The following is a 133847-nucleotide window of genomic DNA, read 5'->3' on the forward strand; positions in this document are numbered from 1 at the left end:
CAGCAAAGTAAAGTATGTGGTTGACTGATCTAAATTGATCTTCTGTTGTTGTAGTTGTTGTTGTTGTTGTTGTTGTTGTTGGTTTTCTTTTTGCATGCACAAAATTACAATGTGAAAGTGTAGGGCCTATATGCATCGACTGTGCGATGCCCTTTAATCTCGCGGCACTCGAGGCTCCTCTATCGATAGTGTCTAGTGAGATGGGCCCTAAGTAAAACCAAGGAGGTGAGAAACGACCAATGTCGTGCTGGACTCACTTGCATGTTGCAAGGGGAGACACTCGTGGCCATTAACATTATATTCCCCTTGGCTTTAGCAACAACACACAAGATGCTCATGTAGGACTCGCAGCACGACCCTTGCCAGAGAAACTTGAAACAAATATTCATACACTGTAGTGTCTTTTAAAAATACCTAACATTTTGAAAAGGGATTCTGAAAACAAAATTGATAGTACGAAGATTTCGGGGCTGATGGATAGATTACAACTAACCATTATGGTGCTAGTCTATAGTGCGTCACTGCTGAGACATGACATTTTTTGATAAGATGATAATAGACTCACTAACCATTCTTGTATCGTAAAATTTCTGGTTTTGCCCGCAGTATTCAGTTTCCTTCCGTTTCTGATCCAATCAAAATTTATACATTAATCTCGACAGAGCTTCCGAGCAGTCACAGCGCCCTCTGCGCTGCATACCCACTCTACCTACCCCTCTGAGTGTGTATCTTGATAATGAGAAGGGGTATAGTTATTGAATAAAAGGATAGTCTCTCAAAAGAAGCACGAAGCAGGGACTCATGGAAACCTTGAAATTCACCTAATCATCGCACTGCATCGCCAAGAGCAAGTTTATGGAGTTCCTGGGGTTGACAGGTGGTATGCTGTACTCATTGATAACTATAAAGTCTTGAATCAAGATATTTTGTTACAACGGTGACAGTAGTCTGCAATATTTCATAATCATGCGCTTTAAGGCACGAAAAAAAAAGGAATCAAAACAACTACAAATGCCCAAATCTCACATGATTTAAGACTAAGATTTCACGCATATTTCATCTTTCATTTCATTTTCTTGCGTCGAATTTTCGGTGTCAAAGTCTAGTGTCGCGATACCTCTGTGCAAGAATCAACGTGACGTTTTTCGGTGCAACTGGAGTTAGTGCAACAAAACTACATGACGCCCCCTAACGTAAGGCCAGGCGCGAACGTTGTTTGTTGATCTCTTGACGGTCGCATGTTGTTCAGCGATTGAATGCGCCACGGAATACGTGGCCCTGGGGAATATTTCCCTTTATTAGGAGCCGAAATGGCTACTCCGCCGAAAAACAAGAAATAATTTCATTTTCTCGTAAAACCTACCCACTCACCTTATTACGGTCGTCTGAGCAATGAATCAGGCATTGTCTTATAAACGAGAGAACCTTACCTCGACAGTTCGTAGCTTTCTTCCGAAATTTCGAGCTTCAAAACATTGCTCGATTTCTTTAAAAATCCCAATATATTCTGACCATTAAAAAGCAGCAAAATGCAATAATAATGTATTAATAAAGATGCAGCCTTTCTAAATATCGGCGAATCAGATAAATTGTTCCTAAGGTTACCATGTTATCTTGAATAAAAGAAATTTCAGTAGGCCTACATAAAAAACATGTATATCAGTAGGTATGCGTGTGGGATTTTGGTGATGTGATGTGATGTGGTGTGTGTGTGTGTGTGTGTGTGTGTGTGACGTTTTTCTATGCATGTACTGTCTTCCCACATCATCGTGAAGCTCACATCAATGCTTTGCAACGTATATAATACTATACAAGTCACTACTTCAAAAGTTGCTGGAATCAAGCCTACACTACACTTTAATACGTCACTCCCTGGGGATCGATCGAGTCATACACACTGCCATTATGCTGGGTAGTGCTCATGCACAGTGTGTGCCACACTTTCTTCACAACATTCATCCATTTGTACACTTGGTTATAACATAAGCACTTATTACTTGCATTCATATTATATGAACGATAGCAGGAGGAACCCATCGATGCGTTTGTAATTTTTTTCTGACAAACTGTTATAAGCTACTGAAATCCTTGCATCTGATTGGCTGAGAGCATAATTTGTTCGACAAAACACTTCATGAAATGCCCCCCAGTACACATCCATCACAACACGATTACATGATCACAGTGGTGATCAAACTCGAATTAAGAAATCACGGTTTGGTTAACAATATTAATGCTAACTTAGGGAGAAAAATGAAGCAGTGATTCGAGGTATCTCCCATTAGAAATCTTGATTAAGCCTTATTAAAATAGATGTTGATAAACCCGGGCGCTTCGAAATGGGCAAGAAGAGGACATTATTTTCATGATAGTGTGTTATAATTTCAATCTGTATGTCCAGTTCAGGTCAATCCAGTCACTTCTGCACATTTTCATGATACCAAACCGAAAGTTAATAAACAACCAAATTATCATAGCGAAAATTTGTCCATATCATTGAATGATTCAAATAAGTAATATTTTTTAAAGTTTAATCATTTTTAATCTTTTCAAGATTTCTTTGCACTGTTCAATGTATTTTGTGAAAAATGCGGATATAAGATCAAGCTAATTCAAACGAAATAGAATAAATGTCTGTCTGATTTCAGTGATCTATAGCTGTATTCACTTTGCAGTGTTATCATGGTTTTAAAGAAATTAACCGCTTCCCCCTCATTCATGATAGAACTCGTGTGTGTGGCTGACAGAAAAGCAGAGATAATGCTTTTACCTCGGTTCCCACGTTGCCTTCTTCCCGCAAAGCGTCGTTTTTAGTTCGTACTATTTTTTTATAAGTTTCTTGTATTTGGTAAGAAAAAAAATTCCTCCATCCTTCCCTCTTCTGCTTTCTCCCCTTCCTCATTCCTACCACTATCTTCTTCCTTCCCATCTCTATCCTTCTCTTCCTTCCTCCTTCAACTTCTTCCACCTCTATTCCATCACCTTCCACCTGTTCTGCCCTTCCTCTCTCACCCATCATTTCCCTCTCTCCTCCTTCCTATTCATATCCCTCTCTCCTTCATTCCTTCCTTCTTTCCCCCTTCGCTACCTTTATGCACCCTTTTACCATCTCCAGTGTCTCAGTTGTGATAGCATTTCGTTTCTCCGTCGCCCTTTTACATCACCTCTGACTTTTAGCCTCACCACAATCAGATTTCTCGAGGATTGTCTCTTGAAAACTCTCAAAAATGTATATCAACATGATAATCTAATCTTGCCTGACCGTCTTATCATTGATTCACCTATATCATGTATATAGCGACTCGTCAGATTAAAAAGGGCATCGCGCCCCTCGTTTGGTAATACACAGATGAAGATTTATTTCACTTGTACCTGTTGCTCAGACGCGTCTATTAGTTTGCTTCTTCTTGCTTTGATTGTGGGTATATAATAGTAGGCATATACACGTAGCAGAGCACTATAATCTTGCGCTTGCCTTTTGTTTATTTTGGCCGCATTCATTTTTTGCTAAAGAGAAACATTTATAACAAAGACAAGTAAACGCATTTAGTTGTGTTTTTTAACACATGTTAAGAGTTGGTTTGAAAACATAATTATTGAACCTGCAATCTATGTTATTACCTATGTTTCCGCTTTAATAGGTGTTTTTTTATTTTTGTTTTTTTTTTTATTTGTCTTGCTGTCAATGTCATTTCATGAGGTTTAAGATGTTTTCTGTTTACCAGGATGACAGTTCGATTTCAGCCAAAGTCGGAATAACAAAAAGTTGCATAATAAAACCTTCATTGAAAAGGCGCAGCAAATATCACCATCATTTTAGTGATCAAGGCTGTGGATCGCAATTCAGATAATTTGTGGCGATACTTAAGAATATTATTATAGACAAAATCTGTTTTAGCTGTGCAGAGATCTTTCCTGTGGAAAAGGTTTTACTCTGGCCTTTTTCTTTTTGAAGAAGTTTAAAATGCCCCTGGGGGTTGATATATATATATATATATATATATGCAAAATAATTGCATATATATATATATATATATGCAATATAATTGCATATATTTGGGATATTATATATATATATATATATATATATATATATATTATATATATATATATATATATATATATATATATATATATATATATATCTTCTCCAAAAGTAATCATCATGACACTGTAATTGTCACGTAACTAGCCCGAATTCACAAGCTATTTACCCAAATCTCATGGTTGGTCCCATCTTTTGGTTTGTTTGATTTTGTTCTTTTCATTTCTATCCTAGAAGATGGCTGGATAGCCCATATTCAGCTGCACTAGCTGGTCTTCCACGGAGTCCAGGTTAATATGAGTCAGGACCACTTCACCGCGGGTTGTGCACCCTGCTCTTTGCGATGAATGAGTAAAGCGAGATCTTTGACGTGCATGAGTTGTGACTCTCTCACACACGGGACCTCCATTTTATATCCTGTCCGAGTGGCTTATTAGTGTTTGCCTCTTTCAAGAGGGGACGACGGTGCGATTACACACAACATGGCTCAGTCGGGAACCGAACCCGGATCATATGGAATGAGCGGCCGACGAGATACCGACTGAGCCATATTACATCCCATAGAGCAATTTACTCGAGATTGTATCTATCAAGTGGTCTGCTTTCTCACCATTTTTGTCTTGAATCTAGAAAGTCAAGGGGTACAAATTGTTTGTCACTGGGAAGCTTCAAGGCTAACGAATTCACCCATTAATCCCTAAAACGCCCGAAACCGCCAGTTCGTATTTGTTTCCGGTTTTTTACATAGTTTCATGCTTTAACATTTTTTTTTTACATGTAATAATGTAATTTCAAAAAGGTCAAAGGTCAACGATGTATGTCAGAATTGTATTTCTGTGATAAATCATTCTCTTGGTAAAGTCTTACTCTTATTCAAATAATGAACTTAACTTATAATATATCTAGACAAAAATAAACATGCAGTAAGCTATTTCATATCATTTGTAACGTTGTCGAAATGAGAGCAATATTATTGTACCTTTCCATCAGTGAACCATAGGCCATTACAGAATCTTCAGTGGCTAAATGGTCAAAAGAATTCATATGAGACAACCGATGCTTGCCATTTTGATCAGTTTTTTTTATGTCTTGTCCCCATGTCAGACGTTTGAAAGTTTTGAAAGTTGGATAGTATGTTATAGTGATTGTACTCAAACAAATTGTCTTTGTATTCACTAACTCAAGTTGATCACTTTCTTCACGAGAATACATAATTCATCAGATATCAATGTTACAGACGTACTAGTAGCTAAATTATGCTTCACATTAGCCTACTCTGACCAATCCCTTTTCTTTTGACAGTTCTAATACTTCGCTCCGTACTTCATATACAATGTCAAAAGATCATTTCCAAATCGCTTTAACGAATAATGTAGAGCCTCAAATAACACATTACAAAAACCAGGTACATTTTTTCTTTTTTTCTTTTTTTTTCTTTTTTTTGTTGGTCAAAGCCCTCGGTCTTCGGAGTCGTCCAATAATCTGACAAATAGCCGGCGGGTATGTCATACATTAACCGCAGCTTGGAGAGGATGCCCGAGGCATCTCTCATTGATCTGTGAAATGGAGTGGGGACGATTATCATCTTCCACACCTCCTTCAGAGCAGGCTAGTAAGGAGCTGATCGCCTGCTGATGGTATAGTGTTTGGGATCTCAGAGATAGCATCCATACCTATACAAGAGTCCTGCTTGCTTCCTTACGTCTGCCGATGGAATGGAAATTGGTGACAGAGGCTGAAATTTAAGGGGAAAAAAAAAGGTTGCAGAGGAATACTCTACGCCTTGATGTATTTATTTATTTCCATAAGATTTCCCTTACTTATTCGTTCAGTAATTTACTCATTTGTTTTACATGTTTATCTATCTGTATATCTATCTATCTCTATCTATTTGTTAACCTTTGCACTGATTTAGAAAACTATCAGAGTTTGTTGTTTTTCTTTTCGATAAATTCAGGCGAAATGTTCTTATATCACTTGTTTACCCAACGAATGGACGTCCCTATCTGTATATGATGTTTTATTACAATATATCAATTGAATGTATTCTTAGGTAGTTCATAAAAATGAATTAAGAAGGTGTCAGGCTTCGGAAGGCCTGATAAAAAGATGATATGCAACATAATGAAAATATTTACACGTATGAAAAAATTATATTACAGTTGGGAACACTTCCATGCACTTCTCTGACTTCAGTGTACCGAAGAAAATTCAACGTGTTTAGAAGACATGCTTACAAAGTCTGATATGTTTGTAGGAATACTCTTAATAGCTTTGTAGAATTTCTTAATTTCACAGTATTTAGGAGATTGGAGATTTCAAGGCTTAATCTCACTGGGTTTGAGACAAACTACGCCGTTACAATATCACAAGTTCATTTACCTGCCACGTAGTATTACAATTCGTACTCCGATTGACTTCGGTGTCAAAAGTATGAGTTACTGATCTCGCTTTAAACAGCCAGCAAATCTGCTTTTGAAGATTTGATTGCTATTTCAGCAAACATTCGCACGGCGTCCATGAAGACTTCTATCTCCTCAGCTTTCCATCGACGTCGGATTCATTTCGCCTTCTGCAAGCTCGCCCACTCGCTGGCCGGCACCAATTGCATCACTGGTCGCATTTTGTCTGCTTTCTCTCCGACGGAGTTAAACGCACCTCGGTTGGGGAGCCTGCACTACGCAGCATGTCATCCTTAAAGATTTAGATCGAATTTCAGGATTTTCCGTTGAATATTGACTTTCTGAAAAGCCGACGACGGCCGGGAATCCTGAGAAATTGCAAGCCTTTCGGATCGAAATGAGAACGCACAGCGGAGTAGCGCAGAGATGGATCGTCAAAAGCCGTAGATATGAAGAGGTTTATCGTAATAAAATGATCATTCTCCAGCAGATATCCCTTCCACTTGTGCACCACAAACCCCTAAAGATGTGAGCCAATGGATGTAGATGCTAGCTTTTCCTCGTGGTCGTAAATAAACAGGACACTCGAAGAGAAAGAGGACAAATGACCCCCTTCTTTAATCAGAGAAATTGCCCAAATATTCATTTTCTTTCACTGAAGTAAAGCCAGTAATTTGTTTGCTGCTGTAACAAAAACACTTTCAAGAGAAGTAACTAACCACAAAGACATATGCTTACACACGAAAGAAGGAAGATACCGAAAAATAAAGAGTGAGATCTTTCTTCCATTTTGTTGTCGATAGGCTGTTCATTTTAGATTTGAACGACAGTTTCATGTACGCCTACAAAGCTTCATTTCCCTTTCTTTCTTAAGTTTCAATTTCTGTCAATTTTGAAAATTCACCATCATGAACAATATAGAATTGCCTCCTTCATGCAGAAGGTTGTTGTTGTTGTTGACGAAGAGTATACCGCGACTCACTGGAATGATGACTAAATCAAAAGGAAAGGAAACAAACGATTTTTACCACGAGCCTGTCATTGATCAATGTCTTAATCATGCCATTCTTGTTTCTTTAGAAGTAATCGGGAATTTCCAGTTTTAGCCTTTTTTCAATTCTGATTTTATTTTTGTAACGGATATCAAAACAATTTCTTTTATTTTCTTTAGATTTCACATTTTTTCTTCAAATGTAACACTTTATTTCACTTTAACTTTGATTTGATTTGATTTGATTTATTCTCTGTATGGCATCATTTAGATTTTTTTAGCAATGATAATCAATCATAATGTAACCAAATAAGATACTCATTATAACTAGTTTCTACAATTTCAGCAATTTCCATTATACATGTGCTTTGCATGTGTTCTATACTTTAAAACGAATACTATACAATGTGTTCTTTATTTGACCTTCAACATGGATATCGGTTATCTAATAATCTAACTGTAAAAAGATAAATTTGGATATATATGATGTTGGCAAACTGTGTTTCGAGTGATTCATATTTTACAAGCTCCTCTTTTTAGCAGATAAGTCTTTTCCATCGCTTTATATTACTTTTTGACACCATTGCAAGGTGCATATTAAATCAAATCCATTCATTCGTTCACATATTATTTTCTTGTACACTTTATGATTTGTATTTCTTTACAAATTGTTAACAATAGGACTTATCAAATGTATACGATGTATTTGTATTACCTTTTCTTGGATGGAAATTAAGTACAATTGAATTGAAAATTGAAATATACATACATATATATGGTGTTATAAATTTGACCCATATTCTACAAAATTTTCTTCGGTGTTATGTAATGATGAACAAAGATTACAAAGGGTTGGCAGGGTGAAACATTGGATACGCTTTTGTCATTAGCCGAACGGTATAAGTGATTCACAAATAGAAACTGCGTTTTGGTGTTGTTATGAGTGAATAATATATTCAACTCGTCTTTAGAATCACCGTTCCATGTAGTATTGTAGATAAAAATGAATGTACATGAATATTATGTGCTTAGAAATATATATATATATATATATATATATATATATATATATATATACATACATACACATATATAGATATTTGTAAGGCTTCCCTGAACGAGGCTTCGTGATCTGGTGTTATTTTTAGTATGGCTGTGATATGAAAATGAAAACTGTGCTCGCTTTTTGTGAATTATTCATAACATATTTAAAACCGATTAAAGTTTTGTTATCAAAGGATCACTATTTGCAGGCATTCACATCAAACCAAGTTTTGATGAAACTGAAATGTCAGTACGAATGTCAAAGACTCATCTACTAACAAAAGGGTAAGTGTAAATGTTCCTCCATCCATTAAACTGTCCCCATTTGAAATGTGTGAATTGAAAACATGATGTCCCGAGGCCCCTGTCTGTGTTAAAGCCCAGTGTTTGTCGCTCTACACCGTTATGCCTATCGACCCAATTTTCTCCTTTCACAATCCCGCGGAAATTGGCAAATCATGCCCTGCCCGATATGATTAAAAGGCGATGCTCTAGACGGCGTGAAATGCTGTTATCGTAGTATAAATTGCCGCGGGCGCTCAAATCCGTTCCATGGGGATGATATATTGGAATTTGAAAAAGCGACCAGGATTTATACTGATTTCTCGCGGCACGTGGTATCGGCAGCCCGACAACACTGCAGATCACGTTCGTCGGTGAAAGGAGAAAGGGACAGAGAGAAACATAGAGACAAAGATGGAAAATCGTTAAATGATTATCGCTTGTTTTGGGATGAAAGATAAAAACACGATATCCTGGCAGCAGCAAAATTCCAGAGCATGTCCTCTGAAAGTAACTTGATACCTACAAAAAACTAACCTCTCTCAGCGCTGATGTTAACTTTTTTCTGATTCCTCACTCGTTACGCTATATGCACATCGACAAAAAGACATTGCACATGCACACATACATTGACATAATTATATTTTCTATGAAGAGTTCGGATGAAAAAAAAAATAGATAAAAGTCATTTTCACTTTTTTTGGTAAGGTCATCATGAAGTTGAAAAGAATTTAATCTTTTCAATGATACTGCTTTCGTTACATAACAAGAAATATTTCTAAAGATATTGTTATAATCCTCAATATCTTAAAGGGATCATACAGTTTTGGTTGAGACCTAATTTCAGGTTTCTAACATTTTTTTAGTGAGATAATGAGAAACCTCTTATGAACAATGAAAGAGCATGTAATTCTATGAGGAATTCAATGTTTATTTGATGAAAATCGGTTTTGAAATGGCCGAGATATCCAAAAAAGAGCGATTCTAATAAAGTGTGGGACCCACACTTTATTACGATCGCTTTGTTTTACTTAGTTTTTGGATGTTTCATTCATTCCAAACCCAATTTTCATCAAATAAACTTTGAATTCCTCTTAAAATGGTATGCTCTGTACTATGTCATAAGTGTTTTCTTGGTATCTCGCAAAAAGTTAAAAGCCCAATTCTCATCTCCACCAATACTGTACTATCCCTTTAAGTTGAAGAAAAAGACATTTCTTGCATTTAAACTCTTCATATTTATGATTTTATATATATATATATATATATATATATATATATATTATTCATCCTAAATATACATTAGATTATATGAAAATGCTGTTTTGAATGATACTATGTGCAGTTGAGTTTGCTGTTGCATAATATCACACACATACATGCATTTGACACATATTTTCGAAGTGTGCACAAAAGAGTGTATCGTCTAACACGACGAAACACGCAACCACTGAATAACAAATAAAATGAGGGATCAAGAGAATGCCGAGGAAACTTCTGGAAATCAAAACAATGCTTCCATACATTTATTCAAGTTACTACATTTTAACTTGGTGTCTTTACCTTTTGAAAAACAGTCCAGGGAAATATGCGCGAAATACTGAAATTAAACAGGTCACATGGGTAATGCTCTAGTTTCAGAATTTGATTTGCGCAACACTACGCTTTTCCGTTCTGGTGGGATGTACAATTTTACTTTTGAATTTAGTAACCGGCAGCAAAGTGTTCATTGATTTTCTTTTCTATTTTTGAATCATAATCACATTCGGTACGTTAACCAAATGATGACAGAGTATCAAATATTCAAACGTCTCATTACATAAATTAGTGCGAAGTATATACACATGAATATATATATATATATACATATATATATATATATATATATATATATATATATATATTTATATATCATATATATACATCCATGCACGTGTTTGAGTGTGTTGGTGACGAGTCACATAATATTATGTTCCAATCATGTAACTCCCAAACAAGTGATAATGTGGAGAATATGACAGTATTATTAACTATTGTTGATGTGTGTTGTGTCAAACTATAACATTTTAAATCAAAAGGCTTGCTGGTCTATGACATCTGCTATCCGAATAGAAGCACTAGCTATAATGGTAATGAGACTACATCCCTAGAAACGCTGCAATCTTATTGACGCGAAATAGCTGCTGAGAAATTAAAAATTGACGTGTCAGAGGTATATTAAAAACCGAAATTGGCAATGTGAACAACAAGTCAAGTATATTTACGATAATATGCTGCGAACGAGCAAGGCATTTTCTGCACCTAAATTAGAAAAGGCCAATTACTTAGTAGTGCCTTCAAGAAAAATAAATTAAATGTTTTTAAAGTATTTTTCATTCTTCAAGATAAGGGCATCTCAGTGCATTATTTCTATGCCTAGAATTAATTTAATACTCCAAGCAAATTACAAAATGTGGTATTATGCATGCATGCTGCCCACACAAGGCAACTTTGCTTATTTTCTTTTTATAGTGGAAAATTGAGCAAAGAAAATGGGATTCCATGGGGATTCGAACCCGAGACCTCCGGATTGCTAGCCCGGTGCTCTACCGACTGAGCTATAGAAAGCCCTAGTTCAGTGTCTGTCCCAGAAACCCTACATTCTCAATGCTTTTTCATTTCTATTTCTGCTTCAGATCATCATATGCGAGATTCGTTGTTTTCTGACCAAATATTGTGTGCATATATTTTAACTCCACATATTTGGAACAGATCAAATAGTTAGAGAAACGCTTTCCCACTCTCGTAATTACGGTACCAAACAAATTATTCAATACAATAAAACAAAAATCATGCAAACATGTATACAATCTTGACGTCTCGATTGTTTTACACAATTGCTAAACAGGGAATGTTTTGTACGATTTGTTGAGTCACTTTGAGTCAAGCGATCGTAAACACCGGTGATACATAAATTACGTTTTCTACGATGTAAAGTAATTTCATCAAAGTACTCTTAAAGTAAAAAATACAGAGGTTGCTGTTGCAATATTTTTTCTTAACGTTAAAGAATATGCATAAAGGCTTGGTTAGAGTACGCAGCCAAACGCAGATTTTCTTCTTTTTTTAACAGTAAATGAGTTGCTTTACTGCACTTATTTCGTACACAGTGATTTTCTTTTAGTGCTGCAGAATTAAAGTGTATACAATTATACGAAGGTCTAGTTAACTCAATAAAAATAAGCTTGACAGGTGACTGTGGTTTAAATTAATCGAATGGAACATATATGTACTCCTGAAAGATTTGCTACCTTTCCCATGTTTGCAATCATGAGTATTGGTTCAGTTGAATCTCACATCAAATTAAACAGTAATATTCACTACCGCTTTGATAATATCAATAAGCATCAGTGCTTATACAAACATTATTTTCTGTGACACCTTTTTATTTCTTCGTGTCCTTGAATAGTATTCATTAAGTAATTTTGGCTCGGAAACCACCCAGTATGCAATGCATGCTTAGGCTATATGTCGTCTGTTGGTTTGCAGCTTAAAAATTCTTGAATTACCTTTCCTATCTTCCTCTCTCAGTTTTTTTTCTCTCTCTCTCTTTCTCTCTCTCCCCTCTCTTTCTCTTAGTATCTCTAGAAGAAATTAAAGGGAAATCTTATTTTCGTAGTTTGTAACACATATATTTCTTGAGCAAAGAAAATGGGATTCAATCGGGATTCGAACCCGAGACCTCCGGATTGCTAGCCCGGTGCTCTACCGACTGAGCTATATAAGCCCCAGTTCAGTGTTCGTCCCCAAAACCCTAAATTCTCAATGCTCGGATGTACAGAAGCAGTGTGTTTCTGTGTGACACACACGCACACACTTAAACCTGGCATAAATCCGAAGGATAATTCAACTTGGGGATAAATGCGAGGGATCACCGAAGCGATGCAGCTTTTTGAGTATGTAACAAACGCATACAGAAGAAAACTGACCAGAAATGAATATGATTTATTAGTGGAAAAATAAGCAAAGAAAGTAGGATTCCATCGGGATTCGAACCATATATTATATATTTTTATAATAACATATATTTTTTTTTGCCAGCTGCACCGTGTATATGATGCTGTGTTTTGATTTAGAAGATAGATATTATCGATGGATAAACAAGAGAAATACAACAAGGAAAAACTCTTCATGAAGATTTACATTTTACTCTCATTGCTGACAAAACAAAAAACAAAATCCAAGAAACTTTTACAGGTATCAGCCTTGAGCCATATAGATGTACATTTGTTTTATTTTTTAGGAATAAAAATCATCCAGATACATCCAGACATCTGATACGAATTGCATTTAATTTTGGTTACTGCCAAATCGAGGACTCAAGGAGACATACGTGAGCAATAGATATAAATACTTAAAATGCACTTTAACATTTGCAACATGGGTCGATAGACCTAAAGCATAGATACGGACGACGTAAATCTGTGTTCACAACACCATCCGCATGTTGTGATGTGTTTTCTCTTTTTTACAGACACATACATGAAACTTTGCACAAAAAGAAATCATCATTTTGATTAGCATTGCATTTACTTTTGACATTACAAACTAAAATTACAGTGATTATACTAAGCATTACCTTAAATATAGTTCTGATTATTTACAAAATTGCACAGCAGTTATTTGTTGAGTTTTAAAACACACTTCTTTCATTTATTCTCTTTCTTTTTAGATACATCACTGGGTGTCTCAGCAGTGCCAATATAGTACGGTTGATTCTGCCACTGTTACACAAGCAAATTTAACAAGACTTTTCTGTCAGTTACATCATGTAGGTAAATGACGGATTCCAGAAATTCTTGAAATACGTTTCTCTCACCTACATCTCTCAAAATTTCTTCCCACTCAAATCAAGCCTTCCTAAATGAAGAATATTGTAATTGGGAATCAAATTGCCCGAGGGGAAAAAAATCCAATTCATATCTTATGTCTTTACAAAATACATATTGAACAAATATTTACCTCTTGAAAAGGGACCTGGGAGGTTGAAATTAACTTTTTTATTTGTGTGTTGTCGTTATTCCTCTATTCTTTTTTTTTTACTTGACTTTTTCTTCAGAGTTCGTGAGATAAATAAGAGTTCCCCGAGTTGTTATTGATCCTGCATATTGAGAAGTAAATCAAGAAGTTTAACTCGCAAGTCTTTCCTTGTCGACGCGGACTCCTCCCGACTCAAATCGCCTACTCTGCTGATGCTTTGCCCTTCGTCTACGAGCAGGCAAGACGCGTCTTCTGAGCAAGAATCTAAACAAAATGAGACGAGAAATGAAAACATATAGATGTAGGATATGCGTATACATTATGAAGGAACCGCCAAAGCAAAGCTTGTAAAAACCGGTTCCAGGAAACAAATACCATTGTGAAATGGAAATAGGACACAAGGTACTGATGACATAACATAACTTTAATATCCAAAAAAAAAGAAAAACCCTGAAATAACAAGGTACAAAGGGCAAAAGAAGTAAAAGAGAAGAGAAGCCGATGTGAAATGGAAATAGGACACAAAGTACTGATGACATAACATAACTTTGATATAAATAGCTCAAATAACAAGGTACAAAGGGCAGAAGAATTAAAAGAAAAGAGAAAGAAAAGGAAGGAGAATGAAAAAGAGAATAAGAACTAGGTGCATAAGTAACTGACATAACAGGTACACAAGTCTACAATTTGGATTCTCGGTGGTCCTAGAAAATATGTTCTCAGAGCGATTGAATTGCGAAGTACGTTAAATCAAATTATATCGTGGACATTTTCAAAGGCGTTTGCAAACGTGTAACACATTAGGTAACAATACTTGTGTTATAACGTGGAATATGGACATGATGGAACAATAAAAACAAGAAAATGAAAGCAAGTTTTAATTCCGTGATGTTACTTACCACTATTACAGCACACACCCATGGCGACACACGTGCCGCTGGCTACGGTCTGGCACGGACTTCCCCTGAGGTCGCACGGGGTTGGAATCTCGTTTTCCCGCATACAGGAGAGAGTGTGCTGCGTGTTAATGTGGCAACCTATGGTCGGACCGCAGCAGATACCTGGTCCTACGCACCGCCCCACACCACCTGGACCACATTCGAGGCACTGGAGAAATAGCATATAAAGAAACCGATAAACATAAGAGATAGATGGCATTAACGTTTTCTAATATCTGTTCTTAAAGAATATGAACATAAAAACTACCTTTCATGGAAATGTAACCACTATCTAAACAACAAAAGAAGGAAAATACACCGACATTCTCAAAAGTGAATTTATAATGCACATTTACATAAATATGTCTACATATATGTTCTTGGTCACTATTTCATATTCTTTAGTCAGTATATTGTGTCTGTGGGTGGCAATGTTTCTTCCCTATCAAACACATAACATTCGCCAAATGCGTACCAGCGTTGCTGAGAGACGAAGTATTCAAATCATTTAATAGTAGAGATTCGTTGGATTAACTCCCATCCAATCATGCAAATCTGCGTGTAGTGATTTCCCAGGTTGTTGCTTGTATACAACAACAACAACAACAACAACCCCAAAAAGTGCTTACGTGGCCATACATCGATTGATGTCAGTTCATAATATGCATTCCCCCCCCCCCCCCCTGCATGGAAAAGGACACCGTCCTCTCCAGTTAATCACGCTCCATATATAATGGGTTAGTGGGACGTGTCAGGCATCATTTACCCGCCACTCACGCCACGAGAATGAAGCCTCATAAATCAAAGGCCACAACATCGGTCAACGTTGACGACCGGAATAACGTTGTCGTTGTAGTAATTTGCTCTTCGCCGCTCCACCCAATTATACCTCATTCACCACGGTCAGTAAGGATCAGCGAAGTTATTTTCACAGCGTGGCGGAGACGGTAAACGGCACGAATTGGTTGGGGGATCGTGTCAGGACGGAATCCGGCATATTATTTTCCTCCACTTCTGGTTTCCTGCGTGGGTTTGTTGTTCTGCACGTGGAGCCTCGTGCAAACAAAGACATCAGTAGGAACATAGGAACTTCATACGTCATGAACGACTGATGGTTGGAGCCAACTTCAGAGTGGTGGAAATAAGATTAAAAATAAATAGGGCTAATTGCTGTCGCCCTCACTATGTCCACCAGAAGTCGTCATAGAAAAGTGAAAAAGATTTTGTTGACCATCGGTCATGTTGTGTCTGTCCTAAGTAACCTACTGCATGATTTCTGTTATCATATCATAATGATAATTAAATATCCAGCTAAATGACACCAGATTTCGCAATCTAATACTCCACAAGGCAATTTTTTTTTGTTTTGTTTTTTGCTAAAGGAGTTAATCACTAATTATTCCTATGACGTCAACACATTAAAAAGATGCTTTCTTTTCCTTCATCTTTTTGGGTCGATATCAGATTAAACGTAAGAAAGAAAGCAGCGGGTAAGAAAAAACAAGTGAGCATATTAAATGATAACGTAATGCTAAATCAATTAGGCCTACTGAGTCTAAAGTTAGTGAGTCATCCTGAGCCGCCCTTTTCGACTACAACTCTTCTTGATTCTTTTTCCCTTCATCACCTTGCTATCAACAATGTTTCACGAGCATTTATGTAAATATTGCATGTACAGAAAAAAAAAACGAATAAGGTGTTGCCCTAAGTTTCATGCGTTTGCTTTCAAATGCTATACCTGTTTTTTGTTTTGTTTTTTACTCAGTTTCTTTGAAGTTTATTTGATAGACAACTTTGGTCCCGCTTTTACTTCTTTGTCTCCTTATGTTCTGTTACTGTGAACCATGAGATTTTTCCCCCTTTTAATGTAGTATATCAATTCCGGGAGCCATTTTCGTCTGTTTCAGATTGTTACAAATTATACGCGTACGTTCATGCCTATTGCATCTAAATCATCGGATCCACTGTATTGAAAATAGTACAGCATCATCACGTAGTGTTGGTGTAGACTAGCTACTGTATATCACGCATGCACGCGTGGTGGTTGCGACTGGTATAGGTTGCATGCAAGGGCCAGCGTTACACCACTCTATACATGTCAATTCGATTGCATCAAGTAATGTATCATCACAGAGCGTCAACCCGGGTAGAGATTGCACAAAATGTTGTTGCCAGAAACTCTGCAAATGGAAAAATATTTCTCGGCACATAAGATAAAAAAAGACGTTTGTAGAATATTATCAGAAAAATTATTGTTTGCATTCATCAGTAAAATACTACATTTCTCTTTTTTTTTTCCTGTGCAATAATTGGTTTCTCTTCACCTTTGTCAGAGAAGGTCCAATAAGTACAATGACAGCTTTTGTATACGGCAGCTAGAATCATGTCGAGCCAAAATTGGGTCGTCATTTCAAGCTAGCTCTTCATCCCTGTTGAATTTGGTCATCATATTGACCAGTGCCTTCAAGGTTTTACGGAATGAGGTGAAACGGCAAGAAATTCCTCAGTGCATTCGCTGTTTAATCTGTTGAAAAGCAATCGCCAATGAACCTTGAAATGCATCGCATGGGGGGTCAAAACTCTAGGGTCACCACGTGACTTGCCTGGAGGGAAATTATAAGAAGGATAGACTTTTATTTTCACTTTCCAGAGGTCCATCGAGTATTTTGACCAAGCAAAGCATGAATTTTGCGCCTTGACTGGGTAACATCGGAATCACTATGCACTTTCAGCCTCAAAGATTAAACGAAGAAATGCGAACGTGGCATAGATAGCTGCCGAGTTCTTACTCATCCCACGCCAGTAGATAAATGTGGACTCATCTTGTTTCGCATCGTTGAAGAAGGACCACGTTTTTCTTTTTTGTTTTTTGTTTAAGTTTTATTTCCTGTCATGTCACATCAAGCTGTCCCAACGGTCTTTGTGGATGGTACACCCATCACCTCTGATCATGATTCTCATTATTGTGTAAAACGTGTAATGCGTCTTTTCTTTTCGACCCCAGGCAAGGAGGCACTATCATCAAGTAAGATCTCTCAATCCTGATGTTATTGAGGTATAAGACGTCCAAGTACCCTTCTTGGACTAAGTAACTGGTGCGTCGCATTTGTGTGTTTTTTTTTTCTTTCTTTCTTTCAGGAAGCTTGTCAAAGTAATCCAGGAACGTCAGTTTCTGTTCTTTTCTATTTGTGTCTATAATTTGATTCATTTATTTTCAAAACGCGCAGCCGGAGATACACCGGTCAGAACGGCCCCCTTTTCGTGATTTCACTTTGGTTCGATGCACCATTTGTCAGTGTTAATTTGCACTGCTAAGCGTCACACGACGTAGCATTATCTTTTGAAACCTTAAAGTCCATTTGTTTGCAGGTGTTCTATTTTTAAAGTTTTACTCCATATATCATGCTATTTCTATTCATCTCATCAATGAAAGGAAACACAACTTTTTTTATATTTCGGCAACTAGCAGAATAACAGTTTTTGTTGTTTTTTTTATACCTGAGACAAACAGCCTAAACAAAAGACAAAATTAATAACAATGACTCTACAAGAATCGCATAAATTAAAACAAAAGTTTAGGAGGGATGTAAATGGGAGGGTCACTGAATTGACGAGCGTATCATCACTTCATTACCATATTTGGAGCTGGAGTTAGGTTTAATGAGGGAAGATGACACTCGCTCAGTGATGTCTTAAAGGCCTTATACGCTCATCTTGAAGACGCCATGACCACAGAGGGCCCGGTTTCTATGGACTGCGGCTAAAAACGCTAATGATTGAATTAAGTCAACTTAATTGCTCATATTAAGCCCGTCCTAATACTACGCGGGGATTTGTTTTCAGCTTCGCCCAGGGCCGCAGGCCATAACAAAGTGATGTTTTTAGTATGAGTTTCTCTTCTTTCTTTCTTTCTTTTTTTTACGATAGAAGTCGCCCTAGTGATCCATTGGCAATGGAGACAACGTTTTCACCTTTGTCGTGTGAAAGAAAGCTGACGATGAGTTTTAGGTCACACTATCTCCTAAATATAGTTCCTTCAATATTTACGTATTATAATATCAACGCTCAAATCAATCGTCACAGGCGAGGATGAATGAAATACCTATGTTTATTATCATCGAGATATTTACGTTCATTCTGGTTGATTATTGCGAATGAAGTGTCGTAGAGCATTGCAGATCAATCATTCAAAATCAGCCGACACATATTCATGCTTGTGTATGTATGTATTTGTTTATCTTTATGTACACATGCACGCATATGGCCTACATGCATATTATGCATGCATACTTCTTTGCCGGTATCATCTTCACATCTTCGTTAGATATCCGCACATAACAGAATCGATATGTACGTTGTTGGGGGGGGGGGGGGAGAGAGTTGTCTTTTCTCGCCGTTAAAAAAAAAAGCAACAACAAAAAACTGCTTGAGTAGAGTCAGAGATCACTTTTACGCCACAAAGAGGGGTCCCACTGGTAGCGACCAACTTCGGCTTTTGATGCAATATTTCGCCCGACTAAGCAGGTTGATTAACAATCTCCGTTGTGCTATCACCTAATCCTCACGCGCTATGACACTGAGTGAGCTACGCATCGGGCGTGCGACTAAATTTGTCATCTTGAACAAATTGTATTCCCGCGTACTTTGTGTCGTTTGAAAAATAGACGAGCAGAAGCATTTTGTGAAAAAAGTTTTTATTCTACTTTCTAAAATGAATATCATTGCACCACTGCGAATGGTACTGGATTTCTAGCACCCTTTTCCCTAATACCTATAATATGCATTCCCCTCCTTTACAGTCTCTCTCTCACACACTATGCTATGGGCCATTTTCCCCCAAAAGAACTCTGCAATCCATCTAGACTCAGCTATCTGACAGCTATCATTATCAGAGGATTTCACAGACTTAAGACGATGCCCGATTGTCTTCTTATTTACATAAGATTGAAGAACCTAATCTTATCGTGTCTGGTAAGGAAGGTCGGGTCACCTCTTTCTCGATAGTGTCAAAAGCATATATATATATATATATATATATATATATATATATATATATATGTAAATTATATACATACTGTGACGAACTCGCCTTCTCGTCGTGAATTAAGAGAGTGTATTTGACTGTCTGTACAAATGTCTCCGCGAGCCGTGTCAGGATGGCCGAGTAGGCGGGGTTTGTTTTGTTGCAGTTTACAACGATCCCTTTAAATTATTAAAACTACTAGTCTGTATGCTACCATGTATTATGTTGTGTCAGAAGCAGCTCACCAACACAAGCGGCACACATACCAAGTTCAGCATCACTTAAAGTATGTCACTCCCAAGCGTCACTTGTAGAGGTTGTTAAATTGGTACACTTATTTTGTTACCAACTTTTGCTACCAACTGTTGCTACCAAGTTCTGCTACCAAGTTTTGTTACCAACTCTGCTACCAACTTTTGCTACCAACTCAGTCACGCTAACGTGGAACACCTTTCACAACCATATGGTGGCACAGGTATCGTTGATGGCACGGGGTAAAGTGCTGTATCGCACCGTTACCAACTTCCTCAGGCGACGACTGGAACTTGGATTGGGCACAGGGCATATGCGACAAGTCACATTACCGCTATTCCCGAAATCCAACGGCGACGACTGGAACTTGGATTGGGCACGGAATATGCGACAAGTCACATTACCAATATACCCGAAATCCAACGGCAACGACTGGAACTTGGATTTGGCACGGACTATGCGACAAGTCACATTACCATTATACCCGTGATCCAATGACTTGCTACTTGGTCTTCTCTGGAACTTCGCTCCAACTCAGGAACATGTACCACCACTCTCCAAACTGTTGTATTGAGGTAGAACCCTCAAGAAGACACAGTGCAGTCACCAATTCAGGAACACATGTACAGTTTATTACATACAGAAGTGAACATGAATGATACATTGGAAATGTATCATACACGGGCTACTTGTTGCGGACTATGTCACACAACGGCCAATTTATATGCCTCCCCTCCTATCGCGGAATGAGGAGGCAATCCAGCACGGCCGTAAGCGACGCGTGGAATACTCGCAGTACTTATTCAAATTATTTACAATGTTGGCTTGGTTATCAAATTCGTACAACGATTATACATTTTAGCAGTATCTCTTGTACATGGTTACTATAATTCGGCATGTATCGTCGGTCTAAACCGGAGTTGGTATTAAAATAACCCAAACTTGCCCATGACAAACAAGTAACCACATATTTAATAATAAATGTTAAAACTCATAATAATGCACTACCACATTAAAATGTTTGTCCAACATTCCGATAATGCGCCCATTATGACAAATCATAATCGAACGGTTAAATCGAATTTCGTTACAATACATAAATAATTTATTTATTTATACATATATATATATATATATATATGTATATATATATAATATATATATATATATATATATACCCTACAGATGCTGATGAAACATGGAAACATGTACGTGTTTCCTGCCCTTATTTGCAAAAGCACATGTTCCTAAAAACCCCAATGTCGTGAGAATACCACGTCTTGGAGAGTATTGGCCCCTCTGGTATCTCAAAAGTCCGATGACTTATCAACGCAATCCTGCTGGGTGTCAAACACTCCTTGTGGAATACTAGTATCGGCATCAAGCGTGCCTATATCGTAATCAAGGTCAGTTGAAATTATTAACCGGTATCTTTTCCCTCAACTCCCCCCCCCCCCCCTCCCCTTCATAGTACTGGTAAGTTTTGTTCAACTTTATATTTAGTGCGCACTATATTTGTGTGTGTGCGTGTGTGTGTGTGTGTGCGTGTGTGTGTGTGTGTGTGTGTGTGTGACAGAGTGCGTGCGTAGAGGCGGCATAGGGGCGGGTGGGGTGAATGTTGGCGCGTGTGGTGTGTGTGCGTGTGCGTGTGCGTGTGTGTTCTCGCAAGAGGCCTCGATTTCTTTTTTCTTTCGAGAAATAATGGAACATGCTCAATTGCTTTTAGCAAACTATCATTTCCCCGTATGGCGGGCATTTTGCGAGAATATATGTGTGTTAAAAAAAAAAAGGATTTTGTTTCTTTGGTTAAAAAAGGGTCGCAATGTAAGATTGACATTATTTTGTACAATGTTTGTGTGTAATGCAGTTTGTCTACTGTTTTGTTTTTGTTTCTGTGATGTGAAATTGAAGGAAATTCGAATAAAGAATGTTCTTTTTCAATCTTTTTTTGTCCATTGCTTTTGATCCCTGGCTGCAAGAAATGTAAGACACCACAGTTGTATAGAAGAGGCTGCTCTAAAAATTGTCTGGCCCAATGTGACTTGAAGTTAGTCCAGGGGCACCAACAGAAACAAGGTTATAACGAAAGACCCATGCATTTACAGTCAATGCTGCTGTGCTAAAAAGAGTAGTCCTCTAAATTTGAATTTTACATGATTGTATGCAGTTTTTCCATGTGTTGTGTGAGTGTGTGTGAGTGCGTGTTTTTATTACTGCCCGGACGGATTTCAAATTTTGTGCTGAAAATAGCTTACTTTTTGTAATTCTTCTGGAAAGGAGCAGACATAACCTAATGCGTATGTCTGCTCTATGAAACGGATTTCAAAAAAGTTTTAACATCAATGTCTTATTCTAGTGGAAGAAACCAGCCTGTTAGGTACTATACATTCTAACCGAATATGTATTTAAAAACAACACTCACAATGCAATTCTCTGAGTTCCCTGAAAAATTCATTCTCGAGACCAAAGAAAACGAAATAAGTGCTGACTCCACCGAATAGGAGTGAGCGTGACAGAAAAAAAAAAGAGACGGGCCAAAGTCTGTATGACGTCAGAAGTGTCATCGCACTGCTGTTCGAGCCTGCGTCACCTCTTATTTTCAAATTTGTCTTAGGAGTGTCATGTCCTATCTGAATAACGGCTCGGGCGTGATCTTGACACGAGTGTCTATGGTTTTGACAGAGCAAACACACTTAAATGGGAAGCTGTCGTAAAATGTGCCTTTGCTGTGAAGACGAAATGTTTCCGATTAGCATGACGTTTGGAGGTTATGGCGCCTTCTAACGAGGTACCAAGTAACTAACTAAAGATAAGTCAGGCGCCATGTTGTAAGTTGGTGCATGGCCATGTGAGTGACGCGTTCGTTTATTCTACTCCTGTCGCAATTTTACTGGACAGTTTGGAGCCGAGGAAAAAAAAAAGTCATTTTGCTCAAAATTTGCCAAACCATTACGCGCAAAGCACTGCGTACATGTCGGCATCATCCACAAGCTTCTTTAAACAACATGATTATTGGAGCGTCCCTTTTTGCGTTCTGCTCTTTCATTTCTCCGTTTATCTATTTTTATATCTCTTATCAAATGATGTCTCTTTGGTTAGATAAAAAAAAAACAAGATTAAAACTGGATTATTATAAGAATGTGATTTTTAGGTTTGCAAATAGTAGAGTGGCAGGAATTATACATTGCCCGGAGGTACATAAGTATCTCTTACATAATCCATTATAGGGCATTCAGTAATGCATGAGTTAATCTATAAGGGAGGGCCCGGACAATGATATTAGACAGCTGTAAGTTGCGGCACATACCACTTCAATCACAAAGAAAACAATGAGCATATATTTTTTTTTAATATTTATTGTTTGCTAGTGTTTCAACCAACTTAGAATTTTCCTTTACGGACTATATGGGATTTGTATCTCTATCTTTTTTGTCTGTTTTTCTTTCCCTATAATATATCCCCCTTTTCCACGAGCATCATATTGGAGCCCTTTGCTTTATTGTATTGATGCTGTGTATCATCGGCTACCAAAGAGTCAAATCTTTTGCTAATTGTGCTGGCAAGCATTCTGTACGGAAATTTAGAATGCGTGACGTAATTATGTTTCGGATGTATAACTATGTGTATACAATGACAAATTGTGAAATTAGCCTTGTTGTTCAGTATATCTTACAAAGTTTTTGTGATACTGCAAAAAATGCATTGTAAACTAATGTCATACAGAGAATGAATAAATATATCAAATCTACTCAGATCAAATCGAATCAAATCGTGTATTGTGTGTTTTTCAGTCATGTTTTATAAGAATCGAACCCATCATACATAGCACTTGATAAGAAACAAATTTGATCCAAGAGTCTGTCTGTCTCTGTTTCGATTCTTTTCTGCACCGGTGAATCATTGCACTACTGTAAAATTGGCAACGAAGGGCGTAGACCCTTCGATAAGGAGGTGATAAATGATCCATTAATTACTTGGGAATATTTTGCACAGCATTAATTTTAGTATACATCAATCAAGTACCAGAGAGGCACGCAACTATTATATTTAAACAGAAAAAAAAAAATCGACAGCCGTGATGACTTTATGTAAATGAAATTACTCGGTATGAAATATTCGGGACAAGAACCTCATTATTGCATCATTTGGGGTGAAAGTCGCAGAAATAAAGACAGTTATAAAATATGCATGATTTTTTTTCTAAACTTGATCTCAAATTACTTTCTTTGGCAATAAATTTCACATTTCTAATATCAGTTTGATTGATCCATTTCTCTGTTAAAAATTCTTAGATAAAATTTTGTTCAGACTGAGAGGGCGTCGCAAAAAGAAACTCAAAAAGAGTTCGAAAAAAACGATGACTTCTATCGCTTCACGGAAAATCAAGAACTCGGTGATTTTTTTTTAAATTTTATTTATCGCCTATACTAAAACCCTTGTAAATGATGAGGTGACAAGGTTTGGCAGATGTAGTTGCTTTTAATAGTTGATGGAGCTAAAGGAAGATTTGTACACCATTTTAGATATTCGGTAAAGAAAGATATATCAATATGTTTAATTACGTATGTATTATCATTGTATACATATTCATTCATCCATTATTTTATGATAATAAAATCGTTTCATTTCAATCTGGTTTTTGATGTCATACAAATACTTCAAGCATGTCTTGTTATGATTTTTCTCCTGAAAAGACAAATATCATAATGAAAGAATGGGATCAGTATTAGATCTGTAAACTTATTCCATAGATTTAGTGAATCCCTGATTTGGTTGTTTTGGGTGGTTTTTTTTTTTTTTTTTTTTACTGCGTTTACTAAGCTCGTCTCGGCAAGGCTAGACGTGAGGAAGTGCCTGAAAGGAAAAGACGCTACGTCTCTTCACCTAGATTGTTCTGTGATCTTTCGAAATATTGTGACACAATTTTAGCTCTATGAATCTTTCATGAAATGCATTGTTAAATTAGATGGAAAAGGACAGAAACCCAATTTGTTGAACGAACACATGTCATTTCTCATAATTGCATCTCTAATTCATCGGAGAAAACTATGAATCTTGGCAAATTGGGAATCTTCAGGATTTTTCCCACTCAAAGTTATGTCTGTAATCACGTCGCAACCTGCCTACGCGATGCGAAATCTGCTAACTCTCCACCGTCACTGTTACGTAATATTTCGTGCGCTTTGAATCGGGCACCAGACTATTCAATGCGACTTTATTATTTTAATGCATTCTCATTATGTGGAATAGATGTCGTTGATACGCCATCATTATTTTTATTTAGTATATACGTTTTGCTTGTCTGTTTCTTCGAAATATCCATTGAATACACATCCGTTGCGGACGTAAAAGGAGAACGAAACCCAAACTTTTATTGATTTTGTGAGAATGCAGCAATATGAGGAAAACACATCAATGACGTTTGAGGAAAATGAGACAATCTGTGATTAGTTTCTCAAGTGCCGACATTGCGTTTCTATTTTTTTTTTAACTTATATATATGTATGTATAGATTCACGGATATTTTGTGCAATACTTATCGTGTTTAGAATATCGAATCCTGGCAAAGGTAAGCTTTTGTGTTGGTTTCATTGTTTGTTTGTGTTTAGGTGATCGTTGACAATATTTTGCATTTTGCATGTCGAAAATTGAACTTCAAATCTGTTCTTTGGTAAACATCTCAAAAAGAACATGTGCAGTAGCCCGAAATCATAGATTGAATGGGTCATTCAATTTGTAAGTCTTAACAAATAAGTCTATTCTTTATGCTTCATATCTTCACGTGCCTCGGGCAAGCAAGTAGGCGCTGCTGTATAGCTCCGCTTAACATGTGTCGTTCATGTTGCTCAACGCATGAATGTCTACTTATGCATATCAACCAAAGAGCAGCATCTTTCGCTACCTTTACTAAAACGTTTTACATCTCAGGGAAAAGTGACTTTTGTACTGTCTTCCGTTTTATGCGGAGGAAACAGAGTCACGTTATTCAGGTATGATACCCGTTACAGCGTATGACGCGCAATCGAATGACAAATGATTGCCAAGTAATTGCATTATGTTCATCCATTCAACAATATCCTGGAAATACATGAATTCAGATTGGAGAAGGATCGATTATGGATAATTCGCCATGTTTCTAACCGCACCACGCTCCTCCCACGCACACCATGGCATGTCAATGGCAGAAATGACATCTGAACAAGACCATGTTTTCACATCTACCATAGATCGAGGTCGTTGCTGGGCAACGATTCACGCGGTCTGAACAGTCAGAATGCGAAGGGTAACGTCAGCATCGCAGCACTGATTCTTTTTAAAAAAGGGGTGGGTAGTTTAGAATAGGACCCGTTACGTCCATCAAAGAAGTTTCGACAGCACTGATCTCAGCAAAGTGACTATACAATCGCGCTTAAGCACTCGACTAAAAAGTTGACGGAGGAGGAGTACACGAGAACAGCAAGAGCAACAACATCAACAAAAAAGTTTTATCAGAGTCTAAAATTCCCCGCTGAATCAACAGCTGAACTTGACCCGTGTGAAGTGGACCCCAAGGCGACGTGTCATTCCCCCGATAGTGATTACGCACAGGACATCACAGTGGTTGCATATTGTGTTACTTGCAGGATGCGGACTGCTTTTTCATTTTATTTTGACTGTTACCGCTTGTGATCCACTAAACAGTATGCGCTTTAATGGTTGGATGAGTGTACTATTTGTTTACTGAATGTAGATGTTCTTATGCTAAACAGAAATATGATCTTGAAAGTATTATGAAAAAAAAAGTGTTGAAGGAATGCTGATTATATCAATCAGAACGGCCGTGATTTATCAATGTTCCCTTCATTCAGTCAGTCACGTAAAAAGCGTGCAAGCGTTCGTAATTAGGAGTCAAAATCTTCAACCAGCAAACTTCCACTCGATAATACAGGGGAGATAATTTCTTCCCTTTATCACATCCTGACCAGCACATATACTTTTGTTTCCCACCTCAATTTCCTGTCTCATGGAAGTCATTAACATGCACCTAATATTCTAATTCAATTTATTGTCGTTAGATTTGCAATCCAATGAAATCTAGCCAAAGCTGAAACCCTTAACGTGCTTTAATAATCAATTAAATCGTCATTTCCTATATACACGTGCTTTTTGTAAATTATGTAATGATATTGACAATTCCTAATGCAGAAACCATTATTGTATTTATAGATCGAACGTTACGAAATGAAATTACTCTAAAAGGTCCGCGAACAGTATACTTTTCTTTTGCTTTTTTTTAACACTCATCTCAAACATTGAACATAGACCATTGGGTTTTATTTTTGATACTTTGTACAGTGAGTTCCCATGGAGAGTTGAGTTGTAGAATGTTGATATGATGCATTCCTCAAAGGTACACGAAATACCAAAAGTGTGTTCCATCAAGGACGATATCATCGGATCAGCCAAAAGTATCCTCAACAACTGATTCTAAACAGAGTCCATTTTGCAGAGAGAGAGAGAGAGGGGGGGCTCTGTAGGCCTATAGAGGGGAGGATCAGAGGTGTTGCGTTGTCGAAATAATCGACCTGCGGCCCTCTCAGGGAGGGGAGTATAGGAGACACTCAGCTGTCATCGCCGCCTTTCTAAGCGGTCAAGATACCAACGAGTGCTCTTTTCTTCTCCCCCTCTCCCCCCCCTCCCCCCCTTCACTTTGGCGGTTTCTGGGAGTTTATCATGATCACAGAAGCACAAAGCGGTGCGTCTTTATCCCCCTTTTGTCGTGTTTTATTTTTCTTTTCCTTCCCCATCTCCCCTCCTCCCCCGCTCTCTTTGCGGGGTGGGACAAAATAGCGTCAAGACGACCGAACAGTGCATTCAGGCTCTCAGTTGCGAGAAATACAGCTGGTGCATGGGCTTGGATATAATACTGTCTGATCGGTGGAAAGCAGCATCCTTCACACGCAACCCCATCCTAATCCTACAACCTTGTCATAGTAGTCTAAAATGTTAACCGCTTGGTACGTAACACTCTCTGGTAAGTCAACGTGAGAGAGATACCCGCGGAGAACTTGCGAAATTACCTCCGTATCTTTTCCACCCATTCTAAGGAAAGGATACTTTGTATTTCTGTTGTTACTGTTATCCTTACCTTGCGAGGGTTGAATAAATATATGATTTATTTGCCTGTTTCCCCATCCAAGTCACAGACCAACGAGAGAAATGATCTTTGCATGCAGACTTTATGATAACTATCGTTTTAAGGGAAAAAAAAGATATAAACGAACCCGTTTTTATCAGTGAACAACACAACACAACTGCAACAACAACAAAATAAGATGCAAAAATATGAAGTGCTGCCGCATATGTGTTTTTCAAAGTTTTGTTTGAATGTGCATATCAGGTTTTCTGTCAAACTGTAATGTGATCTTCCCTGGAGGAATCGATACATGGTCTGATATTTGCTTTGCTTTAAAAGCATGATCCTTTTTTTATCAAATTCTTCTAAAGTACCAACGTTCTATCATCTAGATACAACTTCCTGTAACCATTATCTGTGGAGCAATATGGCCACAAACTTCCCCTACCTATAATATGGAACACCTAGGGTTCAATAAAGAGGTAAAGCTCATGATACCCATGTCAAAGTGCTTAGCAGTTTATTCACAGTATTCATTGCTATGACGCATAAATGGCTCGTCACTGGGAAATTTAACGCTTTGCACGTTCTGAGCTAGGACCAGCGCTAACGCTAGCAAGTTGTTATTGGGCTGATATAGGGAACTTTCGCAAGCAAGGCGCTGCCACTAGTTGAAAGTGCCGTGTGCAAAAATTACTTCTGCGCATGCTCGAATCCGAAAAACCTCCCGTTCTGGGCGAAAAACGAGAACGGTTTCTCGGCCAAAATAGCGCCCGGTCGCGTTTTTTTTTTTTTGAAGACGGCACAGATTGGGGCATGGCGCGTGTTAAACCTATGGGAAAAACGTTGGGTTAGGGTTTTTGGTTATGGTTATGGTTAGGGTTAGGGTTAGGGTTAGGGTTGGGGTTAGGGTTAGGGTTAGGGTTAGGGTTAGGGTTAGGGTTTGATGGTTAGGGTTAGGATTAGGATTAGGGTTAGGTTTAGGGATAGGGTCCCCGATAGATTTTTAGTTTCCCCAATCTGCGCCGTCTAAAAAAAACACGCCGCCCGGTCCGGATGTTGGGCACGATTGAGCAGCCAGCCAATTAGCAATCTTGCCGCTGCGGCTCCATCCACTCAGGGAAGCGAAACTGTGTAAAAATGGGGACGGGAGTCCGAGTGCGGGGACTGTCACAGCTGATTGCTTTAGCGTCCTCTCAGTCTTCCCGTCGTGTAGCTATAGCGAAGGCTCCCTAATTTCTGTGCAAGGACGGAGTGCACTGTATATATATATATCCATCAGATCTCAGAGAATGGGAATGGTGTGGTGAATATATCACTTTTATTAAATTTCTAGCTATATATTTGAGGTTGCTATCATGATTACCTTTTCTGATATCCCGTACATTCTATTCTATAGTGATCATCATCATCATCATCATCATCATCATTACCGTCATTACCATTCTCATTTAAGCTAGCACAGTGTGACAGACAAAAAATGTGGAGTTTAACATTATCATGATTGGCACTTCCATTATACAAGAAAGTCGTCTCTTCTCTCAGCTTTCATTTTTGATCGCATTTTTTTTTTCAGCAAATACTCTTGAACACTAACCGTAAAACCCAAGGGTTTGTTCCTCGTATATCATTGGGGTATTTGTTTTCTCCGGTCTCGTAATCTACAGGTATAGTCTCTGTCAAAATCTTACAGCATTGTGAATCCCTTTCAATGATTATTGCTCCTGCACGGCGGCAACACATGTCCTTGCTTGCCTCTCTCACATGAATAGATGTTAATGATTTGCTGACTTGATAGCATTCATCTCTGCATACTCTGATGGGTCTCTATTTTCACTGCGTTCGCAGAAAAAGTGTCTACAATACAAATGGGATTTGTGTGTATGCTTTTCTGTGCGTGTCCATGTGTGTGCGTGTGTGTGTGTGTGTGTGTGTGTGTGCGTATTTGTGTATTTGTGTCTTATTGTTGTTGTGTTTTATAATTTGTATATTTACTTATGCATTTTATTATGTGTGGTTTTTTTTTCGACACTTCCACTTCCCTACAGAGCGATACCTGTTCAGAAGGTACTTAGTTGTAACAGCTACTAAACGATGGGAGGGGAGTGTTCACCATGATTATGTATGTAAATCAGTGTTTTTCCCAACGGGAGGCTGATGTTTCTAGAAGAGACTGATGCGGATTCAGCGCCGCTTTCATTTCTGGTGACTGGCTGGTTAATCCTCAGCTTTCTCGGTGTCCCTCATAAGATTAAGCGGTCTTTGTGTAAGACCCAAGGCCTTGATGTGTCACGATTTCCCATCACGAATCCCAACCACATTACTTATCTGTAGAATATCTTTCTTTCTTCGTAGTCTAAGATGACTATGTAGATGCAAGGGTTTTGCAACAAGTGACCAAACAGAGTGACTCATTTAGTCGACTTCTGTTTGTCTTTTTCGGTAGAATTTTTAACATTTCTTTATTTTCTACTTCTTTATTGCAGTTCTCTTGATTCGTATGGTATTGTTGTCCGTATACCTTACTCGCAGCCTCTATCGGAAAAAAGAGCAAACGCATCCGCAAATCCCAAAATCTACTGGCTATTTGTTTGTGTGCATTGAATTCTAGTGAAAAAGAATACATTCTAAGCAACACATCGCCCACCCCTTCCTTGCCTACAGGGTTTCAAATGCTTAAGATGGGGTTTCCAAAGAATATTATACTTTTCTCCAAGGATAATATCCACAGACATAAAATGTGTGAAACAAATTGACATTACTAATAGGACGGTAACTACTGCAACAATAAGTTTAAACTTTCCCACTTAAGTGGGCATTTCATTGGTCTTGAGACAACGCGCCTGCGCCACCGGTCTGCTGGTCGGGAACGTCTCCTGGATACGTATTCTGGATGCTAACCTATTGTCCTCGGAGTACGGGAGATTCGAACATTGTTGATCTTTTCGGAGACTTATTCAAGTCTCCAGCCGGTCTTCCAGTGGTCTCCGAGTGGCCACGTCGCGAGGACTAATTTTTTCTGTGATTTCTACGCACCCTTGCGTCTCCGCAACTGAGCAAACGTGTCGGAGAAGTTGCCGAGACCACTGGGGATGTCGCGGCGACGTTCCCGCCATTTCTTGGAAATTGGTTAATAAGTTGTCACCTTGTGTGGAGACGTCTCGGACGTAGCCCATAGGAGCTGCCCTTCTTGGTGAGAGCAAGCCCATTCGATCACACGAGACGACGTCTCCTCGAGTGACATGATAGGCTTTAAACAGGTTATTCTATCTATACCTGCATGTATGTTATGCATATTAAAGGTTGGAATCGAGTAAGCATGCATAGTTTGTGGGTATATGTCGGGCAGGAATGTGAGGAGCACCACATATAAATTGTTATGATATTGTTTATCAAAATGGGTACACAGAGACGAAGAAGCAAACAATTACTTTAATTACATTTAACTATTTATTTTAGAATCATCTATATTGCATAAAATGAGTAAATCTGCAATCCATACTTGCTAAGGTGTATGCACTTGTCCTCAGTCAAAACGAATCTTTAGATTATTAAAAGTACGTGTTGAACGTTTGTACCTAATTCGCGATACTTTCAAATTTCGGTTATAGATTTGAAGGAAAAAAAATATGTGCACTATATCATCAGTGCTGATGTCGTCGAACATAAATTAATCACGGAGACGTAAGAACCAAAGGCGAGCGTGAAAGACGATTCATAGAATCCCGAATGGCCGTGGGCCATTGTCGTACCACCCTATACTGTCAAACAATTTCCATGTGGCGCGCACTTAATCGCTGAGCCCGATCGCTTCACGCCGGAGATTATTCATGATTGGGATGTCGGTCAATGGAAACTCAAGACCCGAGTCATTTGACCGTTTGTTACCGAGGTGAGGACGCTTTCCACTCCGAACGTGACCGCCAATGAAACTTTAGTCGTCATATGAGATATGAAGATGTGAGATTTTTTAATGTATATGTTCGCCTATCAAAAATTCATAAGAGCGTCGCGTATCGTCGCGCAGGTTACAACAGACAATGACAGATTCGATGTTTGATAAAAGGAGCTGTCAATGAGAGCACATTAATTTTACCCTGATGCTTCTTTCAAAGAAAAAGAAATAGAGCTGCTCGTTGAAAATAGTGGTGTCGACAAACCTACCTTGGATATCAGCTGAAAGTCCATTCAAACGTTATCTGTACACAGTCCCTATCCTTTATTGTTTTACTACCAAGCATGCCAAACATACGGAAGCGTCTTGTTTTGTTTTGTTTTTAAATGTGTCCTTCAATACCCACGTGTCGAACCCAACGTCCAACCCCAAAGCAAAGCAAACAAAACAAAAACGGTGGATTGTTAACAACTTGTTAATGTCAGAGTCAAAGCAGATTCTTAGCAAAAGCCAGGTTATTTCTTCGTCTTCTGTCCTATGAATGCAAAATCCGACAACAATCTCAATGCAACTAATAACCCTACATTCTTTTCATGCCGTCTTTATATTTTAAAACACAAACTCAACCTATGGTGCGGGGTGTTCACTTGTTAACTGAAAAACAAGGCACGTGGCTCCCAGGCGAATTAACTCTTCCAAACCAGTGGGCAACACTTTCATAATGCAATGTCAATAGGATTTTATGATGCTGGTCCTGAAAAGGTTGAGCAATGCGTCATGCTGGGAACACGAGTGTTAATGATGCTATTTATGTGCTCAGTGGGCTAACTTGCTTTCACACTTCCTTATCATACCAATATCTACAAGGCTGGTGGACGCACCTATAGCAAATTGTTCCCCTCGCCTCATGTTGAAAAATAGCAGATGATCGAGTGATCTCAGAATCTCTAACATCTCTTTTTTTTAAATCAAAGAGTGATAACGGGGAAAAATAATGACTGAAGCATCCCAAGACTTCTGCAAGTATATTTCCTTTCATGCAATTCGCGATATTTTCGAAGAGCTAAGGCTCAAACCGATACTTGATCCAATTTGTAGGCATCTCAACGGGTCCTGCTCCGTTGACGCTGTCATCTGTCGTGGATTATATACTCCTCACCAAAGGCGGCCTTCGTTTAGAATGCATATTTAAAGAGATTGATTGGCTAAACAGACGATGACGTCAGAGGCAATTTTACGGGGACTTGGAGGTATATACGTATACCTACCGAGGGAGATCGTATTTCACGACTTTGTTCAAAGCGGAGAACATCTTCATGTCAGAATAAATGTTTTATATCTCTCTCCTCGTTCTCTTTCTCTCGTCTCTCTCTCTGATTTCTTCTTCTTCTTCTTCTTCTTCTTCTTCTTCTTCTTCTTTACAAATCGCTGCCATTTGTCATGTCCTATAAGTCCACTGCTAAGAAATTACCGTTCTTTTCTCAAAAATATTTCAAAACGCAAAACAGGTGCACAGAATAGATAAAATAATGCACACACTTTTGAATATCTAAACATCTCTTGACACCTTTCATTGAGTCACAGTTACTGTTTCTATCATCAACACTAATAATTCCAACTTTCATTCATTTTTTTTAATAGATAACCACTATACGGACAACCCACAATAATTATGCTACCAAATTAGAGTGTTATTCCTACGAGTATAACAGCATATCCCTTTCCTATCGTATACAACACTAATAATTCCAACTTTCATTCATTTTTTCTAATAGATAACCACTATACGGACAACCCACAATAATTATGCTACTAAATTAGAGTGTTATTCCTACGAGTATAGCAGCATATTTATCCCTTTCCTATCGTAACATTGAATAATAATTCCAAATTTGTGAAATAATCTCATTGTTGGGTTCATGAACATGTTTACCACCGAATATGAAGATTTTTGACAATGCCAAAAAGCCCTTCACAATGCCAGATAATCTTTATTTGCGAGCCTGAAAAACCCAAGAAAACCAAGAAGCAAACAAATATCTAAATGACTCTCTTAGACGCCTCTTTATGTCAGTTGGACAAAAAAAAAAAGACCCCCCTCACACACACACGCGCACACACACACACACACACACACACACATACACACACACACACAAATCCAGGAATCTCCGCACAACCTTAAAAGAAAATGTGATTGTTCATACACAAATAACATTTTTACTCTTTAAATAATTAGGTGTTTCTTACTTCACACCTACACGAAGGTATAAAAGATTCACATGTCAAAAAGGACATTCTGCAAATCCGAGCCAACAGCGTATTACCTAAAATAGAAAACGTCTTAAAATCATCAGGTGCATTACCTTATTATACTGATGCAGTTTGCGGTCGTTGCTTTCTTTGTACCTTATCCATGTGTAAATTAAAACCAGAATTTTAAGTGAGCATTTTACTGTATATTCATATTCGGCGAGAGTCTCAGCATTGTGTAGAAAAAAAATCACTACTACCTCTTTTCTATCTTACTAATCAAAGCTAGGTTATCGTGTTTTTCGAATAGGCCAAATTTAAGCGTATAATCAAATCCCATAATGAGTTAATCAGAAAGTTTGCACGTTTATAGAAGGAATAAAACAAATCCCACTTTGACAGCCCCTAACTCCATCTCGCCTAAAATCAACTCTAGAAACGTCAACTTGTAAGTACGTGTGATTACTGCAAGCAAAATATTAATAACCATACAATTACCTACAACTTTACTTTAGACTAGACTGGTCGACTTAGCTACTGCTTACGTTTGGGACAACACATAATACTATGACAGCATGACGAGGCACCTACATGGGGACCAAGAACTAATTACAATATAGGAAAGAAATCTTGTGATTTCAAGATGACTTCTTCGAAATGGAAATTGGTTTTTTACCTATCTTTTATGTAGACCTCGCTTCATTATGTCAGTGTACAATAATTGGTAATGCTTATGCATGAAAGCGTCAGCTCTTTCTTTCTTTCTTTCTTTATATATTTCTCTATCTCTATCTATTTATCTTTCTCTATCTCTTTATCTATTTTTATTTTTTGATTTTGTAGCGACACTGTGATTAGACTTATGAACTGCAAAGAGCGAGTAGTGTCGAGGCCGCAGGCTATATAGGGTTGTTCGGAATCGAGTTTGATATTGGGGAAGGAATTCCTTCACAATTTCATTGCTCATCTCATACTTTCATGTCCTCTATTTAGTTCGCTGAAAGTGCGCTGAACAATTTGAAACGAGATTTTTTGTCAAAAGTGTTTACAACCTCAAAAGTAGGTAGTTACCAAAATGATTAATTTTCACCATCCACGGTCAGTTAATATTTCATTCATCTGCATGGGATCCCTCATTATTATTATTATTGGTTGTTGTTTTTTTGTAGGACGTTTGTACAATTCATTTTAGCATAGTTGACACAACAACGTGACGGGGCTCATGGAACTTTTTTTTAAGTGGCGTAATGATAAAACCCATAACTACCATCATCTTATACCAGCACTAACACGCTGCATACACGAGTGTATCCTCATTGACTAGCGCCATCAGTGTCGCGTGCAGTGATTTAGTAAATCTAAAAATTTTATCCGGTTTTATGATGTGACTGAATTAAGGCTGAGACAACTTCTCTGTTACACTGCAGTTACAAGAACTGCGCTTCAACAGGAAATAAGAGTTGAATTTTCTTTTGTATCCTTTACTATTCTATATTTCATCTACTCTTTTGGTTACGGTAAGTAATGACGTGGTTAATCGCTGTTGGATTTGCCTAGACATATTCATTAACTGTCAATAGATCTGCCCACGCGAGTCAAACACGCTCGTAAAATGCTATAGTGAAAAGAAGGAAATAAGGAAAAATACTAGAATCAATTTGCTGTTTGAGAAGTTTGATTATTGGATATCATAGGGGGATGAGTTCTGCTACTTTCTCTTTTAGCTGCGTGTGTAATGAAAAATATGTAGATTGACCTTAAAACTGGAACAAAACCCCCTTTTCTGCTACAATTTCATCTGTCTCGTCATAATTAAAGAAAAACACTCCTTCTTCAACTTTATCTGAAACCCGGGATCTGAAATATCTTGCCTTTGTACACTCGACGGCCTGATGAGAGTCGATAGGAATCTCATAGCGCTCGAGCCTTTGTCATTTCGTTTTACACGGAAGAAGTACTGCTGCTGATAAGTCTTAAACCTGTTCATTTTGTCAAAGTTTCTGCCGGCCGGATCTAGCCGCAGAATGTTCATAACAAACTTGACGAAGCGATTTATAAAACATGATGCATTAAAACGTGGCTAATCGTCTTCGCCGTTCATTCAAATACGCCCGGCGGTAAGATGCGAAAATGTAATCAGAATGGTCGAACACATACATGAGCGATGAAGTAAAACCACACTTTTCATATTTCCTCGACAGTGGTATTTCTGGTTTTGTGCGGTAAGCTGATGATGCGAGTTTAGGGTGACTGTACACTAATTCCTCTTTAATAACTACTTGTTATTCGAGATTCCTAAATACGAGAGGAAGAAAATACATAATGATGCTAGCGTTGAATCACTAAAATGAAAGCGATTCTGGAAACATCCTAGCCAGTCACAGTCAGCCTCATCCCCCAACCCCCGCCCCACCTTCCCTCCTTTCATCGCCCGCGGTCATGATCGATTGCAGTATCGCATAAGCCCGATGTTTGGAGAAAAGCGAGGAGACTCTTCAATTAATATCTCGTTAACACCTGCCTTCTGTGTCATTGACCCTCCACGGCCATTAAGGCTCCCTCCCTTTGCCATTCATGCATTCTTGCCCGTGCGTCGATATAACCTGCTGGCGACAAGGTAAACTCTACACTCCGGATATCTCCAGGCCTATAGGTTCCCCCTGGATGCAGCGCATCATTTGATTTGTGGGATACCTGGCAAAACGCCACCTCTCCCCAAGGGGTGTCTCTCTATATACCTGACTCATCAGTTACTGGTCTCCACTATCCACGGCGCGAAAATTCTGCAGTATAATGGCACAGATCCCTTTAGACCTCAAAATTAGCCAGAGATTCATTCTCAAGCCAAACAAACAAACAAACAAACAAACAAACAAACAAACTATACACACACACACGCACACACGCGCGCTCGCAAGAACAGAATATACAGAAGACAATTGTCTTTATTTCTGTGAGAATCAAAATAAAAAAAATAACACAGTAAAGCAGAAGAGTTTCAAAACTTGAGTGTAACTGATGTCAGTGAGTAGTGTATCTAATCTTAGAGGTATGATATAGCACTCAGAATATGCATTAGTTGATTACAGACTATTTAAAATGGCTGCCATAGAAGCCATTTGTCTGGACAAACATGGATTATTTTGGTATCTCAACATCTTTACCAGTCCCTCCCTTTCATTTTCCCGTCTTTTTTTATTTTACTTGCTGGAAGTCTTTCCCTGAGTCATGAATTCGTGGTTGGTATGTAATAATGACAATAGAAAGCACATATTGTAGTACCATGACATCCATTACAGATTAATAACATGATAAGAATGAAGTGCACCTTGGGAAATCGCCTTCCTTGAAATAACATTCCCCATTTATACAGAAATGACTTTTCATTTCTATCAATAATGTCCTCGCCTATAACATTCAGAAAGTTCAAAGTCTTTTCGTTGTACAGCCTGATGCGTATATGAATAAAATGCAAAACAAACAAATAAACAAAAAAGGAGAATCCCCGGGCTGATCTAGACACGACAATTTGTCGTCAAACTAATGATATTATCATTGTAAATAAAAACTGAAGAATAAAAACTGAAGTTTGCTGTCGGCGTAAGCGGCTTTTTTATTTCACGATGAAATAATCTCCTGTCGTTGTTTATATTAAATATTTTATATTCATTACTCGTCGACCAAAGTATTGGCTGTGGGAACACGCATTTATAGTGCAGGATTGTTTTTGAATGGTTCTTATCCTCCATTTCAGGAGAGCGATACCATGATAGAATATTGTCATGACTTGTGTTATGTGGGAGTTATATAGAAGAGCCGTTTTATTTGCGATGGTTCATTGGGTATTTATCTCCCGTCGAATTGATCGCATGTTCTGGAGCCAGATCATGAGTTAAATGGGACATCAAATTCTCTACATCACATCACAAAGTGGAGTTCCACGTTATGAAAGGACATAATCCTATCATCTATAAAAGAAAAGAGAGAGAGGGGGAGGAGAAGGCGACCTTCGAATAACAACGTGCACATGTTGCACGTGCCAAGTATGGCGAAGAGAATACCGTCAAGAGCTATAAATGAAATTTGACGAAAATTGCTCTGTAGATCCAAAACCCAAACTGAGATGCGTTCCACGTCGTGTCATGATTTCTTCGTTCTACCTGTATCCTTGAATTCATCGAATGAATTTATTAGCTCCTGACTGCCTCATCTTGATGATCCATCTACATTGATTTTTCATCAAATTTTGACATGTTATCATACCCCTTGTATGTTGCACCATCCTGTTAATGTAGTCCAGAGGGGACTGTCATATAAGCAGAGAAAAGAAACACGAACACGCGCAATGGTTGTGTCAATCATACTCCGACATTATGAAGTAAGGCAAGTACTAATGATTATCGGCATGATAGGATTCTGTGCGTCGAATATTGCAATTTAACTCCGATCTGATACACATTGTCCATCAAAGATACACATAAAATATACTTGCACGTAGAACACGCAAAGTAACGCGGCAGACAGGCACACGACCCTATACGAGCTCTAGCTCACAAACGTCAATTTAAAGCTAAAACCTATATAGTACTTGAAATGTATCATACAGTACTTGAAATTTCATCTTCAACCATTTAGAATTTGCATGCAATACATCGGAAAGCTCTATCACGAAACTTGTCAGGCTGACGTGATTCGTCAGGATATCGTGTTGCTTTGTAGTATTTTGAAATAAAAAATGTGAAATAATAAATGTCAGTGTACCCGAATTTTATTCCTGAAGCGCCCTCCCCGTTCATTAGTGGATATTGTGTAGAAGGCTGCTAGTAGGTGATGATCGAATCGTGATGTCCAAGCAGTCAATAGTATACAAATAATGACTGCTATGAGGGGCACAGATAACATTATGGGCCCAAGGTGATGTTGAAAACCATAACTATGCCCGAAGCGAAGTTGAGGGCATAGTTATGGTTTTCACATCACCGAGGGCCAACATAATTTTAACTGAATATCAAGCTGTCATTATTTGTTTTATATACCGAAAATATAGATTCCGAAATATAGATACCAAAAATATAGATTCTAGTCTCTTTTAAAGCACTCGCAATCAACGCTGATCGACAGCGCGGCGGTCGTATCATTGGTGCGTACATTTATGAGTGATCTATGTGTACGGGGTCGCGACTGTCTCCAAACCTATTTACAGGGCACAGTTGATTCTATGCCCCGGGCACAGTAAATCAAGACGTCATTTTGATCAAAAATGGGGCACAGCTATTTTCATGACTCCACTTTTAACTAATCAGATAAGAGGAATCTATATATGAGCTATATAATACAGTATAGTAAATCACAAGCAGGACAAGCTCCATGCAGTTTACTCTCACGTGCGACGGCTACCGCTATGGCCCGATATATTGTAATTAATGTCATCAAATATAAAACATCACGTAGCGAACACGATCTGGAAGCTTTGAGAATTTAGCACTTCCGGCAAAACTTATTGGCTAATATCACTCATTTTCGTCGTTACCCAAAAGAAATCGTGTTATTACAACGTTATTTTACTCATTTCTTATGCATTTGTGTACATTTTAAAGCAAAATTCGACAGTTGTGCAGACATATGAAAACTAGGATGTTTGCACTTTTAATACCATAGCATTTATGAAAACACAACGTGATTTCAAGGGTGTTGGCTGATCTTCAGTGTTCCGTTCGCAGTTCATTCAGTTTTTACGTTATCAGATGTCATGTGATTGCTAATCATGCCCCGTGACTGACTCCCTCAAGCTGGTAAAAGATTTAATTTGATGGTAATGAATCATCATTTCTTGTCTAGGGTTAACCATCCAATATACACTTGTGAAAAGGTACTTGTAATAATGCCTTTTAAAAGTATTCGCTCTGCCGCTTTCTACATGAAAAAAAAGTGAGAAAGGAAACGTAAAGAAAACAAATAAAGTGAGAGAAAAATTGGTTATCGTGATGAGATGATCAGTTGTCAATTAATACCAATTCACTTCCTCCAGTCACACCTTAATCGTGCAAGACGGTAAATTACAGTTAATTACATTTAGATGGACTCATTGAGTGTAATCGCCAGAAAGCCAATCTCAGACAATTTGGAATGCACTTAAGGTGCCACATGTCAAACAAAGCCAGGCAGTGCCTGTTCCGTTTGGTTTTGCATAGAACTCTTGATAACGTGAAGTGTATGTGGGTGTATTTCTCAGTGCGTGACGTGGTCATTTGTCAAAATTCTATGAGGACCCGTCAATGATGTCCCGTTATGCGTGAGCTCCGTACAGATTCATAAGAGGGTGTAAATGCTATATGTCACGATAATTGCTTGTCAAAATGGCGTAGAATTCCTTCCCCGTTGATGAAATGGCAGGGAGCTGATGGGCACAGGCTATTTACACGCAGGCTCAAGAAAGAGCACAGTCATAATGAATTCATGATTATTGGCCTTACACGAAGGGCTGTATAATAGTCGTAAATGGAACGCAAATAAAAAGCGGTCTAGCTGTTAAAGGAATCTCCGCCTGATTTTCAGACTTTTACAGCGTTTCAAAATCTATAGTGACTGGGACAAGGAATGAGAATGTTTTAAAAAATTATAACAAATCACAATGAACAAGGATGATGACAATATTATAAGAATGCATGAGTAGAAGCTCAAGGAAGCAGGACAAAAGAAAAAAAGCGTGCATAAATTCTACACAGATGAACTTGTTAAGCAAGCGATGTTGCCATGGAATTACATTGCAACATTTTTTTTTTAATTATATGTAAATCCCCTATGTGATCATCCTTGTTCAGTGTATTTTTTTTTCCTTTGGGGAGGGGGGGGGGTTCACAGTATTGGTTTCTCTGCTCTAGGACCACAAACGATTCCATAAATCTATGCATGGAGCCGTTGATATATTTACTACATGATGTGAAATCATGAAATTTCGACTGGACTTCCCCTTAAAATACTCCGCATAATACTGTGAAGAACAGTCAAACGACTGCAGTTGAAACGTCGTAAGCCGTTTGGGGGCACATTGCTTTTCATTCTAGTCCGTTACCGGTTGCAGTTACAGCAGCTTATTGTTTTACCTTATAGATAAGATTTTTATCTGTTTTTGAGCCAACGCAAAAGTATCTTGCCAGTGATACAAAAATCTTGGTTATATATGTTTTATTCGCAAGTTATCAATATCGTTATCATGATAATAGTATTAATAATGATAATAATAATGAAAGCATAAAAGCGGAAATAATAATACTTATTATTTGTATTGTTACTTTGATCCTTATCAATATCATTTCTATTGAATCATATTGAATCATTTCTGACAATGTCGCTCACCATCACAATATTACGATAAAAATGTCTTCTGATGCTGTGTAGTATCTACGAATATGTTGAATTTGAGAAGTAAATGTGCGTGAGCCCATGCGTCCAGCATAATTCATTTTCAATATTGAATTTTGAAAATGGATTGAATGAATCGATCTTGTTTGTTGATTTGATTTGATTTAGTTGACGCGGCCTGTGAGGAATACTTACGAGCAAATCAACACACGGGCCCGCATGTGTAAAGTTCCCTACAAAGAACAAGGCATTGAGGACAAAGGGCTATATAGTTCGTTATTCCGAAGGTTCGCTATTCCGAAGGTTCGCAATTCCCAACATGAAATTAGCTCCATTGTTCCGAAGGTTGGTAATTCCCAATATGAAATAAGATGTGTTGTTCCGTAGAATCGTATTTCCTACTATTATGAAATAAACTCCTTGATTCCGAAGGTTTATTGAGATACTCCGGAAATGGGAAATAAAAAAGGACTCGTTATTCCGAAGGATGGTAATGCCGATAATGAAATACGCTCCATTATCCCAATGTTTGTTAGTCCGAAGGTTTGTTAATCCGAAAATGAAAAGGTAAATGTTATTTCGAAAATGAAGTAAGCTCCTTTATTCCGAAGTTTCGTTTATCCGAAAAAGAAACTAGGTTCGTAATGCCGACGATTCGTCAATCTCAAAACGAAATAAAGTTCGTAATTCCGAAGTTTTTTTTTCTTTTTCATTTCTGGACTATTGGACCTTCGGAATAACAAACTTTCGAAAGTGCGAACCTTCGGAATGACGAACCTTTTATAATTTTCGTATTGATAACGCAAATGATAACGCCACAAGTATGTTCGGATCAACGAACCCTATTTCATTTTCCGATGGACAGGCATCTAGGTAAACGGATTTTATGTTTCTGAATAACGAACCTTCGGAAAAAAGGAACCTTCTTTAATTTTAGGATAAACGAAACTTTAGAATAACGAAAACCACCCAGGAGAAAGTACTTTGACTATTACGGGCGCAACCGCTGCTGCCTGCGAACTCGTTCTAAAATAAGGGACCACACGATTGAGAGTCTGTGGTCTCATCCACTTAAACCACTGAACGGCTCCTTGAAGCTGCGTTTACACCATGTTCCCGACAACCACGGCAGCCCCGTTCTATAGGCCACCGTGAAAAAAAAAAAACCGGGATGGACGTGAAACGACGCGGTGAGACGGGATTGTCAAGCATGGCAGGCCGTGATTGCCCTGGATGCCGTGTCAGATTTGTAAACTGTCAAAGAATTTGCCACGGCAGTCCCGGAGCTGATGAGGAATTTTGTATGCCGTGATAAAACGGGGTGAACGCAAAGAAACACGGCGACATGTAATAGACCGTAACACAAATTGGAGGCGGTTCGTAGCGGGACGCGACGGAAAATATTGATAGTATAGCCTGATCAGACGTCTTGAGAACAGCGTCTGATACTAGTAGCTATATGTTTACCGGGGCGAGGACTGGAACGAACAAGAATAGAATACGAAAGGGAGGGGACAGGAGAATGTCTCAACTACCCACGGCGCACTGCGTTTCGGGCAAATGGGGCTGCCGTGGCCGCCGGGAACATAGTGTAAACGCAGCTTCAGTGAAACAAAGTGAAATATATTACTCGTTGGCAATGTACATGTAGGCGTGGAGGTGTGTGTGTGTGGGGGGGGGGGGGTTGGCGGACACCTACCTGTCTGAGTGGACGAGAACTTGACCTTTTACCTCCCCGTGGACAGTTGGAGACGAAACAAGCGAAGCTGCCCCCTATCCAGACAGCTATTACCAGGACAAGGAGTAGACATGTTGCTACATTTTTGACCGACATCATCGCGCTGCTTGCTACCGGAGAGTTATTCCCCCTGTGAAACGAAAAAAAAAAAAACACCATGGAAATATAATCAAGCAATGATTTCATTACGTTATTTTCACCGCTTTTAAAGATGAAGATATCAATACGATGAAGTTAAATCAGCTCACTAAAATTCGATTTTGTTTTTTTGTGCGAGCAACAAGCTGGACTCACCTTTACTCTTGTTAGACACGCTTGCTGTAAGTTTCACAAGGAAATTAGTGAACTGGATTTCAAAACACCACGTTTGAGTACTTACTCTACTTATTGAGGAAAATATTGGAAGAGTGCTGACAAGAATATCATTGGACAAGGATGAAACTGAAATGTCTCATATACGTGCTTTGCGTTTCCCCCAGTCATCTATAATTAACCAACGATCTAGAAAAGTTCGCTGAGAGCAGGAAACAAATCATCCCTTCTTCTACTTCTTTGTCTTCTTTTGTTATCCATTTTGCTTGAATCACTAATTCCATAATTCCATTTTTTTCACGTTTCAGGGAGGATTAAAACCGCTAAGTTCTTCATCTCCTGTTTTATGACATGTCTACAATAGGACCACTTTAAAAAAAAAATCCTGCTCCTCCGAATTGTCCGCAGGGCAATGTTCAGTATTATCAATGTCATACTGAGGTCACTAACATTACTACATTTTTAGCACGGTAAGATTTAAAGAAGTACTGTAAATAACTTCCCATACATAAATACACCTCTTGTGCAGAACTAAATGTAATTTCTCGATAGATGCATGGAAGTGCATGGTATAAAGGGAAGCTATCTACACCTTATCCTTTACTATACCTTTCTATTGCATAAGTCGCAAGGCAGTTAGGAAAAGAGGCACAAACTAATGTACAGTTCCCACCGTTGATATTCATTTGTAGACTATCACTACCCGATGAGAATCGTTGAAAGCAGTTTAGCCGAGCGAACATGAAGTAAGAATTCAGAGACAAGAATTAAGAATGGCGATGAAAAAGGGAAGGACGATTATTGATTCGATTTGAGGAGGAATTTCTACAAGGTTTCACACCTTTTTCTTTTCTTTTCTTTTTTTTTTTGTCCAGAAAGTCACATGGAACCCTGAACCGGTTGCTCTGGAAACCGTATTTTCCCTTTCCGCTGGTAAAGCTGAGGAGTTTCATTTTTTTTTTTGTCATGGCAGCAGCGTAAGGAGACGTAATTCATTGTATATGGCTAATGGGTTTGATTCAGTAGGTACGTTGAGTTTGTCAGTGGAATGTTTTCATGAAAAGGAACGAAACAGCATGGATCTGACGCTCTCTCCCACTCTGATCATTTAAAGAGACGTGAATAGAGAACATGTACCACGATTTAGAATATAGGAAGCATCTGTTGGCAATATCAGGATCGACAAAATCGTTTTCATCGCTCGTGATTTTATGTGAAAAAAACCCACTTTCTCTTTCACAGACATGACAGAGTGTAGGAGTATAGTGTTCATAGAATGTTGTCTGCCATCGTTCAATTAATGATATCAGATGGTAACATGTCGTGGATGATGAAATAATCCTTAGACGACATTAACATCTACACTTGGAAAGAATGCCTCACGTACACTCTACATGCATTCATTCTCACTGTGTAACTTGAATTCCAGATTGTCGAAGATATAGATCACTCCTCTGTATGCAACTTTTAGTTCTCGATGTTTGTTTTGTGGTTTTTTTTTTGCATCTTGCAGTCAAAGCAATTTCTCATCATCTCTTTGTCCTAATCTTGACGTAGTGTATGGCTTTTGTCTGAATTTGTAAGCCCATAGATCTATCAATACCACGCCTGCAGCAGATCCTTCCCTTGTTGAAAATCTTCACCGGCGGAATGATAGTGACAGTTGCCTGAAGAATTATGAAGAGCGACATTTTCTTTTCCTTCTCTTTTTTTTCCCCTTCTTTTTTGTCAAATGCGAGTTATGACCCTATGTTACATGTATAATCTCGACCCGCATTCTCTGAGGTGGCTTGCGACCCAGAATTACCACCCTTGCGCGAATGACGCGAGACACTTTTTAGAGATCATTGTAGAGATTTTTTTCTATCAAACGCTACTTGCCTGCGAGGGATTTCCAGTGAGTGATCTTCTTGTTCTTGCGTGCAGGGCATGCGTACGGATTAATCCCAGAGGCGTGATGGGGAAGGGTTAAAGGGTCCGTCTGTCGGCATACTTTGCCCTTCAATGTGTTGAAGGTTGCAAGCGGATTGCTGTGTTATTATACTTTTACATATGAACATTGTTAATCTCTTTTCATTTTCTTTATCGATTTCTTCTGAATATGCTGAATCTTTCGTGGGATTTTTTTTTTTGAACGCGTGTAATTTCTTAAGGCCGTGTCACACCAGCCTTGCGTGCGACTTCCGAAGAACATTTTTGCTATCCGGAGGTCCCCGCAGATGACCCGCACATGACAGTACATAGCATGTATCTCAAAAGTAGTTACCCGGAGGTGCGCACGCTGGCTCTACTTACCCGCTGCCAAAAAAGGCCCTGTCACACCAGCTAAGCGGGCTTATTGCGTATGGGGATTTTTCAGCACGCAGAATAATTTCTGCGGCCGGACAAGGTTTAGGGCGAGTTTGGCGTGGGTATTACATGATAAACGTGTGATACCTAAGTCCTTCTTGCGTGTATTCCGTTGAACTGCATGTTAGGCGCGTGGGTGTCACGTGATAGCTTCGTGATAGCTTCTTTTATGTCAGTTACGGGCGACATACGCACTCTACGAAGTACCTGCGCCACAACTGCGTGTTATCTGCGTACTAGTCGCCTGCGAGGTGAGTGCTAGCCTGAACAATAGGCTGGTTCGAGTGGATGGGCAAACAATCATTTGTCAACTAGCTTTCAAGAAGTGAAGATGCCCCGTAGACGGAAAGTGCACAAGGGCAGAGAACGTCCAGTGGATGGACAGCCACAAAGCCCGGAAGATTCACAGCAAATGCATCAAATTGCTGCTGAAGTCCATTCGGCGGATGAAGTCCTGTCCGAAAGGGACCAGGTAGTCCTCGACGCCACAGAGGACAGAGGACAAAGAAGAGAATGAGCCCACAAATGGCACGCACTCCCTTCACATAGGCATAGATCAGCGGGCAACTTACCTACTTCAAGTGGGTCAAATGCCTGTGAATTGCGGCGGCTACGGCCCTCCTACGGGTGTTCTGCGTGGAACTCTTCGGGCAATCCTCGCGACTCATCCGGAAATAGTTTTGGTCATGCTGAAAACTTTGCTGCGGGAAAATTGGACTGGCGTGCGCACCTTCGGGCAACTAAGGACGAGATAAGTGCTAGGTACTGTCAAGTTCGGGCCAACTGCGGAGAGCTCCGGGTAGTAAATTTGTTTCCCCGCAAGTCAAGCCGCAAAACTTCCCCAGATACGGTATGACAAGGCCTTGAGCATGCTCAAAACTTGTTCCGGAAGAGTCACGGGAGTTGCCCGTAGAGGTACGCGCAGAACACAAGTAGGAAACCCTTACCGGTAGCACTTCACAGGCAATTCCAAAGCAGGTACTTCGCAATCCCCGTAAGTCGCTCGTAACAGAAAATGGATCGGTTTCAAAGCTCTCACGCGAGTCACACGGAACGCACGCAAGTAGAAGCTAAGTAGCACGCGTCTAGTAAGTAAGAAACAAGTGCGAAAATTGCAAACATTCTTGTCCGCCCGCGGAAAATCTTCTACGTGCTTTAAACTACCTCCTCGCCACAAGCCCGCGTAGCTTGGCCGGACAGGTGTGACACCGCCTTAAACACAAGAGCAAAACTTGGAACATTTCTGAGTGTATGTCTGTGTGTCAGTGTGTGAGCATCACATTTTTCTTGGACTTCATTATTGCTACTGACTGACATCCCGACAAGGCCATTAAAAGACAGTCATTGTATGTTGTGGATACGTCTGTAAGTACTGTCAGACACACACACACAAACACATAACACACGCAGAAACTAATGAAGAGAAAGCAGGCATGCACAACGCTTGATTGAACTAATTAATATTTTCCGCCACGTTCGCACTTTCCCCTCTACTCAAGTCAGAGGTATAGAACAGTAAGTATGATGTGAGGGGTATACCACGCCAGTCGAGAAACAGACGCCGGCTCGTAGGCGTCATGTCCACGCGAGCCGTTTTGTTTCATAATAGAGCGGGAACGCGGGCGAAAACTTATTGATTTGCCGCGTGCTTGCTAAAAATGTCGAATTCATTTGAACTTTACAAGGTGTGATGAAGCAAGGTTGAGGATAGCCACTGGTTGGCTGACTGCTATCATTGTTTAGAGCTCTGGAGAAAGACAGAAGAAAAAAAACCCCTCTATAATAATGTTATACAGTGTGGGTGGGTAATTGTTTTGTTGTGTTTCAAGCGGGCGTTTTCTGCGAGCTCTGACTATGGACTTCTCTGTTGAACTGGTGTGACCACTCATCTCTCATGCAGTTTCCCCCTTACGGCGTACGCTCGTCAGCGCCCTCTTAAAAATAAAGAAATGCAATCTTTTGTTGTACACTTCTTCTCAGAAAATCCTTTCGGTGTTGAAAATGAGGCATGACTACTATATCTGTGTGATTGGCACTTCCGATCAAGGAGTTAAAAACTATAATCAAGCGAGCAAGTGAATGAAACGCAATTGGGTGAACACGCAACTTGGTTTCTGGAGTATCCTCCATCCAGTCAACGGTTCTATTCCACATCACGCATCCACTCTCGCCTCGTCAGGTTGCAACTGCAGTTACGACTGAAAAGCAGACAACCCGTTGTGACAGAATATTGTGTCAAAATCAGAGCAAATTGTGAAAAAAAAGTTTGAATATGATAATGATAATGACTGGTACATGTGCATAATTACAAGCCAATGCATAACATAATATTGTGCAGGGACCATACATGGACTGGCCACATGTAAGTACACTCAGCAAAAAAAGAAAGTAAACACTTTTTCCAGCACATATTTTTCATAGAAGATTTTGATCAAAATCATTGTGTCATATTATTAAAGATTGACAATTGCCTTTTGGTGTATTTATAAATATATACTGTTAAGAAATAAAACCGGAAAAGAATGTCGTGAAACTAATTTGCAACATTTGTTTGGAAGAGAAATTTGTAAAAGAATAGAGGATGATCTGAATAGTAAGAAAACATATTATAATTTACCAAAGCAAATGAAGTATATTGTGTAAATAGTTTGTGGTTTCCTTTGATCTCAGGAACCCCTTTTTGAAGCTCATTGTATTTTTTTCCATTTTTTGTATAATGTGATATAAAATGTTGAATTATGGAGGCAATAAATACCCTGTTGGGGTCAAAAAAAATATTAAAGATTGTTTGATTTCCTATCAACCTGTTTGGTTATATAAAAAAAGAAAGTTCATGCATGAGTGAACACATTGATTTTTGTCTTTCAAGACACAAAAGTAAAAATTGCAAAAATTGACATTATGTCATTCATTTGCAAACGCCCTTCAAGATAGCAATGATAACAAAAAACAATTTAACACAATGAGAGACATGAATGAAAACGAGTCGTCCCCTTTTATATCCTAAAACACAAACAAAGTGGGGAACTTAAGGGGAAAAATAAGACTTTTCTGTCGAATCTAACTTGAAAATACACAGGAAGTAAGCCGCAAAGGTCATAAAATGGACAGACTTTCTTTATTTCATTCTTTGGAGTAAGGAATTTAAGGATTCATGAGACAAATTCAGGAACCAAATATCATTTTCAAATCTCTGAATTTAAAATAACATTTGAAATTTCTACAATTTTTTGTCTCTTTCATGCCATTTGAATTTGGATGCGACAGAAGATTCTTAATTTTCTATATTATTTTTTCCGTCTTTCCTTATCTTTGAGAGCTGCAAAGTCATTGTAGAGCTCATAGGATGATTTTTGGAACTTGATTTGTATCTTTAACTGTTTTGGATTGTCTTTTGTTGTCATTGTTACATGGAAGAGCACATACGCATGAATGACAACTTGTCCATTTTTGCAATTTTTACTTTTGTGCTTTGGAAGAGAAATGTGAATGTGTTCACTCATGCATAAAGTTTGCCTTTCTATTGACCTACCAGGTTGATAGCCAATTAAATTACCTTTAATATGGTATATAAAACATTATATTCAGCCAAATTTTCTGTGCGAAATATGATCTTAAAAACGTGTTTACTTTCTTTTTTTTGCTGAGTGTATAAGTCTATTGAGTTAAAGGAAGTATCAAAACACACCATCTTGAATGTGCTGCTATCATAAGCGGTGATTTACGAACCGTTTCATTTGTTTGAGATTATGTATTATGTATTAAGTATCAAGTGTGAGCAACAATTTTGTAATTGTAATCCGTATTCTAAAGTAAATTGTAAGCGCGTAAGTATAACGTTTCCCCGATTTTTATAGGAAACGCTAAAATGTTTCATTGATGCATAGTTGCATACTTATATAGTGCGCTGCGCAGTCAAAAGGGGTATAAAGTTTGTTGAAGAAAAACGTTTTGTGTTTTACCAAGTATTTTGTTGTCTAAAATAGCCAGTGAAAATAGTAGATAGTGTTCCTATTTTTCCAAAACCATGGATACTCACACACAAAATGCACACGTTTATGCATCTGACCCAAACCGTCTTTATACTCAGAAAAACACTTTACACATTTATGGCAACTTATATAGCCCATTATCCAGAGTATTCCTCATTCATGTTGGTACTTGCACCGTCCTTCCAATAGGGCAGTGATGTTATTGTTATCCCAGCAGCACATTTCCTACCCAAGAACGAAGAAAGGTCATGATGGGCTGAACAAGGTGTCGAAGAATGAGCACAAGGTGCTTAATTCGCATTTCGCGTGTCCCTATAAATTGCAACCCTGAAAATTAGATTCCATTCATAGATATTACAAGCTGGTATACTGTGGAGGTAGGTAACTCGGACATTTCCTCGGAATGATAAAACTGGAAGTGTCTTCATGCTGGCGGGGAAAACAATAGTACAGATTGTTACTAAATCTATTCGGGCCCCGACAAAATTTTAATAGTAACTGTTTTTCTCGGTGCAAAGAAGGCGCAATCTCGAGCAACATGTGGTCTGTTTGTTTGTTTGTTTTTTCATTTTTCTGTTAAGAACCTCTGAGGTGTATAAACCGTAAGATTTCCATACAGACGTGTGGAGACATTGTTCTCCAAGCATGTACAGTTTCGTGTCCAATTGCAAAAAAAAAAAAGGATATACGACTTTTAACTCTCCTGCTCAGAAATTCTGAGAAAAGAACAACAAAATGAATGATGGAAATTTATGTCATTTTGAGTCTTGTCCGTGTCGACGGAACTGATCATTCCCACCCGCGTTCAAGACGCATGTGATTTGTATTATGCATAGAGATATGCATGTTATCGGATAGCATATAGAGGGCACAACCAGTTAATATCACAGCTGGAGATGGACTGAATTTTGATGAATGACCCTTAAGAGGAGGGAGAGATAGATTGAGAAAGGGAGGAAGAGGAGAGGAGCACAACCACCCTGGAAATACATGGTGGCACTCCAGTTGAAGCAAAGTCAATGACTAACAATATATAAGAAATCAATATCAATCTGAAACATTGTGTCTTACACTGTGACTCGTCCAGTCTTGCAGCCGCCATACGCGGAACGTTTCTTCCTTCTTTTTTTCCATTTGTTGTTGTGGTTGTTGCATTTTTCCCTGGTGACAATATTCAGCGATAACCCAGATTCCGATTGGATGTGATTCACCCGGCCGGGGTCGCACGTCACTTCGTTTATAACTATTCATTAGACAGAAACCGACCCCTGCACTCCTACCTATTCAATTTGGGCTTTGGAAGTTCAAATTGTCATCATGGATGCGCTCCGCAGCAAGATTAGCGGCGCGGGTGAGCAAAGGCACACTCAAAATTTCTTCTTCCTGTATGTGAACTCGCGGTGAAGGACACTTATACTCAATGCTAAATGTTTCTTCCTCAAGGTTTTGGGAATAAAGGAACAAAAACACCCCCCCCCCCCCTTGAAAAAAAAAATAAAGCAGGAGCACGGTCTTGGTGTTTTGCTTTGTTTTGTTTTGTTTTTCTGTATGTATTTTTTTTTATTTGATTGTTTCCTTATTCTTGTTTGTTTTTGAAGCATGCCCGTCACTTGGAGAAATGGGAAACGAGTTCTGGACATGTCAAACTTATCTTAGAAATGCTGTTTTGACCAAAAACCAAGTCATATCGTACAGGTAAAAACATTTTTTTTCATAAACATACAGCGTAGAAACGATTATGAAATCACATGCATGTCTTTTTCAAACCTAGAATCTCTCCCGTGCTACTCGGGTTTCCGATTATCGCTGAAGTGGCGTGCTAGACCGCGCGGCATTGATGCCTTTGTCAACAACCAAAAAAAAAAATAATAATAATTTTTCTTGTTTCAATCACACGTTCTCACTACGTCATGGAATACGAGTCACCGGCTCGGAGAACAGTCTCAAAGAAATCCGTACTATTAAAGTACGAAGTACTTCAAACAACAAGAGGTTCGAGACACGTCACCCATAGTTCGTGCTCTGAAGAGGGAGGTTGCATTTGAATTATCCCGAAGAACAGTCAAATTTAGAAACCCTCAAAATTCCTGTCATCAAGTCAAAACATGAAATCAAGGGAGCGGCTAAATATTGTGTCAAATGCACATTCGAGGAACGTGCGCATATAATTTTTTCTTCCATTTATGAGAAAAGGGGAAAATACAGATTATGACTTTAATGTTGAAAGCAGGTACCTTCCTGCACTTAAATGAGAACAGTTCATTGGCATTGTGCATGTTCACATAGTATTAATAATCAAGATTGTCAGCTAGCATTTTGGTGTGTATGCATTCAAATTCATGAATATATGCTATTGTGGAAGGATCGAGGGTTAGAATTGTAAAAAAAAAAGGGGGAAAAAATGTTGCATCAGTACTAGGAATGAATCTACACGTTGTGCATGTTATGTGATCAAATATACACCAACAGTGCATCGTCCTTACTAAAGGGATGCCTGATTACAATAAAGTTCATTGCTATTTGAAGAATTTGACACTCATATTCTATCTTTCTCTCGGGGCCTAATGTTTCTTGTATTTCCTGGATAGCAACATTTAGTATGCACAAAATTTTGATATCTTCAAACTGAAATCAAAGAAATCTCTCCTAAGCCATTACCAAACCTCATCTGAGGCTCATCATTGTTGATGCCTATTGATTTATCTTTTTTTTTTCTCGGAGGGGGGGGGGTGGTGTCAACTTCTTTAATATCTCGTCTTTCCTTTGTTCATATACTCTTTTCTAAGTTTCTATCCCCCCCCCCCCCGCCATTACCACAGCGATATCTTTAATGCGGCGCATTCAAAGCGCGCTTTTTGTTCTCACTTTTTTAATGAGCAGCAAATAATGTTGCTTACATCTTTTTTTCTCTCTCTCTCTCTCTGAGGGGACTGAATTATACAAGGTAAGCTTTTTAGCAGTCCCCTCCATTTCCCACAGCCTATACTTAATCACGCATTACTTAATACACCGATGATTAATTCTATAAAGACTGTGTTTAAAGTTTGTCACCATTCACGCGCATGATGATGTAAATCTTTCAGCTGCTCTGTATCAAGACAATTATGTTGTGTTTATGACGGTGTATGTTTTTGGTGGAAATGGAAAATTGATTGAATGAAATTGAATAAAATGAAAATTAAGGAACACTTTGAGCACAGATTAAAGAAAAATGACATTTATTCTCTTCTTAACTGTTCATGGAGTTCACCAGATACTACGGGAGGGACCAAGGACAAGTCTTACTGCTTATGATGATATCCAGGGGCAACAACGGACTGGGGCTGGAGGAGGGGGATGGGGGGTCTCGATCGGACTTGTTGGAGAATACTGGTGTTTTTTTTTTAACTTTGTTAGTCTTTGCCAAGATATTGAATGCCATGTAGCCGAATTCCCCCCCCCCCCCATTTAGCAGTCATAAGCCGGTTCTGCGACCTTGACAATCTTCTAAGGATTTTCTTTCCAACCTTCTCCAACCCCCCCCCCCCCGTAACATGACGGATACACAACATGGTCCATATGTATACATGATTTATATATTTATATTCATGTATGTGTAATGGGGCATCTCACTGAGCAGCGAATGTTTGCGAGCGTATCATAGCGAATTCTAGGGAATTTAGGTTTCGCCAGGGTTCGTTAACAGTTGCAATCAAATTCATAAACAATTGCAATCCAATTCGTTTACGGTTTTCATTGTCGTAAAAACATTTCATTGTCGTAAAAATTGTTTACGAATCTGATTGCAACTGTTAATGAATCCTGAAATTCCCTAAGATTCGCTACGCTCGAAGACATTCGCAGCTCAGTGAGATACCCCCCGTAGGTCTAAATACATATGCATCCAGTGTCCAGCACGTGAAGTAAAACGAGCAATGTTCGGAGCAGGCACGTTGACGATGAGGTGCGGGCTGGGTGTTGAAATGGGTATTCGGATGCGTCATAAAGGTCGCTGCTATCGTCACAATAGGGAAATCACGTGGGTTTCTCCTTAAAGTGAAATGTCACTTCACGGTCAAGCGGACTTTGATAACAACAGTTGAATAAAACAAAACGTTAGAGGAGTCAGTATTTTGAAACTGCCCATAAGTCAAATTATGGAATCTTAGGGTCTCACATACTAACTCATGTTTAAAAACAGTGGTATCTGTTGCCTCGACAGAGGGTAATTTAATGAAGTGACAAAGTCTTCGCCTTTTAGCTCTCCTTGTTGGCTTATGGAATAGCAAAATAGAGAATTGTTATTTCTCGGATCAAGCAACAACAACCAGATCTACCATGCCTATATCGCTCTTAAAAATTTCACAATAATTATGTCGATGAGGAGGAGGAAGATGTAGCTTTTGTCTTTAAGACTTCCCTAAAAGAAAAAAAAAATGAAATCCACTAACATAAAATGTGGGGAGATGATTACTCATATCAATACAGTCATCGGCTTCGGACCAATATCACATCTTCAAGTATATAAAACATTTATGCATACATAAAGAAGCGTGATTTGTTTTGTTATGAATTATCTCTCTCTCTCTCTATGTATATATATATATATATATATATACATATATATATTTATATACATATAAAACTACTTCTAAAAAAAATTGCCACATTCTTATTCTTTGTCGGATTTTGATGATTTCTTTTACCGTTCTGTTTGATTCATTTTCCTTAATTATTTATCACATTCAACATTTGAACATGAAATTTACCCTTTGTTACTTGTTTTGCCATATTATACACCCTAAAACCGATCACCTGCGGCTGAATGTCAAGGAGATATTCATTAATTACACCAAAATCCTCGAGTAGCAACGTGCTGAGAGCGCTTTATTCAATCATGAATGCCAAACACCTTTAACTGAGGTTCAGAAAAACCAATATATAAAGCAAATAGAGGGCAGAAGTTTTGCTCTACCAGCAAACTCTGAAAACATGCTCCATAGAGATCTATATTAATGTCAATCAATCAATATATATATATATATATATATATATATATATATATATATATGTATATATCCCAATAAGAACAAATCAATGGTTTTGATGTATGCATTTAATTTGTGCCAAATGTCAGTGCAGTGTGTATCAAAAGCTTGTCCTCCATCGTTTGTTTCAGTGACCAGTAAGGAACGTGGAGACAAACCAAGTTCTTCGAAAGAAATTAAGCTTCCACATCACGTTTAAATTCTAATTGATTTTGCGGTCTTTTAGAAAAAAAAATATAAGAACGGTATTTTCCATATCAACAAAGAGTATTTTCATTCAGCAATGTTTCACTTTGAAAGGGTCACAACAAAGCCTGGCGTATACAGCATTGATTGCTGCCGTCGGCTCCAATCGATATTCCTATAGTGGTCTTCCGTTTATAGTCTCATTCCAGTCTCAATAAATCACGCAACGACAGTATAGACATTTATTGGAACACACACACATACACACATACACACACACACACACACACACACACGCACACACACACGCACACACACACGCATATATATATATATATATATATATATATATAATCCAACATCATACAGACAGATGGAAAGACACTGCTAAAATTGCCCAATATCAATTTTTTTGACATTTTACGTTCACTCACGCTCGCTTTTCCAAAAACGTATCATGTTGCTTTTGTATAATTATGTGTATCATGACTGAAAATCGGACAGAGTATGTAGAAAATAAACTGAATATCAAGCCTAACAAATTCTCTATATCTTGTCACTGCATATGTAACTTCCACACATTCAACTGTACCGTTCACTACCATGCAAATAATGTTTAAGAGAGTAATTAAAACTGGCATTACTTTACGAAGCAATAAACCTTATCTGATCATAGCACGCATACACACGGAATAGTGACTTGCACTTTGTGCTGGCAAGAATATCTTCTAACAGACACACAAAGAAATTTACGCAATATGCGAAAGCATGACATCTAAATGTGTAACTGTCTATCCCACGCTATCACACTATGTTAACATCTTCATAAGATCAATGGTCAGCCTACATTTAATGTTGCTCTAAGACTTTTACCTTATCATACATAACGATAATCAAGACAGCATTCTCATCAAATTCATTTGCATACGAAGTCGTACTGACTAGCTACACTGTGGTAAGCGACGTATCTTTTCCTCGTTGAATTGAACTTGACATGCTCTTTCAAACATTTACATTCGCACTACACGCGATCTTGCATTTCGATGGTAACGCTGCCTTCTTCCTGTGTTTGTAGCTTCATAATGGACAGCATGACTTGGATCTAACTAAAGATGTCAACATAATTTCTGTGGCCAGAGAAAGCTGCAAATAGGTGCTTAATGGACACCTTTAAAGGTATTGGCTACCATTGGGAGCAGTGACTTAAAAACTGTTCAAGTTATCACATTTGATGCATAACCATGTGTAGGTCAGTTGTATCACAAAACATCGTACCATTTAAATTTTGCAATAAAGCCTAAAATATAAGAAGACATCACTATTTTTCTCAATAAACCATAGCTGTCGACGGTTTACTCTACAAACGATTATATTATAAGTATCGTTCACACATTTTTTATATTTAACAATACTTAACATTGATTATACTGATTAACATTTTTATATTTGTTGTTTCACTCCCTAACTCACATTTTAGAACTATTTTGAAGCACAAAAGCTGGGTTTTTGTTTCATCTGCAAATTGTAAATAATACCATTAATCTAAAGCCATACTCTTTGATAGACAAGTAAGCGGTCAATGTAATGTGCTGCCCTGGAAAATCCTTCGGACTAAAACAGAATTCAAATACACGTGTTTCTTCTCTTTTGTGATTCGAACCATTGGAACTGCAGAAGGAGACAGATTGCCTGATCAAACCAACAATCAAACAAACAAAACCAGGCAAAAACAAAAACAAAACAAAAAACAACACAGATTGTTGGGTCGTTATCAATGTGCATCAACTAATGCGTTTTCACTGGAAGCGTGAAAGAGTTGCTGCGCAAACTGCACATCGACGATTTCGCCGTAAAGGGGACTTGTAGATCTCGTGCGCACAACGTTACCAATACACGAGAACTTTAAACACATCGCAACTTCATGGAAAAGGAGAATGCACAGTCGACGACAACTGCGATAAGAGCGACGACGATCATGATAAACGCGGCGACATCGACGATGGACGCAGGTGATAACAACAGAGACCGTCTGTGAGCAAAGTGTGGGTGGTTCGGCAGACGTTTTGAATTCGAGTAGAATTTTGCCAGCGTTCTTTGTGGTCTACATCTAACCACGCACGTGCAGTAAGCAGTTAGACCGCGATACCATCTGTAATAATGGTATAAAAGGAATTCAAGCAAGAAGGTACCTCCGTGATATATGAAGCTAACTAATCCCCATTTCGAATGTATTGCGTCTTACTGATATGCTTGAAGTAAAAAAAAGTACAAATTGCTTGAACTTATTCAAACATAAACATTTGTTGCAATTGTTATTGTTTTCATAATAGTTTATGTCAATTGACAGATTAAGGAAAGTTGCAAATGCGTACAGGTAAGTAAAACTATGAGCATCATACGCTAAGCATTAATTGGCTACTTTTTATCTTATAGATTGTCTGCACGTTCAAGATAAATTTACTTATTTTACAAAGTTGCTCTTTTCGAATGGGCTTCATTCAAACAAAGAACAATCGTCAGCGTTTGTTTGTTTGTTTTGTATCTGCAATTACATTTCGTTTAAAGTAGATATTTTCTTTTCCTTCCAACGCGAAGAAAATATTTAGGATTGCCAATCGCCGCTGGAAGCACATAACGGCAGACCCTTGAAGCGTTGCGATTGGTTTAAACATGATTACGATAGTTCGTCGCTTCCACTTGGCTTGGTACTTAACATGCGAATAACTGATATGGGTCCTACAGAAGGACCTACGCGTTTCATTTGGTAATACACATGCCCATTTCACACTTTGCAAATAAGCAGGACGTACCCGATGTGATATACCCAGTTTCATACTAGAGATGCCTGTACAGTGGCGGATCCAGAGGGGGGCGCAACCGGCGCACGCCCCCCCCCCCTTTATTTTTCGTAGAAAGCAAAAGAAATAAAAAGAAAAACAATGAAATGAAAACCGGAAGTAGCACCAGAAATATTAGTCACGCCCCCCCCCCCCCTCTTTACAGAATTCCTGGATCCGCCCCTGCTGTAATTCAACGGGACACGCAATGATTGATATTTGTCTTTATTTCCGGTTATCTACTGACCAGACATGGTAATATCTCTTTAATTTGATACGTGGTGTATCTTAGAGATTATCCGGTGCATGGCTTCACTTTTGTTGCGCTCTAATTATCAGCTAAATATTACCTGCTGTTCAAGAGTCTTGGAAGGAGCAATTTTTCAGTATATCATATTATGAAGTAGATTAATGAGTGCAGTTAGCTATCAGATGTTACCAAATCCAAGGTGAGTGTAATGTGCGTACATTTATAACATCGTATCATGAACGAATCTCTATTATACATGGCGATACGCCAAGAGATAGGGATAGAACATTCACTAATCTGTATCCCCTCCCCACCCCCCATTTCACTCTCTCTCTCTCTCTCTGTATTTGTGTGTGTGTGTGTGTGTGTGTGTGCGCGCGCGCGAATATTCTGGGATCTTGCAATCACCATGTCTGCTTGAAAATGTGATGACCGTAACGTTTTCACTTCTTGTCATCGACCATAGTTGCCTGGGGGGAGGGTGGAGGGGGGGGGGGGGAAGAGGTGCTATAATGAGGTAATAGGTTACCGTAGGTGCAGCAAAATAAGATTTTGATTGTGAAAGGCTGGACAAAGCCTGGAGCGTAATGTGAGGATGTGTTCCACAACTGCTGCCGGTGCTGTGCCCTTATGGGGATATGGAGAAGGCTGATTACCAGTATCAATGTTACGATGGCGTTTTTAAAGCCAAGCATACCACTTCTGACATACGGAGTAATGTTTCATTTCACGTCTGTGGGGCTAATACGACGGCAAGGCTTACAGTGTACGTCTACAATCGCTTCTTGATTATCGTTCTTGTCAGACGATATACCATCATATCCCTTGCCTATAGAATTTATCGCTCCTAATCTCATTCAACTTATTTTGACAGACTGTCACGTCTCCAGGAAAAAAACAAAACAAAACTTCATATAATTTGCAACGTATCTTGGAGATCTCACACCGATCTTTTGTTCTCCGAAAATGAGATATTAAAGATAACTGATATTTATCATTGTCATCTTGGCCAATGTATGCACAAACTCAGTAATAACTTTTGTTTACCTCTCATGTTAGCAAGAAACCATTCCTTCCAAAAATACCCAACTGGTCACTCTAAGGAACTTAATTTGCCTTTAACTAGGACTGTTTTCAAACAATCTATATTTACATTTTGATGGGCCGAAATATTCAAATAATCTCTGTGATAGTCCAAAGCGTCCTAAAGTTTAAGTTCTTTCAAAATAATTTGAAAGAAATGATTATTCTATCTGAGTCTCATCACGAAAATTAACGTTTGATATATTCACATCATGAAATCGTAAAATTGTGCTAATTCTTTGATGGTTGCAAAAGAACCGAAACATCAAACTTTGTTTTCTCTCAAAATCAAGCAATTATTGCCGAGCTGCTCAAACCATCTGTTAATTCTCGCCATGTTGTGATATTATAGTCCTCTTTTTTATCTCCACACCACGTTATAAGTTTCTTTCTTTCTCTCTCTTCCTTCTCTACTGCATGACAGCGACTTTGTGTAGAAATTCCTCTTGGGTGTTTGTTTCGGGCGAGTTAGGTTTCCATATCTTTGTTTGTTTCGTAATTCCTCTTATGTTTATGTATCATAGTATAGCAATCATGTGAGGTGCTATTCATTATTACGTATGGAGGAATGCACCCTATGAGCATTGCTGTTTTGCATTCCTCCCCGTTTCCAGAATTTTCGTACGCATCTGTATACTTTCAAATATTTTGCAAACTTATACATTTCTTTTATCATACATTGTGAGGCAACTTATGAATTCAACTTCTGTAAAATATTCATAAACATACCAACTGCCGGAAATGGCAGGATAGATGAATGAATAAATGAATGAATGAATGAATGAATGAATGAATGAATGAGATCTAACCGATATTGTTCATACCTCATTCTCTATTTTTTACCTATCATACAATTTTCAGTGTTTCTTCCTCTTTCTTTTTCTCTTTCTTTAGAATGTATTCATTCAGGAAAATTTTCGAATAGTCCACGTTTTACCAGCTCCGCTTTTCAGTGGATCACTCTTTTGCATCGCTATAATTACTTTTTGTCACCATTGCAAAGTATGCATTGTTTCTATTCATTCGTTCATTCTCACATTTTTGCATTTATTTGTGACCCGCTAAGACAAAAGGATCCTAAAGTCGCTGACGGCTGAGCTGAGAAAATCAAGTTTGAAGTCACATCCTCAATATTGGTCAAAACAATCGGACTTCTGTTTTTGGCATAATTTTATAGTCTTATGTTTTGTCTATCATCTGCCGAAATTTCGAAGCTAAATGATTAAAAGAAAGGCAAGAAATTAGCATTTTTCTGGAACATGATTTTCCGACTTTCAACGTAATAGAAACGCGTCCGAAGATTTGGATTTAGCGCCGCAATTAGACTCCGCCCCTAGCAACGAGGGAGTGATTTCATTGGTCAGTGCGTGACATCCTGATTACTGATTGGTCGTGCGTAGACCACTGGCGCTAAGCTTGAATGAACATCGCGGAGGTCGCTAGGAGCCTACATTCTATTGTCAAGCGGTGAAAACTGTCTCGCCTCCCCTTGATCATGTTAGCATCGGAAGGAAAACTTTGTAGGCGTTTTTCTCGAAACTCTGATTTCCTCAACCACTTGACATACATGTACGCTAATAAAATCATCGATATCTCCGCAACCGAGTACTTTTATGAGTTGTGTTATATATGAAATAAAAGTAGAAGAGTAAGGAAATAATGTCATGTCATTTTCAGAAAATTGTCTTCCCCCGACTTTCGCAGGGGCGGATCCAGGGAGAACCGCAACCGGCGCACCCCCCCCCTTAGTTTTTGTTGAAACAAAAGAAATAAAAAGAAAAAAATGGGGGAGGGGTGGGTGCGCCCCCCCCCTTTAATTTTGTATACGCGCCCCCTCTTTACGGAATTCCTGGATCCTCCCCTGTTTCGGATCCTTTTGTTGTAGCGGGTCACATTTGTATTTCTTACGAATTGTAAGCAACATAATTCTTGACGTGTATACTAAATTGTATTCGTGTTGCCTTTCTGTTGGATGGAAATAAAGCACAACCGAATTAAAAAAGCAACAACAAAACCATGACTCCAGTTTTGCACACGACACCACATTCGATTGATCATTTTGCCCGCGAATATTTTGTTAGTAATCCTAAGTTGTCATTGTAAGGGGAAAACATTGGTCCTAGCTGTTTCCTGTCTGTAACTGGAACGACCTTAGATGATCCTTAGATCCTTAGATCCTTAGATCCTTAGATGTTAATGTTATCTGATCTAGAACTACATTTTTGAAGTCTGACAATACCTTGTTTAAAATCATGATTTTCTTACTCATTTTCACTGTTTCGTAAAGCTGATTTAATAAAAAAAATCATCGGAGGTCTTTGGTTTTCTTCAGTAATTTTTTCTTTCTGTTGCAGAATTTTTGAAGGCCTCATATTTGCTAAATCTATTTCTTAATTCTTAAATATTGGCGACACACATTTCTCGAAAATTGAAATTCCCCTTTCTCTTTCGAAACAATTCTTCTGTTGTAAGTTTCTTCTGATTTCGAGCAGAGCGAATGTATACGACAGGCTTCCCCTGATCTTTCTTCAGGAAACTTCAGGGTTGCTAACCTAATAAAGACAATGATCATCATTTCTGAAGGAAAATTCTTCCAGGAATTGATGGAGTATTATATGTGAAGCACTGAACTTTTTTTTTTTTTTTTGGCAGACATCACGAGGACAGGAGATGAAATGTCCATAACCTTTACGGCATTACCCCTTCACTGGGGAAGGTAGCTTGCGAGTACACTCAGCTGGTATTGGCCGCAGCGGCAACTTGACAAATGAAGCTGAACTGATTGAATCAGCTCCGCAACGCAGTGCACTATGGACGCCGGTGATTTCATGCGCGGATGGGGAATGCGACGCTCATGCGATGGCGCAAACGCTTATAATTAATGTGGGTATGATTCTTCAAGTAACTGTAGGTTTCATCATAGCTCATGAAACTATATACATATTTTTTCTTCGCTACCGAACAATCTATATAGCCTCATTCACATAATATTTTCAAACCAGAGAAATCTACTGTAGTTAAATCTTTCAACCCCCTCCCCATTTGTTTGGATTCGTGAAACCGTCTGGGGGGGGGGGGGGGGGTAATGGGGGGGGGGGGCAGGGGAGGGACTCATCCATCCTGTAAACTTCACGGGTACCTCACTCCTCATCCCCGATTATGTGTCAAGTGTGAATAACATGTTTCATGAGGCTTCTGGCAAAGACGTCTGTAATGTGTTGGGCGTGGAATATGCCATCCGATGTGAATCTTCTCTGATTGCAAACTTCCTTATCCCTCTCAAGGCTATCGTTTGGCGTCATAATGATTTTTAAATAACGCCCTCTAACGCGAAACTGATGATATTTCCTATGGATAGATTGGATTTCAAGACCAACCGCATGCTGGCGGTAATTGCAACCTAAGTGACGTGTCAAGAGAGTTACTCGACTTACGCTTTATCTCAGATTCTTGTTAACTACATCTATCTTTAAGAATCCATGTGAAAGGAATTACTCCATTCATACGTTGTTTTCTAAATTACTTTCATGTACTATCCTAGATAATTTAGGCTTATCACAATCAGGCAGACCGACTCCCTATACATTACTCTCGCACGTCATGTTGATCACGTTGAACGTCCAAGTGAACGTAAACGAACTCTTAATGCCGATGACTGTAATGACCATATATCAAATGCAGATAATCGATAGGAAATCGATTATAAATCATGTAAAAAGAACTGTTCCCTGTCTAGGCCTATGTAGCTCTCAGAATGCCATCTCTGTTGAACATTTATCTCCGGTAACCTACCGATTATCAGCGATTGACGGCGCACGTTGCATTCAACTCTGGATCACATTCGTTGAGACGCATTGTTAAATGAGCGAAACGTGTGCGTATCTGCTTTTCTGTCTTTTCCACACAAGATCATCAACAGTTTAAATTACGTGCATGTAACAATACATAGATAAATAGAGAGATGAAAAAAATTATAGTAAGTTTAATAGTTGGATAAATAGAAACATAGATGCATAGACAGACATTATAGTCAGATAGAAAGATAGACGGATAGATAGATAGATAGATAGATAGATAGATGATAGATAAATAGATTGGTAAGTAAATAAATGAATAAATAAATAAATAAATAAATAAATAAATAGATAGACGGATGATAGATAGATACGTAGATAGATATGTAGCTAGATACTTAGAGATATAAAGATAGATGAATAAAGATGATATATATAGAGAGAGAGAAAGAAGAGAAGAGAGGACATGGATGGTGAGACAGGAGAGAGAGGGAAAAGAGAATCTCCTTAAGCAGTACTTAAGATCCTCATCTCATCAGAACTCGATTCAGAGTGCACATTGTATATAGCTATAATATATTAATCATTATTCAGAGCCTGGAGTATAGAGACACACTGGACTGGTATGCGCACAGTCCGACCATGAATCATGAATGGCTTGTTCATCATTCTCCTTCTACGCACTATTTAAAATCTTTATCATTCTACCATCTTCACGGTTCGTAATTATTAACGGTGGCCATTATCCAACCGCTTAGGACGCAATCATCCCTGGCGCTTTGCTTCGCTGAGTCCCGATCCTCGTGGTGTACTAACTGTCATATTTCTTTTATACTCGCTGTGCAGTAGCCATGATATCAGTAATCTAATCATTGTCTCGAAACCTGATTTTCTTTCTGGGGGAAGGGTGGGGCATTTCCGATCGTATACGTACACGAGTTTGGTGTACAAAGTGTATTAACAATAATCATAATAATAAAATGATATTTTATCAAACATAGCCTCTTTACCTAGCGTTGCCAATGCTTTACCTTCGGACCCCAGGGGCGGGGCGAGGAATTCCGTAAAGGGGGGGGGGCGCACGCGCCCCCTTTCATTTTTCTTTTATTTCTTTTATTTTCAAAAAATGAAGGGGGTTGCGCGGCCGGTGCGTCCCCTCCTGGACCCTACATCTACTTTTTTACTTCAGCGTTGGCAGGTGTAGGACCTACATTCTAAACGCTTGGGTTTTTGCTCCGCTCCCGGAAACATCATGAGATTGTGACGACGAAGAATCTCACAATTGAGAGAGATGCGAGACAATTCAAAGGAGAGCTCGACAAACCGGGCCTGGAACCACAATAAGAGGGGGCGGGGGGGGGGGGGGGGGATGAGCTCACCCTAGCAAAAGAACAAGATCAGCAGAACTCCAAAACATTGCACATGGTATAAGTAAAAAGCAATGCATAGTGAGTACCTCAAAAGAACACGAGATAACAATGTCGGCCTTCACAGAGCCCATCAATGGCCGAGGAAAATTGGCTTAAAAACTGAGACCGAAAGGATTCAAAGTCGCAGCCCAGAGCCAGAGACTTGATGTCAGGCTGTATCGTCACCACACAATTAAAGACGGAACGAATTCCCAAGCGCAGAATGAGTGGAAGACAGAAAGACACCATCAACCATGTGTTCTCAGGAATTTTACAGAACTTGCAAAAAAATAGTATGTCCACACACACGACAAAGCTCCAGCGCATTACCTCCACTGTAAAATATGCCAGGAATTATAGAGCATTGAAACAAGAGGTAGAGTGATAAGAACGACAGTTGTGCAACTGGACAGATTACAGATTTAGCCATCTCATATTTATGGAACATACCTATTCACGCTGACTGAAAAAGTAAAGCCAACCGCCCCTATATCGTCGTCACGGACAAGGCAGAAATATCTATCGTCGACAAGGCTGGTCTGACCGTCCGATACCAATTCACCTGCGATAGCTACAGAAAATCTGTCATAGTACAAGGATCTGGAAATAAAAATCAATAGGATGTGGCGCAGGAAAAAGTTAAAGCGTATCAGTGATTATTAGAGCTCTAGCGCTGGTAAAAACAAAACAAGAATAGAGATGGAAAAGTTCAATGATCGAATATCAGGCAACATCCCAGTGTTTGTACACTGCAAAAAGTCCGGTGTTAAATAGTGAACACCGAGCTGGTGTTAAATTTTCGGTGCTCATTTATGGTGTTAGATTAACACCTCCGGGTGTCATTTCCAAATTTTAAACTGTTTTTTGAAGAGTTTCTTAGGAACTGCACTTCTTGTTGATTTTTAATTTAAACAAGACGATCAAAAATTTTACATTAAAATACCAGATTTTTGAAAAAATGTGAAAATAAATTTACACCACAGTAACACCAGCTGGTGTGGTCTCTTATTGAAGCTGGACGGGTGTTAAACCATTGATATTAACACCAACAAATATCAAATCAACACCATGTGGTGTCATTTTTTAATTAACACCAGTACAGTGTCAAAATAACACCAGGTACAGTGTCAAATTAACACCACGAAGTGTCAGGTGAACACTTTTCAACACCATCACAGTGCATTTTCAACACCTGTGGGTGTGGTCCTCTATTGAAGTTTGATCGGTGTTAGATTTAACACCCGTGGTGTTAAATCTAACACCGATGTTTTTACAGTGTACTAGTATCATTAAGTTATCAAGTTGTCATCCTTTGGACAGCCCATTATATTCTTCGCGAGTACACGTGATCGATGTAGGGGGCCAGCCATGACAATGCTTATAATAGGGTTGGGCTTGCCTTAGTAGAGTTTCCTGTGAGTTATACAGTGCGTATCAAAAAAGGTAATCCAATTTTATGATTGTCAGGTATGGAGAGCGCAATGTTTGCCAATGTTTGCTGCGAAGAAAGGGAAACTCATACTCTTTCCATTGGTACCTAATTATGTTTACAAACACCATGCATGACTGAGCACATGAAACTTTAAAGACAACTAACATTTTGCTCATAGCTGATAATTATGAAATAGCAGCCCTCCAAAAATGGATTAGTTTTTGTTTGTTTGTTTGTTTGTTTGTTTGGTTGGTTTTTTTTTTGTTTTGTTTTTGTTTTGTTTTTGTTTTGTTGTTTTTTTTTTTTGGGGGGGGGGCACTGTATATCAGCGCAATTTGCCCTATGGGTGAACTCCTTGACCTGGTGGAGATCAAAGTAGTAAGTACCTATTCAACTGTAGTTCATATTGTTTGCTATCGTTATGTTTTCTATAATGTGCATCAATTTTGTTTTATATCCTACCTTATATTGTCCTAATTCCATGAACTGGGCGCGGCATTACTGTTGAAGATACCCGATCCAAAGAGAATTTCTACGATAATGCTGATGATAGTCATAGCGATAACAATAATATTAATGGTAATAACATTGATATTTAGAAGAAGAAGGGGGAGGAGAAGGAAGATTAAAGGAGAGGATATCGTCGGGTGCCCGTGCATTGGCCGCTAACTCAATACAATTTGTATTGCGTTAGCGGCCAATGCACGGGCACCCGACGATATGGGCAATGACAATTTAAGGACGCAATCTACGCACGACCAACGGCAAGCGCTTGGCGCTTTCAACTGTAAGTACTGCGCTTTATATTTATTTCTTCAGTGAATTACTTCAGTGTCAAATTTTCCACGTAAGCTTAACATACTTTTTCCCCCTTGTGAATTCCCACTGACCACAGCCATGGTGTAAAAAAAATGATCTACCTTTTCTCAGCACTGTGATTTTGCCGATATATCTAACATGTCTCATATGTACAGCTATTTCTCAGCCTGGATAGCTGGCATGCTTAGCAAAGTGCGTCAAAATTGATATGCCACGTTAAAAAGAAAGAAATTCGGAGCAGATGTATATTTTTGAAGGAACAATAACATCCACATTTAACTGCAGTTCACTCTCTTTCCTTGCACATCAAGCACAAATTTTGCTCACAAATTACCGTGGTTTAATTCCGGTCGGATACACATTCGTACATGTGCACTTTTGTATTTTTCTCTAATAGCCGATGTCTATGAAATTGGGTGTACAGAGTTTTGACAATGTAGGACGTGTACAAGTCTGCCACATCTGTGATGATAGAGGAGAGTGAACCCTCCGTACTGATGCTCTCTGAAATAAAAAATATCGGCAGTATTCCTTTACCTTTTGCCTGGACGACCTAAAGCATACACTTTAAGGTATTTTGGACGAGTGTGAATAATTATGATGGACGGTTTAGAGTACGAATTAGAAGACCGGACTTTGTCTGTGAATCGATCCTCCGTGAAATGAGAGTAAACTTTAAGGTGTGGTATTATGATGAATGTGATTTATCAAATGTAGAATGTCAGCGACCCGTCGTCTTGTTTTAGCTACAAGTATTTCATTCTTGCAGCTGCTGTTCCGCTATATAGATTGTGACTCGACAGTTGCCCAATGTTTCCTTTCGTTCATTTTACAGCACATACTTTCAAACATCATGACCGTGGTCACGTGCTGACCGGAAAAAACAATAAGACGAGGTGATCGATAGCAAACATGGTGAGGAAGCGAATTTCGGGAGATAATCGAACAGTCACTTCCCAGATCATATACACGACATCATTCTTCTATGGTTTTCCTTCATGCACTATTGATTGAAATAAGATACTTTGCAATTTTTTTTTCACGTCAATCTTCTCTTCTTCATTCTCTTATCTCTTCGTTCTCCTTCATTTACTCTTTCTCCCATTTTGTTCTTGCTCTTTTCAGTCTTCTCGTCTCCATTGCCTTTCCCTTCTCTCTGTGCAATTCTGTCATCACTCGTCCTGAAACTATGACAGTTCCACCAACACCCCCCCCCCCCCCAGTTTAAAGGGATGGTACAGATCGGTAAAGATGAGGCTTCAGGTTTCCAACGTCTTTTTATGATGGTTTTTCAAGGAAATGAGAAACCTCTCATGAAATATAGAAGAGGATATGAACTTAGCTCTAAGAGGAATTCAAAGTTTGTTTGAGGAAAATTGGTTTTGAAATGACTGAGATGTCCCAAACAAAGCAATTCTAATAAAAGGTGAGACCCGCCTTCTATTAATCGCTTTGTTCCCCTTTGTTTTGGGGCATCTCAGCCATTTCAAAACTGATTTTCATCAAATAAACTTTAAATTCCTCTTAGAATTGTATGCTCTTTAACATTGCATAAAATGGTTTCCAAGCGTCTCGCAAAAATTAAAAGCTGAAACCTCACATCAACCAATACTGTACCATCCCTTTAAGCCGTTTAGGACGGTTCGATTTCACTACAATACGCATTTCCCATAGACACCTGCCAGAGTATAGTCGTGACTCGTCTTCAAACCCCTCCGTTGACTACGTATGGACCAAACAGGTTCTAGTAAAGGCAAATGCCAATATTCACTGAAATTCAAAACAAGGACACACAGTCTCCTTTTCGGTGACGGTTGAATCTTAAAATTGTTATAGATATTTCAAAAATATGTATTTTTCCTCCAAGTCAACTGCTTAAAACCACAAACTTTACAACTTTGATTTTAACATAGACGCTTTCCCTTCATTTGAACGTGTGACGTCGTACAGCGATGGAGTATTAGGCCCTAAGTGTGTAAAATTAAACTGCGGAGAAAATTCACAAGGCAGCTCGTAAAATGGATGTTCGCAAGCCCACTTTATATTTCGCACTCTTTGTTTCCTTTCCCAATGTTGTCGTGTTGATCTAAGGAGTAAGGGATGTGAATGCGAGCTTTCCCATGTAAATGGAAAGAATGAAGAGTCTTCTTTCTTATTTCTTTCGTTTCGTCGGTAAAGCGAATGTATTTTGAACGCAATCGCGGAAGATGCAGTTTGGATATTGAAATGGAATCTAGAGTGGGTCAGCGAGCTGAATGGCGAGCTGTGGTTATGATACATAGTTATCTTCTGTACGTATCACACTTTCTTCTTACATGGACTTCTCAACCCCATTCCGATCTGTATTCATTGCTGCGAACCATTTCGTGCTGAAGTTACTCATAATAATAATCACTGAGCTTGCCTTAAGCTATACAAATGAGAGGGATAGCTGAAGAGTGTATTAGAGGATAAGATTATTGATGCAATTTATGGAATAAAAGCATTATGCCTGCTATCAGTTATCTATGTATCTTATTTGACTTTACTTTATGTCAAAAGTCTGACAAATTTAGGATCCACATTCTTCGAACATACCCGTATTTCAAGATGCTACTACCCTCTAAAAATGGAGAAGAATTTGGTAATTATTAGCCATGTTTTTTACAACTTTTGATATTAAACCAACCTCTACTTAGTATGTTATTTTGTTTTTACAAAAATAACTTTAATAATAGCTTTAAGGTCTGCGGCTTTATCTAGGATTTTCAGTAACGTGAACGTACGCTTCAATGTATGTGACCAGCCACCACGAAAGCTTACCTGCTTACAGGTAGAAGTCGCCACTTATATGCTTCATTTAGTTGCAGTCTCTGGATTTGTGTTCTTTTCTTGTTCGTCTTTCTCCCTTGTTTCCCCTCATTATTTTGATCACTTCTTTTATAAAGTATACGTGATCAAATTAATATACATTGCATATGTAATTTCCTGCTGCTCCGAGCTATGCCACGCGCTCTCCTGCCATCGGTTCGGACTATAATATGCTTTTCTATACCCTTGCCATCTTGCCTTTACGACATTACCGTTAAAAAGGGCCGTACATTGATTTCCCTTCCCACAATCAAATCTACCCCCGATATATCTCAACAAATTGACATGCCCCAGATCCACCAAGTGTCTGCGGCCCGAGGACCTACCATTGGATCTCGAGTACAATTCCTCCGGTTACTGTTTAATCCCTACCGTCCACTTTGCACACCTTTGGCAAGAGGGTGGATGTGTGACCAAATACGGGTAACCAAACAACCGTATCTTTTACCCCCTTTAGTTTTAAACAACCATCGACAAGTGGAGTTAAAACGTTCGTTTATAGTGACATGGACGTAGTATTATTAACTTCGGCACAGGATATAGCAGAAATCTGCACGAATGATATGAAGCATATACTTTGCGAAAATATCACTAATCACTGAGAGTTTCTTTGGTAATTCACGATGGTATAGTGCGATAAGGATGACAAGGATTCAGTAATGTTGACATAATATTGTCAGTGTTTGTAATCATGTGCCTTACAACTATTATAATGCAAACTATACCTCTCTCTGTCCCTCATGCATAATACTGTTCCTTTTTTATTCTTTGTTTGTTTCTAGAATTCAGTTTCATCACATGGTGATAAAAGCCAATAGGCCTACTAACTTTTAGTTATCACTTTTCCACCTGGTTTGAAATTTTTATGATGCAGACATTATTGACCGTTTTCATGATTAGCATTATGAGTTAAATTAAGTAATTATTCAGTCATTGTGGTTTTTATCTGAACGATGTGAACACGCAATAGTCTAGGTGATATAGTAATCATATTTTGTCCTGAATGTTTCCACAATTCGTCTCTTGAGCTTTTGTTCTTTTCAAGAAAATCTTCTCCGGGTTAAAGTTCACTTTGATTTAAAGACGCATTATCAGATTACAGTGAGTCAAACTTACAGTCAGAATACGTTTTACAGAAAATACGTCAGAAGTGAGAGAGTCATGAACTATGAATTAAAAACGAAAACAAACAATGATGATAGTATTCCTTTCACTGTGATTTGGTGAGCAAATTTATCGGTACGCAAATTAGGCTTCCCCTTGGTTTGCACATAACTAACATAATGATATTCTTTGTGTTGATAGTGAATCAACTTTACAGCCCTCAACAAAGCCTCACTGGTTAATCATCACTGCAGCAACTATAAAGATATTTAGATTTATAGCTTATACTGGTCACTTCAATATTTCTTATATGTGTCCACAAGCGATGAAATAGAATGAAAAACTAAGAGCTACATCAAAACTTAAAAAATGTTTTACAAGACACACGAGGAAACACGCGCTCACATTGCATTACAAAAGCAGCAAACATAACAAAATGAAAGGTCACAAACAACGAAAGAAAACCATTACACGAAATAAAATTACATCTTCTGGGCATAGTATTATGTATGCAATTCTCTTTCAGTTGTTGGGAATCCACATGGAGACCATAGATGCTAAACTCCTCCACAGATTTCGACCGGCCAACCATAAATGCACACACTTGGACATTCTCAACAATATCATTTGCTGACTTTCCGGCATACGAGACTCAGTTCTTCCTTAAATTGGCCAAGTTGTGTCCCGCCAGAAAGACATAAGTGATCATTTCCGATTCCAGCATTTAGCTCATCAGTAAATGTTTCGATTGCCCGTTTGCCACCAATACACGTTGGCGACATATGATATTATATTGGAATTGACGTTGCCAACTTATTACGTTAAACAATAACGACAGAAATGAAATTGCTACGTGAATCTTAAACACTCAATTCAAGCCGCCGTAATAAAACAGTTGCCCAATGGTTCGATGCAGGGATCTTCAGAAGAGATGTACTTGCTTAACCCAGAACAATTAGCTTGAGTACAGATACACGTCTCCGTCAACCCGCGACGCGTCCCAGTTACACAAACAAACAGTCGGACGGCTGTACGCAGCTCCGGGGCTTAGTTCTCAATGTATTAGTTTTTAATAACCCAGTCGTCGAGCCTATTTCATGTCTATAATACCTATTGCAAGTAACGTTCCGTGACGTTTTCTCCTGGGGAAATTTGCATTACTGATGTGGCGAAAATGCAAAGTTGTTTCAAGCTATATTAAGCAGGATTTAAGCGATATTAAAGTAGGCCTACAGCATTCGGAAGGGCGTCTGTAGATAAAGCCGGAAGGACTCGAGGGTGCGCGGCCAACAGCTGACAAAACGCAACGGACGGAAATAGCGGGCTCTGCGGAAGTAGGTTTTTATTTTCCGCTGAATCGTGATCATAATGTCATATGCCGTTCACGCCATGATTCCCATACAGATGCACTACAGCCCATCAAACCGAAGGTGATGGGATCACGCAGGGGGGAGTGTCCCGCCAGATCACACCCTATATCTCTGCGCCGCTATTATCCTCATTATTGTGTCATTACAATCATATAAATAGAACTGGCATGGCTTTGATCAAAGTAACAGACCAAGAAAACAAGTGACAGCCACTGCATGCAGTGGTGAAACGTCATGATCGTAATATTGATTCCGACACAGGGTAATGATTCTGGATGAGACGTTTTTTGATACATTATGGTTAGAGCATTGAACGAGTTTGCAAGATTGAGTGGCAAAGCCATTCTTTCATGCTGGTGACGTCATCCTGCGACACACCATCGCAATGTCATTTGGATGATTATACGAGGGTCGTCATCTCTTAAAAGCAAATAAAGCATAACATCGTATCATTTCTTTTAAATGGATATAAAGGACAGCTGTTTACATCTCCAGATATATAATTCGAGAACAAAAACAAACAAATTGTTAGGCACGTCCATTTTTTTTTTTTGATCGAAGCTCAAGTGCTTCACGGTTCGTCATATATATACATATCTGTATTTGATTTCCGAATAAGATATACCTGCGAGGATGATTCTCCGCCCTACATTCGATTCATTTCTGGATTGTTCTCGGATGCTGAAAGAAACACACACACACACACACATACACACACACACACACACACACACACACACACACACACACACACACACATACACACACAAACAATAAAAAAGAAACAAAGATTCCCGTCAATTTTTGATGGCCGAAATGTAGGATATCGACGAACAACTTCTTCACGCATCATTTAGAACGGGTTTGTTTGGACAGAGTTGACACTGTAACGTGTGGTATCGATTTTGGGTGGAAAGGTCTTCCAGTGAAAACGAGGAAAAAAAGGGGGCGAGTTGTCACGAGGTCCTCGCGTACTCGTCATTTGATCCCTATGCCATGGATCGAATCGGGGTGAATTAGACCAAGTCATGAAACCAATCCGAGTTCGGTTATCCGGGCACTAAGCTGTCGGCCAAGTGGCTAACAAGTGAGATTTCGAGTTGATCAGTTCGGCATATTAACTCGCGACAGGAAAGAGATTTGAAGGAGGGCGTTATTATGACTCTTATTGGCGGTCTATACGCGTGGGCCCGGGGAGTTAGAGAAAGAGACAAGGTGCAGGCGACACTTGTTGCTACGTGCGATGGCCTCTTAGCCAACTCTCTCTAAGCCCCCGAAGGCGGTAACCCTAGTACGGCTAGCCCCTCCCTCGCACGGCGTATACAGCCGAATTAACAAGCCACTAAACGGGGCTGCTCCCAAAGGCTCCAAGCAATGACATTAATTTCCGTGAAAGCATCCAAGTACTGGGCGGGTGGCTCGTATTTCTTCATTTTATTTGCCACCGCTTAGCGCGACAGTTCGCCTATCGTTTTCAAACTCAACAAGTATAGCAAACTGTGGCCTTGTCGCCCTGCACACTTCTAACGACAAGAGCACTCCGATGAGTCTCGCCTAACAATCTGACAATGCTCTTTTGATCCCATCTGTCCATTTTGTCACTTTCGGAAGGTTAAATCAGCTGCGATTGAAAGGAACGCTCTTTGAAAGCGTACGTTCTGCAGAAACGTCCCTAAAACAACCCCAAAAAGGCACTGTGTTCTGTTTGCCATTTCGTTGTTGTTGTTGTTGTTGTTGATGTTGTTGTTGATGTTGTTGTTGTTGTTGTTGTTGTTGTTTTACACCGCCTGTAGGAAGTTGGCTTCTCTGCTGTCTTCCTCAATTCGTTGAGAACATGAATGTATGACTGATTCGTCTTTTATATACCCTTCACAACTGCTCTTCGACATGGTTTCTTTGGTCTGACGATGATTGGTCCGTGGTCATCGTTTTCTAAGCTAAGTCCAGTCTACTGCTGTAAGCTTCTCAGTTCTTTGTCGTTTCGATAGGGGTGCGGCAAATCACCTCTCTTATTCCTCTGAATGGCAGATGGTGTGCATTAAGTACAAGATTAGATAGATAGTATTGCTGAACTGAAACTCCCAAAGCGGTAAACATTGACAAAACTAGGATATTTTCCCATTTCATCGGTGAGTAGTGGGCTTTGGTCTGATTTTATATCCCCACACAAGGGTATTTTTAAGGGGCGTGGATTTGTACAAATATACCGCCCCTCCTGAAAATCCCCTTTTATATATAAAGGGTTTTATGGTCTCTGTGAAGTATGTTTCAATTAAATGGATCCGTACGAGGCTAAGGGCATAAATGATATACCTAAGTGGTCATTTCGTTGCACCAAAATATTTAGTTGTAACAGCATCATAATGTAAGTGAAGTTCATTTAGGAAATCATTCATTAATTCCAAAAATGGATGACACTTTGTTCGGATTAAAACAATTTAACACCACTACAACAGCAATCACAGCGAAGTGTACATTTCATTTGAAAACGATGTTTTGAATATTTGTAACGCATGTTCCTAGATCCTTTCACCCACTGATATATATATATACAATATAGAATAAACTCTTTCAAAATGAACAGCAATTTCTGTTTACATGGTGACCATGCCAGCCTTGGTGGTGATTCTTTAGACTCCCTCTCAACATGTTAAGCGTTGTGCATTAGACATTGTTGGAAAAAAAGGATATGAATGACAAGAGAGAGATAGAGCTAAGAGAGTCTCCCGGGGATGAGGAGTGATGCGGAAAAACCACTGTAGCGTTTGGAAGATGGGGTAATGGCATTACCCGGGAAGTCATCCTTGACCCTCTTTCGAGTAGGGATGTTAATCAGGAGCGCTCCTATTGTCTCGGTGACAAAGAGCGATCCTCCTGACCACTTCGCAATTTACGTATCTGTGAAGTGTGTGTGTGCGTCTGTGTGTGTGTGTGTGTGTGTGTGTGTGTGTGTGTGTGCGTGTGTGTGTGTTGTGCGGACAGGGGAATACGCCATGGTTAGTGGATTACTAGTATACACGGTGATGACAACGAACAGTATTCAATGAACATTAACACATCAAAATAATTATGTGAGTATTAATTTTTGCTCTAATTCGAAGTTGAAACTTTAACAAAAGTTATCTCACCAAAATTGTGGGGAAACCTTTGTGCGATTCCGTCTCACATTCTCCCTCCTTTCACTCCCTCCTTTCACTCCCTCCCCCCCCCCATCTCTCTTCTTTTTCTCTCTATGTTCGTTTGTGCACGGACATGTGTTTGTGTGTGCACGTGGGACTGATTCTGTGCGGTTTTCTTACCATGTCATTCCCACATACAATCATACAATCACGCACAAATTCATAAAGACATTTAGCTTTTTTCTTATAAAAAAAAAATGAATAAATCATAATAATGACCCAATCAGTAGGCCACCAACAATAAATACCTGTATAGAACTTTAACAATCAACACCTCCAATTCTTTCTTCATTCATCTCTCGAAAACGTGTCTTTTCTACTAATACAACTTTCTCCCTATACCAACATTAATCAATCATGGTGATCCCGTGTGTTCTCTTCATTTTGCCTTTAAGAACCCACATTACGTCACTACTTTCTTTTATTCGATGTTTCACTCTAAATTTGTTAACCTCGTTTCTTTCCCGTCTACTACTGATTCTAACTTTCCTAGAAAAATTTTGTAAAGCCATACATTTATAGATTGTTTTTTTTTTCCTTTTTTGGTTAAACCAAACCAAAACAAAAATGACTCCTCTTCCTTTCTACCTCTCTTGTTTAGTCACGACATTAATTCTCTCTTCAGGGTTCTTTTAAACATTTCCCATCTTCTTTTCCATCCCTCCTTCTATCCATTTTCTACTCACTCTGTGTCTTTTTCTTTTTTTTTCTCTCTTTCCCTCTCTTCCTCGATCTTGTACTTTTTTCTTTTATTTTTTGGATGTTTCCTGTTTTTTTTAAGGGAAAAGTTGATGTGCCAATAAATTAGGGAAGCCCGACCTATACGAAAACGAGACAAAATGTGTCCAGCAAGGCGAGTATATTTTTCTCTTGCCGAATTGCTTTCAATTTTGTCCAGGCGTTAGTCATTGTCACAGAGTGCCGGATCTAGATTAACAAAGAGGTCGTGATGATGAGGAAGTAATGAATCAGAAGGTCCTGTTCTCTTTTTTAAACCTTTAAAAGTTTGTGCAGTACGGGTTCGGACAAAATAGAGACATCTGAAGAAGATATGAAACAACACGTCTGCCAGTGCCAGCGCACATTAGGCCGACCCTTAGCTATACCGCGTATGCCTCGCGGCGCAGACTTTAGCAGCTTGACCGCTGTACATTTTACGGTTCCTGGACAGCCGTTTTTAGTGTTTAATGTCTTTAACTTGACTGACTGCAGTGTTAGATACTCTTTTCGGTAACTGATTGGTAGGCTGTACAACAGCCGTCATCAGTGTAGCATCATTTTAGAGTTTGTGATAAGGACCAAGATAAGCACTATTCGTAAAAAACACACACACACAACAACAACAACATCAACAACAACAAAACGCTGAGTATACCTTGGTATACATGTATATACGATAAGTCAATTATTTTCGACTAGCGTACACAAAAGGAAAGAGATAGACGAATATGATGACCTAATGTTAGTCTAAGGCTTTGCTCTAGCAAGGTTGTTTAGTAATACAGATAGAGAGTTAGGGTGATCGTGGAGAATTGCCTGATCACGAAATAACGCCATTTTATTTCACTTGTGTACAAGTAGGGCCAACTCTCCATGTTATCCTCAATATCATAAGAGAACAGAACTTAGATTTTCTGCATCCAGTTAAAGTAACTTTGAAATATCATTGTAATGAAGTGGTGTTTTTATGTCTACTTTAATTTAGTACTAAAACGGAAACAAAAAAAGAAATCCAGACGCACAGATTGTTATATCTATATGTTCGTGAGTATCGAATTCTCGCTTCTTTCGGCAGACGATAGTAAGATGTCCCGCGTCTGAATCTGGGATAGCTTTGTTCCATTCCCACTCGCACTGCAATCCACAGACGCAACTAAAACAAACCAAATCCTCTATCCTGTAGGCATTATTAGCAGTGCCTTGCAAACAGAGTAAATTCAGCATGCACAATCGATGTTAATTGGCCTTTTGATTCCTTTCAGCAAGCCCATTTCTAGTGACCCGCGACGTATTCCCTCAGCGAACACATATTCCCGTCTGTATTTGACTCGCAAGAGGCTTTAAAGCATGCATCCGTAGTTAGATTGCACAGATCACAGATCTAGATCAGCCACACTGTTTGTCATCGGAGGCTCTGATCTCCTCACATGTCCAATATAAACTGTCGGCGTGCGGTTTCACCGCCAAAACCCCCTTATATCCATCCAACTTCTTCTTACTTTCGTCTCAACAGATCAGATATAGAGCGTCACGGCGTGAAAGAATTCGGCATGCCTCATTTGAAATATAGGTCGCCAACTTTAAAAAGGAGAGTTAAGAATGTGAGAGAAACTTTAGAATAGTGTAGATCCAGTGGAGTCATTGGGGAGGGTATGGAATCAGTTCGGGGGGCAAACTGATAAGACAGGCCCTTCGCTCTGATTGCTTCTCCACAATCTCTGCGTCTATGAGAAATTGGACTTCATGTATTGTGCCGAATAAGTAGGTATAGATCATATTATTTGAACATTGACAGAAGATTTCAGAATGAAACTGAGGTCTTGCTGTATCAAACACCTTTTCTATTTTGTTAAGATATCTCTCTCCCGCCCCTCCAATTTAGCTCAGTTAAAAAAAAAAAAGATCGCCATGCTTGAGGTTGTGTTGCTCAGCAGGTGCTCCACTGCAGTATTCCGAGAGAAGTTTTGTGGGCTGTTTCCGACGCCAATGCGTGACTCTGCCATACATTGGAACGCCAGGTAGAGGGCGACCACCTGGATTTTAGTCCTTCCCTGTATTGGGTGGCAGACGTTTGCTCAGTCACTAAGCCAACACCAGTTCCTGTTATAGCTGCGGGTTCCACGCGTGCAGCCAATGTCCGCCAAAAAAAAGCCCCAATTCTCGTCTCTCTCTCTCTCACACACCCCTTTCATTTCTTTCCCAATCTCATGACCGCGTATTTCCGTCACAGGTGGGTAAACTCCTCGTACCTTCACCGCGGTAACCCGAGCCGACGTCTCAACACACCACCTGAGCTGGATGCAACGAGCGCGTGAACGACAGCAAGGAAGCAGATCCACCGACCCTCCTTAAGGAGAGGGTATAGGCTTTCTAGCTCCCACAGCGTTACTATCTATAGGCGTACATGGGTGTCAAAATGTAAACAAGGGCTGCCTTACAGTTTAGCGTGCTATATTCGACACAACAAATATTTCGGGAACAGAATCCGCCTTTATTCGAAGTGAAGCTACGCAAAGAAAGTGAGACGGCAGAGCCGGAACTGAAAATAGGAATCCGGAATTAAAAGTGTTCCCCTTTGTGACTTTGTCCACGACAATACACTTTGCCACATTTATTATATCGGTAAATGTGCGCTGAAGATTACCTTCTTTTCTTTAATCGAGTTTGATACGCTCAAACAGAAAGGGAGCTTATGCAGTATGAAACCTTCGTAAGTGGTTTGGAATCTCATTCTATGAAGCATTCATTTTAAATGGAGATACGTATCCAATTAATCACTGAACACAAAGATTGCAACACAAAATGGCAGTGTCATGATGCTTTGAATTATTTTGATAAATGCGACCGAAGTTCTGTTTTCCTCCTAAAGATAGTCAATGCTTGTTACACGCATAAGAAGACTGTATTAATCTAAGGCAATTTTTTTTCACAATGATTTACTCTAAATAAAAGCGCATGAAAACATTTGATATGGCGAACGGATTAGATGAACGTACCCCCTCCTCCCATACAATTATTGTCGTCATGTTTGCCAGTACAGATAACTTGGACCAGACAGTCAGCCTTTTTTAAACGTTCAAATGTTTTATGATAACACCCATCCTAACTATGGCCTTGTTCAGGGTATCATCTTCGGCACTAGCGCTGTTCCTCAACATGGTCTTGTCAGTCACATCAGTGATTCTTTGAAAAAAAAAATCGTTTTAAAACAGGAATATCAGGAGGAGCGCCGGAAATGGAGGATAAAACATCTTGAAAGGATGTACGGCCAGGACGGGCAGGTGATGGGATTTGACCCCGAGATCTCCCGTAAAAGAGTTCTACTATGAGATGCGAGCGAAGTGTATAGTTACAGCAGACAAACCCGGCAAGGATGTTTAAAGGAAATGCACATAGTTAGTTATAGCACACTTCGGTTACCGCTTGAAGAAATGAAACAAAAATAATGAGATGCTCACGACAGAAAGCCATAAAAACTACCACAAAACAACAGTTATCCACGTCCTACAAGCTTGGCTTTTTAGTGGAATACTCTTTTCCATCGTTATGATTACTTCTTCTTCTTCTTTTTTGTTACCATGACAAAGTGTGCATTGCTCTTTTTTTGTTACAATATCATTCGAGCATATATTCTATATTGTGTTCAATTAACTGTCGTTTCCAGCTGGATGGAAGTCAAATTGACACATGTACTGCTTTGCACCATGTGTTTTTAATGGAAATGAACAATAGAATTGAATTGAATTGAATTGAATTGAATTGAACCATTGATTTTTTACCTCAACACAAACTTACGACTTGAAGAGTGAGGGAGAAAGAGAGGGAGAGTGAGAGATAGAAAAAACAACAACAACAACACACATCTGCAAAAAAAAAAGAAGAAGAAAAATAAGAAAACAGTGTGGAAAATGATCATCAGGGTTTACTCAATCGTGACCACAGTGTTTGATAGCTAATCAGTCGGCAGATTGGTCACCTGTGCATAAACATTCAGCTTTTTTGACTCTACAGTTTTTCACAGCAAAATTTCACAGTAAAAATAGTGGTAGATGTGATATATTCATATCAACGGTAGATATCATATATTGTGGTTATGGTAGACGCATATTTCATGAATATGAACACACATTTGTGTATAGACAGATATACAATCAAAGTTGCACTCAGTGCATAATTTCATAATATTTAGTCGCTCTTACTCTGTTTAGAATTGTTTTATCACAATTATCTTGCGAAAGAACAGCAAACCTACCGGTTGGTTGAAATTCATTCTGTCATTGCCCTGCCTTGCAGCCAGGAGTTCCATTTGATCAGACTGACAAATCAATCATCAAAATTATTGAAATTGCGTATGCATGAATTTTACTCTATTATTTCGAACAGGCGCACGAGTCCTTCAATCCCATGTTCCCATACCTTCCTCCTCTCCTCTCTCTCTCTCTCTCTCACTCTCTCTCTGTCTCTTTCAGTCACTCTCTCTTTATTTCATCTTTTTGCATGATCACAAATGTCTCATCCACTTAAGGTATATGAAGCCATCCATCAGGAGGTTAATGCACTGTTCATGTTTTGGAAGTCACTGAACAACTTGTGTTGCATGGCGCGGTTATTTTTAGTGTTGTCCAGGTCACGGGTTATACGTTAAGGGATTGGCGAACGGTCGCGTCATCTATCCTTGTTACAACTTTGGCAAAGCATTTTTCCCATTGCCGTGGATAAATCGGCATCGGGGCTACCAATAGTGGCAATACTTCACAAACAATGAAACGCTGACAATTCAAAAACAGATAATGACACGCCCATACGAGGAGCAAGATATAGACATGCGTACACAACTTCCTGCAAGACAGCGTGCTTGGGCTAAATGCATCCGTTTAGCAAAGATGTTCGATTTATCTTGACTAGCTAGGGACGTGCAAGGAGCCTTTCATCTCGGCATTAGCGTTCCCCTTGTGAGCTAGCGAGAGCCTGTCGTCAAATTTGCGTCGTCGGATTTCTCTGTTATTTGAGACGGGCGTAGTTTCAGCGCGGAAACCTAATCGTGGCCGGCTAATTGGACCGATATATCGCGATTCAGGTTCAAAATATTGTTGTAGGCATAATCGAATCTTTGATTGTCCCTTTTTCGACCTTCGGGGATGTTGACAACCCCTGAGGGTTTCTTGGTAAGGTCTCTGACCAGAGTCCCGATGACCGCGAGTTTGCAAACTTTGCTTTTGGCTTGGCATACTTTAAACCCATATTTTTTTTTTCATGAATCATCTTTAGCAATTACAGTAACACTCGAGATCGTAATTTGTTCGGTTTTGAAATGCGAAACAACAATAGCATCAACACGGATGTATCAGTGTTGTTTGTCGGGGCATCTTATGTCATGTCACTGTGCACTAATACCCGTTTAACAATATTTCCCTCTACATGAAGAAAAAAAAAAAGAATGAAAGAAGATGGTGTCAGCTGCCCCTTCAGAACAATTTATTTCATGTGTCTGTGTGTGGGATTGCGCTTCTGTTTCTGTGGAAATCACACAGCAGTAAAAATGTTTGTGAATATGAATGAAAATAATTATTGCTCTTTTACGTGACCATTTCAAATTTCATCGTGATTTACTTTCTCCTTTCAGAAAAGGGATATTCCTTTTGTTTTTCCTTCGGTCTGTTGATTTTTTGCTCCGCTTTTCCGTATCTAACGTTAGGATTTAAAAATACAAAATCTAGCCAATCTGGACTATTTAGTCAGAAGAAAGAGTCATCCTTTTATCACTCTTTTTCTCACCTATCAAATTTCAAAGAAATAGAACACTCTGCCTTCGGAGAATCCCGATGGTTCAGTTACAAGCTATAATTTACCATAAAATACGCTTGTCCAGGGGTCCATTGGCCTCACTATACGTGTGCTTTCCATCCTCTGGGAAAGTGTAATTGGGTTGCTTTAATGTCACTTCAAGATGGCGTGCTAAAAGCATAAACAGCGTTTTCTTTTTTTTTTTCCTTCCTCAATTCAACTATGCATCTACTTATTTCTATTTGCGGTGGGACCAATTAAGTGCACTTTGGCAAGTCGGGTCAGCTCACATGAGAGCACTAATACTAAAGTGAAGAAAGCGACAATTGTTTTTTGATGGATTTCGTTCTTCTTTCTTTTTCTTTTAGTAGGGTTTAACATATTTAGACGCCGTAAGCAAGCAGTAAATGGCAAGGTGAACATTCCCTAGTGACCGCCACGTCTCTTTAAGCACATCCAGATATTGCAAATCCTCTTTACGCCCCATACCCTTCAACTTGGCTGTCTGATGATCCCGGCTTTTATACTTGGTAGTGAGTACGAGTAAAGTATCTCTATCTGATATATAGACGAGATCGTTTCATTGTTAAATATGATAAAATCGAGCGCTGCCTCAATAAAGTCACACACAAAAGGAAGATTGATTTTAAAGTAGTATCTAATTTGATCATTGACCTCTAAACAATACTAATTAGGTTCAGCATTAATCAGAAAGCTATACCTGAGTTTTATATAGGCGTCTGCATGCGTGTTAATAACAAACAATTCTTCTCTGTCTTTCGTCAAATCATTATCAGGATTATCAAGGAAGAGACGCAGTGCTGATTTTAGATTCACATCATGCAGTGTAAGCTTTCAGGCGATATTTTTGTATCTCCACTTATAGATATATTTGATTTTTACGTTCTCTGTGATCAATGTACTGATTCGAGATCTGATTTGTCAAGTTCAATCAAATGAAGCGAATGTTTGGCAGATGTAGCCAACTCTACCGCGTGTCAATTTATTAAAGAGAGGCCTTGAAAATCTAATTAAGATGAGGTTTTCCTTCGATGAAAATGATCTACAAGAGAAATTGCTTCTTATGACTTGATATCCAACTCACATTCGGGTAGCTCGTGCTCATGAGACATTCATGAGGAATACGCACGCGAAACCGTTAGTATATGCACCTCCACACATACATACATGCGCATACATGAAACGTATTAATCGGCAGCAATGTTCTTGGACATTCGTGAACAGTAGTAATACATCCACAAACACATACATACACACACTGCATACACTTACACGCTGGGCCTCCTTCTATTTATATCAATAAAAAAACTCCAACAATTTCGATGAAAATTCTTTCATATGCGTTTGCGGGAAGAAAAAAAAAACCCACGTAGGGTCACGTCTCACTGTAAGATCATTTCTGAACATTCGATGATATTACATTACTACGTCTTTGTGCGTAGTCCACGGTTGACAAAAATTACAAAACAATACAGAACAGAAGCACATTCGTTCTCTCTCTCTCTCTCTCTCTCTCTCTCTCTCTCTCTCTCTTCGTTAGGGAATTGCATTATTCAGTTTTGCGAAGCTGCCAACTGGTGGTTGATGTTCAATCTCTTAATTGGTTCCACGTTACCGACGTGTGAGCCGTATTACAATAGAATCAGTTAAGATCTGCGCAGTAGGTATATAATAGCTGGTTATGACTACCGCACATTTTGACATCATCTTGTTATGCATTCTGAGTATCTCCACAGAATAATTTGCAGGGACCGATATTAAAGGGCTCTTTACGCCGCCGGGCCATAGAGCTCCGGTTTCTGGCCTTGGAATTGCTTTAATTTTTTTTCTTTTTTTTTTTTCTCGGCACTGCTGCTGAAGTGTGTGCGCTCAGCCCACCCGGAGAGCCGGCGGCTTCCGACACCGAGACCCCGCAGCGAAATTCAATATTTCCATTTCCAAACGAAAATCATTTGAAATGCGGCCAACTAGAAGCTTCCTTTCCCTCTGTGTTTCGAATAATGTGTACTGCGTGATCCCAAGTCAACTTGCTTGAGCAGAAAACAAAACTCCCGACGTCATGTGAGCCGCAAATTGATTCAAACGGTGCAAGGTATTCTATCAACTGCAACAACAGAAGGGATGTTTTGTTGAATGCATAGGATTTAGGTTGTTTCTCAGTAACATGTGTCTGGCATCGAAGACAACGTTGATAACTACACAGTACCCGATAAGCTATATACATTACATGGTATTTTTGATAATACTGAGGGCTCTTAGTTTTCTTTCTGTTTTTGTTTTTGTTTTGTTTGTTTTTTTGTGTCCATGGCGCCATAAAGGACACTGGCAATCAGTTATGACGATTATGATTATCCCTTTCAAAATGATTTTACCACGGATTGCGAAACGTGGGTAACGCTTTAGGCATGAGTGTTCCTCATGCAGCCATCTTTAAAAAATGAGACATAAACTTTGATCTTAATTTGAATCATGCTGTGTTTTAACTACGAAATATATTACGTAACACACGTGACAGACAATTTAAACAAGGTATGAACTAAAAAGGACGCCCCTTCTCTGGTCTGCAAGTAACCAAGTTTGCTTCCTTTTTGTGGCTTGATGTCTATTGTGCTGTCAATTTTAGACACTCTGAATCTGAGTCATGATTAAAAAAAAAGTTTGAAGTTTTCCTTCTAACAGTTTCAGTACCAGAGCGTATAATCTTGATGTTCAGGCAAAAATGATGCACCGCTCACCATAAGCATCAGGGGTGGGGAGAGGGGAGGAGGGGTAGGGGGGATATTACCGTTGTCGCCCCATCAGGAACGAAGTATCAAGAAGCACTCCTCTAGTCCGCATTTCCGGCCCCATGGATGTGACCGGAAACAGAGGCGTTTAATTATGTTTTGGGTATCACCTACACTACTGTGAACCCCAAGTTAACCTACATACATTTATTTAACAGTAATGTTCGGGGTAGCAATGGCAGTATGCTACAGTGTTAAATTTGTCATGCTCCTTAATTATCTTTTTTTTGTGTGTATGTGCGTGGTTGTATGGCCTTCTGAATGTTTTGTTTTTCTTAAAATACTATGCTAGCGGCACTGTGTCCCCCATCTATGTATGGGAGATTGGCAGATACGTGCAAACTGGCATTACTTAATTATTCTAATTAGCTAAACTCCAAATGTCCTTTTGCGATCAAGCACAAATTGCGAATGTAGATTGTAAACACACTGGAATGTAGGACAATATAATATATTGAGGCTGTATCATTATCATCGCTCACAGCAATATAAGTTTTGTTTCGTTTTGCTTTTTCGTTATACTTCTTTGAATTGGGACCGTCCCTAATTGTTTGTTTTTTCTTGTTCCAAACCGTTAAAAGAGTATGTGGTGGTGGTGGTGGGGGGGGGGGGATCAATTTTCCTGCTGTAAGACGAGTTTCTTATTTGTTCGAGTGTCTACGCGTTCCATGCATCTGTCTTAACTCACAGAGCGCTGAAGACTGACGATGTATGTGCGTCATTAATCACTCGAGGTTAGGATCATACTCCATTGACCGAACACCTGTCTACCCTGGTATAATGGTGGGGTCATTGTGCCCCTGTCATGATTCTTTTCCATCTGGTTTTCTCCCCAGCATCGTTCATTAAAGAAGAAGAAGAAGAAGAAAATCACCTGTGGCATTCAATGTTGTAAAGAGTGAGGGCGGGCAGGGGGCGGGCAGGTTATCGATAGATTTTGAAATATTTCGAGAGATGATGTATCACCCCGAATCACTGACGAGCACAGGAAAAAATTAACGTAAAAAGTATTGATTCATCGATTTTTCCGCAACGACTTCTACGTCGCAAAAAAAAGTAGTAAAAACGACCCTATATCACAGAAATGCTAGAGCAAAGTATAGAAAAACAAAGGCAACATAACTACTCTGGTGCAACATTACGGGTCTCGTAAAAATATAATTTACATCTTTATTTCTACTTTCCATCTAATATTAGTACTTTACTCGTTCAATCATGTGATTAAAAACGAACCGTTGTTCAATATTTAAAGAACGCGCTTAAATTAGATCATTAAGAGTAATAATTATCCAGGAAAGTGTGATACATTTCCAGAGAGAGACAGTCACGACATGACATCCTGATTTTTATGAAAATGTACAATATCCCCCATAGCAACATGCACATACACACAGACGCACACACACACACACACACACACACACACACTTTAATGCATATATATCTTTCATTGTTTTGGAATCATTCTACCAAGAAAATATTTCCTCTTGATCTTGACAGATAGAATCTTAATCAAATCTATTTATAGTCATAATAGCCGATTTATCATTCTTTAACCAAACTCTATCAGTAATCGAGAACGGCCTCCTACCATACGTCTAACGTTAAGACTTATACAAGTCTTATTTATGACGATTCCCTTTTCGTGAATGAATACGATTTTCAACCAGACAACATACAATGTCTTAACTTCTGTCTCTTTCAAAGGGAAGGTAAGACGTTTTACCTCATCATGAATTGTGACCTTGCTTCATAACCACCAAAAGCCGCCAAACACGAATTTTCAGTTGAAGTCATCCTAAAAGGGCATGCTCTAAAATGATGTATGACTCAATACATTAATGGACTTACCTAGCCTATGCAAATAATGGAAAGGCGGTACATACTCTGGAAAAGTGTTTACTGAGAAAAGAGACTTTGAGGTTTTTGGTCCACTCAAGTGCTTTATCTCAGAATGCTGAGCTCTGTATATGTGCAATGAATGGGACAAAAATAGTATGTAAAACTTGATAGCGACCACAATGAAGGGATTACATTGTATTCATTTGCGCACACTATCAGCACATCCTATCCATGTCTAACACTAAGTTTCAAAGCAGTAACTTCATCCTTTAAAAAGCTTTTAGAGTTAGAAGAGAAGAGTGTGTAAAGGGCTTGTAAAATTAGAAAAATTGCCTCTAAGGCATACCTAATGACATATACTCTCTCAAAAAAAAAAGTGTTCTCGAAAAAGTGCAGAAAGCGCAATTTCCCGTTCGTTTTATGATTCCAAACTTCAGAACTATGTAAAAGAAAAATTGCTCTTTCAGGAAATATGAAAACTTAAGATTGACTAGGTCGACCCATTTCACCTATTTTGTGTCATCACGTAAAATAGTAGAGTGCTACTTTTTGTTGTTTTTGTGAAGTACGGTCACAAAATTTCGCTTCTAACACATCCTTGTCACGACCACTTTGCCATGGCACAATTTCCTACAGGACGGCACAGTCATCATGATCATGTTTCACAGAATTAAGATGGCTGCACGTTTCATGAAGGCATGTAGCTATAGCATCTTTCTGTTGGTATGATTGAGATTGTGAGTGAAAGGATTTCAGTTAAAATTGGGAGAAAAGGGATGATGCGTGGAACGGACATGTCCAGGATCGAGAGCGTCCTCAAGGAATTAGCATTGCCCCTGACACCCCTTACTGGTATCTCATAGTGAAGATGACACACGCGAACTACAGATATGGAACAAGTCTCAACTAGGGCATGGTACTTTTTTTCAAAATCGTAGGAGTATGAAGTAAAGACAAGCGCATATCCAGTGGATACGCAACATAAACCAAAACCCAACAACTCCCTCGACGAATTTGGCCCATTTTTGAATGTTTCGCTCTCGAAATGCTACTGGCGGAGAAAAGAGAAATATCAGCCGCTCTCCGCTTTCTCAATCTTCACACTTAATCTATTTTCTCCCTCGCTGCGCTGTGTCGATATTCCTATCCAAAAAAGAAAAATAAATATGCCATATTACGAAATACATAATGGAAATGCATTGCCCCCCCCCCCCAAAAAAAAAGAAGAAGAAAAAAAAGGAAAAAGAGCCTTCAATCAGGCAGACCGGTGTTGAAGTGTGGATGGAAGCGATCCGTCGGGGAGACGCCTATGCGTGATGTGCATTGCTTAAGGGGCAGTTGTACCGGGACAGCGGGCGTGAGGAGAGCGAGGTGTGGCGTTGACGATATAAATTTGAACGGGTGTCGGACACTCGGGGTGTATTCTGCCACCTCCTAATGTTTTTATTTGGCAGCGGTTCGCTCCGGCAGGCAAAACACGCTAGACCGGAACATGGGAACCATATAAGCGTGACAGAAGATCATGGAAACGTGGTAATTGAGAGAAACAGAAAAGGAAAGGGGTGGGGGAGGGGAAAGGACTGCGGAAAAGGAAAAGGAGCATAGTGATATGATTAGTAACTAACTCATCTCGGGATATTATGGATAGATAAACAAGGTGCTATACATTGTAGAAATTAGATGTTTAGATGAAATTACAGATGAATGGATAGGCCCAGTGAAAGTCATGTTATGGTTGACACTATCAGGATCATCATCAGTGCAACCATTGTTACGTTTTTTTTTAACTGACAGCAAACATTACATGCTTCCAACACCCTCAATCACAGAGGAATGGATTACATTACCGATTACTCATCTTTGCTAAGAAAAATAATCAATGGTGTATACAACGTAGGTATTTCAATCAAAGATACCTACAATTTTGCTTGCAAGAAAAACGCACACACATATACACACTCACACACACACACACACACACATATATACATATATATATATATATATACATATATATGTATTACATTGTATTATATTATATCATATTATATTATATTATATTATATCATATTATATTATATTATATTAATATCGCTTCAGTATCACCAGAAGAATGAGACAAACAGTGCAAATAGTTCAGTGACTACATACCTTTCTCAATCTTGACAATCGGGATAATGAACCAAAGTAAACACCTAAGCAGCATAAGCTACATCTGTCATTGCACTTCCAAATTCCTGTGAACGCTAGCCATGCGATAAACCTCTGACGTATTCTACTCATCAAGTTTCACTGTATAGATTCAAACTGAAATATCGCTTTTGTTGGTCGCCAACAAGAACAAAATCACCCATGTAGGGCTTACCACCGATTTATCTACGATACGTTTGAACAGATGAAAGCACATCATGTGCGTTTGCAAGGTGTTTAGTGTTTTAAACAATAATGGCAGAAGATAATAAACTCAAGAGTCAACAGACAAATGGAGGGAATTGCAAAGGGGCTGCATGTTAGTTACAAAGGAACTGAATAGAAGAGATGCGTAATAACCTCATCCAGAGAGAGACAGAAGTATAGACAGGATACATTATTACATGCTCATCAGCTCATAATAACCCACTTAAAAAAGCTATTTTCTCATTTCCCATCTTTGCGAATGTCGTTAACATGATCAACGCCAAAGTGCATTTACTTTAAACCGGAAAAAAAAAATCACTCTTATTTCCGTCCATGCATAGACATTTTCTCAATTTAATGAAAAGGCGAATGACATTTCCCTTCTTAATTCTTGACTTTAGTCTGCTTCGCGTTTGTCTGTTATTTTTTCCTGCTTTTCTTAATCTCTCTTTTTCCCCTCACAAAGACAAATACACATACACAAACATGTATATAGGCCTAATAAACATATATATGAAATTCGTACATACATAGTAGAAAAATAATGACATTAGGCGTTTATGACATTTGACTTTTAATGGGTTCGTACACTCTAAAGTGTAACCTTAATATCTGTACAAATGGGTCATTTTGCATAACTGACTCTATTCATTTGAATATATTCATACAGACTGTTGCTGTCAACCAAAGTGTAGTGCTTATATATATATATACGTCATATATACATATAATTACACTAAACTCATTGTAATACGAGAAATCATTGTCGAATTCTGAGCCAAATTTTGTAGTCTATAGGGCAACTTCTGGTAGACAAAGCAAGACAGCAACGATCATGCTCGTACGACATACACGGCGTTTAAGCCGGAGCGCCTTGAAGTGCAGAAAAAAAAAACTTACAGCTAGTTCTTACCAGATCAGAACTGGCTCCACTGACCCTCAGCTAAATTTCTGCCTCTACTGCTCCCCTCGTGCTGAAGGCGCTTCCCCCTCCAGGTTACGTCTTATTCGTCAGTGTTTCACAATTTCTCGAGCCGACAGAGAAAGAGAGACAGACAGAAAAGGGGATGTATACCACCAACACTTGCCAAACCTCTCCAAATCGTGGCGAATTTGTATTTCTTTCCGTCTCGTGTTATCCGCTCCGCTAAAAAGACCTCCACTCAGTCGTGTCAGAAGTCTTAAGCAATTACCCGAAAATGACTGTATTCGCTTCCCTGCCTAGATGACGCCCTCAAAAAGTGAGGGGCGTGCACCAATCAGGACGGCGCGATATGGCGCGTAACATCATAGCATGTATCGCCTGGCCAATCACAGTTTACGGAAGACGCTCGATCTACGCTCATTCATTCTATCCGCGCGGGGAGTACAAGATGCTGGTCTCGCTCGGTCGTTTACTACGTCAGCAGTCGTCGAGCTTGCCCGTTTACATTCGTATCAAATCTAATTTCCCCCTATTATATTGCAATGCAACGTTCCCTTCATGTTCTTTTGTTCACTTAAACCGCTAGCCTTGATGATCATCTCAATTTGATATCAACCATTTCGACCGGGAAATCGTATTAATGTAAGACTGTCAAGTTCAAACTCAAATACATCATATTGGCACTTTTCATTCCTTTTAAAAGGTTTTTTGTTGTATAAGCTCTCAAGGGGTTCAAGCATGTTGTCTCTGTGACAAGGACTCTGGTTGCATGGGTACGTATGGTAACGTATTATTAATACTCGGTGGCAAAAGAAAACTTTGGTTTGCCAAGAAATGTAAATACATGATACCTTACAGTGACACTCAATTGGCGGTACTTCACGATACTAGTACTTGGGATTAATCCATTGGTACGCATACAAACCTTTAGTTTCCTGCCGTCCGAATGTCATATTCACACATGAGTTGAAATTCGAAATTAATAGAGTACATTATAATATGACAAATGTGCAGTTTTTACTGAAGCAACTGTGCTCAGTTGCATTAATTTCCTAAATGTTTGGCTTAAAGGGGAAGGCTAGTAACTGATCAGTGGGAATCAGTGGAAATGCTAGGAGATGATTGTTTCCAATCCTTATGGGATTCATTCAAGAGTTCATTGTATATCTATTGTTGTGTGAAAATGATTTGCTTCAGAACGGTCTCATATTCAAGTAATGTGCAGATTAATGCTCCGTCACTGACCAGGGACGCTAACCTGGAAGCATTAAGCTGCACATTACTTGAATATGAGACCATTCTGAAGCAAATCATTTTCACACAACAATAGATATACAATGAACTCTTGAATGAATCCCATAAGGATTGGAACAATCATCTCCCAGCATTTCCACTGATTCCCACTGATCAGTTACTAGCCTTCCCCTTTAATCTGCTTCTAAGGTATCAAATGTTAATTTGAAATTTTGTCAACAGTTGTTTGTGTTTATGTTGTACTAGTAGATATAATAATATATACATACATATACCGGGTGTCTCAAAAAAGCGGAACGGTGGATTTTCAGTACCTTGCGTTCTAAAAGTGATGTATTCTTTGACATCATTAGAAAGAACATCTTCCCCAAAAGACACGGATACCAAAATCATTGAATTTGGTTCAGTACTTTTTATTCTACGCCAATTTCTGTAAATGCAGTCATTTTCAAATTTCGCTAGATTTTTTGCGACGTATGAGATAATAATTTTGGTGCGACACGTGTTCCATAAGGTGAATTGTGAAAGTTCGTTGATCCATGTCAACAAAAGATACAGCTGTCACATTGGGCGCACACACAAACACACACACACACACACACACACACACAAATGACTGCATTTTTAGAAATTGGCGTAGAATAAAAAGTACTGCACCAAATTTCATTTTGGTATCATTGTTTTTTTGCGGAAGATGTTCTTTCTAATGATGTCAAAAATATATCATTTTTAGAACACAAGGTACTGAAAATCCACCGTTCCGCTTTTTTTGGGACACCGGGTATACATACATACAAACATACACATATTTACAGGTCAATCTGAAAATCAACTCCCCCCCCCCCCCCCGCCAACTATCTCATCTTTAGCTTTTGATACAAGTGTCAAATGCATTGCTGCATTATTGTGTAAGTTTCTTCCCCTTCAACTCCAGATCAACAAGTTCATATCTTCATCTGATAGCCCGTCATCGTGACGTACGCACGTCGATTGCTATACGTGTGAATGCTTGCGTTTCATCTTAAGTAGCCTTAGCAAAAATATTTCAGGCATTAAAGGTATTAGCCCACATTTGTAAACCTGCAGCAATTGGTCTCATAGTTAGCATGGAGTTTGGGTATGATTGCAGTAACACCTGTGCAAAATTTCGTTCCAATTAGTCCATTACTTTCATAAAAATAAATGAAAATGCACCGTATGCATGCGTATAAAAACGCTCGCTAGCTCCGGTCCACGCACGTACTACATGCATGCGATACATGTGTAAGTTAATGTACGTAGCTAGCCCGCGCTCGTAATTCGATTTTGGGTCGGGTTGACCCGGTTTGAAAATTGGTTTTAAAACGATGATTTTCTCTCTTTTATCGAATGGTATAGACAAAGAGCAACAGGTGAGGTATGTTACTGTTATAACTTGTACTTGAAGTCATATTGGACCTGTTTTATGCAGTTTTGATTTTCGTGGGTTTGCAAATGTGGGCTAGTACCTTTAAATCAAATCATTAGCCCATTCGTAAACTTTCAGGAATTAATTTCACTCAGGATGAGCGCTTTCTACCCTACATAATTACCCTCTACTCGACACTACTAAGTGTTACATTGTGGAAGGTTACTCGCTCTACTTCATTTGGTGAGTGGTATAGAATCTCGGATGACGGTAAGAATTGTAGAGAAAATATTCATAAACTCTCTACAGAGAGGGAGATATATGATATGTATTATATATATATATATATATATATATATATATATATATATACACTATATATACATACAAGTACGTATTTTACTTCAAATGCAATGTTACTACTTAACGTCAAGTCATCTTAAATTTTCAAGTGCGACTTAAAAATAAATCTACTGATATGTCTATTGACGTTTTCCGAAAGGGTAATACTGTCAAATTCTGAAGCGAGTGAAACCAAATACAAATGTCGTCTTTTGAACACTTTTTGTAGCTCTATTGAGTTTTCGTCTTGTCCAACCTGGTTTTCTGCTCAAGAAGGTATGTGAAGAATGCGCATTAAACTACAAAAAAATCATGAACTTAAAGGGATGTTGCAGTTTTGGTTGGTGGATGGGGTTTGAGGTTTCCAGCGTCTTTTGATGAAGATTTATTCTTCAGATATGAGAAACCTCTTGTGAAATATGAAAGAGTATATAAGTTTGGCAGTGACATTCGGCCCCACCTCCGATATCCAAATGATTTCATTGCATTACTTCTTGATATATTCACCTCCTCTCCATTTACCCCTCTTTCCTTCCCATTTTTTCTTCACGTCATGACATATAAGCCGAAAGGCGATAAATCTAGGCCAATTTTCCAGGATGTTACTGATGACACCGAAATAACTGGAGGTATCAGAATCTGCAAAGTTTAGAGGAGCATTCCTCTCGATAGCTTCCATAACTCATCATAATGCCCGGATGTAAAAAAAAAAAAAACAGAAAGGAGATTGTTTATTGATAACAAGGACGGCACCCATCCCATAAATCACGTTCCTTACACACCGCTTTCGTTTTATGGACTCACGAATGCTTGTTTGTGCCGTGTGTCAGTATGTATGTCTGTATATATTTTCTTTTTGTCTTGTATACACTTCGTTTTAGTACCCCCACCAATACTGCGGAAGAGTTGGCAGGTATCACTTCCCATATATTTTTTCTTCCAAATAATCTATCATGCAACAAACAATGTTGACACGAAATTCCAAGAACACAGTTTTATTGTCACAGAGAAATTGTCTGTCTGTGCGTAAGTTTTTCAACTAAGCGCGAATGAACTATCGACCCCGGCGTATACGTACGTCAGCAGGTAAAATTTGAACGTTTGTTTGTTTTTCTGTTTTTTTCTGTAAAAACGTTACTACTTATTGGAAACTCACGGTTTTCTGATTAAGGTGCCTTCCAAATCAATATGTATTCACCTATATCTAGCCACATCAAACAGACATTTCCAAATTTTCCCAAAATTGTCCACCTTTCCCAAAATGTATGCTAATCATTATTGTCAATTTCCGATTTCAGGCTGATTAAGTCGGATATCAAACTTCTCCTCGTCTGTTTTTCATTGATGACCCTCGAAAACGTCTGATAGCGCCGTGCAATCTTTATTGAGTGCATCGTATACTCGGCGAAACTGACTCGGCTTGCTGGAAGTTGAAAAAAAAAAATAAAATGGAGGGGGAAGGGGGAGGGGGATGTCCGAGGCAGAGGAGGGGGACGAATATCAGCAGAGAGGAGAAGCAAACGCCCACTCGTTTACCTCAAATTACGCTCTCTCCCTGGGGCTAATAGAATGAAGGCGATGGGCAATAAGCACTTGTTATCACGATGGGGCGGTCTCTCTCTTCCTATCAGCGCTAAGAAGACCGCCATCACGAAAACGAGGGAACCACTTCGGCTCAGTCCACGACTGGTTAAAATCCGACGTTACATAATGGTCGAGAAATAAATTGAAAAAAAAAAGAGGATAAATGATTTCCAAAGGTGCTTCTCATGACACTTACCTGCCATCTTAAGAAACAGTCATAACATGAAATATGTATGAATTTAGTTGCAAGGTCTCACTGTCAAGATATTCCTCTTTATGTATATATTTGTGGAGGGTATAGCAAAGTGTTAATCCCAGCGCATTTCCCTTTGCGAACCGCTAATTTCTTTATAGAAGCCGAAATGAACATTGATGTCCTTCATGGTTTGAGCTCAATCTTAATGGTAATATAGGATTGATGATTACGTCATAGATATTGTGTACTATTGTATTGTTTTCTAAAATCTCTTTCTCTCTCAGCTTTGATATACCGTTATGTGTATAAATTATAATGTAGTAAGAGGCAGAAAGGTTTTATAAGCAGATATGAAAGATATCATATCATTCTTTGATTTCCAATTCCGTGCTGCACTGAAGATAAGCGCACAATATGCCTTCATTGTCGGTGTGAACACGTCCCGTAGCTCGGGCTATCCATGTACCGCGCTTCGTTACGAACCGGAAATGATGGCAGGAGAACGTGGAGAGATGAGAGGCTGGCCCGACGATGAGGGCGGAATGAAGAGCAATCCGATTAGTCTATGGGATGCAGACCTTGTACTATTAAAATCATCTGATGAGTGTCAGGGATCTCCGGAGGTTCATTACTGACCATCGTCTCTAAACTAGCCTCATATCACCATTACTTCTCTGTACACTTGAGAGGTATTCACACTGACACACCCACACACACGCCCACACTATACACATCCACGCAATACACCCACATACCGAAGTCTGGTTTTCAAAGGGAGTCACCCACAACCGGGATATAGCTAAGTATGTTTATATCATTACCTGTCTGGACTCATAAAAATAATGTTAGATATTGTCCATCAGGCAATGATATCAGAAGGAAAGTGAACCCACAATTACGAATATAATACTTCACCAGTAAAGTGGATATAGTATAAAAGTAAAGTGAATATATCTTAGTATAAATGTAAAGTTAATATATCTTAGTATAAAAGTAAAGTGAATATATCTTAGTATAAATGTATAGTGAATATATCTTAGTATAAAAATGAAATGGTTCCAACGATAGGCAAAAAAAAAAAAATCATGTGACTTGTAGACTGTTGAATCACATCTCGAAACGCGCTATCATTCTAAATTTTATCTTTTGAACGGCAGAGAGTTGTAACATGAATCAAAGCCTTCAGCCTGGACACGCGACCCTCAGTCTTTGCCTTTCAATTGCACATATCGAGTGAAGGTGACTTCTGACAGTAAAAATTTCTCTCAAGGTGGCTATACCTTTTTTGTGTAGTCTGGCACAATGGAGAATGGCCTATATCTGCATAGCGGGTTCAACGGACAAATCGTAGTATAAGCGTTTAAAAATAGTTGGAAAATATCACTCAGTGAATACGTGTCACTTGAGAAGGGTTTAATGTTTTTGAATAACGTTTGTGAGAAAAGCTCTGCTAAATTACATCATCCATTATCAATGACACATACATGACCTTGCTTATTTTTGATTACTCGGTATCTATATCTACTTAATCTATTTTATATCATGTGATACCAACGAGCCGGATTCTTTTGTTTGATGCTTACTATCTTTTTGCGTCATTTTGTACTATGAACTGCAACATTATATTATATAGACAATAATTAATGATGGTGGATAAGGTCATAGATTTGTTTTTGTTTTCAAAGAGAATTTTTGGAAACATTAGTGTATGGTAACATGTTGCTGTGTTCTGTGATATGCAGTCAGAGCAGAATCTGCACAATGTTTCACTTACAGCTGTTCCAGAAACAGTTGAAATTGGCAATGTCGTATAATGAGTCAGCGCTGCAGTATTATGTCTCACACACGCATGACGAATTTTCCTATTCTAATCGATGAGAGACTTATACATTATGTGGCAAAATAGCACAAAGGTTTGTCCTCTTGAGTCGGTGGAAAGGAGACCCTCCCACTATACACAGTGTCAAGTTTCTTGCTTATACTGTAAATTGGAGTGCCTTTCGTTGATCATGGTAGTTTGGCCTGGTGATGTTGTAACAAACAAACAGAATTGCTACGCTGAAACTATTTATACTCAAAAGATTGGCTGGATTGTGTTAGGAATAGAGTCCTGTGGGCCTACTTGTACAAGTTGCATATATTAGCACAGATAAACTGGACGTCTATTTTGCGACGCATATTGCAAAGAGACAAAAATTACTGTGATTGCTGATATGGATCAGTCCATTATATAAACCTGATTTATAAGGCTCCATAAGTACTGTGCAAAGCGGAACTTTTCCTCACATCATACCAAGTAACTTTCCTACAAAACAAGGTCCACAAGTACAGGTTCTCCTAATCAGTAATCCCTAACATTAATTCGAACTCGGGAAGAGTTTTTTTCTTTCTTTTTTATGCATCTCAGCCACAGAATGGAAAAAGTTTACCATATCAATTCAAAAAGACCCAACCAAACTTAACATTTACACTCAAATTCTGGAGAGCAAAACATTCTGCTACGTCCAGAACTAACATGAATACAAGTAACTGAGCAAAGGCATGTGCGGGTATAATGCACTGTTGAACTGGTGAGCATCTCTGTTGAATCTGTATTGTGTAATTTCAGTCGTAGGCCTATAAGCTATGCAGTGAGTGTATGTGTGTGTGGTGTGTGTGTGTGTGTGCGCGCGCGTGTGTGTTAAAATATAAAATTTACAAACATAAACCATTTCAAATTATTGTATAGAAATAACACAAGCAGGACAAATGAATTTGAAAAAAAAAAGATAAGAGACAAAGAGAATAAAGGTATCAGAACAGAAATACGCCTGAGCTGATAATAATTATCAAGGCGAGAGGGGAAGTCGTAAACCTGAAGATAAGCGTTAGTTCACACCAAAAATGATTTTTTTATGTTTCAGAACTATTTATGTCTTTGTTGTATTATCTCATGATACAGGGTCCCCCAAAAAAGAGTATGCAACCACTGACGCCTGACGGAGTTACCCTGATTAGATAAGACAAATAGATAACGACAAGAAATATTCCTTCTAGCAGGCTGCTCATGACATGTTTGTGAATACATGTATAATCGTTTGTTTTGCTGTCAGAGATGGGCACACCTTTAAACAACACTTCACCTTGTAGATACAAACAGGGGTACATAAAGCTGTCAAAATGTATGATTGCAAGGCTAAGAAACAAAACAAAACAAGATATCCTCATCAGGGTTATTACGTGACGTTTTCTACATAATTACATTGCGATGAAAGAGGAAGCGAGAAGCAAGATTTCACATAATGTACTGTAGACCCTTCATTATGTCATGGTTGTTATTATAACTCGCAGCCAGAGGCTGAATTGGTCAATGTTTTGCAATGATATGAATATTGACTTCTGATTTCATACAACTATAGCGTCAAGTTCTAGGTGAAAAGAATACATATTGTAAAGTAAAAAGATGAGAAACAAAGAGGTAAAATAAATGAGTTTTTTTTTCTGTCTTACAGAAGCTTTAAAGGATTTACGTATAAATGCAAATGCAAGTTGCAAATTCTCCATCTTCTTCGGTTCTTTATGTATATCATTATTTGATTCGAAAAGGTCAAATTTTGCTCTTTTCAGAAGTGACAACGTCATGAGTCGAAACAGAGATCGCGACACGCCTCGTGGCTAATCGAAAATTACGAGCTCGATGAGGGCTTGAATCAGTGCGTGCTTTTTAGCTATTACGTTCCCCATAAACACTGCCTTTGAATAAACTTCTCCCTTGGTATTCCAACAGGACATAACAGTCATCAATCACGCATTTTGGTATGAATGGGACTACGGAATGGCTACTTTGTGCTTCCAATTAATGTTTGCCTGGTGTCGCGGCCGGTAGAGAAAGAGGCTTGACTTTACAGGCGCGTGGGTATCAGCTAAACAGGATGATTAAAAATCGGGCATCTCCAGCGAATCTATTCCGCCTTTATCTGACCACTCCTTCATAAACAACCCGGGGAAACCTTCATCATAAATTGCAAAAAACCCTGTCAACATAAACAACCTCTATTTTTCTTTATCCATCAAGAACATCGCAAAAGGAACATCCAATTTTTGATAAGCAATTTGTCAGATCAATATCTTGAATGTTCATCCTGTCCCGCAAGCTCAAGTTACACTTTTTTTCCCGGGAAGACTAACCAACACAAGCAGAGGAGTCGATGACACAGAACGGGGCGGGAAGGCGGTAAATGGAGGTAATAAAATGAAACAAAATGAAACGATCCGATCAAATGTGACCGTAAAAACCTCCTCGAAAATGGTATAATCATTGAGTGTTAATGAATATCCAAGTAGATTATGTGAAAGCAAAATTATAGCGACGGGTGTGTTCACACCACCTCTTCTTGCCCTAGGTCAAGTTTGACATCGCAATCGCATGTGTACCTGTGATAATCACAAGGGGCAAATGGTGATATACCACTCTGTTGTAATGTTACAGTGAATCTTTTCCCAGGGTCGTCTGCATTGTTCTATAAAAAGAGTTGGTATTTCTACAAGAAAGTAATTTGAAGATGAATGCGCCGAGAGAACAGAGACGTCTTTAGATACCGATTGTCTTCTTTCCTTCGTTTGTTTCACCAAGCACTCTGAGCAGTCTACATTATGGCCTGAGGAGTAACGAAAGAAAACGAAAAAAAAAATCTCTCAAAGCTCTATATATCCAGAAAAAGACGCCACAACATACGAATCAAAAACATCTATATTCTAAAGCATTTTTTCTTTATATAATTATGATTTACTTTACATGGCTGCTAAGGAATCAATGAACGCCTGAAAGCAAGCAAAAAAGAGAACTGACGGTTTGAAATTTCCTCTGAAAAAACTTACCAGGGGGTTCAACCGCCGCGGCCAGGGGACTCGAACGACCTATAGACAGTCTGTTGTTTCGTCCCCTGAGTCACAAACAGTTCCAATGCAAGGTAAATGCAAAGATTATTCTTGTGTTGTTTTTCTAACCTTATTCAGAAAAATACTAATGAAATCCTGGCTACGTCGCATGATAAAGATGAAAGTTGAGGGTCTTATGCATTTTCGGACAATTTTCACTGAACATAGCATATCAACATTGTGTCAATTTCGAATGTGAATTTTGGCATCCGTTTGTGTATTCCCATTAGTGTACGTAGCCACGGGTGGTCACTTTTTATTTGAGTCACTTGGAAAGTTCTGATCACGTTGCCCTTGTAAGTATCTGGTATTACATTTCACATATGATTTGAATGTTCTATTGTTCGAAAGAGCGAAAGAAAACGACTAAAGGCTGTCAAAGGAGCGATGTTTACCGTGTTACTTATCGCCAGCAGTACTTTGTTTGAATCTTAATCACATGCGATGCACCATCCGATAATTGGCGAGCAGATGCTAACATAAGCTAGTTCAATAACCTTATGGAGACTGCTTTAAATCTAACACACGTAAACGGGAACTCAAGATGAGTGACACTATCATAGCTTCAATCATTATCCCTCAAAAAGCTAATCGACTGGCTCCCCTCAAACACAGCTACTGCGGTGTGTATTCTGTTTTTTTTTTTTTTCTTGCCTCTATCTTATTCAACTGCCTATGACTAGAAGAAGCTGACTGTCTAAATGACTGGATTTTCCTTGAACGGTATTAACTCACTTGTAGCATCTTGAAATGAAAGCCCCTTCCGGGAGCAGTGCCACCGGAGCTCATGAAAAGCGCGCGCATGTCGGAGGAAGCTCAAATCTCGCGCGATCTCGGCGGGGGAAAATTACGCATCTTGTGATCGATAGCAGGTGGCGTTCGAAGCGATCGCGTCTCAACACAAGCCGCGGCGCCCTTCAATGACCCCTCAGCACGCCATCCTATCTTGCCCCTCTCCACGTCGGCCCGTCCTTTCGTTATTTGCATCTCCACTCGGCAGGAGATATGGCCATCATTTCAAGGCTTATACATAAATAAGTGCAAACTCATCTCGTTTGGGTTTAGATTGAACTTCGAACAACAACGTCCCGCTCCCAAAGCGATCAATTGTCGGCGATTAGGGAGGGAGGATGACTTGAGAAGCCATTTCATTTTCCCCTGCAAACTTTAGTCATACTCTTTATATGCGCATCAGCAGCATTGCAGTTTTATACCTTTTAGTGCTTCAGACTGATCCAAAGTGAAGTCCAGACCTTGAAACATTGCCCCTCGCTTTATAGGCAACGTCATTGCCTCTGACGAAGAAAGGGGTATTGTTCAACCTTGATTGATAACATATTTGGTCTGATTTTAATGAAAATAGTATTAGTTCCTTTGTTTGATTCTACTCTATACGTATTTAAAGTGAACTTGCACACGGAATAGGGCTTTTAGTTAAATGAAGTGACGGACGATTTCTAGACGCTTTGATCATCAGCTCCAAAACATGCTCCAAGACAGAAGAATTATGGTGACTGACAGGACAATCGTTTCTCAAACTCTCTCCCTTCCCCCCCCCCCCCTCTCTCTCTCTTTCTCTCTGTGTAATATCTACCTATCCCTCTCTTCTCCCCCTTTATCTCTTTCTCTCTCCATGGCTCCACGTTCTTGCGACTCTCCAGTTACAGTTACCTCGCATAAATATTTGGGATCTCATACTCCACACCCTTTATCTTATACATTGTCACCGTGCATTGATGTTCACATGTTTCATTCAACAAAACACGCTCCGACGGATAGACAGAAAGACATGCAGGCATGCAGACACAATATACACATAAGATGCAACGTTATCTTCTGGATTAATATTTCATGGTGTCTCTTTACTAATAGTCATAGTTATATATTCATTTCTGTGTCTTTTTCTAGGTAATGTGAAAGTATACTATCTTCTCTAGATTTCATTATTAGAAAAACATGACAACGACACTTTCCACGTCCATGATATACTGTTTTATGTGCATCATTGGAGTAAATCCTTCAGGATGTAAACATACCAAAAGTTCCAGCAATTCGCAAGCTCACTATTCGCGTGGAAAGGAGGTTTATTGCAAAGCTTGTCAATGCCTAATCATACTGACTCACAGACATGAACGTTTGTTATTTCAGCAAGTCAAAGCGGCAGTTGCCAGTGGTTACCGTTGCTGTGAGAAACGGCTGGACGCGCCTTGACGGTACAAGCAAATTATTTCACCCCTCATCCTATATGCAGCTGAATAACCCTCTGTCGGAGCTTAATATGGGTATAGCTCAGATCTTTCCCCTGCCATGGTAATCACGATTTTGTAGTACATATTATGTATCTATTATATGCGTACAAGCTTGTATAGGGCCTAATCATGCGGTATAGGTAATCTTGTATCAACACTTATGTTGACAGCCTTCCACTTGGGGGGAAAAAGCACGAGGATATCACACTAATCCCCATTTTTTGACCTCAAAGAGATTCCGCGCGTTTTGATTGCACTTACACAAATACATTAGCACGAACGCGCTCACACACACAAACACACACACAAACACTCACAAACACACACACATACACACACACATACATAGGCCATCAAAAAAATTCGTACAGATTTAGGTCATATCTTGAAAGCAGAAGTCATCAGGCGTAAAATCATCAATGCTAATGAAGAAAATTATGGGCCTATATTAATATATTAAGCATCAACTGAGAAGTCAAGATGGAAGAAAACAAATCACCGCCGTTTTCTAAATCGCTGATCAAATAAGGTAATCCACTACGAAAGTGAAATCCAATTTTCAAACGTTTTTATCTGGTAGGAACCTATCAAGTGTATATGATTATGCAGAATAATTGCTGTTGTCACGATTTCCTACAGAATTGGAAACCGCAAAGCAATTTACAGGTCATGCAACGACTATAATTATTCTTAAAATCAGGATATACACGGATCCATCATTCTTGTTTTATTGCACAAAATGTCGACGATGACAAACTCCCGGACAAACTTACCGTGGGCCCAGGCCATAAAACTCGAGCCGAGGCCTGAATCAGTCGCATCGATCCATCACACCTGGACTTGAATCACCTCTGGAATATCGTCATCAGTTTAAAGATATGCCCCTTTGATGGGCAAAAACTACTTCTAGGCAAAGAGACAATGGCAGGACTCTCTTAGGAATTAGTTTTAATCTTTCTTCGGTCAAAATGTCGCTGACCGTTTCGTCATCTTTATGAAAAAGGCTAAAAGCTTATTATTTATTTATTTATTTTTTTGTTGGTTAAGCATGGTAAGAAGATGGCTTTTGAAGCCAATCTGAAATAGCATCAAGTCGAGTGACGTGCAGCAGGATGAAACGAGACAGGCGTTTCACTGAATATTTCGAGGCAAATCATTGACGTTGTGATGTCCTGGTTCGACTTCATAGCTTGGTTTCTGTTTTAGCATTCAATTTTAGTATTCAATATCACACGGGACAATTTCACATTACTTCTTCTATTTCGTTTATATCATTAAACTATCGACGAACAAAGTAGGAAGATAAAAGCGTCAGAATGTATTTTGCCTTGGAAACAGAATCAATCACGATATTCCGCTGAATAGAAACAGAAATTGAAATTGAAATTGAAAATTGAAATTGAAATATTGTAAAATATCAACATTGGGCATACAATAAAAGTTGTGCTTCATTGACATTATCTTGTTGCAAGTACAGGCTTGACTCACAACCCGATGTGATATCAGTTACCTATAAACTTCTAGGAGCGACAATAAAGTGCACTCTCGTTACAACGCACAGAGATATGACGAAATTTCGTTACAACGTTGTGAAAATTCAGGTCCCGAAATTATCATCATTAAAGCCTGTAGTACAAAATTTGCTTACAACGAAAACAATTATTGCGAAATTTAAATTTTGTTATAAAGAACTTATTTCAGAACACCGGTGGCAACGAAAAACAAAAGAAATGTGCTCTGCATGGACAACCACTTCACATTTCGATGTTTAAATTGAATTAATTGCGTTATAACATGTTAATCTCAAATAAAGGTTCGTTATTCCGAAGGTTCTTATTACGAAACACATACATTCGGTTTCTACGTAGATGTTCGTTAATTCGAAAATGAAATAGGGTTTGCTGTTACGAACATTTGTGGCGTTATTCCGAAGATTCGTTATTCCTAAGGTGCGTCAATCCAAAAATAAAATAAAATGCGTTATTATGAAGGGTCGTTAATCTTTACTGATATGACCTTCTTTATTCCAAAGATTCTATAATCGGAACATGAAAAAGGGTCATTAATCCAAAGTGAACAAAATAAAGTGAGCGCAGTAACAAATCTTCGGAATTACAAACCATATAACGTATTCATATAGACGAACCTTCGGATCAACGAACCTCATTTTTCTTTCGGAATTACTAAGGAATAACGAACCTTCGGAACAACGAATCTTAGGAATAACGAACCTTATTTCATTCTCGGATTAACCAGCCTTCTGAATAACGAATCCTTGGAATAGCGAACCTTCGTAATAAAAAAAACTTCGAAATAACGAACTGAAAACCGGAATCTTAAACCATCATGTTTTACACATGTGTTTCCACACTGAGCAAGAAATTACAAACAACTCAATGCTCGCTCACTCTCCCTCTCTCTCTTTTAAATGCAATGTAATGTAATGTATTTGATAAACAACATACAATACAAGCATGGTTTTTCATCTTGTACTGTATTTGTTCGGTTAAAACAAAATTTAGAAAGAAAAACGAAAGAAAGAATCCTTCGTTATAACTGGAGTGCGCTGTATCTATTGTGACTTTAAAGTTATGAATCAGCCACTCTTATTACTCTTTGATTTTAAATATGTCAGCGAATTTCATGTACTATTGAATTTCGATGTTTATTGTATGAAATTCAATTATGCATAGCACTTCTGCGAAAATGCCTACAATTCTATGATTGTTACTGTATCGCTTGGATGAAATAAATCTAGGTCGTATAGGTCGTATAAAACAGTGGCCGAGAAAAACCAATTAGAAGAAAGATGTACTGCAAAGTTACATATTGTGATCTCTTAATTAATTTCTTAAATGTTTGATGGGGGAAACAAGTCGGGCGCAGGTAGCTGACACATAAGTCTTCTTTATTCGTGGTTATCATATTGTGTTCCTTATACTCGGTTTGGTTTGGTTTTATTTCTGGATTTTTTTTTCTCTCCGAATATCGTAAGATAGGGATAGAAAAGTAGATTTTTGGATAATAGAAAACACAAATCAATGTATATCAACGTTCAACTCCTGAACAAGACTGCACCCGAATGACATTCAGGAAAATAATGACATTGCATATACCATCAAACAGGACCGGCGCTATATACGTTTTTAAAAGTGAGGGGCCCACTTTATGAGATCAGGGACGTCGATTCATTTCGAGCATGGAAAGGAAAATATATTTTGGATAACAGATTTGGGGTACCGAACTCCAGTTGTCATGCTCTAATAGTTTTATCAAACAACAACAACAACAACAAAAACCAGCATGGCAACTGTAATTAAACTCCATTCGTAGGGGAAAAATGAAAAAAAAAACAACACCCAAACTATCAAACAACCAAATTTATTGATGAATGAAATAATCCACAAATCACTATAATCAAATGGATATCTCCAGGATTTTCAGGAGTTAGATGTGGCGGTGTATCGACGTTTGAGTATGTCGTTTCTTGTGCTGGAACGTGTTTATATAAATAAAGAGCATTTTCTCAGCAAGAGTGCCCTACCTTGTTGAACAAACCGCAAGCGTTCTGAAATATCCGTGACATAACAAAATTTAGCGTTGAAAAAGAGATCGTAACGTTTATTATGATACTGATGTAACATGTAAAACACAATAAACAAACGCATCAGGGTATTAATACCAGTCGTTACGAAATAGTAAACGGTGACGTTGCCATAGAACTTGCCATCAGATGTGCATCAGTAATTGTAAGTAAAAATAAAAATCCACTTCACATTGTTAGATTGCGCCGAAGCAAGGTGGAAACCTGCACCAAAACGTTCGACATAAAACTCCGAGATCTCTTTTAAAATGACTTGGCAATATTCATAGGACAGGTTGAACAAAATCACGACCCGATTCAGGAAAAATACAAGACATCAAATGCCATGGCTTTCATTATAGTTGTGACGCCCATGTACACTACACGCACACTCACAAACACACACACACACACACACACACAGACACACACACATACCGACACAATAGTCGGCTTCATCAGAGAGAAACCCAAGAGGATTTCGTTTTTAACCGTCGTTGATACTTGATAGAGATTTGTTTCGAAATTCCAAATCCATGCAATATAGTTGGTAATGATAGCCACTGCCTATAGCCGGACAACCCGACCGACATTCTGATACTGCAGTGCCTTGAAGCAACGGCCGAGTGAATGTTTCAGGCTTTGTCTTGTAAAGAGACACGGTAGTCGTGACCACGCTGTGCAAACTTTGAATTGTATAATATCGCAGTTGACAAATAAACCTAATTAGCATTGGTGTAAAGACAACCATGGTCAATCTGAGACCACGTCGCAAACTTCCTCGGACATTCTACTTGGTGCCTAATACGCCGAAAGAAGGTTATCATTATTTTTTATGCACTGTAAAACGGTGTTCTCGCTCAACAGAATCTTGCTTACATGATCATTACCCGGCAATATTAATTGCGCCATGTCAAATTGCCATTTTTGCCTTTACTTGCCATCGGATTTAGCCGGACGACATCGTAATCCTTATCAACCTAATTGCACACGGAGAAATAATAATATCTTTTCCTTTCTTCCCCTAAGGGATAGGATGGTACTGCATTGGGGTCTCCCCACCCCTTTTGAATGAAGATAAAAAAGTGAGGTACCCTCTGTGGAGAGGCTTTTAGTACGGAAGAGAAGGATCATTTAATCAAACCCCATTTAATTTTGACACTGAGTTGATGGTAATCATACATTTGATGACAGAATTATCTGCGTTTATTTCTGTTTGTCGTTTGTTTATTCATTAAGATTATTTCAATCTTAAAAAGTTGCAGGTATACTATTCAAGTACATAATAATAACACGTGATATAGAGAAGACACGGACGACTGATAAAAATGAAGGGATTGCCCACCTTGGAGCCATTAAGACATTTGTCACTGTTTTTTTTTTTTTTCAGTAGGGTCCGATTGAGTGCTTGAATCAAATGACAAAAGTGACATTCTCTTGCAAGAAACCAAACAACCACAGTACGTCAGCTAACCTGAAGTTGGCAAAAGATATCGTCAAACATATCGCGGTCCCGAACAAACATTGAAGCAATCGAGTAACACACACAAACTGTGAGCCTGTCTATCTAATCAATCTCGCCGACACACTGACGCAAAACCTGTGATTTCCTGCTTGTTTTTTTTTTTTAACATAGAGTGTCCGACTTCCAATCAATACCTTCTCAGATTCCGATAAACGTCTTGCGATATACGACTGATTGTTGAGACCACGTACAAGTATCTCGCTTCCGGTTCGTCTCAAATGCTATCACTTGGAGTGCCACCAGTCACCGATTTCCGAGAAAGTCAACTAATAAGACGCAAGTTCGATAATGCGCTTGCGTCAATCAAAGCGTGTGACAACACCGGGAGTGAGATATACAGAAGACCACTTTTAAACATTAAAGGATTGTTTCACAAGACGAGTTTCATCCCTTTCATCAGTTCATCTGCCTTTCTTGTTCTGTTTCTGCTCAATAATCTGATGCTGAATTTTGAAAGCAGAAATGCGTCTCATCAAGTCAAGACGAAACAAAACAAAACAAAACAAAACAAAGCAAATTAAGAGAAAACAAAATCTATCCTCATAAAAAAGTAGGCCAGTTTTCGTTTGTTCATTGAAATCGATGCACACAGAAAACTCGACTTTAGAGCAAACTTTTAATCCTCAACGATAAGGATTGTCTTCGTCATCGCTATACCGTCAGTGGAACAGGTTGGAGCATGAGATCCAGCAATCCACAATAACGAATTAAAAGCCTTAAAACAAAACCCCACTTATTGTCATTACCGCATGAGGCTATCAGTATTGCTTTCCTGGGACAACGAAGCTGGGCAGAATTCTTACCGCAGGCGTTTTGGGATACATAAGCTCTAATGAGGGATACATCATAGGAAGGGAAGTAAGGACCTTTAGGCACCTTGTAGCACTCATAGAATTGCATGCATGCCTCTCTCCAATTCTACCCCCTTTTTTATTTTCCTCAGACACAAGAAGTGATATATGTTTTTGTCCAGACGTGACGTATCTTACTTTCTATTATCTCCCGATAACGTCCGGTCATGACGTGAGAGCGAACTCTTGAAATCTTAATGCAAATGACTTTCTATTTTCCAATAATTGGCTCATTTTATTAGACTCCCTCGAGTAGAAAAATAAAATATAATGATTATCATGCCTTCCATAGGAAGACTATCTTACTACAATGACTACGAAGAAAAATAGTACAAATGTATAATCTTTGTTCAGTGTTAGCAAATATGAAATCATAATATCATTTTCATTTATTTATTTGTTTGCTTTGTTTGGGAAGGATAGCTCTGTCAGTGGCTATAAACGCTTATTCTCAGAGGCTCTACACATACAGTACTCTGCAGCACAAAATACACACATTGTAGACACATAGAAAATAACAGAATATACAATTACGGTACACTTACGATATGGCCAGTTAGTTGAGTATTGCGGAAGTAGAAAAAAAGTTAGTACACTTACTCGCACATATACACTGTCACATAAAGCCAATGATATAGCGACGTCATCTGAACCACACAGTCCAAACTTACACACTTACACATGAGCACACAAGTGGCATCCGACAATTTGTCGCCTCCCCCTCTGGAATATACATGTAAGTTAAAACTGTCACGATGTAGTAATGTAAATGCATATGACGGGGCCCCATCAAAGTCAAGTCAGTCTCCTGCAATTTTTTATCTCTTTTAATTACGTAAGATTATAGCAAGTACACTAAGGTCTTGCAATGTCATTATTTTTCTTCTCTGTTTTCAGAAATCTTATTACGGACATCTCTGTTACGAAATTGGCAATTCCTGTATTGCTTCGTATCTAGGCCTAGTACTTCCCTTGCATAATTTGCATCAGTTTGTCACAAATATCCACCATGCATTTTGCTTGATTTTAGTCTATATACTTATCCCTTGTTATCAAAGCCAGCTGGCACATGCATAAGGGAATTTTACTTGTCGTGGAATTCTAAAGAAGAAGCCATCGAAATGCGACGTAGAAATCAAGAAAACAACAACGAATAGTAATTCACTTTTTTATGATAGAAGTCTTACCTATGGAGTACGTCATAAACAAACAACAACAAGAATATCCCTATCAATACTGCGGGGAATTTCAGATCCACACGGCGAATTCAAGTACAATATCATGGATACGGAGAAAGTCTCTTAATATGGACATTTACCGTAGTAAGTGAGAAAAGACCCGTTCATGTAGCTCGTGTTGGTATATACACATGCAGTATGCATTAGTACACATTTACTTGCAGTACGTAGACACACACATGCACACACGAACATTTAGCCTTGAAGTGACTATCATCTCAGTGAGTCATGTTATTATGTCATGTAATAAAATCACACACATATTATTGACCAACTCACACTCGCATGGATATACACACTGGCGTTTAACTGCACTGTATTGTTGTAGGCCTAAAGTAAACTCCAGTTCATCATCTTAATTTATCGGTGCACATTCAAATGTTATTATGTCAAATGTTATTAAGTCATATTATGGCCCGTGATTTTCTTTTTTGGCAATCTCCGGTCTCAAATAGTTACCAAATCGTGCCACGGCGTACCGTGGCACAGCGCGCCAGACAGTGGCACGGTCTGGCACGGTTCACGAGCGTTCTATATACCCCATCCAGGGGCGGATCCAGGAATTCTGTAAAGGGGGGGGGGGGGGGGGGGGACGTGACTAATATTTCTGGTGCCACTTCCGGGTTTCATTTCATTTTTTTTTCTTTTTATTTTCTTTGTTTTTAACGAAAATTAAAGGGGGGCGTGCGCCGGTTGCGCCCCCCTCTGGATCCGCCACTGCCATCTGAAGCGTGTCTTACGAGGTGCCCTTGTGGCACGCTTTGCTCATTCGTGTGAAATTTGATGGAAGTTTCTCAGCAAGGATGAAAAGGGGGAATTGTTGAGCTAACTACTTATTATGTATTAGAACCTTCCTGTAAGAGGTTCTTTTGTTAATTTCAGATGCGTGAATGATAGTTTGCACGCAGTTGGTGGAAGGCACTATAACATACCTGGACGTGTAAGGGAATTTGTGCTCGTCCATATTAGTCAACATTTCATGACTAATTATATCACTTCAAAGTTATGAGACAACTAGATTTTGTTTTCATGTAAACATACATGATGGATAATTGTATTGATTTCTTTAGTAACCTTGTCTCTTAATCCTGCAAATTTGCTGTCATGATTTAACTGCATATTAAACGTACTCAGTGTGGCAACGCAATCTCGTGACGAGGTATTGTGTTAAATCAGCTTTGTGGTATATTTATTTAATCAATTATTTTATACATTTATTTATTTTGTTTCAGTAGGGTAGCTCTCCCGATGGCTACAAACGCTGATATTTCAGAGACCCTACACATACATCACAAAATACATATAATGTAGACACATGAAACAAAAATAGGAAAAATAGCAGTTACTGTACACTTACAACATGACTACGTTTTAGGGTGTTGAGTATTGCGGATATAGAAAATATATAGGGCCTAAATAACTTCATTTATAACACTGCAATTCACTGAAAAGTGATTTATTGGGATCTAAAAAAAATGTTATAAGTGTCTAAAATTCAACACGTGATTATTGTATATATTGCATATTTCCTGATTCTCCTCATTTCACATCTTCACTTACCGTAACTATGAGAAGTGTTTGATTCAAGAGTGTAAAAACATCAACGTGTTGTTAGTACATTGGGATTTACTGAGTTGCAGATGATCTCTGGTCACATCAATATCTTTAACAAGGCATCTGCGGGTTAATCACGCTGTTGACATCCCTGATATGTTTTGGGCGAGCACAATCCCAATTAGGGGCAAATTTGCGGCAGCGTGTTAAGCTATCGGTGTCGGCGAATTGATCTCATGAACTTGCTATGTTTTTTTATTTGAAATACATCAATCTCCCTGAGCAATGACCATAATACCCCTGCTGCGCGCAAACACTTTCGCGATTTAAACCCCGTAACAGCACGAGCAACATAAAATTAGGTGGATAAAACTTTGTTTCCTTTTTGTTAGGTTGCTTTATTTATTCTTTTTGTGTGTCATTGTGTGTGTATTGGTTTGTTTTGCCTTTTGATTTCATCGTGCAGCAGAAGTTAGGATTTTTTTTGTTTTATCTTATTTAATTGATTGATGGTTTTCTGACTTCTCACAAAAAAAAAAAATGTGATAGGGCAGAATATTAAGAATGCCTTGATTCACTTTGACCACCCTGAAATGAATTCCTAATACCACATTATCAATCTGCATGTTTTCGTCCTCCGTTCTCCTATTTTTTTCCCTTTCTCTTCCCCGGAAAATCTTGCCTGTTTCAGAAAGCAAAGCTGACTCACTTTGAGAATGAGTTACCGTTGATAAATTCATCTGATGGAGACTACTAATACAACGTCAACTTCGAAATCATCTCTATTAAAAGGTAATCAATAAGGTGTGAGATTTCCACCTGTTCACGACGGAAGCTGCTTCGTTTCAAAAACCAAGAAGGAAACAACAAAGTAACCACCGGATGTAGCTTATCTGTCAAATGCTCAAATCTTTACACATCGTTCCGCACCGTGTGTTTGTTAATGTTGTTGTTGGTGGTGGTGTTGTTGTTGTTGCTGTTGTTGTTGACGGATATTCATTTAGTGTGGTTGCAGCTTTAACGATGTTATTGATGCTAACAGGATGTTACAATATCAACATCTTTTGATATCAATATTTCGAGCTTCGTGCACTCTTGTCAACCATGATTCCTTCAGCAAAAGAGTTCTTCTCCTTTTCTTTTTACATCAAACTCGGAAATTCTTTCAATTCAATTCAATCAAATCGTTAGCTACTCTATTTCCATCAATAAAAGGAAATAATTAATACAAAGTGACACATTTGTCATTTCAATTGTGGAACAATTTGAAGGGAAAAAATAGACAAATTGTTAACTGTAATACAAAATAAAATTGATGTAAAATAATACAGAATGATTATGTAACGAGAAAAGAATGCAAGGGCAATTGTAACAAAAATGAACAAAACAAATATAGCAAATAAAGCTTTGGAAAAGAGTGGTCCAGTGAAAAGCGAAGCTTATAGGACGTGACTCACTAAAAACACATCCGCAAAACAACAACATATAATAATACATGCAAAATTAATCAATGTACTGTTGTAGCGTTTGATGATGAATATACATGATACCAGTGATATAAAAGCATGTCAGTAGTTTAATGTATACATACGCTATCATACAACAACAACGTTACGGCACAGACACTATTCATTGGGTCGTTTTTGTGTATACTATAGGAAAACCACTCAAAGTTCTTGGTCCATGTATATTTTATTTCGAAGGATGTAGTAGCTATCAATATCAATTAATTTGAATTGATTCCGATTAGTTTTTATAGTAGTTTAATCTGCGTTAGCAAGAATAGTCAAATAGTAAGAAATTTGATTCATAATGTGGGACTCAATATAGCGGTGGCCCCGTGGCCCGGTGGCCCGGGGCCACTAAAAAGTGATGTCAGGCCACCAAATTTCCAAAAAGGCGTTCTTCTAGTGGCCCGATCAGGCACTTAAAGATTTAAAATGGATTGTAATGCTTCCGTTTGTTTCGTCGGACCACTACATTTCTTTTTCGGGCTACCAGAGGAAAAAAGGAAAATAGTTAGAAATTCATAAGGGGTTAACAAATACTAGCTCTATTTTCTTTATTTTTTTTGTTGGAAATCTAGAAAGAAAGACATCACTAAGACTTATCTGTCTACAATTTTACACAAGCTGCCTACAAATTCTGAACATTCCCCCTTTTGGACAGCGGGGAATTTGAAATCAAGCTACTTTTCAACACGGTATCTTTCCTCGGTCGAAATATACGATTTCAGAAAAAGAATGCCAAAGTCGATATCGTGCACTGACATTTTAAGCTTTTTATTCGACAAATTGGAAAGGAATTCCCCGAATCTAAAAGTTAGCATCATCCCTAACGCTGTGTAGCGACGACAGGAGAGGAATGCTTAGATTTCTTTCCCGATGTCATCTTAAACTCATCCTCCATCTTACTATACGAGTCCCATTTGCTTGAAGCTGATAATGACATTGATCTATGTTTAAGAAAACGCACGCGAAGTTGAATTCGTAACTGCTGACTGACAATTGCTGTTGATGCTTGGATAAATACGTATATAGATGTATAAATATATTTCTTTTTTCCCTCTGTCTCTCTCTGACTCCCTATCTTTTTCTTTTCTTCCCCTCAGGATTCCTTTTTTTTTTCCAGCAGCGAAATAGAAAACGCTAAATACAGACAGGAATTGATCTTCTAATTTGTGCGCTCTCCTTCCACGTTGTTGACGCAGAGTCCCGTTCTCATGTCGCTGACCTGTTGCTTGGTGGTGATTCGTCAGTTACTATGGTTATTGATGTCGCGATTACGACGCCATGTCGACAGCCTTTTAGAAGAGATCACACACATGCACCATCTGACATATGCATATCAATAGAACCAACATAAGTGCGGCTCAATAAGAAAGAAATGTCAATGAAGGAACATTGTAATTTTGAGAACAGAAAAAAAAATGAAAATCTAATTAAAATTAGAAAGCACACTAATTTGTCTATTCCCTAATTCAAACTCCAAGAATGCTAAAAATAGGAAGCTTTTGTGAAGAATGTTGAAGGGTTGTGCATTCTAAAAGAAAAAAGAACTTAAAAAACGAATAAACTCACAATTCTATGTGGATTCTACTGCAGTTAATTATTGTAATGTAACAGAAAATCCATAATGCATATACGTATACAAATGTATATTATAATATTTACATCATGTACATACATAGGGCCATTTAAACATACATAACATACACAAAACTGTACAATAATGTTAAAGGTGTATTGCTCATCATCATTTTCCTGTGTTATTTCATGATGCATTTTCTGTTTTGTACGTATGTATGCATTTATGACGTGTAAGCTAGCGAAGTCACAAGTCACATAAAATTCAAATATTTTGGGCATGTTTTGTGATTTCGTCCTTGTATTAATTATTCTAATCAAGCCAGCGCATCGGTGTAGGCCGGACGAACTCCTGTCCAAATAATCTCCATGCCTTGAGTGTATTTTGGACTTGTATTGTGAAACCTCTATGAAACCTTTGAAATAAAATCCCTGTACTGTCTCTTAACGGAATGATCAAGATTTATTCTTTCTATTTCCGTATGAAGCCACTTTCACACTTCAAGCGCATTTAGATAGCACTGTCCAAATAAACGGAAATGGGCGGAAGTGGTCCTCTAATCGGAGCTGATATCATGCATCTCATCGCAACTTCAAATCAATCCATGCATCGGGCAATTGTAATATTTCAAGTAGTCTTTGGTGTAGGCATGTGTGTGTGCGTGCGTGTTTGTGTGTGTGCGCGCGCGCGTGTGTGTGTTTGTGTGGGTATGTATGGATCAACGTAAGATGTGAATGATGTGCCGGGGGGAGAAAAGGACTAAATGACGATTTAACATCCATTAGACATCAAGTTCCATTCCCTCACCAGTGTAAAACGTTTTATAAGCACAAATTTGCAAACTAAAAAGAAACAATAGAACGGCAGGAGACGTGTTGACGCTTCATTTCACTCACGTATGGTGGAAGCGTCTTTGAGGGAAGAGTATTCCGTTTCCTGTTTCATATGAACTTGAATGATGCTAGTTTGCATTTATGAGACTAAAAACATCTATTAATTCAGACTCTTATCACGAGGAAGTGTAGTTTTGAGTGACAGTGGCGACGGAGAGGAATATAGAAAGAGTGAGATTTAGAAATGTGCACGGAAATTATCAGTAAATTATTCGGTATGGCTTTCTATTGCAGTATCAAAATGGTTGATACGTCGAAGTGATCACGATGTCGCATGCTCGGAAGTCGTCGTACACCTCGTCGCTGTTTTGTGACGCGGAATATTTATATGATTTTTTTTTTTGCCGCCTTCGTATGATCTTCTGTTTGGTTTGAAACGTGTGTCACTCCTTACCTTGAAAAATATAGATTATGTGATTATTTGCTCCTTCCAGAAAATGCGAAGGTTAAGTTAGAAACACACACAGACAGAGAAGTAATGCGACCTAGACGGAGCACTGGAGATCCCATTGGACCTTTGGTAGCTTAATTGTTGAAATCTTCCTGAATCACCTAAATAGTTATTCAAAACATCCGGGAGTCTTAATCGTCTCCTTGGAAGAAAGTCTGAGTCTATTTTTTTCCTTTTTATTTAGTGGATACGTCAGGGGCTTTGTCTCCAGTAACTAATGGGGCTGCAGAGCTCTGCACTCAACCTTCAGCTCCCATGGCAGATAAAGCTCCAATATTTCTTTAGATGGGTGGTGCTCATTATTCCGAAGGTTTGCTAATCCGAAACAGGAAATAAGTTTTTTTTTTTTTATTCCAAAGGTCTACATTCCGAGACACACAATATAAATAGATGTTGGTTCATCCGAACATTATATTAGTGGCGTTATTCCGAAGGTTTGTTCATCAGAAAACGAAATACGGTTCTTTAATCCAAAAATGAGAGAGGGAGAGAGAGAGAGAAAAAAAAAGCGTATACTAAAGAAACCTTCGGAATTACGGAATTGATGTTGCCCTTTAAACATCCGGATGACTGCATCCAGAATCCGTAGTTATTTGCTTTTTGACCAAATGATATTCTTTTGTATGTTTGTTTCTAGGCTCTCGTTATAGCAGCTGGGTTCATAAAAAAAAAAATGGGTGCACGTCAGGAGTTCGACACCCATGAATCATACAGCCCATGAGTCATACAGTACACGAGATATAAAACCCATGGATTGTACAGTCCATGATTTCGACACTCAGCGAATAAAGGCCGATTTAGTCCGACACCAGGCAAACAAGACCCACGAGTCCGACACTTAATAGCAAAAAGGTCCAAGAGACTGACACATTAAGCTCCGTGATGTAATGTCGAAATCATGATTTGCTTGAACTCGTGGGCCCTTTTTCTTAAGTATCGAACTCGTTGGCCTTATTTGCCTAGTGTCGAACTCATAGGCCATGTTATGCCTGGATGCCGGACTCGCGGGCATTATTTTTCTAGCGTCGAACTCATGGGTTTTATGACTTGTGGGTTGCATGACGCATGGACCTTTCTTCAATGTCGAACTCGTGGGCGGTATGACTCGTGGGTGTCTGTCTCATCGGTCTGATGACCCCAACAAAATTACCGCTGAGTCCTAGTATCTATACGTTCCTTGCTTGAGTCCGCTGATAGCCCTTACGCAACACACTCTATCCTTAATCCTCATTGACCATGGCCTATCCTGTGGTAACTCGCTCTTAGGTAAAATTTACAAATGTAAAAAACACAACAAAACAAAAACAAAACAAAAACAAAACAAAACAGACAAAACCAACAATAAAACTTGTAGCAGAGAATATTTGAGTAGTGTTTCGGCGTTAAGATTGAAGATTTAATAGCAAATGAAGATTGGCATATTGTTTGGGGGAAAGTGATGTTAATGAAGCCTTTGAATATCTAATCATTAGATTGACCCAATATCATGACATAGATGTATCACTTTTCCAAAACAAGCTGAATAAAAATGGAATTAGAAATCGAGGGATCTCTCCAGGAATTCTAGAATAAAAACGCAATACATTATTTTTATTGATTATGCTTTTAAATGAAATTTCTGACGAAAATTTCAATAGGTATAATCTTTAGATAATATCGACCATATCATCTATATAATCTATATATAAACTACGGTGTACGGGGCACAGTTTGATAATGGATTAGAATCTCTTCAATCGGCAACATTGCGTTTCTATTGATGACATGAAATCTGCAACTTCATTTTTAGATAGTGGGGTCCCGCGGGGTTCTGTTCTGGGACCGTGACTGTTTTTGATATACATTATATTATTACTAACCCTTCTTCTATTTCGCAATTTATTTTATTGATGATACCTAAATAATATTTTGCTATCAAACAAGAACTGCGGAGAATTTATCAGTTTAACGAATTTAAGATTCATGAATGTTTCACTAATGTTCAAATGAAATGAATTATTATCAACATAAGTAAAACTCATGTTATGCATTTCTAAACTTAAGTTTACCACAAAATAGATTTGTACTACCACTGATAATCTCTTTTTGGCAGATAAAAGCGAATATGTATAATTTTGATACCAATACAAGAGACAGGCATCTGTCTTGGGGCCAGGACGTAAACAATTTGTCTTCTTCAATACCTTACAGAGGAATGTGCATATTCTTTAAACTACACACATACACACGCACACATACACACACACACACACACACACACACACACACACACACACACACACACACGCATAAGCAACAATAAAAAATAACGTTAATTTCCAGTTCGTGCTACACGATACCGTAGCTTGGCGTTGGGTTAAATGTCACCTGTAGCGTAATGTCCCTTTGGAATTTGTGCACAATATACATTGGGGCAGTTGTCAGACTACAAAATCAATGTTGCAAACTAACAAAGGATTCGTTGTTGCGTTTTCTTCATCTGGAGAAGAAAAGCTCAGACGGTATCGGACCTTCCTCTCTGCGACCTTCAGTAATGGACGATTGTTCGGAAAAAGGCACAATGATACTTTTTTTTTTTTTTTTAGTTCCTGGCGGAAATGGACAGCCTATCGAATAGATCTCGACCAAATGTATGATAAGATGTATCCATTTCAATACTATTCAATGATGCCCTTGTCATAAATGCACAGATTGTAACGTCGCAATCATTCTTTTTCTTTCAGAGCAACTAGTTAACATACATACACTGCACATACATACACACATATATATTATATATATACATATATATATATATATATATATATATATACATATATATATATATATATATATATATATATATATCCTTATTTGCGAAAAACAATTCACATTTCTACCATTTTTGGTAATATTGGTTCTTCTTTCATTTCATTTGAATTTGGATTTGACAGAAGATTCTTCATTTTCCTCCATTAATTTAACTTTCATTGATCTTTTGACTTTAAAGTTATATGATAGAGATCATAGGTTTGTTTTTGCAACTTAATTCATGTTTCTTTTAGTGTGAAATTCGTCTTTTGTTCTTATTGTTATATGGAAGAGCACTTGCGCATGAATGACAACTTGTTCATTTTCGCAATTTTTACTTTTGTGCCTTGGAAGAGAAAAACAAAAGGGTTTACTCGAGCGTAAAATTTCCCTTTTTATTGACCTGCCCGATTGATAACTAATCAAATCACCTTTAATATGGTATACTATAATACATTAAATTTTTGCCAAATATTCTATGTGAAACATAAACTTGATAAAGTGTTTACTTTCTTTTTTCTGAGTGTGTATACACACACACACACACACACACACACACACACACATATATATATATATATGTACATCCGGGGTTTTTTTTACATGATATAAAGCGCTTTAGATATCATCCCTGGATCAGCACTGGAGTCAAAATATAAACAGACTACAAGGCAATAACCTGGAAACCCATTCCATGGACTTGGAGCAATAGACGACTGCACGTTGGTTTCGGAACGTCGCACAAGACACTCTGCAACGCTTATTTTTATGCTCCATTTTTTACCACTTTGTAGACCAATGGAAAAGTTTGAATGAGAGTCTGTCCTTGACAGGGAGCCGGTGGAACTGACGAATCAGAGGGGTGGACTGCCATGGGAACGTGAACAAACATGAAACACAAGTCAAGAGGCAGTAATTTGTACTCTCTGTAATCGACGAACATCAGCTTGAATGATTCCATCAATTATCGATCAAGTACAGTATTGCCACAGCTCAATCCTCAAATCACTATAAAACACGCACAACAGCATGGCAAAGCAGGCGTGTCGATGAACTTCTTAATCCTCTAGAGATTTCGAATGTACTAGTGGGCTGATCTATGCACCTGCAAAGCATGAGAGTTCAAGTTACTAGCAGCAGAAGAGGTTATACTCCAAAGTTACGAACACGATCGGTGGGCGAGATGATTAAGCTGCCGATGGCTAACTCGATGTTATACGGAGTAGTTGATGATGACGTTGTGAGATAAGAGAAAGAACTTCTGTTTTCCTGCCTTGCTGAGTTCTGGCCAATTCACAGTCAGTCATCCATCACGTCTGTACATTTCTAACGGCAGCATACCATCTGGAAAGTGCTCTAATGAAAGCTTAAGTACGACACTAGGATCTTCATGGATAGCCAGAGTTATACTCAAGATAGATCTAATCATCATCGGCATACGCGTGACATATTACATCATCATCTCCGTTGTTGTTGATTTATTACTAGAAAATTTGATTTCACACACACACACACACACACACACACACACACACACACACACACACACACACAAGGAAATTTTGTCTTTTTTTGTCTTTTTAAATTAGACATTATTTCGGTGACATATTTTATGTTATAATAAAACTGTTAAGCTATTCACAACAGCCTTGACTGTCTTGACTCTTTGATCTCACCTTCAGGTCCATCGTTGTGATGATGTTATGTAATCAGTCTGATGAATTATACTTCGTTATGTAACTTTACACTTAAGTGGCAAAAAAGTCAGAGTTCAAAAAGGAAGTGAGGACAGCATTTATAGTATAAAAGCCCACTCTTTTTTGACTTTCTACCTCTTTTGTTTCTTGCCATCACAAGGGTTTCAAAGGAGAGTATCAAAAATTTATGGATGGCTTAATGATCCGTTATGTAAACGTACCATAATTCATTATTAATCAACATCAACATATCACTACTCATAATAATTGAACAAAAAGTGAGAGAAGAAACCCTTTTTTTCGGTGGTTATGGTGGTGGTCAGTGGTGGATCCAGGCGGGGGTCCCCCCCCCCCCTTTATTTTTTGTAGTTGAAACAAAAGAAATAAAAAGAACAAATGGGGGGTGCGCCCCCTTAATTTTGTAATGGCGCCCCCTTTTTTTTACGGAATTCCTGGATCCGCCCCTGGTGGTGGTAGTCATGGTACACCATGTATTCCTGTTTGGATACGAGTGTGGTCCTGAAAGGTCCACATTCATATGCCCCCCCCCCCCCCCCACGTTACCACCGCAGACAATGTATGGGGCGAAATGCATGCTGGCGGTCATTGTGTCGATTTACTTCGAAATGCCGTCTGAAGAAGCCGTCTGCATCAAGTTTCACTTTACAGACAGAATTCTTAAAGCAAACTTTTATTTTTGTCTCGACACAAGAGTGGATATATGCTGCATGACTCAGTGAGGGTCATGCTAGAATTTCCGTAGTGACCTCCTTAATTCGTCAGGTAATATCCCTTTGTAGCGAGTTAAGAACGACGAGCCAGACAATTGACTCTGACAACACATGCAGTCGTAATATATGCATAATAGTAGTCATGAATGCTTGAAGTAATAGAAATAAGATCCCCCCCCAAAAAAAAAAAAAATACACCAAACGAAAACAAAACAAAATATTGTACAAAGAGACGCATAGACTTAACGCACGCATTTAAGTCATAGATGTTCTGCATATGAGGCACTGGCTATAACCTTGAGCCATATTCTTGAATTTCGAAGAATTAATACATGAGTGCGTAATAATATCAAAGGTGAATGTGAATGTGTGTATAAAGTTAGAGGCATCACTACTTAATGAATGACAGTCACTTCGCGGTCTACCCTTTGTAGCGATGATAAGGTGGCCTACAGACATTGAAGGTCATCTTATAAGCCTATGAGGCAATCAATGCTGAAAAGGCGGGTTTGTTTGGTTCCTTTGGTTTTGTTTCTAACTCATCATATTCATTCAATACCATAACAAACGCCAAAAATGTGTCTTACCTTTCCAGACTCCCAGTGAAACTCTCGGAAAAAAAATACAAGGATATATCTTAATATTCATATATGTCTAATATTCGTCAGACTCGTCACGCGCATCATGAAAATTTTCTCAAATTAATTGGCTTTCGTGAAGTAGGTACTTTATAAGTCAAACTTTCTACTTGACAGAGCAACAATGCGTGTAATTTAGCGCAGAGGGGGAGATGTTGGAACCATTGTCGATAACCTTGACTACTCATCCTCGATATCAAAGCATTTTTTTTATCCTGAACTGACACTCAGCAGCCCTTCAGATCATTGCAACGGAGCATTAACACAGGAAGGAGGTGTCGGTAGAGCGGGGAAAAAAATCCTGCAAAATAAAACAGATCAATTATTGGTTTGCATATTTGCCTTGGGAAGGATTTATCATTTTTACGCACTGCAGTGTATGCGTGTGTGTGTGCGTGTGTGTGTGTGTGTGTGTGTGTGTGTGTGTGTGTGTGTGTGTGTGTGTGTGTGTTGTGTGTGTATGTGTTGTGTGTGTGTATTCTTGACATATATGATGCAGGATAAAGGTGATATATTTTCTACATGTGTCAAGATTGTTTCAATCAGTTTTCACTCATAGATGTCGTCTCTAGGCAGGTCGAAAACACGATTTACGACTGGAAAAGACGGGCATGGGGATTATAATGCATACAGCGGGACCAGGGTTCAGCAAGAGAGATGAGAGAAGCGAATCGAATAGCGGGTAATCAGACTATCGATGATACATATAAAAATAAACCCAATACACATCGGAAAACAGACCGGACTTGCAGGAAAACATCGTGTCGGAGAACTAATATCTGGGGAAAATTGCGGATTTACCCTTGAAAGGGACTTGTTATCATCACTGTTATGGGCAAATAATTGTCTAAACACTTTCTCAAGGGCATGCCTAGTCAGTCGTTGTAACATAATGATGATTGTTGTGTGTGTTTGTATAGGAAGTGAGACGGTGGGTGCATTAAGCAAGGTACTTCTTCATTTCATGGCAGGGGGGAAACAACATTGGACCATAGACACGCAAACATAGAGGGGAAAAGTAAGGAAATGGACAAAGACTTACAATGTTGGCCAGTTCACGACTTCTTCCCAATGCAGTACGTTCGAGGACAAAGACTGGCGTAACTCCATACTAGTGTGCAAAACATATTCGGTTGCAATTACGGATTGCGGGGATACAATTAGACCGGCTAAAATCCCAGGAATTTGTCAGACCCTGACAAAAACTGTCCACCGCCGGCAAATTCCCAGATTAGTTCAACTCAAGTTCAACCTGGCGCTCCTACTTCAAGACTCCGTGTCCCTGGATTCACCATGGTTACTCTAGGGACGTCAAATTATTTCGCTAATGAACTTATAAGAACCCGCAGTGTAGGCTTGATAATATCCCTTTAATGTGGCTTTCACGCCGATCTGTATACACATTCGGAATCAGTTAGGTGCGAAGATAATTATTATATGTTATATAATAAATTATAAATATATATATATATATATATATATATATATATATATATATGTGTGTGTGTGTGTGTGTGTGTGTGTGTATTTATATATGTGTATAATATATATATATTGTATATATTTATTTTGCACTGTTTTCTTGGGGTGGAGGGGCGGCAGGTACGCAAAACAGGAGAGGAAAAAGAAACATAGGAAATGCGTATATAATAGATAAACATGTTTAGAGAAGAAATTGTGATAACGATTCATGTATTGACAATGATGGTGATAATCGGGACGTCATTTTACTGCATATACCCTGTGCAAAACAATGAATTCACTAAAACTCTTCTGGCTCGGACGCTTGATCCCTCATCATAAAAATGGGGATGCTCTTGTTGTTTTGTCCACGTATCTTGGAGCGGCCTCATTAGCATAAAATTAACAGCTACCTACCGACTGGGGTTGTTCTATAGTCCATCACACTGGTTCTTGCTCATTGTCACTATGCATCATTATCACAATTGTCATGTTAACTAACAAAGGACCACGAGAACTGTAATGATTTCACTGACTGCATGGGAGACGGGAGGTTAAGCCTCATGATTGAAATCTTATCCCTCCTTGCTTCCAGGGAATTAAACCTGCATGCCACTTCATGACGTCAGCATTTTTTTCCCCAAAAACTCCGAAGAATAAGCCTTACTTATACGGTTTTTATGCGATAAAAGAGCTTGGAATGCTCAGAGTCCACTCGCTTGGCTCGCTTGTGTGTTCATGTTTTCGTTAATTCTTCGGCAGTGGATGCCGGTACTATACACCTGCAATGTCTAAAAAGCTAACACATTACGCGGCAAGATCAAGAATGAGACAGCGGCTGACCACGTGATCGCATGACACAACGAGGAGATGAGTAGAAACGACATGTAAGATGGAGACGACAAACACGAATCCACTACGAGCCGGGACTACGAGTTGTATACCCGTGCTCTGCTCTTTTATATGAACAGTGCTTGAATTCACTCGTGGAACGTGTGTCTGACAAATTAACCGATTTGTTTTCAATCAGAGGTAAGTCGAGTAAATTGTCCCGGGTGTTGGCTGTGAAAACAAGATAGAGCATAGTATTTCTGGGTTATCACTACAGAACTCCAGTGTGAAGAAAATGAAAAGACTTCCCTACAGGCATCTTTTCCTCGTCAAAGTCTCGAGAAAAAAAAAAATCAGGTCGGGTCAGACGACCAGAAGAAACCGTGACTCTCCATTCTGTTGCAAAGAATTCCAATTTATTTTTGTACTTCTTTCATGCATGGTAAACCCTGTTTATAAGCAATGTAATTTATCTTATTCTAATTGGTGGATCATGTCCTTTCATTTCTGAAGTAGATTTCCTCAACATGTATTTCCTTAAATCACTCTTCTAGGTTGTCAAACAACATAATCTTCTTGTCAATAATGTTTCCCTCACTTTTTTTAAAAGCAAATGCTTTGACTACAACGTATCTTTTTCCTTTCATCATTTTTTCGTTCTCATTTTTTCTCTCACTAGAATTTTTGACCAGAATATTTGAAAGTTAGTTCTTATCAACTTAATAAAAGACCGTGAACGGCTCCCCTATAAACACTTAAAACCATCACATTTTTGTCTTTCGTCTTCCCATTACTACATGAAAGTCTCATTAGAAACGTGTCCTTCCCTGTCATTTAACACCTTAACGGAAAAATGAACTGCGAACTGTGGGTGGTGCTGGCAAACGTACTGAAAGTGCAATATTAGAAGCGATGGCCCTATAATAAAGAGACGCAAACTTTAAAGTCAGGATCAAATCTGAATTTTAATCAGCGCTTCATTCTTTTCTCTCTGGAATTTTTCTCCTTTGACGACACAGTTTAATGTGCTCATATCACCGTCAAAATTCAATGCTTTTCCTGGAATGTGATTTCCTAGAATAGGATTTTTTTCCACTGAAACAAAACGCGATGGAAGGAGAGAATCATGGCCAATTTTCATTACATCCGAACCCGATATGGTATTGCGAGTTGCCGCATTACATTTCAGCACGGATTTTGTGGTTCAAGTTACCAGATAAGCATAGGGCTGAGACAAACACTACTAAAGCACTTTGCAAACTATTTGAAAACTTATTTTTTTTTCCTGATGTTAAAGAAGTTTCGTAATACGCACAGAGAGTCTGCTAGGTTAATCTGCGTTGTATACTTGCGAAAAGCGTCTTAAAAGGTGGTAGATAAATAGGACAGGTAATCATTGTTGTAGTATTAAATATCAAATACTGCAAATTATCATCGTGATATAAAGCAACTTTACGCAAGCGGTCAAGAACGGTTGAAGACAAAATTGTCAGAGAAAGTCGAAAACGGGGTCTGGAAATAATATAACTGGTTTTTTGTTTTTTGTTTTTGTTTTTGTTTTGTTTTTTTGGGGGGGGGGAGGGGTGGACCAGAATTATCCTGTGGATAGAGAAATTCTAGAAGGATACTTTGCAGCTCAAACAGCGCCACTGACTTTCAATCAGAAATCAGAAAATATCATACAGCTAAACTGATAACTAAAAATTTCACTTGATCACATGTCAACATTGCACACATTAATTACGACACACAAACTGTCAGCAGCTGTAGAAATTGCACGATGTCTTTATTTGTTCAAAACTTGGTCATGCCACAAATTGTTTGAGGTATGGTGAAAACACTTTCAACGCGGTACAGATCGTTTTACAACCTTTTCATTCATTTATTTTGTAAATGATATCAGTGGTGTCCCTAAACCATACTCATATAGCAAGCATTATCGCCAATCATTAGGTTAAAAAAATATGCAAATGAAACTAAAAATGTCGCAGTGACGATCCCATGGCCCACAACTTTCTTGAAGTAATCACTGGTAATAAAATTTTCAAGATATTACCTTGAGATACTGTCAAAATATGGGGGAAAAATAGCGACATTTTGACATTATAATTAAACTTTTGACCCCGTGGTCCACATCTTTCATTACAGAATCATTGTGCAGTAATACAAGTATATAAACCTAGTTTAATCAAGTGTATGCACCAAGCAATTTTCAAGAAATGGAGAAAATAGTGTAAATGCAGCATTAAATGGAAGATGTTTGGATTTTCCACTGTCCTTTGAACCTTGGCCTTTGACCCCATGACCACAGAATTTCAAGAGAATCATTGACACGGCGTACATGCACATATATATATATATATATATATATACCAAGTTTTACGAAGGTAACATGAGCTATTTCTGAGATATGGAGAAAAACAGGAAATTTTAGCATTTTCACTTCACCTTTGACCTTTGAACTTACGGCCCAAAACTTATCCCAGAGATTTTTAACGTGGTTTTGTAGATGTATGCATTAAGTTTCATGAAAATGCCTTCACTGTACAAGCCCCCCCCCCCCCCCCCCCCCCGGACTAAACACGTCACTAAAGTAATCTCTCTCCGTACTTTATAAATCATCCAAACTGAAATATCATACTGAAGCATTTTATTCTCGCTAGACCTAAGGCGGCTGAGTAAACTAGCTCAGACTGTCCGAGAGTGTGGCAATAACAATGCCAGTCAGACCGTGGACATACAATGAATCCTGTTGCAAGCATTGATTTTTTTTTTTTTTTTTTTTTTGGGGGGGGGGTCTTTTCTTTTTCAATATCAAATGATTATAATGTTTCTTATAGTTTTGACATTATTTGTTTTTCCTTCTGTACACCCGACCTAAAATTAGAAGGAACATATTACACACATTAGCCAAAACGGTCTTGAATCACGTGTGTGATCTTATAAGGACACCATTCATCGAAGTGGATTGCAATTCAGAACATGGGTTTCATTGAGGAATTCTGTCCAATTGAAAGGAGAGCGTGTTTAGGATAGTGTTTATCACGCATAAAGGGGACTTAAACACGGATATAACTGAAGAATACTGTTGACTAGAAAGGAAGGCGACCATTACTATAATTTGAGAAGAATATAATCTTTGCACGGTACTAGGAGATACACAGGAATGTTAAATTACACTCACTTCCAGCGCACCAAAATAAACATCAGCGTAGAATGACATAGCTGATCATATTCCTTGTGTTTTCACAAATTGTGAAATATCCTTGCAACTAATTCGCTTATCCAAAACATGATTACAGGAATAATTTTCCCAAATATGCATATACAGTTGTACATATTTCCATGGTGACTAAAGTGGTTGATTGTTCCATGGACTCATGTTTCATTCTACACATTCAACAAAAGCATGAAGAGAAAATGAAATGTATGAGTACAACAAAAGTCCAATTGGCATAACCAACCTGTTATAAACTAATTGATCAGGGCTGGTACAAGGTGGTCTCCAGAGAGCCTCTATTGTATCCATGAAGGAACCCTCAAGGTAACTGGTAATTGGTATGGCTTGCAGACTAAATTGATGGCGATACAGGAAATGTTAACCCAATAACGCCGGGTGATAATCGCATCTTCATTGATGGTAGCCCGTCCTTTGTTCACACATTATCACAGCTCAGTGAGGAATTTGAAGGGGCTGCCGTTCTCAAGGGTGCACACAAAACGTTCCCATGCCATTTACACACACTCCTTCTGTACCACTCACATGGGCACATAGTCATTATCGTGGTTGGGTGTACTCCACAAGTCAAGGTTAGTCTGTCTGTTAGGTATTTGAGCTCTGAACACCAGAGATAAGTACCTGTATTTGAAAAGCTGCCAGCATGGTCTGTGTACAATTTAGTAACAATTATTTTGAAAATTAATTTTTGTGGTGTTCTTCTGAGTAGAAGCACACAGTGGCTTTTTATTTATATAATAGGCAGAATTTTATAACATCAAACAGTATTATACCACATGATGAAATTATCAATAATTATTGAATTTTACTAATAAGTAACAGCTATTGTGATGCGCCTTGAACAAGGCTAATGCCAATAAAAGGGTCCGCAGCAAGTTATTGCTCTCGGAACAGGACATGGCTTCCAAATCATGGTGTTTTGCATTGTGGTGATGGTTTGGGTGCGATCTGCCTAGAATGGAGCGGAACATTTTGCATGCCATAATGTGGTGATTAGGTTGAGTCGCGACAAATTGGGGGCTTGTCCGGTAAAATGAACAGGCTAGCCGTTTTTGTTTTTGTTTTTTTCTTTCGAATGTTCCAAGCGGATTGTGTCGAGGACTCTCACGTTTGGTTGTACACGTGTGCTGTAGGTATGTAGTGTATAACACTGAAGATGTATAGGCTCATGTACAGTTACTGTACACTATAGTCGTATCAGGCCTGCATATACACTGTAATTGTTTGCATGTAGGATCGTATACGCCTCCTGTGGTTTGTTGAGGATTCTCACGTTTGGTAGTGCACATTGCGTATAACATAATTATGTTGCACAGGCTTGGGCAGTCATTGACTGTGTCTGTAGTCATACAAACTAGATCTACGTTTTGCATGAAGACCTAGTGCACATTTGGGTGAGGACTCTCACGTTCTGTAACGTTGATGGTTTTTGCATGAAGGTCTCTTGAAGATTTGGGTGAGGATTCTCACGTTCAGTTGTGTGCGTATTGTAGTGCATAACCATATTGCATATAGGCTCGCACGTGTCTTGCAGTCGCAGACGGACAGTCGAGCGAGTAGTGTGTAGGGCTGGTGCAGTTTGTGAGTGTGCGTGAGCTGGATGTGTAGGTGTATCTTAGGTGTGGGGGCTTGCGTACACTTTGGCTACGGGTCACGCTTGTTGTTGTTATTGCTGTTTTGTGTTTAGTGGCGTTTCCATTCTCTTTAGAATATTTACGCCAAACACTGCTCCATAAATTTCTTTTCCTTTTATATTTTTTCTTTCACAAAAAAAAAAAAAAAATATTGTAATGAGAATCCTTGGTCAGCTGTCGGTACGTCTATTTGCTTGCTTAAAGTACATAAATGCATTTCCCGGAAGGTTAGTCTCGGTTAACTGCGTTGGTATTTATCCTTAGTAAGGCTAAGCTTTTGCCCAATCGTGCTTGGTGGTCGTTTGTATGGGGTGTGTATACACCCATTTGATATCTCTAGATCACATGCTAATTTGATGCAGTGGCGTTTTGATTATACGTCTGATTTCAAGGTGTAGGGATTTTGTTGTTTTCTGCTATCGCAGGAATTTTTTACCTATTCTGCGTGTGTGACTGGGTTCATGTGCACACGTATACTCATACATGGTGCATTCTTTTTGGGCAGGCTTTGTATTTTCTTGAGGAAAGGTGATTTCTTGCACGTTTTGATTTTGATATTATCACAATGGCTGATGTGGTGTAGAGTTTTGTCGATGAACGCACTCTGGTTGTTTTCAACAGCCTAGGGAAGGCAGAACTTATGATAATCGCTCAAAACATCGGATCGAAAAGCAGATATCAAGGGCACAATTTCAGAGCTTTTTCCTAATACTGGTATTTGGTCTGCCTCTGTGTCAGCGGATGAAGCTGGGACAGATAATATAATATTACCGCACCTATGGTAACCTCTTCAGAAAGTAAACTGAAGAAACTCAAGGTCCAGCTTGCTGGAGTTCGAGACAAAGAAGATAGAGTTCGAAATAAAGTTAATCCACGCAAAATCAACGGTGAAGAGGTGCGTCCAACCAGATCAGCGGCCGAACCAGGAGGAAAGGGAAGTACATGTAGTATACTAGGAAATGGTGCCAGGAGAGCTGCTGTCCTCAATGACGATTATGTACTTACCTACAAGGGTACATTCAAATTTGCTCAGAGCAAGAAAGGAGGCCAGGCTGTGCCAAGAAAAGGAGCTGCTGCTCCGAGCACTCCATAGCCTGATTTTGAGAAAACGCCGAAGGCTTGCTTCTATTCCAAGAAAGAATGACATGTGATGTCAGCTTGCTTAAAGTTGAAGAAAAAGAGAGGAAAAGAGGGGATCAGCAATCCCAAAACATTGCTAGATACTTTGGCTACCACTCGTAAAAAGCATCTGCCCTCTTCTGAATGTGTGGCAAAGAATTACTGACCTTTCATACCTTCAAGGTATGTTAGTTTGACGCCTGGTAGTGAGCAGGTTCAGGTTCAAATCTTGAGAGATACAGGAACATCACAGAGTTTCCTAAGTGCAAGTACATTGCTATTTTCAGTGGAACCTTTTGTGAATTCACAAGTGTTTGTGAGGGGGTGAACGTGGGAGTGCCCGAGTGCCTCTTCGTAATATCAAACTGACGAGCAATCTTGTCTGCAGCTTAGTCGCAGGTGTCTTGCCTACATTACCAGTCGAAGGTGTCGCCTTATTGCTCGGCAATGACATCAGTGGAGAGATTTTGCCTCACTTTCTCCCAAGTATGACACCCGTTGTTGATAAAGCCACAGAGAAATCGGTTCAAGAGATGCCTGATGTGTTTCCCTCACGTGCCGTTACCAGGTCTTTGGCTCGTGAACTAGAGAAAGAGGAGCAAGATGATATCTTGGCTGATACTTTCTTCTCTAGACTTGAAGAGTCTAGCAGCAATGATGATGCATATATTGACCATGGTCAAATGCCAGAGATCTCTCAGCAGAGTTTGGTTGAACTGCAGGGTAAAGACCCTGAAATAGTGCGCCTTGCAGAGTCATTTGTACTGCATGAGGGAGAAGAACTGAATGAAACTGTGAAGTCTTACAAGAGGGATGGTATCTTGATGAGGAGGTGGCGCCCTCCTGATGCTACAAGTGATGAGGATTTTTGAGATGTTCATCAGATAGTGGCACCAAAGATATACCAGAAAGAGATCATATCTCTTGGCCATGAAGCACCATTGGCAGGTCATTTGGGTATCAACAAAACCCAAGAGAAGGTGCTTCGATCTTTCTTCTGGCCAGGTTGGTGACATGATGTCGCAGAGTTTTGTCAGCCTAGCCATGTGTACCACGTAGTTGGCAAACCAAACCAGAAGATTCCCCCTGTCCCTTTATGGTCAACTCCAGCATTGGATGAATCATCTATATAGTCGGGTCATGGTGGATTTATTCGGTCCTCTTCCAAAGACAAAGTAGGACAATCTGTATTTGCTGACAATGATGTGTGCACCTAACCGCTTCCCCGACGCAATTCCCGTTACGGACGATTACTGTCAAGAATGCCAGTAAAGTTTTTGTGAAATTCTTTACAATGGTAGGACTTTACAATTGTGTGCAGTCAAACCAAGGGTCTCATTTCACCTCACAAATCTTCCGATAGGTGATAAGTGAGTAACGTGTAGAATGTAGGAACACAACTGCTTACCATGTACAGAGCCAGGGAGCTCTTGAACGCTTTCACCAAATCTAGAAGAATACATGATGAGTGTGTCTTGCAGTGAGTATGAGAAAGAGCGGGACGAGGGCATTCCTCTACTCTTGTTTGCAGTTTGAGAATCAGCCTTGGAATCTCTTTGATTCAGTCCTTTCAAGCTGGTCTTTGGCCACTCAGTTCGTGGTCCCTTGAAGATCGTGCGAGAAAAGATCTTGGCTGAGTCAGAGTCCAACCTCTTGGACTATGTGTGTAAGTTCAAGGACAGACTTTCTTGTAGTTGTGAGCTAGCTGCAGGTCATCTAAAGGAAGTGCCATGCATGCCGTTGGGCGTATGAGTGGAATGTCTTATGTCTCAGACAAGGTGAAATCCCTTGTTCAGAGTCAGCAATGGGGACTGGACGCTCTGTGAATTTATGGAACAGTATAGCCGGCGGGACAACGTAAAGATTACGGTGTGCCAGAAGCTGTGCAGCCAGTCAATGAGAATGAGGATACAAACCAAGATGTTATAGACTTGGGCAAGAAAAAAAGGTGTCGACATTGACCTGCGGGATATCAACGTGAGTCATCGTGTTCGGGGAGGCAGAGTCGGGCCTCGGCCCATTGTGGCCAAGTTCGTCAAGAGGAGCACGAAGTCTGCCATCATGTCGGAGAAGAAGCTGAAAGACGTCGGCCTGTCTAAGGTTTTCATCAATGACGACATTACGCCCCTAAGATGCTGAGGGCCGTGAAGAGAGACCAAAACGTGGAGAGAGCCGTCACCACGTCACGTCGGAGGGAAGGATTACATGTTTCTTGGAAGGGTCAGAATGGCACACGTCCTCGAAAAATCACAATTGAGAACCCTGATGATCTCTTCAAGTTAGGGTGGTCGCAGAAACAGCTGAAGGAATCAAAGTTGTTCTTGGACATCTAGGACAAATCCGGCCCCCTCACCATGATGATGGATTTAACGTTAGCAATTCAATTTCAAGTCCTAATTACATTCATAATCAATTGTGTTAAGTGCAGTTGATTAAACTCTTAAAATAGGTAGGCTAAAAGTTTGTGGACTGCGAAGTACTGGAGTACCCTTTCTTTAGGGGTGATTCTGACATTTTTGAACATTTTGACTTTTTTTTTCTGAAGATTTTGACATTCTTGTTTTTACTCAAACTTTATGGGATCCAGGGTTTGATGTTTTACTGCCAGGGTGTAATCACTTGTCAATGGCAAAGAAAAGTGAAAAACATAAATATGGTGGCATACGTGGTATCTGTATTTTTGTTCGTGAAGTTTATTTTGACTTTAAGAATATGAGAGAGAATCCTTTCTCAGAGTCAATTTTCTCGCTAAAGCTTGACAAAGAGTAGTTCGGAATAGACTTTATTCTAGGCGGTGTGTATATTCCCCCAGAAGGGTCAAAATATCATGACGTTGACGTTTACGATGTCTTAAGTGAAGATATTATAACTTTTCGTTTTCTTTTGCCCATTTGTTTGATTGCGGACTTTAATTCACGCACAGGTCAGTTAAATGATTTTTTAATATTGTATCTCTTCTGAGAAAGGTTTTGATGTGGTCGGTTCCAAACATTTTGTTTCTGAACAAAGTTTAGAAAGTGTAGGTAGTTATACAAATCGAGCTAATTCTGATAACTTTGTTAATAATAATGGTTGAGTTGCTCAAGGGCATGGATCTAAGGATTGTAAATGGTCGTTTTGGGAGTGATAAAGCTTTGGGTGATTTTATATGTTTGAAAAATAATGGTTCTAGTGTGATTGATTATGTTGTTATACGAGATTAAAATGGGATAGTAATAAACTTTGTAAATATAAAGATGGTTTTTTTTATAGTGATCAGGGCCCGTGGAGCGTTTTGAAAAGTGTGTGTGTGTGTGGGGGGGGGGGGGGGAGTCCCAATTCCGGATTTTATGGGCTAACAAGCCACAAAAAAAAAGATGTACCACTTACACACTTCCTGGTTCAAAAAAGTGAGAGCCCAAAATGGTGACACCAATTATGAATTCCTTTGCATGGTGCAAAAAAGCAGGGGGGGGGGCTCTTGAGTGTTCATAAATCTAATGCTAGTTGCATGATCTGCGGGGAAACAGGGAGATATAAGCTTTCGAATATAGTGAATATGGGAATAATTAATTTTTGGTGTAGTTTACATACTGGAAAACAAACTAAATTGTCTTGTACAATTTACAGGTTAATTAAGTTGATGCATGATTATGTTAAGAACGCTTTTAGTTCTAGGTGGATTCAAAACGTTAAGTCAATCTTATGTAGAAGTGGTTTTGGAGGATGTTGGGATAAGTAGGAAATCTTGGATGTCACGTGGTTGAAACGTACACTCGATCTTCGGCTGAAAGATATTGATACACAAGTTTGGCTGAGTGATGTAAATGATAACGGCCAGTGTTTGAATTATAGAATTTTTAAAGAATCTTTAGCTTTTGAGCCATATCTTGTTAAATGTAATCGCGAGAATAGTAGAAACTTGATGTAAATTTCGCTGCAGAAGCCATCATCTCCCCATTGTTAGTGGGCGTTATGAAGGATTACCAAGGTCAAGCAGATTGTGTACCTTGTGTAGTGTTGGTTTGATTGGTGATGAGTTTCATTATATGTTCCAGTGCGAGTACTTTTCCGAGGAACGGAAAGTTTATATTCCAAAGAAATACTCAGTAGATAATTAGGCCAAATACTTTGAAAATGAATGCGTTACTCAATACTAAAAATAATGAAGGTGCTGTTTAAACTTGCCTAGTTTGTTACAGTAATAATACAGAAGTTTAGTTCATAATTCTTGTCAAAAGTTTATACCTATTTTACCTCTATGTATATTTATATTATTTAATGTTTGTTATATCCTTGTTGTTAGGTGGTATCTCATCTCTTGCATTTTTCCAAAACTGCCATTTTGTGATTGTTTTATGATGTAAAATATTGTAAATATGTTACATTTCTCGTACTCCGGAAGGGGTCGAAAGAAGTGAAGTTCAAACTTCAAACTTCAAACAGGTATACACTAAGTTTCCAGAAAATACCTTCAGGCAGTGCGTAGATATGGGTGAAAGTGAAATTTTGAGTAATTGACTTTGACCTTTTGACCTTTGACCTTGAACATGTGCACCCAAAAGTTGATAGGCACAACTTCACTCACTTATACATATACAAGTACATGCAAGGTTTCATTAGGATACCTCAAACATTTTTTTTTAGTTTTGCTGTCCACAAAATTAATTACGGACAGAAGGATGAACGGCCGGACGGATGGACAACCCGAAAACATAATGCCTCCAGTGACACTTTGTGGTGGAGGCATTTTGGTGTTAAAGTTTTACACGTACAACGACTACCTTCAC

The 133847-nt window shown here is 38.8% G+C and overlaps 1 protein-coding gene across 1 annotated transcript; it reads right to left on the reverse strand.

Moving 5' to 3' along the window:
• Positions 1 to 13786: 13786 nt before the first annotated feature.
• Positions 13787 to 90123, reverse strand: LOC139726767 (oxytocin-neurophysin 1-like). Its single transcript, XM_071637758.1, has 4 exons — positions 89817 to 90123; positions 43322 to 43490; positions 14683 to 14890; positions 13787 to 14047 (listed from the first exon to the last, which is right to left on the reverse strand). The coding sequence occupies exons 2-4, from the start codon at positions 43457 to 43459 to the stop codon at positions 13896 to 13898; spliced, it is 498 nt and encodes a 165-aa protein (XP_071493859.1). The 5' UTR covers positions 43460 to 43490; positions 89817 to 90123; the 3' UTR covers positions 13787 to 13895.
• Between the last annotated feature and the right edge of the window lie 43724 nt (positions 90124 to 133847).

Source organism: Diadema antillarum, unplaced genomic scaffold (genome assembly GCF_040938485.1).
Source record: "Diadema antillarum isolate AM-2024a unplaced genomic scaffold, OU_Dant_1.0 seq00000098_RagTag, whole genome shotgun sequence".
In the NCBI taxonomy this organism is placed as follows: domain Eukaryota; kingdom Metazoa; phylum Echinodermata; class Echinoidea; order Diadematoida; family Diadematidae; genus Diadema; species Diadema antillarum.

Bases quoted from the DNA above. Each gene is read 5' to 3' on its own strand.
- LOC139726767 (XM_071637758.1), bottom strand. From the start codon at position 43,459: ATGATGTCGGTCAAAAATGTAGCAACATGTCTACTCCTTGTCCTGGTA. The intron at 14,891-43,321 runs GTAGGTGTCCGC...CTATTTCTCCAG, and splicing joins GTTCTCGTCCACTCAGACAG to TGCCTCGAATGTGGTCCAGG. The intron at 14,048-14,682 runs GTAAGTAACATC...CATTTTGTTTAG, and splicing joins GGGTGTGTGCTGTAATAGTG to ATTCTTGCTCAGAAGACGCG.